General features: G+C 38.6%; 12 protein-coding genes and 1 long non-coding RNA gene across 40 annotated transcripts in view; 6 read left to right on the top strand and 7 right to left on the bottom strand.

The window, feature by feature from the left end:
* LOC124217060 (putative fatty acyl-CoA reductase CG5065) overlaps positions 1-5,034 on the bottom strand; it is a 12,952-nt gene extending 7,918 nt beyond the window's left edge. Inside the window, exon 1 of the mRNA XM_046622312.2 lies at positions 1-5,034. The gene's annotated coding sequence lies outside the window, so the exon portion shown is untranslated.
* Positions 5,035-5,171: 137 nt separating this feature from the next.
* On the bottom strand, positions 5,172-10,794 carry LOC124217058 (putative fatty acyl-CoA reductase CG8306). The gene is made up of 7 exons (XM_046622307.2): positions 10,329-10,794; positions 9,420-9,671; positions 8,744-8,993; positions 7,362-7,554; positions 6,987-7,226; positions 6,215-6,472; positions 5,172-5,998 (listed from the first exon to the last, which is right to left on the bottom strand). The coding sequence occupies exons 1-7, from the start codon at positions 10,521-10,523 to the stop codon at positions 5,860-5,862; spliced, it is 1,527 nt and encodes a 508-aa protein (XP_046478263.1). The 5' UTR covers positions 10,524-10,794; the 3' UTR covers positions 5,172-5,859.
* Positions 10,795-12,773: 1,979 nt separating this feature from the next.
* Positions 12,774-54,405, bottom strand: LOC124217059 (putative fatty acyl-CoA reductase CG5065). 3 transcript variants are annotated; one of them, XM_046622310.2, is made up of 7 exons: positions 22,099-22,736; positions 17,340-17,687; positions 16,465-16,718; positions 15,996-16,325; positions 15,615-15,872; positions 15,088-15,228; positions 12,774-13,305 (listed from the first exon to the last, which is right to left on the bottom strand). In XM_046622310.2, exons 1-6 carry the CDS (start codon positions 22,294-22,296, stop codon positions 15,093-15,095), a joined length of 1,524 nt encoding a protein of 507 aa, XP_046478266.1. In that variant the 5' UTR covers positions 22,297-22,736; the 3' UTR covers positions 12,774-13,305; positions 15,088-15,092. The 3 variants fall into 3 exon arrangements, with proteins under 3 accessions (XP_046478266.1, XP_046478267.1, XP_046478265.1); XM_046622311.2 differs by lacking the exons at positions 12,774-13,305; positions 22,099-22,736 and adding an exon at positions 54,315-54,405 and having other exon boundaries at positions 13,312-15,228; XM_046622309.2 differs by lacking the exon at positions 12,774-13,305 and having other exon boundaries at positions 13,312-15,228; positions 22,099-22,735.
* Positions 32,416-58,006, top strand: LOC124217057 (fatty acyl-CoA reductase 1). 4 transcript variants are annotated; one of them, XM_046622305.2, is made up of 6 exons: positions 32,416-32,600; positions 52,764-53,184; positions 53,353-53,601; positions 54,354-54,703; positions 54,986-55,582; positions 55,816-58,006. In XM_046622305.2, the coding sequence occupies exons 2-6, from the start codon at positions 52,972-52,974 to the stop codon at positions 55,955-55,957; spliced, it is 1,551 nt and encodes a 516-aa protein (XP_046478261.1). In that variant the 5' UTR covers positions 32,416-32,600; positions 52,764-52,971; the 3' UTR covers positions 55,958-58,006. The 4 variants fall into 4 exon arrangements, with proteins under 4 accessions (XP_046478261.1, XP_046478258.1, XP_046478260.1 ...); XM_046622302.2 differs by having other exon boundaries at positions 32,416-32,670; XM_046622304.2 differs by lacking the exon at positions 32,416-32,600 and adding an exon at positions 40,574-40,833.
* A 3,330-nt stretch (positions 58,007-61,336) lies between these two features.
* Positions 61,337-63,616, bottom strand: LOC124217062 (putative fatty acyl-CoA reductase CG5065). Of its 6 annotated transcripts, none has more exons than XM_046622319.2 (5): positions 63,566-63,586; positions 62,863-63,471; positions 62,369-62,661; positions 61,935-62,196; positions 61,337-61,878 (listed from the first exon to the last, which is right to left on the bottom strand). In XM_046622319.2, the coding sequence occupies exons 2-5, from the start codon at positions 63,453-63,455 to the stop codon at positions 61,518-61,520; spliced, it is 1,509 nt and encodes a 502-aa protein (XP_046478275.1). In that variant the 5' UTR covers positions 63,456-63,471; positions 63,566-63,586; the 3' UTR covers positions 61,337-61,517. The 6 variants fall into 6 exon arrangements, with proteins under 6 accessions (XP_046478275.1, XP_046478274.1, XP_046478271.1 ...); XM_046622318.2 differs by having other exon boundaries at positions 61,338-61,878; positions 63,580-63,616; XM_046622315.2 differs by having other exon boundaries at positions 61,338-61,878; positions 62,863-63,488; positions 63,580-63,612.
* Positions 63,617-65,232: 1,616 nt separating this feature from the next.
* Positions 65,233-68,857, bottom strand: LOC124217065 (uncharacterized). The gene is made up of 2 exons (XR_006882768.2): positions 66,972-68,857; positions 65,233-66,652 (listed from the first exon to the last, which is right to left on the bottom strand). It is a non-coding gene; the product is annotated as an uncharacterized lncRNA (long non-coding RNA).
* Positions 68,858-69,878: 1,021 nt separating this feature from the next.
* On the bottom strand, positions 69,879-74,904 carry LOC124217063 (fatty acyl-CoA reductase 1-like). Its single transcript, XM_046622322.2, has 4 exons — positions 74,018-74,904; positions 73,003-73,295; positions 70,527-70,785; positions 69,879-70,453 (listed from the first exon to the last, which is right to left on the bottom strand). The coding sequence occupies exons 1-4, from the start codon at positions 74,608-74,610 to the stop codon at positions 70,114-70,116; spliced, it is 1,485 nt and encodes a 494-aa protein (XP_046478278.1). The 5' UTR covers positions 74,611-74,904; the 3' UTR covers positions 69,879-70,113.
* Positions 74,905-81,291: 6,387 nt separating this feature from the next.
* Positions 81,292-98,745, top strand: LOC124216224 (protein jim lovell). Of its 9 annotated transcripts, none has more exons than XM_046620488.2 (9): positions 81,300-81,440; positions 81,888-82,485; positions 82,544-82,686; positions 82,872-83,124; positions 83,293-83,421; positions 83,670-83,789; positions 96,107-96,456; positions 96,540-96,890; positions 97,040-98,741. In XM_046620488.2, the coding sequence occupies exons 2-9, from the start codon at positions 82,449-82,451 to the stop codon at positions 97,739-97,741; spliced, it is 2,085 nt and encodes a 694-aa protein (XP_046476444.1). In that variant the 5' UTR covers positions 81,300-81,440; positions 81,888-82,448; the 3' UTR covers positions 97,742-98,741. The 9 variants fall into 9 exon arrangements, with proteins under 9 accessions (XP_046476447.1, XP_046476444.1, XP_046476448.1 ...); XM_046620492.2 differs by having other exon boundaries at positions 82,544-82,702; XM_046620491.2 differs by lacking the exon at positions 81,888-82,485 and having other exon boundaries at positions 81,292-81,440; positions 82,544-82,702.
* Positions 98,746-99,732: 987 nt separating this feature from the next.
* On the top strand, positions 99,733-105,525 carry LOC124217180 (CUE domain-containing protein 2). Of its 2 annotated transcripts, none has more exons than XM_046622555.2 (5): positions 99,733-99,865; positions 100,225-100,314; positions 100,708-101,044; positions 101,218-101,391; positions 101,548-105,525. In XM_046622555.2, exons 2-5 carry the CDS (start codon positions 100,226-100,228, stop codon positions 101,803-101,805), a joined length of 858 nt encoding a protein of 285 aa, XP_046478511.1. In that variant the 5' UTR covers positions 99,733-99,865; position 100,225; the 3' UTR covers positions 101,806-105,525. The 2 variants fall into 2 exon arrangements, with proteins under 2 accessions (XP_046478511.1, XP_046478510.1); XM_046622554.2 differs by having other exon boundaries at positions 99,736-99,865; positions 101,215-101,391.
* Positions 105,526-106,809: 1,284 nt separating this feature from the next.
* On the bottom strand, positions 106,810-110,993 carry Iswi (Imitation SWI). The gene has a single exon (XM_046622541.2). It carries the CDS (start codon positions 110,571-110,573, stop codon positions 107,538-107,540), a length of 3,036 nt encoding a protein of 1,011 aa, XP_046478497.1. The 5' UTR covers positions 110,574-110,993; the 3' UTR covers positions 106,810-107,537.
* On the top strand, positions 110,815-112,412 carry LOC124217181 (NADH dehydrogenase [ubiquinone] 1 alpha subcomplex assembly factor 3). Its single transcript, XM_046622556.2, has 4 exons — positions 110,815-111,130; positions 111,249-111,330; positions 111,431-111,548; positions 111,630-112,412. The coding sequence occupies exons 1-4, from the start codon at positions 111,100-111,102 to the stop codon at positions 112,032-112,034; spliced, it is 636 nt and encodes a 211-aa protein (XP_046478512.1). The 5' UTR covers positions 110,815-111,099; the 3' UTR covers positions 112,035-112,412.
* Positions 112,413-113,211: 799 nt separating this feature from the next.
* On the top strand, positions 113,212-119,029 carry Rrp5 (Ribosomal RNA Processing 5). 2 transcript variants are annotated; one of them, XM_046622539.2, is made up of 6 exons: positions 113,212-113,404; positions 113,527-113,589; positions 113,666-114,230; positions 114,722-118,063; positions 118,423-118,588; positions 118,741-119,029. In XM_046622539.2, exons 2-6 carry the CDS (start codon positions 113,527-113,529, stop codon positions 118,898-118,900), a joined length of 4,296 nt encoding a protein of 1,431 aa, XP_046478495.1. In that variant the 5' UTR covers positions 113,212-113,404; the 3' UTR covers positions 118,901-119,029. The 2 variants fall into 2 exon arrangements, with proteins under 2 accessions (XP_046478495.1, XP_046478494.1); XM_046622538.2 differs by having other exon boundaries at positions 113,521-113,589.
* A 147-nt stretch (positions 119,030-119,176) lies between these two features.
* LOC124217178 (ubiquitin carboxyl-terminal hydrolase Usp2) lies at positions 119,177-137,963 on the top strand. 8 transcript variants are annotated; one of them, XM_046622548.2, is made up of 7 exons: positions 119,177-119,497; positions 126,921-127,215; positions 129,293-130,670; positions 134,833-134,928; positions 135,083-135,435; positions 135,938-136,263; positions 136,808-137,963. In XM_046622548.2, exons 2-7 carry the CDS (start codon positions 126,923-126,925, stop codon positions 137,122-137,124), a joined length of 2,763 nt encoding a protein of 920 aa, XP_046478504.1. In that variant the 5' UTR covers positions 119,177-119,497; positions 126,921-126,922; the 3' UTR covers positions 137,125-137,963. The 8 variants fall into 8 exon arrangements, with proteins under 8 accessions (XP_046478504.1, XP_046478500.1, XP_046478499.1 ...); XM_046622544.2 differs by lacking the exon at positions 119,177-119,497 and adding an exon at positions 119,590-120,246; XM_046622543.2 differs by lacking the exon at positions 119,177-119,497 and adding an exon at positions 120,310-120,818.
* The last annotated feature ends 5,192 nt before the right edge of the window (positions 137,964-143,155 follow it).

The raw sequence follows: 143,155 nt of genomic DNA, 5'->3' as shown, positions 1-143,155 counted from the left end.
TAATTGTTTCGAGATGAATGGTTTCGAGCCAATTACTTGGGCTTTGTTGCAACAATCTTCGGGTATCCTCGCGAACTTATTGTTATAGCTTGAGTAGCGATTGACTGTCAGAGACGTTAAAAATGTGATGAAAAAGGAGAAATTTGACGGTACGATCGACCAGTCACCAGCTGAATGATTTGCGGCGTACTGGAGACCGTCCTTTTAGCACAGAATACTTTATAAGCTGCTTTGTATTCTGCTCTTTGTGGGGCGGTTGGTTACCGATTACGTACTCACTCACATCGTCTGATTCACAATCAGTGTCAGGACCAAGTTTGGTCTCGCAGAAAGGCAGCTACAAGGGCAATTTGCACAAAAGGAAAAGCTGTTCTTAGCAAGTATAAATTAACAAACTTTTTAGCCGATCCTAACAGAGCCGTGTTTCGGCATTTCATAGAACGAGCATTCGTTAGCGAGAAATAAAATACTGAACACTTTTTTCGATGTCTCTTGAAAAATTTGTTACTCTTCTGATAATTTTCTCAAGATATATCTGTGATTTTTTAACTCATACGTATATAGCGTATGAGCAATAAATGAAGATTTCATAGAATTGTTTATACGAGTTAGGTTTAATGTACATATTGATTCGAGTTACGTCTCATATTCATATTCATTCGATAATATTAGTCAATTTCGCTACGCATGCAATCACAAAACGATATGACTATGAAGTCATTTATAAACATAAATTGAGAAGAATTCACTTTAGCCTTATTCCTAGTTAAACGTCATAATTGCAATACTCCTCAAAAAACGTACAAGCAAGATTTCACAGTAAATATTTTAGCTCAATACGCCTGAAAACGGGTGAAAGTATTTCGAATATGACATTACATTGCACTTATAAAATTGATGCACGATTTCAATTGTGGATTTCTGTAACACGGTTCTATCTGCGTTATTTCTTCTAACTTTATACCTATATTTATGCATATATTTATATTATTTATATTACATATGTTGTAATCTAGCTTTCCCTACAATCGCCCAGCCCGGATAAACAGATGGCTGCTCTCTATGGCATACAATGATTTGACACCCACAATGATCCTCAGATCAGCTGTTAACGTCGCGAATAATTTTATTGGGCGCAAGGTGTTATTGCTACGGCAACTTTTGAACTCGCTACTGGCTAATCCGCTATTTAGCGACAGCTCCCGCTAGCGCGGTATTGTGGAGAGGAGGTGGGACGATTTGATGGAAACATAGAATAAGACAGAGAAAACACGGGAAAATAAATTTGACGTCCTTGCGGTATAAGTCAAATTTTCCAAAATCGACAGTTTACAATCGAGATTGCAAAATGAATAACAAAAGAATAGAACACTAAGGTATTCTGCGCGTAAGCACGAACACTACCAAATGACTTAGCTTACCGAACTAATAAGAAAAGAACTTAAAATTTAACGTAATCGAAAAGCAATACAATCAGAGAGAAATAAACTAACTTAGCGAATTGGCGCTCTTCTAACGCAAGACGTTATGTAAGTTGCTAATCGCGTAAACTAACTAAAACTACCATAATTGCTGTAACTAACGAAAAATAAATGGAACGAGATTCGAAATATCACGGAAAACCCCGCAACGACGCTGCTTGCAAGGTTTCCTAAATTGTATACGAGAGAAGACTCGCGATTCGTGTCAAAAAACTAACCCGGAGTCGGAATTTGTCCTCGAGAACCAAAAATCCCCGGAAACCAAAACAAACGGACGACCTCCACGCTGCGAAATTCTTCCCGATCGTCTCACTAATTTAAGCCTTTGCCGCAACTGAACGCTCGCAAAAGCTTACAAAATTTTTCTTCTACGACTAACCGACTATTAGCGATAGCGTAACAACAAAGAGTGTTGTAACTTTTTCCGGACTGCCTCAACGCAGACTCTCTGCGCCACTTGTTCCGTGACGTCACGTACTTGCAAGAATTTGCAATAATCAACGCTAGATCATATTCGATGATTGTGCAATTCGTCTCGCACCTACCGTAATGTCAGTAGCGCAGAACTTAAGGGGTACACCACTGTAAAAACCTAAAAAAAAGCACTTACTTTTTTTTTTCATGGAAGAAAAGCTAATAATATTTGAGAAATTTATTAGGCATATATTTAAGTGTAATACAACTAATTATTATAGTGTCAGCAAATATTAAAAAATGGCGACACTGGAGCCATTCTCGCGAGACATGCGGCACGCTGTGTAATTGGTGCAAATTTGAATTTGGAAAAAAAATCACTTAATCTACATATTAATAGCTACCGAAATGCGTACGGGATTTTCGATAAGTTAATTTAAACATTATTTACTAACGAATAAGTGCCCTTTCTTTGATCGAAAATTGAACATCAAAATTCAAATACTCTCCAAATAATCAAAAATCAATTTTGTAAAAATTTCTTAGGTATTTCTGTAGCTAATAATATTTAAATTGAGTGATTTTTTTTCTAATTCAAATTTGCACCAGTTACATTGCGTGCCGCGAAATTCATGATGTTTCGCGAAAATGACTCCAGTGTCGCCATTTTTTAATATTGGTTGATAATAATTCTTTGTATTGTACTTAAATATATACCTAATAACTTCCTCAAATATTATCATCTTATTATCTTCTTTACCATCCAAAATCAAATTCTCAAAAAGGTGCTTTTCTTTTGTTTTTACAGTGCTGTTACCCCTCAAGACTAGGGTCGCAATAGCGTCGTTTGCACAACTTATAAATGATCCGGTAAATAGGTATCTGGTTAGTTCTCGTCGCTAGTGAGTTGCTTCCTCAACATTTTGAGATCACCTGTGCAGGGGCCGGCGGGGTAGCGATGGCCACTAACAATAAGCTAAAAATAATCAAACATGACTCTATTAAATTGATAAAAATAAAACGATTAATCGAATATTTCGTATTTTGTTGAACAGTGCATTTGAAGCCAAAATTTTGTAAATTTCAGGACGTAGTCTTGATGGCGGAAAAGTTTTTTGATAATTTATATTTTCATTCAAAATATTTTTCAATTTCAGGTAAAAATATTCATTTATCTTTCACTAATTATATCAAATAGGTACTTATAGTAAGTAGCACAATGATAATAATTGATATTGTATAGCGTAGTTCATGGGAGGAAAAAACAAAAACCGATTGTGAGCAAAAATAATCGAAACTCTTCAGGATGTTTGATATCAGATATTTTGCTATACATTTCGTGAAAAATATACAAAATATTGCGAGGATGATTTGAATACTTTCTTCACACTGCAGCACATTTCTGGAATATTTCATTTTGGATATTTCAATATATTATTGTGATGTCGCATATTCAATTTTGCTGATAAAGCATTCAAAGAATATTTTGTGTCGAGAAATTTGTAATATCGAGTAAAATATATCGAGAGCTTTCTTATGTTTTGTCTGAAACGTAATGTTCAAAATGTTTTCGGAAGGTAGAATATAAGATATCTCAAACAAATTGTTTTGATACATTTCCGAAACTTTTTTCCGCTGTACCTAGAAAGTTTTTTCTCGACTCGGAATGCACAATAAACAATTTATATTACAATAAAAGCCATTTTTTCAAATTCATTTTCGTACCGCATTTTCATATAATGATTGACATACATATTCGCACAGATTTATTGTTTCATGTTTAATAAGAAAGTATTTTATGACTTCATCGCTTCATTCCGCAATAATAAGCGGACGTGATTTCTCCTCACACTATTTATTCAGCATCTTTCTCTTCCTGATTCATCTGAAAATTGCGAAAACATTCCATACACCTGAGTTTCGCGACGCAAAAAGAAAAATAATATTATTTTCATATTCGTTAAAATGCTTCGGTCAACATTAATCGGTTACACAGCACTGATCACGATTCAGTCGTCTAACGATGAGTTTCGTTCCTCACACCTCCGATTAGAGGTTGCATATCGCATATGCTTTTAAGTTCAAGGCAAACGCGCCAACTATTCAAATAACGATGAATTTGATTCGAGAAATTGCGTCAGCGAAAAAACCCGAATCTCGTGGGAAGTACGAAAAAAGCAGTTTCGACACCAATATATCACAATGACTTATTTATATTATCATTGAATCGTGCATGAGATCACCTACGCTATTAGGGTTGGACACCAGACATCATTCAGTGGACATCAGAGGATTGAAATTTTGCTCGGGCAATTTCTTCATTTTTAGCGCGATAAGATTGCGAATCCAAATTGATTCCTTCTGGCACGAAACAGATTTTTGTAAACGCATGTTGGTAACCGATCCTTACTTACCACCCCAAAAGTAGTGGGTAAGGCAAAGCACAATAACCATCGCAGTTAGCAGTTAATCCTGAATTTGCAATCCAAATATTGATAGCATTAGAGTTCCTACAGATAGTCTAGATAGCGCCTAATTTTTCCCTGTCAATGGGATTTCCACTAACGTTGAAGGATGTTCATTGAATTATTTTGACCATGATACGTTGAAGAAAGATACTTGCACGCACATGCATAAACGGCGGATCCCGAAACGACCACCTACCTACCCGGTTACCTGTATATAATTTACACGATTGTCCATTTTTTCCAAATCACGTCGTTCTTCTCCATTTGCTCCGTGGTGACAGTAACTTACTTTTTCATTGATAACCCGAGAGGTGCAAAATTCATTTTTACCATAATCAGCCAGGTGCAATACCATGATATTGAAAAAAGTGGCGTTCAGAAAATAACGATAACCTTTTTTTTTTTTGATTTTAGACGCAGATTGCATCCAAATTATTGTCAAGTATATATTCCGCGAGCCTTTGTTAAGTCTACCCCCCCCCCCCCCCCCGAGACAGACGCTTTGAATCTATCTGGCATATCTACCTTATCTGACTGGAATCCATCCATCCATGGATATATTATTTTAAAAAGGCGATATAGTAGCATTCGCATGTACATGTAATATGAATAACTGAATATGATTGTTAAAACAAGTTCACACTTGAATGGTAGAAATATTTGAGATTCAAGTTGATAGATTGCAAAATAGAATACGTCGCTGTATGAAACTCGACAAAAGTACTTCGTCACGGAGAACTAATTAAAAGAGAGAAAGACTGCAAATGATGATCTATGCAGCTTCCTTATTTAAAGAATAACTCGATCGTAGGCTTTTATCAAAGCATATCTTTGTATTTGTGTACCTAAACGAATATAAAAACATATCCCACTCCAACTCTTATGAGATTAATAGTAACAATAATAACAACAGTATAACACTTAATAAGTTCATTTTAAATGCCGTGAAAAGTTAGAGATTCAATTACTCGAAACATAACGAGTCGACTTTGAGTGAAAGACCAGTTGATGCAAATTATCAAATTGTGTACATTTGTCAAGAGATCTCAATAAAATGATCTGGTTCGATATGAAGTGAAATTTCGAAAACCTCATCAGATATAAGAATGTCGCTAATTGCTTTACCGTTTTTAGCTTAATTCTAACTACATATACACTTTCTGCAGCCACTCAAAATTATTCACAATCTTAAAAATACGATTTCTCACCAATTATCAAAATATCTTTTCCTCCAATATTACCTTCAACTATTCGAATAGGCGATGATATTGCTTAAACTATTTCCCATATTCCATTGAAACCTAGTTGACTTAATTATTATGGATGCGTTCGACTTCGGCGCTCACGCGCTTTCAGCATATGTCTATATGTATACATCACGTATAAAATGCTATAGAAAGTGGCGCTCACAGCGCTCAAAGCGCCTAGGACGAATGCAGCCTACGATTACATCGTTGTTATACAACATAATATTTGACGTAAAAATATTTAGATATTTATAATAAACTGAAGATCATGTATGCCAAGGGAACAACCAATCCTGTTTTTGTCCAAGTTGAGGCTAACAAAAATTTGAAGATCCACCAAACCAGACCCATTAGTCCAGCTTGTAGAACCAAATGTGCGACCAGTAATCTGAAATCATAAGGATACCAAATTTGTTAACTGCTCCTAATATATATTAAATATTGTAATAAATTCATCACATGCATTCTGAAAGAGTGATGTCTAATAGAAAATTGTATTAAGTCACTTTCAAGGACAAATCACCGCATAATTTACCTCCTTAGACACCGAAAAAGTAGAAATAGAAAGAATGTAAAGATTTACCAGAATCTAGTTCATACATACACTTTATCTTTTGAACGAGCTTTTCCCAGATTTTTTGGACTTTCGTTACTGAGGTACCTCCTAACTCCTTGTACCAGATCATTAAAATAATCTTCCCATTTTAACGATCTAATGTCCAAAATAAATTTATCCTTGTCGACTGTTGATAGAGTTGCATTTAATTCAAGAAGCCGAGCATTACTGAATTTCCACTCGGTAAAAATGAATTTCTCTAGACGACTCAATGATTTGTTAACATTTGTGTGTAGACGTACCAATCTGTGAAATATCGTATTCCAAGTTTATTTATTTATTTATTCATTTTTTTTTTTTGTGGTTTCAAACCAAATTAAAACCATTCATTACTATTACTGTTATCTCCTCGATAAAGAAAAAATAAAGTTTTTGAATATTGAGCTTTGCATGCACAACTGAATACCTAAGTATTTCGGTAATATTATACAGGTAGATATATATGGGGCTTTCCGTGCCCAATCAACCAAGGTCTGACTCCCCACATCTTGGATTTGGTTAACGATTGTTGTTCCAACTCTTAATATACTGGAATTTTTCTTCAGTTTTACTTATGATTTTTGAAAACATGCATTTTAGAGTCGGAACAATATAAAAAATTGCGGAGCAAATCCAAGAGGTTCAAGGTCAGACCCTCGTCGATTTGGTGTTAAATACCCCATATATATATAATGTAGGAGAAAGAATGTTATATTCTAACAGTAGAGTTTGACTATACAATAGTGAAAGAATTTAGAGCGTAACATGAGCACAAACTTACATGGGCCGTCCACCAAACACACGTGTAACTGTATCGAGAATATATGCCGGAATCATGTGGACAAAAATTGCAGAGATTCTGAACAGTAACAATGAAGGCAGAAGCTTAAGGTACGGGTACCACACGGCGCTACGCAGAGGGTAACGATGAAGATAAGTATTAATGTGGCTTTCAACCTTTTCCCATTTGAAGGGATTGCAGGTACTCGACGTACAATGGTAAACCTTCAATCCAGCTTCACTGTGACATGAAAAAAAAATCAATATGATCAATTGGTAGAAGTATGAATGACTGACTCTTCTGAAAAGCGATTCAATCACAAGGTAACTTTGACTTGAGGCAACACTGACACCATCTAAAAATCGCAACAATTACCGTTCACGGTCCGCATTATATCCAGCAACAATCAAACTATTTACTACTACATCGACTGGAATGTAGTCATAAATCAGAGCTGACGCAACAGGCAGTCGTCTGAGTACACCTTTACTAGCTCCCATTAGAAAACCTTGCGGACCATTTTTGGATATCGTCCATCCAGGTACTGGCTCCTTCCACGCGGCAGTTACTGTAATATTTAATGGAGGTCAACTACATCTACATTGCTCAAAGTTATCTTTTTGATTTCATCGTGCATTGAACAGCTTGACTCTGGATCATCCAAGAAATGCTTCAATTCTCTTTCATTACTCTAGACAAGGCTTAAGGTGTTAGAATTTGTCAATAATTTGGAATAGTATCCTCAGCTCAGGTATGATGCAATAATCATGAAAATGAATAATTTCAGAATACTTATGTACTCAAGGCATGAGAAACTTTGTGTTATTAAGAAAAAACGTATCTATAAACCGAGCAGCAAATGCATAATTTACTATCTTACAAATTGTGGAGTGTTTATCAGTGGTAAGTAAGTTTATGCATATCAAAAACTCCACTGTCTGTTTTTATAAATTAAAACTTCAAATGAAACACAGAATAAAAAAATAAGTTTGTAAAACTGTATCATTGTAAATAAGTTGTTTTAAATACTGATGCTGTCGCACTAATAGGAGTGTCTAATTATATTTTAACATGCTGTAGTTCAAATTCGCAATACATATACCAACACTTTTAACAGTGTTGATTTTGCACCCGCTTTTTTGTTATTGACAATGTACTGCACACCTACTCTGCAAGAGGAGGTCTCTAACAGAGTTTAGCTTCCAACAGAACTCGTTTCTTTAGGAGTTAACAGGCCCAAGAATGAAGATTTAATGCAAAGTGAAAAAATTTTCTAAATAAATAAAAAGTGACTTTCACTTTCTAGTAACATGTTGATGTATGTGGAAATTGTAGATTTGAGTTAGTATTGTATAATTAGAAGCTTTCACCCTTCAAAAATTCTTTCCACGCATTGTCAGATATCCACATTTTTACTACCTAGCCGCAATCAGGATTTTGTTAGGAAAAAACCAATTTACAGATGATAAGAAAATATTTCCAAACCTACTGTTACGTTGCAGTAACGTATCAAAGTACCTGCTAACCATAAAATAAACAAAATTAAGAATAACTGCAATGTGTCACTAGTTTGAACTCTTCAAAATATTATGAGTATGATTAAACTTTCGAATGTTTGATAGTATTTTATCGTTGCAGTAACTCTCTATATAGCATAGTGTCATTAAATCACTTAAAACTTTGCATAATCCTTGGTAAACCAGGTTTTCATTTCTTATAAACCTGTAAAGATTGCAGTAAAATGAATTTCAACTAACTCATGGATGGTCTCACAATGGCTGAGCATATAGATGCGTTGAGAACTTCGTGTTCAGCCAGATGTTTTGTAAACGTGTAACTATTTGCATGGTTTCCCAGAATACCAGGTGTGGCAATGTCCAATTCCTTATCATCTAAATCCTTCACCATTTTGATGATTTTTTCAACCTCTGCAGGTGCAGGATAGACTTTTTCAACTGGTTCGGAGATGGCGGAATTTACGTAGGCACTGGACACGTGAACGAGTACCTGTAATTAATATTTATTATGGGTACCAACAAATATGCTGTGCGTTCTATTGAAATTTGGAATTCAAATCAATCACAAAAAAGTAGCAAATAATTCCACAGCAATTAATATTGATGGCTCACAAGAATCATACAATTTTACATCTAATCCTTCATTTGTTACTTATTTCTTCAGAGCTAAAGCTATAGTCAGTGGTTAGTAAATAGTCTTTCCATGGGCAATTTCAAAGACCTATGGACAATCTATACATATTCACGAACAGAAATTGAAACGAGGTCTCGAATAACATTTATGATTTCACAGCCCACATTTGTAAATCGATTATAAAACTAATTATGTTCAAACTGATGTGTATACGCAACTAGCGAATGATAGCAAAATTATGTGTATGAGAGAGGGTTAAGAGATCTAAAAAAAGTTGCTCACCTTGAAATCATGGATTTCTTTGCATAGCTGAATAACTCTGCGTGTACCGAGTAAATTAATGTTCACAGTCGGCCTTAAGGTTGCTTCAAAGTCCAATGTAGCTGCAGAATGGACAACGATCTGAACATTATCGATCAGACTTTGCCTATCAGAGGCACTCAATCCCAAACCATCTTCCCCAACATCTCCAGCAACTGGGATCAGCTTATTCAATAGATCGGAACCACCATGTTCCTTAAGTGTTTCAAATATCTTGAAAGTAATCAACAGAAATATTAGTAATCAAGTACAAGACATTTGAGGTCGAAGAAGACGTTTTTATTTCAGAAACTCGTTCAATAATAAGTAATATTTCATTTTTAAAGCGATAGTAAACTATACAGAAACCTAAATTGGAAAGATAATATTTGCCACTATTCCAAAAATGGGATGAAGAATGCATATAAATTTTATTATTATATAATGCAGGCCTAAGATTTTTAAGAAACGAAAATGAATACGCATTTCAAATCAACTAAAACTGTAGCAAGCTCGTAAAGTCGTAGACATTGGGGTATCTGCTTTCATAAACATATTACGTACACCGGTAATATATCATGAATACAAGTAGGTTGAAATGTGGTAAATAAGTGCAAACTAGAAATGTGTAGACAGTAATTACATGTCAAAAAAGATGATAATGCACCTTCAGACAGCGGGAATCGAAGTAAATGATAACCGAGCGACTGTTCGAGAAATGATAGTCGGCATAACGGGTTTGTGAACGGGTTTGACATGAAAAAGAAAAGAGGAAAAAAATGTAAGAGCTGACGGCCGAAAGGTGAGGGGAGAAAACGGATTCCGAGGCGGTTCCGAAACTGTAAAAGTAGGCTCTATTATACAGGAATAATAAAGTTCACAACTACGTACCAGATTTTTGGTTAACTCGTCTAACCTTTCTTCGATATTCTTTCCTTTCTTTGGCCTGAGTAAGATATAAATATTTTTCAGATCTGGACAGGAGCGCAGGAATTTCTCAATCAAACAGATACCGAGGAAACCGGTACCACCCGTAATGAACAGGGTTTTGCCACGATAAAATTCCGTGACCGGTGATGAAGCCATCTCTATCCTTCTATTCCGATTTTTCGAATTTTCTTTGCTGGTTCCTTAACCCTCTCGCTTCGAACGATCCTATGAGCCGGAGATTCGTGGAACAACAAGTCGTAGTTGCGCACTTAACAATTTACTTATTACTCCCAGATCGCCACAAAGGCTACAGACAACGCGTAAAAAGTGTCCACTCTCTCCGCGCCATTAACATAAACAACAGAGATGCGACGACAAGGCTTCGCGAGCGAACCTAACATCCGTAGGTAATCCAAAGCATTAAAATGACTACCGCTTGCTGCTAGGGAAGAGACGCGGTTCGTTCGTGACGTTCGTGTCTATGGCGCGTGGCGGGGAATTGCTCGGAGGCGACCCTGGCGAATGAGGACGGTCGTAAAACTGCTTGTATTTAAAAACCCTGTTTAAAACCACTGCTGTCTTTTTGAAAACTTGTGTATTAAGTTTATGCACGGACCATGAACAGAGATTGCGATATGCGTATATCCGCTGTAATATTCATCAAATGTTTAATCGTTTGTGTGACGTGCGGTTACTCGGCCATGAAGTATTATTGGAAAAATAGACAGTCTTCAGGCTGTAATAAAAGCACTTCGATTCCAAAATATATCCGCTTTTTTTGCATATTATTTTGTGCTGTGAGATTTCACTGACTCGACGTTTTAGTAATCACGCACAAAGGATCCAGTCATTTTCTTGGATGCAATTCATAGATTGCCTTTTATTACGGTATATGTGAGAGCAGAAGCTGAATTTCTCCTCTCACACCTGGGGGCGAGAACAGATAACATCGCGACGGTAAATTGGTAGAATTTATGCCGTTTCGTTATTTCTGCGTCAGATGAAAATTTGTTGAAGTATTTTTGTTCAGAATTGCGCATAGAATGGGGCTGTTAAGATCTTTTTTGCGTTAGAAATACGTGGATTTCGATATTTGGAGATATAGGTATACGATAACGTCGAAATCGACTAGCCCCCGTTGTGAGGCACAAATTTTCCGTCCTGATTAACTAATTAAGTTCCGCCCAGGCCATAATGCGTTGATGTCTCCACAGATGATAAAGTTATCGAACTGAGCCGAGGATGCACGGAAAAAAAAATTCAGCTCGTGGAACTAAATATTAGATAGTTACTTGTAAACAGTTCGTCGAACTAAACGTTCTGTTATTGGAAGAGCACTGCATGGTTCGTATAACTGACTGTTAGTCAGCTGTCATAGCTGTACGTTGTTCAGCTCTCTCAGCTAAACAACTTCGTTCGAAGAGCTAGACCAGAATTTTTCGGCTCCGCTCACAGCGCTTATTATTAAATAGTACAATTATATTGCTATTAGTATTATTTTTCATCATTATTATCATTATTTATTCAGTGTCATTTACATATTTGAATGGACTATTTAAACAATTATCTATCAACTGTATTTAAATCATACTCATGAAATTTGAAGGTTATGAAATATGTCAACGCACCAGAGCACAGCGCAACTTACAGCTCTTAGAGCAAAACCATTCAGCTGTGAGAGCTGAACAACTTGCAGCTATCAGAGCTGACTAATATATAGTTGCTGTAACTACAAGATAGACCGTAGAGTGCGTATAGTTACTGGAGCTGTAGAATACAGCTCGCCGAACAGAATTTTTTTTTCCGTGTGGTGTCAAATTTTTACATTCTGTTTGGGATAAAGATTTGTGCGGAAAGCTCTAAATATTAAAAATATGAATAAAGGAATCCACAAGATTAAGTTGTTTCTTTAGTCAATTCAAAGTTTTTAGCTGATATGAGACTTGGACTGATTATTAATAGGAATGAAGGGAATCCTCCTGTTGAATATCAGACCAGATTATTGGCCAAAAATGCGAAAAGGAGCTTTTTAAAAATTGGACATATAACATAACGCTTATGGCCGTTTCAAGTGTTTTCAACGGAAATGCTATCACAATTATTTTAGAAAATCCATACCCCTTGACAAAAAACGAGATGATGATTGTTGGAATAATGATCTTCCAAAAAAATATGTTGAAAAGAAGACGTTTCCAACCGTTCCAAAAAGATTTTTAATGATAGGCACGATAATAGAATTAGGTTTCAAATGTCGCGTCCGGGATCCGATGTTAAGGCGCGGAATTTGAATATCGTGAATCGTATTTTAACGTATCCTGGATTGTATTATTACTAATAATAACGGAAAGACGAATAAAACGTTCATTTTTGATTAAAAGAAATCTATCGTATATTGAAATGTATGAAAAAAATGTATAATTATCTTGGGATTAATTGTATTTTATGACAATGGTAGTCAAATGACAAACTATACACGGAACTTTATACCTAAAATTATAATAAGCCATCATTCAAAATGTTCTTATGACTCATGAATTTTATTTCCGTCCATTCTTCCAACAACTTTAAAGTAAATTATATAATTCTCTAAAAGGATTCTCTATTGACTCCGGAGTCACTAAAGAACCACTCTTAATTGGCAAAGACAAAAATATGATCTACTCTTTAGTAATAAAAACGTTTTGAAATAAAGGACATTAAAATTATTGAAAAAACTTTCCAACTCACTCTAGTTACTAAATATGTTAAAACAATTCTTTTGAAAAAGATCAATTCCAGCGTTGACGCTTGAAGAGATCCTCCGAAGCTTTAATGGTATTATTTTTTTTAAAGTCAAAAAAATCCTCGACAATTCTTTTTCTGATGAACTTAGAAAATTCTCCGAAGAACTATCGTCCAAAGCGCTGACAGAACTTCCTCCAAAAGGACGTGTACCAAGCTGTAAAAATGGTATATTCTTGGATGGAAATTATTATTAATACGTAGAAGGTTTCTTTATAGATTATCAGCCCTGACAATCCTGGACGGATTAAAGCTCAGTGGAAGAAAGGCACCGCAAGGGAAGCGTGGTTCAAGAATTTTACGAAAGAGAATTTCACGATTAACTAAAGATTCATTCCGTGAGTTGTCTTTGAATAACTTCGGAACCACTCTGCACGTTATTGTTTCGTGCGTATTTCCGATGAAGTATACGTAACAATTATATTTTTATACTACGAGTATTTGGGAAAATTTATAATAATTTTGGTAAAAATTATTACGGATAAAGTGAAATCTTTTAATCAATATTTTGAACAGTTATACGCTGGTGTTTTAAAATATAAATAGGAATTAATAATGTTTAGATTATTTCTATATATATTTTTAAATTTGCAGAAAACAGAGTATGTACAATAGTAGTAATAGTAGAGTTTCTGCACACCAGATATAATAATTTTCTATTACATAATGAAAATGGCCCTGTTTTTTCGAGCAAGAGAGAAGTGAACTGTAATGCCTAACTGTCTATAAAAAACCTCACTCTGTATTTGGATATTCAGCGCATGGTCATCTGCCTTACGTATAACACCGGCACACAAAAAAAAAAGTTGTTTGTACATTTGACCGGACCCACCTACGGACATGTAATTCGACCCGCTAAATCCGAATTTTAAGTCCGTTTGGCCCGGTCACCCTCCAGATTTGAGTAAAGTGCAAAAAACCCAAAAAAAAGTAAAAAATTGAGAAAAACTACAATCACAGCGATGAAAAAATTTTTGTGGACTCGGATCAAGTATGATTTTCATGTATTTCAATTCACTGAATCTAAATCTGAACGTTAATTAGTCCGTTGAGCCGTCAAAGTTTGAAAAAATTGCGAAAAACCGAAAAAAATTGCATAAAATCATGTAAAACCGAAACTATCGAGATGAAAAAAAATTTTTGGATTCAGATTGAGTATGAGTTTCATGTATTCTTTCCACTGAATCTGAATCTGGAGTTTTTTTTGTCCCATTAACGTTTCAAAATTTAAAAAAATCTCAAAAAACCAAAAAAATTGGAAATAGATCTATAGATTTTTTCTTATATTTATAACTGCAATTTTCCCAATTTTTTTGGTTTTTTCAGATTTTTTTAAATTTTGAAACGTTAATGGGATAAAAAAAAACTTCAGATTCAGATTCAGTGGATCAAAACACATGAAAATCATACTCAATCTGAGTCCAAAAAATTTTTTTCATCCCGATAGTTTCGGTTTATCATGATTTTATGCAATTTTTTTCGGTTTTTCGCAATTCTTTCAAACTTTGACGGCTCAACGGGCTAATGAACGTTCAGATTTAGATTCAGTGAATTCAAATACATGAAAATCATACTTGATCCGAATCCACAAAAATTTTTTCATCGCTGTGATTGCAGTTTTTCTCAATTTTTTGCCTTTTTTTTGGGTTTTTTGCATTTTACTCAAATTTGGAGGGTGACTGGGCCAAACGGACTTCAAATTCGGACTCAGCGGGTCGAATTACATGTCCGTAGGTGGGTCCGGTCAAATGTACAAACAACTTTTTTTTTTTGTGTGCCGGTGTAATCAACGACATTCATATGACAAAAATACATGCCTTATAAGAATAATCTGCACAAGAAAGATAAACGTATGATTGATTTCGTGCGAATTATCATTGCGATATAAATACTGAAATGAGAAAGTCATGCTCATTTTATTTTTAACCAACTCTATTACCATTATTAAACCCAAATCAAAAAAAGCACGATACAGCCAGCAACGAACGCAGCTACCCAAGAAGAACATACAAAAAGTGAAGTAATTCCCCAAAGAAGGAAAAAACTTAGAAACGGAGTGACGGCAGCGATTATCCGCAACCTGGAACAGAGAAAAAGTCATATTAAACTCTTGTACAACAATCTTGAAGCAACTAATTATAATAGAAAGGAATTAGGTTCATACATAAGCCATACCTCTCACGATTACCTCTTGCGTAATATTGTTACGATCAATTTCAACATTTTCCAAGATCACTCGGAAACCCTTCAAAAGGACCTTCGATAAAACTAGTTCTGTAGGTCAGATGATGAAATTTTGAAGATACGGTAAACAAGTATCGCTTTTACACACCCTACGCGGTTACACTTCGAAAATGACAGAGTAGCCCGCAGCTACTGATTCCTAATTGATTATTTACAGCCTACGTCAAACCTTCGAGTAACGTAACGAGACGAAACCTGGTTTACGCTGTCCGCAATTTTTACCTATGCATTTCACGACGCGCCCTTTCCGTCGTGTTTTGCGGTTCCCGATGGAAATACTGCCTCATCCCAATGACACATCCCTCAAGATAATCATCCCAGTTAATTAGTTTAGGGTCGAAGGGATATGCCCTTCGTTCCTCTTCGGGCAATATCGAGGCGAGCGCCGATACCTTTGCGGTATCGAAGGGCCATTCCCTTATCGTAAAGTACGCCGTGTATTTGCAGCCTCTGGCATACTTTCGCTGCAATTCATATAGCCTGCAAATGATAAACACAAATCACATTAACCATTAACTCTGGCCGTTTCAGCTGAAACAAAAATCTCCGTATTTCAGCAAAGCTCTGATCGTATTGGGTTGTAGGTTGATATGTATAACTTACGTAGGTTTCAACCCGCGGAGTAGAAAAATGTCCACGAAGAAGGCAGGAATTATTTGGAAGACCCAGATAACAATGAAGTTCCTGAATCCGCTCAGTCTTGTTTTGGCTTCGGGGTACCAGAGCACCCTTTTGCAAGGGTGATCCTGGGCTGCTTTGACAACCGCGTTGCAGTATCTTCCCCAAGTCACGGGATTCTCAGTCCCGGAAGTGCAGTGATAAATATGCAGAGTCTCTGGATCACGGACCGCTTGAAGTGCGGAAGCCAGAATCACAGAGACGACCATATCGGCGGGAATGACATCGGTGATACCATCCGGCCGTGACGGAACTCTGGCATGTAATGATTTTCATCGAAATAATACTAAAACTTTTAATACGAAACGAGTGAAGAAAATAAAATAAAAAATAAAAACGTCCAACCGACTCAAAGTCTGCACCATATCTGTATCATCGTGATCGTTATCCTTACGTGCGAAATATGCCCTTGTTGACTCCCGCTATAAATCCGCAGGCCCCGTTGTTCACGTTATCCACCCAGCCTCTCTTCGGTATCTTCCAAGTATTCAGGACGATGCTGGGTCTCACTATACTCAGCGCCAAATGACCACGTTCTTTAGCCAGTAGGGCTTCAGCCATTTGTTTCGTGAAAGTGTAAGTATTGGGATGATCCCCTATCAGTTCAGCGGTTTTTTGCTGCACCTCTTCAGCGGATAGATTTTTCACCTGCATCGAGGGTAAAATTTGCATATCGTTAGCCATCGGTGGACTCTTGAGCCCCTCAAGAATCGTGGAAAAATATTACTGCGAATGATTTGTTTTGTTATCTTCACGGATGACGACAGTGGCGTTGCCTTTGTTTGATATTGATATTGGACTTGATTGCGTTTCGCGTGTCTTCTGACGCAGATACATACTGGGATCACACTCTGTCCAATGAGGATGAGACCTCTGTGACTCTATTCTGACGTTGCTAACCCTCGAGCAAACATCGAGTTAAAAAAAAAACGTATGCTTCATCTTAATTACTTTCAGTGACTAAATACATCATCTCACAACCGTCCCGCCGTTACAAAAGATACGCATTAGCATTTCGTGACAACACCAATATTCATTAGCGAGTCCGTAATATGTCACATTGATGTTTACGTGATCCAAATACTACTGGCACGATATATGTTTGCAATCTTTACGCAAGCTCCAATCCACCGAAATCGGGTCTCAACAAGCCGCTTAACACGAGTATCCTGGTAATTGCTTACAATTAGAAGTACGCGAAAGTATAGAACTGTCATCGATCTAACCAAAGCCAATTCTCCCTAACGTTGCTCGTTATGTTCTACCTACCATTTCCAAAAACTTTATCGGGTCGCACGGAGTCGGATATAACTTTTCTTCCACAACGGCGTGCCTGACGGTGCAGTTGGCATAGGCAGTCGAAACGTACACCATGACTTTGCAGTTGGCCATTTTTTTGGCCAAGTTCAGGACTTGCCTGGTACCCTCGAGATTAATTCTGATTGCCAAGTCCAGGCGTGCTGCAAATGAGATGAAAGCCGCCGCGTGGAAAACCAAGGTGCACTCAGACACCAAAAGTTTTCGATCAGTTTCGGAAAGTCCGAGTCCATCTTCACCCACGTCACCTTCCATCACTTGCACCAAATCCAATCTGCTGGGCTGAACATCTGAGAACAACTGCGTTCAAGGAAAAATCGTGAGGAAATTTTCACTAATATATAATAATTTATAAATAACAACCAAATCATCAATCAGGCACAAGTTCGAACTCGGTAGACGCGATCAAGGAAACGTATTTAATTTATTTCGCCCTTGAATCTGACGTATCCTGCATGTTGACGATATTTGCCAAGGCAAGTGCCTGGGACGAGTTATTGTAGGAACCGATACTGCGATGTGGGCATTCGGTGAGTTCAGTGAACATCCCAGGATCGCTTTTACCCAACTTGCAGGTAACACTACCGTTCATTCTGTGTCAAGGCTCGATAACCTCGACAATTTAAATAAAGGCTTCTCGATATGCAGAGTTGAAAACAAGCAATAAACACGCAATTTTAATCCAACTCGAAACGATGATTAGACACATTCTCGCACGCGTTTAATAGTTTTGTAATACCGAGCAGTTTCACTTTCCGTATAAAGTTTAATTTATTCAACAACCGTTGCAATTGGACCATATTGACGTGTGCGTAATAGCAATCAGTGTTTACTCATGCAAATAACGATTCGCAAACTTCTGCGACAGGTCGTCATTACCAGGAGTTTCCACTATATAATCAAAAGTATAAAAGTAAGGATTTAAAAAATTTTTTAAAAATAAATAATGATCTGTACCGAATACTGAAGAACTAATTATCTGAATTTGACAATTGCCTCAATATAACTCTTACACCGTAGAAAAAATCTCATGCAACACCTGCCAGGCAAAGTTATACGTAATCGTGAAGAAGTGCTACGTCATTATTTAGTCAGCACCTTGTTTTCGTAATAGAAACAGACATCAATGCATATTGATCACCTGGAGGCAATTTGTTTTTTACCTGATTACCTTTCGACAGAACTGATTCTGTGCCTTCATATAATTATTATGTAAATCTGCAACAGCTTACATACTTTTTCGAGGCTCGTTGCAAAGGTCACGTAATCCATTAACGCTGAGTATTGACATTTCTCTACGAGATTTAGCACTTTTTTTGCATCCATAATACTCCTATAGTAAATCCGTGAAAGAAATTACAAAATTTTAAGAAGGTAATCCGCATTTGTCTCGAGGAACTAACCGCTCGCCAAGTACGATTGATTTATGTGTTCTGTCGTGAGCATCGATAAGCTGCGTTCAACGGACTTTTTATATTCGCATCCGCGTGTGCCGCCGTGAGTCTTTATGGTTGAGAGCATGATTGAAGTGACAGAATTACAAGTAACTACAATCAAGACACGGTACTTTGTCACATCGTTATCGCTTTGCGACTATGGCTGTCTCTTTACATGTAAGCGTAAGCGTTCGATTGTTAGATCAACTTCCCTAAAAGATTTATCAGCTAATGAATTAATTTCAGTTGAGCATAACTCGATCGCGTAGATATTCCACCGAGTATAATCAAAGTTCGGTAAAAGAACAATTAGCGTGGTTGGGAGAGTCATTCAACCCAATATAAATAAGGTTCGTGTACTTTCTCGAAAGAAAGAGAGACGTTGGAGTGGCGACACAGTTTTGGTACAATGATCTGCGGTTGTCACAGTGTTGGAAAAAACTACAATGATCAAGATCGAATCGGTCGTAAAAGACGGGGTGCAACATGACCGACAAACCGGAACTGCAGTTTTGCAAAAATTTTTACTACTCAGAATATCTGTGGAAATTGGAACATTTCGTATTATTTGGCACAAAGTTGTAAATACGCATAGTGTTTCATAAAGAATTGTTAATTTTCATTAGGAATTGTATTGTCTTGTAAATTTGTTGCTGAAAAAACACAAATTTTCATGAGCAGCTACGCATATTTACAATACTCTGTGAAAACAATTTTTCTGAAAAATTCTACCAAATGTTAACAATTTCTCTAATAATTCGTAGAAAATCATAGAAATCATTTTCACCAGGGTACACAGACCACGGTATCATGCATGCGACACGCGAAAGGACGGGAACTGGATGCTTTCTAATAAAAATCTAAACACGTAAATTGAATGGTGGAGAAAATTTCACCGGATGCTTCAATTGTTCAATCATATTTACGTCAATTGTACAGTGCGAGGACAGGTGCTATTGGCGATGTTTGTCAAAGGATGTAGACTGCAGCAAGCCGTCTATACCAACGAACACGTAACATCTCTCTCAAACCAATCAAAAACCCGCATTTGAAAGTATATTTATTATACGGTACGTACATACGTCCGTATACATAATGTGCATGAAGCGACAACGAGCGAATAACGGTATAGGAGTGGAGAAAGTCGCGCGAGGTTAGCTAATTTTCGAATCAGTAATATCACCAACATTTCTCTAATGGGAAGGCAAATTGCCGAAATCGTAGCCTACCGTTGACGGAAGAAAGAATAAAAAGTAAAAAAAAATGGATTTTTCCTACCGGAGCGGTGGACCAGTTTAGCCCTGAACTGCCAGTCAGGCCTTTGCTCGAGTAGGTCAGTTGGACGAAGGCCGTTGCACTGCCCTTGTACAAAAACACCTTCTGTCTGTGTCTACTAGACGTGTAGGTACGACGTATGTCAGGAGATAGGGTACGGGAGTGCCATTGAGCGGGATTGAAAAAGGCTAAGGACGCGTAAAAACTGTAGGTATAACAAATATATTGTTTTTTGTTTCTGGAAGGTGTGTTACGTCCGAAGGCAACCTCGGATATTACATCTACGGCATAAGCGGGGGTATAATTTCAGCATGGAAAGTGTGCAGCCTTGCTGATCATGGTTACAAAGATCACCCGATATGTATCCGGTAAGATAATGTTTGGGAGGAAGATGCGACTACACGGAGAGAAAAAAGTCGTTGAGTCAAAACAAAAAAGAAGAAGAGAAAGAAGAAAAATGTTTCGATCAACCGAATGCGACGATCACGGCCGGCAAAGTAAATGGTAAACGAAAAATAGGTCTGTTGAGTAAATTACTATTTAATACAAAGACGAGGATGTACAGTCGATGAAATATTAAGTTGAACGACCTGTGTTTGTAGGTATAGTCAACATGAAATTCATTTTGTTAATCTGAATGTCCTAATTTTTCATCCAGCAAATGTTTGGTCAATGCACTGATCATATTCTGTTGGTTTCAAAGAATCGAAGTTAACAGAACTGAATATTCAGTTGTAAAAATCGCAGCTAAATTTATTCGTCTATTCGTGATTGTAGATAGAGATTCATTGGCCTATTTTCACGGAAATAATTTTCTTCTTGTTTCGACTAATGGATACATTTGAATCAACAAAAGTATTTGCAGTTATTAGAATTATAATTATTCACCCGGATAAACGAAAAAAAATGGTATCTACAAGACGTAGATTTTTTTAGACTGAGAAACTTAGTTTGTTTCTTCCAATCGTCAAAAGTTCCTGACGGAAGGCTCATTTAGTTCATTCAATCACATACTGAGAAAAATTTCATTTGTCATAGTAACTAGAAAAATTCACCAAAACCGGTATCGTTAGAAAAACTGTTTGAATATCGTTTGAATGACGAAAAACGAGGTACGCGTAACCATTTTGCGCTAATGTCGATCATTTTTTTTGTAATTATAACGCAAAATCAGTTTGTGAGGTTTACTCTGCTCTTTGAGTTAAATAAGGCCTTAACATCAATTTATTGTTGCACAAGCATTAAGCTTTCGCAACAGTCACAAGAAAATATAGTAGCATTAATCATAATGAGAAAGATAGTAACGGATACTAGATTTTCTGATAACAGCTACATAACTAATTTTCATTTTCTACCTAGAACTATATTTTTCAATTGTGGTAAAAAATGAAAATAGTTGAGGACTAAGCGGTAACCGGAACTAAAAATTTCTCTCAGTGCACGTATTCAACAATGTATATAAATTCGAACGGAAAGGATAAAAATCATTTAGTTTGACGAAATCAGTTTCTTTACTAAATCACACGCAGGGGTTGATTCGAGAGGGTAAAATTTGACTCCGCGAAATACCCAATTCTTTGACGACAAAAAAATATTTAGTCGAAGCAATTGCACGCATTCGATCGCAAGTATCCCCTTCTTCGACCGGATCGTTGAATCGACGCAACAAAACATTGTTTGAAACTGTCAAATTCTCAATCAAATCAACCGCATAGTTCTCAAGTAACTCGTCCGGTTGATTTGACTTGACAGAATTTGTTACGTCAACTACGTTACATTACTTACGCAACAATATTTCCACCGACTAAATCGACTCGGTCGATTCGACGACTTTTTTCTCTCCGCGTCGGCAGACGGAGCCGTGCGGCCGTGGCCATGACTTTTACGCTTCCCGGAGATGTTGTGGGCACTTGCGAAACCTCCGCACTATACCTACGACGAGTTCGGCTACGAGGTGCGTCCATGCACGTGGGCGAATGGGTGGGTGGAGAAAAACTTACCTGCGATGAAAAAATGTCCTTGACACGATCCCGAGGGTCGGTTCCACGCCGGCTCCTCACCAGGAGGCAGACCCTCCTCGGCGGCGATGCGGCGGTCAGGATACGCTCCAGCAAAACGCCGCCAACGAACCCGGTCGCACCGGTCAAAAATATCGTACTATCGGATACGAGCTCCTTCAGCGAAGCCGGATGTCTCATGTTGGCGGTGCACTGTCTTCTAGGTGATACACAAGAAGCTTCGAGCCTTGGCACTTACTAGCGCATAACTTGCTCTCGTAACGCGGTCTTTGAAAGTGATTCTCTCTTTCTTACCGCCTATCGCTCACCGCGACATTGTGACACGTTTCCAAATGCATCGCCGTCAGCAAATTCCGATGCACGTACGGCAACGGCTCTGACGATTTCGACGCGTTAAGGCCCCAAACTTGCCAAATTGGCACTGAATTTCTCGTCATCTGATATCCACCAATCCGCACGCAACACCGGCGTATGTATGTTTCCCCGAGGCAGGTAACTGTATCTATCTCTCACTCTTCCCCTCTGACTTTCGGCTCTCTGACCCAAGGAAATGGTGCCTCCGAGTCCACCAACGGGTTTCACGCTCTCCCTCGCTTGCCTCTATGAATAGGCCTAGGCAGCTACGTACACGGATACAAACTAGCGTCGACTCCTAGCAACGCTCCGCAAATTTCCAAGATTTACCTAGTTTCCGAGAGGCGAGGAAATAACTCTCGAAATCATTATTTGCACCGTGCCAACAACAGCACGGAGCAATTTTACGATATTACGAATACCAAAGTCATCGTCTTACTGACGCGTTCCGTTTACCATCCGCACACACGTATATATATATACGTATATACGTGTGACCCCTTTTTCCCGGATCCTTTAATTGCGTTGGCAATTTAGGCCACGTAATTCTCGCATCAGAAGACTTAAAACGCGTGGTAATACAGCTAGGGCATTCACACCGCAGATTAAAATTGAGAACCTGATTCTGCACCATTCTGGATAATTGTACTTATACAACTCGGTGTGACTCCAGCTGCCGTGAAACTTACTCGGAAGTTCATACGTACTATAATTTACTTTTTCTTCATATTTTTACTATCGAGTAACGAAATTGACGGATCAAAAGCGAACAACCGGATGTTGCTCAAGTACACCTCACCGCGATATTTGTCTCGCATGATTATAAACAAGCTACGTCAACCTCCGATCAACTTTCACTTGGAATCGACCGATTCGAAGACGGTCGGTGGTATCGTTGGAGAAAAAAAATTTCTTCAACCGCTTAAGACGAAAGTAATTGACGGGTGGTGGCACGGTAAAAAGCCAAGTAAGGTTCATCGTTATACGTGCCGTGATATTACAAGCTTATGTTTATTATAGAGTAAAAATTAAAACCATCCGGTCCCAAATCCCGTCGACTCCCGCAAGTCCCCACAAAACGCAGGTAAATTCTGACTCATGAAGGTCCCGTTATCGCGAAACTTCCAATGGCGACTTTACCGAGGAAAGTAGCTTTGTCTGTGACAATGTTGCAATTTATAGACAAATATAACGTTATCAACGCTTTCACTTGCAATCAAAGCTGTTTTGAATCGAAAAATTTCAAGAACCAGCTGCGGACAGAACAGTTCGTGACAATTTTACTGGGAACTGCGGAGGTGCGCAGCATTGACCGACAAACATTGGCTCATCTTATCGTCTGTTTGAGTGCTGGTGACGTTTTCGTTCCGGTGAACTTTGGAAGGTGTCGGAAAATTTTCGTAAAGCTGTAGAATAATAACAACTTATACGGATCCGAAACGGCGCAACTAAGTCCGGCAACTTGTAATACCGAAAGCGAAGCAATTTCCAGCAACAAATTAAGGCAAGCGCCCTACAGTCCTGATGAAACATTAAGCTGGATGTTACTATCGTCGGCTCTCTTTTCTTCCATGACGGTAATAGAAGGCGGGCACGAGCATCGCGGGATACGATTTACACCATAGAACCCGAGGCTATGAGGTGTCTGACAGTCTCTCCTCTATAGAAGGCTAGTGAACCGGTCGCGAGACTTTCGCCTATTGACTACAAGAGCGTGGCGATGTGTGCAATATAATGAAAATATGTTGTATTAACGTATCCTGAGCGACGCGCATATATACCTATCTATGTAGGTACGTAATACGTGTAACGTTATACAATATAGCCGGGTATAAAGAGTTCAATATTCAGTTAAACGACGTGCAAATTTTTCACGCTTCAACAACTCGACAATGATATCTAAATCACGAAGGCCAGCCGTTGCTAGAGAATCCCTTCGGGCGGAATCGACGCCATTGCGGCTTAACGAGCAGCAATAACGATGTTATTGAAAGCTTGTGATTAATATGCACTCGTCGGATTTCGAGGCTTTTTTTCAATGCCAAAATTAGACGGGGCACTGGAACACGATGATCTTGAGAATTTTCAATGTTATCATCATCATTTATTTCGACGTGAGATCCCGGTGAGCGAAAGGAACTTGGTAGTTTTCTTTCTTTTTTTTTTGCCACCATTCTTGACCGCTATTAAATGGTAAAGGAGTGTCGACATGGTATTATTGACGAATGTTGATTATTAAAAAATCTCGTCACTCGCGAGAACGAAGGTCAAAACGCAAATAATTCGTAAAATCACCATTTGAATCAGAATTAGCACACTTGCAATTAATTAGCACGGTACAGTAATTGATTCTAAGAAAATTTCTGTTCAGTTTATTTCGGTTAGTGAATAAATTGTCATTAACACGATTACAGTGCAGCTTGCGCAGCGAATTACTTACGTAACGCGTGTTTTGTAATTGTAGCAAATTTATAATAACAGTACGTTACTTGCAAATCGAATGTGCTTGCTGCAGCGATAATATGTACATTATACACGAACATAATACAACGAGTGAAATGATTATTCGACCTGTTGCAAAACTTGTGTAAAATAATCGTATGACTTTACAGATTCAATGCAGATAATTGAATGTAAAATATTACATGTTTGCACTGAAAAGGGAAATGTATAACATTATAAACGAGAGGAATAATAAATTTTTCGAAATCTGCGCGTACGTTATTGCTTGGCACTTTATTTGTTTTCATAACGAAATATTATATCAATAGAAAGTGTGATGTATAAAATTGCGTAAGAAATTTTCTTCGGTTGCGTAACTGCAGCCTAGCGCGTGTATGAAGTTTTATAAAATATACCTCATCCAATCCGGTTACGGCAAAGAAAAACAGCACGACAGTCGGCATGATTATGGGCGATGACCGAACCGCGGAAAAGGATCGCACCAGCTGATATGATATTTAACAAATTACGAAAACAATACTTTATACTCCGAGTTAACGTTCCTCTCTTTCACTTCCCTTTCTTTCCTTTATCTAATCGCTTTTTATACGTATCACACACTGACTTTTGTACGCATACATTTCGAAACGATCTTCAACAAATACGCGATGAATACATAAATTCTCTGTACACGTCGAATGGTATATTTTCACTATACTTAGAACACGATGTTTTTGCCCTCTCGTCCATAGCATTGAAAATAAATTAATTAACGAAAGAATCAAACAAACCGAATACGATAGACCATCTTTAACTCAGAGCCTAATGCGATACAAACGAAACCAAGTGGCGGTCGTTTTCTACATTTAAGGCAGTAGTCAGACTCTCCCGCACGCCGAAATTGGTCAAATGGTTTCAATTTACGCAAAATTTGTGACAAACGTCCCAAATGCATTCAAATTTCAATAACGCGCAAGAATATTGTAGAATAAATATTAGAGTGAAACGACAGAAAAATGCTTACCCCGAAAAGTAATAAATAATGAAAGCAAGTGAATTTACTTTTCGGTGTTTCCTGCGTGAAGTTCCATCACCTAATTACATTCCATGTGTATAAAAAGTAGGTACATCTTGTTTCGAAGGACTCGCAGAGACTCACATGCTAGAAAAAGTACATCACGCCAAACCTTTGGCAACCTTATATTATATACACGCAACACGATTAATGTAGACGATGAGATATACGTAGATTTCATTCGGTGACCGTTACGTCACCTGACTACTTTCTTAATCAAAACCAATACATAAAGTCGGTTAAAACGGAAGTGAGCGTGTGATGTACGAAATTTCGTCATCACCATCATCGCGGCTGCAGCAACGAACTAAAAGGATACGATGAATTTTGAAAACGATTTTTGATTAATTGATCGATAGAATGGAATTGTACCAAATCACGATTCAGGCACATACGTGTTTTTCGCGCACTCGTGCGATCATTTATCATACTAATTACAGTCGATTACCGCGTCGACTTATTATAGACAGAAGGAAGCATTAGTCACATTACGCGTAGAAGGTGGTTCGACGATTAACACTGCACTCATTCAAGTAGAAAGACGTTCATTCGTCCAGGATTTTAAATTATAGCCAGAATATAAATATATACTGCAAGTTGACGAACGTACTTACAATTAAACAAGGCCTTTTACGCCTCGAGAACCATAGCCGAAAGAGCAATAAAATGATCGGACCACCGTATTAAATAAGTCTATTGATCTCGAATGCAGGATTACGCTTTCGCGACTGTGCCATTGGGTAAAAACGGCAAATTAACCTGTAGCTATACATACTGGCTACAACCACATCAATTTTCGAACACACCTCTGCATTTGTACAGCAATATAATTTATTCGAGCAAGAATTTTACAGCGAAATAAAATTCACGATTATTCTCGTGAATTTGAATTACCATTATTCATAAAAATACAATCGCACAGTGTCATTAGTCCTTGTATATTAGGGGCCATTCAAGTGTTAGCTAAGGCATTTATTACAAATTCCCCCCCCCCCCCTAGTGATAACGATTAGTAACGTTTTCTTGTTTATTAATTATTAATACACATTAACATGTTCAGTAAAACATGAATCCACTATTTATTGCGCATTAAATATGTTATATATGGTTTTTTTCTTAAATACATGCAATAAACATTACATTTGCTAAGATGTTATTACTGAGCAATTCATGCATTATTAACACTGTTTTTTAAAGAAAATTTTTTACTATTTTCAAGGCGTGTTGGCTTTGAGCACGCAGTTAGAATTTCCTATGTCAGCTAACGCTTGTCTGGAAAGCCTATTGCTATAAGGTAACATTTGATAACGTGTCGCTGAATGGCCCGTTCCCCTGTTTTAGCGTTATCTAATGCTTGAATGGCCCCTAATAATCTGCAAACCCCGGCAAAAAATTAATTGGTTATCAAAAATAGTATGTCGCTAATTTTTCAATTGTTTTTCCAAGCCATTTATCGACGACAAAACAGAGAATTGAACGATGGTAATGTTTGAAAAACTTGCAAGCTTGATGCAACTGTCAAATTATGCATTTACAATAAATTCGGGAAGAAATAATGGAGCAGAGGTATAAAAAGTCCCAACGCAATTTGTTGTGCCCATAAAATTGCCAATAAATCTTCGTCTTATATTACACGTTGAGTGACGAGAAATTATAGCAAGTAAATGGAAAAAATATATTGTGAGCCCGAATAGTCGTTGACATCCATGAGGCTGCGAGCACCCAGAGCGAAATGGTCGAAATGTGTTATGGAAATCTTTCGACTGCGTAAAAACAAGTTTGAATGCTGCGATGCAAATGTCGATTTAAGAGGCATTCATGGGTGTCAAGTTGAGTGTATAAATCCATTACAAGGTTATTTTTTTTAATGAAAAACCCGCACGTCAGAGCCCAGTAATCAGTTGAGATGTCATCAGGTCTCGATTAAGCATATAGTTCTCAGTCGGCGATTAGGCAAATTATTCGCAGCTGCATTCCGTGTGCATACAATGGGACCTTGCGGTCTAGAATTTTCGAACAATCGATTTTTTTTTTCAATATTTCGAAAGTATAGTATCTTAAGAATATACTGTGAAAATTTGGTAATGATATTCACAGTATTTCAAGTTTTATAGCCCATTGAAGGTCGGCGCGAAAGTAAGTAGAAGGGTCGGTCGGCTCATTGTCAGTGAATGGTTCCGTTGTTCGTAGAAAAGCAGCTGCTACCTGAGTTGTAGTGAAAACATGAGAGAAGAGTATGAGAAGACTGAAGGGATTTTTTTGAGAAAATACTTATTTGAAATTTTAAACGCGTTTATCTCGAAACTACTTTTTCTGTCTTATGTTGATCATATAAAAAAAATTACTCGACCGATTCATCTCAAATTAAAATACGTTATTAAGTACACTGGCAGCTATCGCAGGGACTAAAACGAAAATTTTACATTAAATATTTATAATTTTCTTATAAGCAAAACATTGTTAAAATCAGGCTGTTTTCCGACTTCTAATTTTGACAATACACCATTTTGTCATTGTTTTTTTTTTTCCATTTTAGTTCCAGCGATAGATATACTCATAATAATTAAGGGTCATTTTTAATTTTTTGATTTCAGATAAGTGAAGAACCAAATCGATTAACAGCAGCAAGGTCAACTTTTTTCGAAGGGACGACTTCAGCACCATTTTTAACATAATAAAATTTTTTTTTCTTTTTTCAATTTCCAATTTCGTAAAATTTATAAGTAATAAAACATACCTATAAAATTTAAATAACATTGTTCATTTCTTTCATTAAAAAAAAAAAATTTGGAAAAGCAGTCAAACTTTCACCCGCTAGACCGCAAGATCCCCCTAACTACACCCGACAAACGTGCATTCAGGATTGCATTCTCTAGAATAATAATTAGAAGTGCAAGGCTGCGACGATACTTTGTGTTACAAATGTGCGTAGTAAAAAATTGAATTTTCTTATAATGTACAGTTGCGGAATCATGGCGAATTTAAATAAAAAAGGTTTTAGATTGTAGAAATGTTCTTGCGGATGGCTGGATGGTTACAGATATTTATGTATATACCGGAAGTTTTCGCTGGAGGGTACCGGCACGAACTACAATGTTTCGCCCAGCATTGCCAACCTATCAGACGAATATTTCTTTTAATGGCGCCAAAAAAATTCTTTAGATTTCCTATTTAGATCGCACCACAATAATTCTTCATATTTCTCATTTTCAAGAGTCATGTTCGACGGTATTGAAACTGAATAAATACGGGAACACATAATATACTTATTTTGTTCGCTTTATAACAAGGACAATTTTCCTAGCAATATATAATGATAATTATCGAACGAAGTAACAGAGAAAGATTTATATCCTACAATCTGAATTGTAAGTATAAAGATATCGGGAACTTTTAGGTACTTGTATAACATGTTTTTATTTTTAATATTTAGGACCACCAACTTGTCAAATAAGTGCGTTTGAAAATTGAATAAACTATCTGATTGGTGCGTATTTGTTCAGTAATTCTCAGGAACCTCACAACTGGTTGATTTTTAATCTGTTGTTCCGATTTCACAGATCATACTTAGAGATTTCACAGTCTTGAGATTTCTTCACAGATCTTCAGATTTTCTTTACATTCCGGCCTAACCGACAATATTTCTTAATAAGAAAACAACTTTTCTTTTTTGTTCAAATCGACTCTAAATTTCTTTAGATCTAAAGAAATTGCTTCAGGGTTGGCAACGCTGGATTCGCCGGCAGACAGGCAACCGAAGTTACATCTTACACCCAGCAAGTACCCAAGATGTAACAACGGTTGTCTATTTTCCGGCGAAACGTTGTTCGCGTCGGGACCTTTTGCAGAAAACTCCCTACATGATGTAGTTCGATGACGGGCAGCAGCTCGTGGATTTTCATGAGAAAACGTCCTGCCGCTTGATGACAACTGCTCCGTAGTTTCGCCCAAGTTGGCAAGCTCTGCCGCTACGTACCTACTATTAGATAGTACTCGAGTTTCGCAAAAATCGAATGGATACCACGTGGAGAGGAGGGTGCCAGGAGGTGACTCGAAGCGGAAGGTTGCCTAAGCGTGTCGTGTGTTATGTTATGGCAGACGGCACCGCATTGATTGGGAAATTTTATGACGGGATTGAGGACCTCGGCTGTGCGTTGGATTTTGCTCCTGCATGCGAAAAGATGCCATGATTACGTAATGCCACGCTGCTATATCGCAGGGTAAACAGAGTAAGTACGATACTAATGAAAGAATATCCGCAAGGCAATTAGCGAACCTGCGGAGTACAAATGCTGCCGTGTATTACTCGCACGAAAAATTTTATCCCACGACAGCATCCAATAATACTTCACAAGGACAATTCGACGACGTGTTATTATGACGCGGTCGGAAAAATTTGTATACGGTGACGATGGTCAGGTGACACAAGCTCAATACCCTGGCAAATATTTGTCACGATATATTAAAAGGTGCAATTTTGCGCACCGGACAATTCACAGAAACATAAATTTACACTTATAATTCGACTAACTTAGATGCGGTGATGGGTTACTCCGGAAATAAATTATCTCATTTTGGATGGTGAAATGCGTTATATATTTATAGTTTCAGGCTGTAACTGTTTTGTTAAAAGCTTTGTAATTATTGATGAGCTCTAAGTAGCGAATCGCAGACGTCATTGCGAATAACGCGTCTCGTTATGATATTACATTTATGCGTGCGTAGACGATAGTTCACCTGTGATGAGAGCAAGCTACTTGCATGCTTTTGTTTGCTCTTACCTATTTGTTTGTTGAAATATTACGCTCGCATATAATGACCCAATGCGTACATATGCAGGGTGATTCGGTATGCGGGGACCATCGGGCACTCACGGATTTCTTGCAAAAAAATAAGACTAAAATTACACTTGACAATTTTTTTTGAAAGCAATGGCTTTCGACTTAGAGGCGATTGAAGTTCACCGATCAGGCCGCAGATGGAAGATCGTCGGCTGGGCGAGAGGATGTCGTTTTTACAAGTTCGTTTCTACAAATTCTTTCCTACAAGAAATTAGATTTTTTAAATAGATTTCAACAGATTCGCTTTATTAGACTGATCAAGCCAGCGTCTGCCTCATTTTTCTGAATCTATGATGGCAAGTTTGCCCAAACAATCCGCGCCCTCCAGTTGTAATCAAGGTATATTTCCGTATACCTAATTCCAAAAACGATTTCTTATCCCCTAAAAAAGGAGGTGTGATAGTGCAATTAAGGAGCAAGAGATTACGACTAACAATAAACGTAATCAACTTGCACATGGATATGTGCATAAAAATCGCAGTTTCCTAGTTATCCAGTTTTTCGACTGGTTCGAAACTCGGGAATCTTAACCCATTTTTTGATTACTCTGCAATTCGAATTTCCGAAAAGTTAATATTGCACATTAAAATAAAAGGGGTTCTAGTTTGATTTCCAAATATGAACGCGAGGCTGAAGGTAGTAACGTTAATGTATCGATACGTTAAATCAAAAATTATTATTCTGCATTATTAGAATACCCGAAGAAGTTGAATTTACAAAATCCGAGTTAGTCAATGCTGTATTAACAGTTTACTCAAGTAACCCTAAAGTTGCAAAATAACGACTTTTTCGAAAGATGCGTCGTTACAATAACGTTACAAACTTCAGCCTGATATATGAACATCGTTTCAGGGAGTTGAAAAAATTGCGGTGTATTACTTGGTGCGAGGAACGGTCGAATGCCTCGTCTAAATGCGTAACATAGTTCGAGGGCAAGGAATACGGAGATAGCTAGAAGAGCGTCGCGTTTGTCAGAGTAGTGATCCTTCTTACGCAAGTACTGTACACAGCGTACCAAAGTACATTCGGCTCAATCACGAATGCAGTAGGTAATATTTATACATATACACTGTTGGGTAATGTTTGAAATGGTTTCTTTTAAAATAAGCATTAAAAATGTAAATGGCATTTTGCATTTAACATTTTAAATGTTCTCAAAGTAACCACTGCCGGGTAATATTTTAAATGGTTTCATCTAAAATAGGCATTAAAAATGTAAATGGCATTTTGCATTTAACATTTGAAATGTTCTCAAACATCCATTTCAGTTGACGTTTTTCAAATCCTTTTCCATTTCTCATTTTAAATGGATCTATCGAAGCACTTTACCCAGCAGTGTACATGCGCGGTAAACCTATTGCGATTTAAAAACAAGAAACGAAAGAATACCCTCCGACCGTGTAACGCGGTTTGAAATACAGTGCCAGAGGCAAGATTTGCCGCCCCAGTGGCAAGAGCGGCGACTCCTTTCTAGGTACCACCGTATTCCTTGGCCCAAGGGTGGAGAGCTTGCGTGCAACGATCGTGAGGGAGGGCGAAGAGAGGGTGGCGGCGTTGGGTGTTGCAGCGCAGGCCTTGCCGCGGTTTAGCATCGCGGAATCCGTCGTCGACGGATCGACGAGGACGGTAGGTTGAAAATTGATCGTGGCGCCGCGCCGCCAGGGTGCGTGTTGTTTTGGCAGTTGTCCCAAGATGGCGGACTCGGTTGGCGTGCGACGGGGACCCGAGGAAAAGCCGAGAAAGAGCGTGAAAACCTCGATTCTGTGTTAAAGGTGTGTAGCCGGGGTTGGCTGGAGGTGAAAGAGGGCCCGTACGGCCAGGAATCGGCGTTTTGCGGACTAGGTACGTGCGTAGATTCATTTACGTCCGGAGTTTCGGTGGTCGAGCCGCGCCTACGCGACCCGCCGCCGAGTCTCCTCTCCCGGACAGTCTCCGTTCCTCTAACGATGCACCCGTTCGTTCTATTACCGTAATCCGCCGACCGACTCCCGTAAATGCCCTATTTTTTTTTACAACCCCCTGCGGCGCCGAGGGTGGCGTTCGCAACTTGGTGCGGCGACACGGAACTCGCGGCCTCGGGTTGTCTGCTAGTGGTGCACCACCGCCCACTGCGGACGATCCCATCCCCCTTTCGTTGCGGACTCTGCTCCTCGGACTTTAATAATTACGTCACTCGACCTGCCCGCCCCGGAAGTGCTCCTCGATTATACAACCCATGTTCGAATTTAAAACCACACGTCAAAAACGTCCGCAACGTACATCGCTTTCCTTCTTTCTCCTCTTTTTCTACACCCCCTCCACCCCCCTTTCCCACGGACCGTCGCATCCGACGCCTTTGCGGCGGAACTTCTTCCCCGTTCGATCGTGCTTCTTTTTTTTTTTTTTAGGTTTTTTTTTTTTATCTAATTGTCATTAGGTTTTTGTCGCCATGTGAAACAAAACAATTATACACATAACCGAGACGAAAATGATCGAGCCGCCGTGTAAAACAACGACGCAACGATTTCCGAATGAATCTATATTTTTCTCTCTCTTTCTTTCTCTCGCTTTTCACGCACGCGATATTCCTAGACGCCAAGGCATTCCAACAAACGGTGCCAACTCACAAGTGACTGGTTGTTTTATCCCACTGCAGAGACCTCTGAAAAATTTCTATTCGTATAATATCATCCTGTACACGTATTATACCGTACGATATGAAGTTTTGCACGAATTTGCTTTACCACGTTCACACAATTAACCTCGCCTGAACTAATTCGTCAATGTAGAGTAGTACAGTGAAACTTGAATAACCTTTTTACGACCATTCGACCGACACGCATGTGCGCGATCGTAGGTTCTTTGCCATTTTTTTTTCTCTAGCCTTTTTTGAATTTACTTCCTCCGTCCCTCCATGAGGTATTCTTTGAATATACCGCATAGTGGTCGACATAAAGCATGGTGTGAGATACCGCTACCGCCGCACATGCATAATTTTCCTCCGCTTTCCTCCGGAAGAGATTGCGGTCCGTTTATACATACGTGTGCACCTGTATAAGTATGAGTAAACTCTTGCCGGCCGACTTTCATCCTCCGTTTAATGACGTTGCTTTGGACTAATTGTAAATCGTGCCGATGCTCGCCTCTCTTACCTTATACCTACAGCGACGCTGATGCATGCACGAGCGAGCAATAATGCTGGTTGGTTCCCATGATGTAATCACCGCGGCGGGAAGCTGCGGTTCCGAACCGACAGCGTGCGTGTGGCGGCCGAAAAGATAAATAATTATATCAGCGCCTTGTGCGCTGCGAGGCAAGTGTCATGCGAATGCGATTAAAGGAAAAGGAGGAGAAAGATGGCGACGAAAGTCCGCGGGGAAGCCTTGCAAGCGCGTAGTGTTGCACCGCGTGCATTCGGATACCTGCACCTGTGCAGCTTTGTCGCATAATCGCAACTGCAGTCTTGGCTCACCTGTTCAGCCGTGTCTGTGTAACGCGGTTCAACGCCTTGAAGGCTTCGGCTCGATACCAAGAGGCGATTTAAAGTCATTAGACTCGAGTTAGGGGCAGTTCGAGTATTAGCTAACGCATTTTTTACAAATTTTTCCATCCCCAACCCTAGTGATAACGATTGGTAACGTTTTCTGGTGTTGCCCGCTACTGTTTTTTAACGTTAGCCAACGCTCTTTGAAAAGTTTATTGGTAAATCGATTAGTTACCTGATCGGAATGGCAGAAATACCATTTATAGTCACATCCTGATCAATTTATTCCTACTTTATTAAATATCGGGTATTATTAATTATTAATACACGTCAGCGCGGTCAGTAAAACGTGAATTCATTATTCATTGTGTATTAAATACATTACGTATTGTCTTTTTTCTTAAATACATTACGTATTGTCTTTTTTCTTAAATACATGCAATAAACATTACATTTGCTAAGATGTCATTACTGAACGATTCATGCATTATTAACGCCGTCTCTTAAAGAAATTTTTTTACTATTCTCAAACATGTGGCGTGTTGGCTTTGAGCACGCGCTTCGAATTTCCAATGTTAGCTAACGTTTGCCCGGAGTGTCTACTACTGTAGGGTAACATTTCATGACGTTTCTTTGAATGGCCTATCCCTGTTTTAGCGTTATCTAACACTTGAACGGCCCCTTAGTTTAATACGTAGTCAAGTTAATTTGTAACGTAACGAAACGTTGAATTAAAAATTGATCGGAAATTTTTTTCAGCCTCGGAATAACTTTGTAGAAATATGTAGTCGAATTTGCGAAATATGAGTTTGTTTTAATTTCAGGCAATATCAAAGTAGCGATGTACCAAACGAACGTTTTTAAATTAAGATGCATAACTCATGCAATAACATTACGAACTTTATCCCGATCGTTTGAAACTGATGTGAGAAGCTGGTTCGTCATTTCCTTTATATCTCACACTTATGACAGTTATACCTGCATCACGAAGATTTGAATTCGTTGCAGACGGTCAAAGATAGACGGATACACATTTAGCATTCAATTTATTCCGTACGACGTTCCATGAATTCCTCCTCGCATACCAGGCAATCGATTTATAAACCTGACAGAATTTAATGCCAAATGTGCATCCCTCTATCTTTGACCGTAGCCAAAGAATTCAAATCTTGATAAAATTCGCCATGGCAACGAACATCAACTCATCTATGTATGCCTATATCACCATTATACGTGATTATAAATACATGCTGTTTCGTAATACGCGCACGCGGTTTCCTTTTCTTTTCTTTTCCTCCCACGATGGAGATCGTCGTTTTCACACACTCGCGCACGTGTTTATTGTTGAAACCTGCACGCCGTTGAACAATCGAACGGAAAAGCGTCATCCCGGAGTTCGCATGCCGCATCCGCGCAAGATAACGCAATTATTATCTGATTGTAAACTGCGGGGAAAGTTGGTGAGTTCTATTAATAACTCATGGAATATTGCTACCGATGTCTTGACTCGGGCCTTCTACGGTTATGCAAGAATATATATTTATTACATTCGAATCTCCAAGGGGCTCGACGTCATTCCTGATGTTTATTTAGACCAACGACCGAAAGTCGGTGACGTTACCGGAGGCTCAGGCTTTTTAAAACTCGTTCCACTTGAACGGCAGTCATCAGGATTAATTGCAAATCATAATTTCTCAGCTAAACGCAAATACGCTGAAGGTGTGATGAAAAGATTCCATTTATCAACGAGTATTTGACTCTCGGTTCGATATTCGTTTGAGACCGTACGTGGCATTATTGAAAGCAGAGGAATGTTATATACCTACTCGTTGAATTTAATGAAAACTGCGTCAATTTGCTGGAAAATCGATTCGCTTAATTCTTTCGCTTACTCGGGCGATAAGCTGTAACAAATTCATTAATAAGGCCTAAACTTTGTTATTGCTAATTGTGAATCTGCAGAAATAATTCTCTTCGTATTGATCAAACTTCAAATGTTGTACAATCACTCTGGTCTCGCGACATCCGCGATGCATTTTAATACGGGACTTTGCGAGAAGAATTAGCGAGTTTTTTGGGGAGGATATAGGTAGAAATTCGGGTCTAGTCGGTGTAAGGACAGTAGGAAGGACGTCTAGATCCTAGAGATCTCGGGCTGTGAGAGGGTTTCACCAAGTAATCCCTAACTCCGTGTAATGGGACCGAGATGTAGGTAAGCGGTATCTAGACCGCAGCACCAGCCGACCGTATCCGTAAGCCGTTCAAAGTCGCCTAGCTCCGGCTCCAGCAGTAAACTTTTTGGCTCTTAGCTGCGGTTGTAATAACGAATATCGATCTCGCCGTTGAGGCACGTATTATTATACCTGCACCACCAACGGAGCCTACAGAGTTTCGATATAACGATAATATATATATATATTTATAATATACATATATATATATTAAGGTGATTTATAAAAAAATAATTTACGAATTTCCACCGTGGCACCCTCTAAAAAATTTGTTTAAGTTAAAAGAAAGATTCTGTGAAAAGATTAGCGTTCCACGTTATGTGGAACGTCGCGCTCATTTGGTTTATCATTTTTTTCACATTTTTTTGAATCTGTGACGAAACGCGTTGTAGCACTTCAAATGTTATTTCTTTCCTGACATTTATATTCAACGCAAAGATCACGATCCGTAGCACAACAATATATCATCCGGGAATCTTGTTCTCCAAAATTAAAAGTTCATGTTAAATTAAAACTATTTTACGAGATTGAATTGATAATGAAAATGTCGTCAGATACGCTTCTCAAACATCAGCTGGAGACTTAATATTACAAGTGTGGGTCTTCTATTTGACGTAGATAGATATTATGTTTGATGTAAGCGATAAAAAAAAATTTTTCATTACACTTCATAAATTTAAAGAAATGTATGAAAGTGAAAAATCAACTGAGCGCAATCTACAGAAAAAATTTATTTGCGATTCTCCACCATGGCAACCCCTAAAAATTTTTTTCAGGTTAATATATATATATTCGAAAGCGGAATCTTTACCTCTCATCTGCAAACTTCTTTCCTTATATCATACAAATTGCGCAAAAGAGATTCTGCGAGCGGAGATAAGGGCGTTGATTGAAATGAGAGCCGAAAGCTGCGGAAAGCGGAAAATATTCATCAAAGTGCATTATCGTTGGTGGTGGTGGTGGCGGTTTTATTTTTCTTTCAAATTTCCCCGATTCTAATTCTTCCTGCACGGAATATTCGACTCGATGAAATGAAAAAGGACGAGTCAAAGAACGACTAATGACAGAACGCGTGAATCAGATCGAATTTTCCCGTGTATAATGTACATGTATATAAGAAGCTTTTCATCCTGCTTATTAACACCGAAAATTGCACGAAAGAGATTCTGCGACGATTAGTGCGAAATTAAGACTTATCATTACGTGATGAGTCACACGTCAGCGTAGAAATTGTATTTATACAATTGGATATTATCCTGGTGAAGAATCGAAAAGTTTAAGGTATCACGTAGCGATCGAGTAAAGTGTCACGTAACTTTTCGGGCTGCAATTCTTGAGAATTCAGTTCAGTTTTTAGAAACTTGGAACTTTGATACAAAGATTTTTGTCTGGAAAGTATATCCAAAGATCAAAGTTGCGGTTTCTTATTTACAGCTCGCTTCGAAAGTTATATTGTACTCAATCTTGTCACAGACTGGCGAGTTATCGGACAACTTTTGCGTTTGTTTAAAGTATATTTTAAAATTCCCGTTTCTTTGTTTTCAGTGAACAAAAGGAATTTATTGTAATTACCCCGAAAATGAAAAGTTGAATAATCACTACATCTCAACGTTTCGAGATGAGAAGTTTCGCAAGGTTTTTGATATCGCTGATCACGAATCTGAGATCAGATTTGCAATATCCAAAATGGCGAATCCGATATGGCAGAAACCAAAAACCTAAAATTATTTGGATTTTGGTAGAAATTAATAAGCGGAGGTGTTTTGGGTCACCGATTATGAATCCAAGGTCAGAATTTCATAATTTACAATGGTGGATCCACTTTAGTGTTTCAAAATGATAAAAATCGTGATATTTTCATGTAATATGGCATCCAAGGGATTTTTAACCGTCGATTACGAATCTTTAATTTGTAGTTCGAAATTCGAATCGGATGTTGATATTTTTTTGTTACGTGAACTTGGAACCTGCGGTGTGAAAACGGGAAGTTCGAGGGCTGGTTCACGGTCAGCCTAAAGCCGCTTGTTTTATGTAACACTAGTATGGTTTGCGCATCCTTTTTAACCTGCGTTAAGTAGTCGTTTCTCTGACAGTACAAAAACAACATCACAACACAGCATAAAAAAAAACTTCTGAATAACAACACTTTCGTTACGACAAGTATCATGTATATCGTGGAGGCAAAGTCTTTTTCGTAAAAAAGGTAAAACGGACTACTTTGACACCTTGATGCACAATCTACTGTTGTTGTTATCTCTTAAATGTTAAAAACTCGCCGAAAAACAAAACATTCATTATTTCTCAGAGGAAATAACATTTTTCATGGTTTGCGGCCTATCATTCGCCCAATTTGACATTTGTTACCGTCAGAATATGGGTTTTTCAAATTGGGGAATCTATATTTCAACCTGTACTTTTATACAACGCAAAAAGTTTTGGAGCGAATCTATGATTTCAGGTTTTGATCTTGATTGATACTACGCAGAATATCATATATATCTCAAAAATATCGAATTGAGGGTAAAATAAGAGTCGCACTTGATGAAAAACGAATTTTTATATTTTTGCGCTAACGCTAATTTTTCACGGATTTTTGAGCCTGAACATCAAAATTGAAAATTTTCTCAAAATCCTGAAATATCCTTTTACCTATAAGCCATTGACCTTATTTTTTTTTTCTTTTCGAGCGATAGAGTACTAAAAATTAGAAGATGGACGATGTATTGATTAAAATAAATCCAAAGAGGTCGATAAAACTTCTGTCTGCACATATGCAATATTTCGATTTTCATCATTAATATGAAGCGCTATCATCGATAATAATTATTTAGTTTTTAAAGTGCTTAAATACAGAAAGTCATGAATTTCTTCACTTTTTTTTCGTAAACAATTATTACAAGTATTCCCTTTCAATCAAACGAGGAATAACAACAAAGATGGTGAAGCACGGTGAAAAAAATGAGTGCTCGGTAAAAGAACACTACACAAGTCAACAAAAAATTCTAGCGAAATCGGTACCGTTACGATAACCGTTCAAATATTGCTTGAATTGCAAAAAAAAATTTGGCACAAACCACTATTTCTTGTTAGCCTACTTAAACTTGTCAAAACTACATTTTCGGTTTACTCCAAAATTAAATCAGTTTAGTTTATCGTAGAACGAAATCTAACGAATCTATTAGATTTTGAAATGAAGCATCTCTATTATCATCTCTTTTTCATTTTTAAAGCGAGTCTTCGTAATTCAATAATACCTGCACTGAGAAAAATTTCATTTCTTACAGTAAGTAGAAAAATTGAGTAAAACAGGTATCGTTAAAAACAGTGTTTGAATATTGTTAGAATTACGAAAAACGAGGTACGCGTAATCATTTTGTGCTATCGTCGATCCTTTTTTGGTAATTGCAATGCAAAATTAGTTTCTTCGGTTTACTCTACTTTCGTAGTTAAACAAGGCTTTAACGACAGTTTATTGTTGCACAAGGAATAAATTTTCGCGAGAGTTACAAGAAAATATAGCAACAGCGATCGTAACAAGAAAGAATAGTAACGGATACTAGACTTTCCGGTAACAGCTAGAAAACTAATTTTCATTTTCTACCTAGAACTATATTTTTCGATTTTGGTAAAAAGTGGAAGTAGTTAAGGAGTGAGCGGTAACTAAAGCTAAAAATTGCTCTCAGTGTGTAATATAATTTCATAAATACTCGATATACGACGACTGTCTAGTAATAAGTAACAATACACATACTCGCCGGCGGCAGCACAGCAGTTTTTGGACTAATTGTAAACTTCTTACAGACGCGAAGAATATCGGGCCCCAAAATTTCAGATCCACCCGGGAAATGTACCCTCGTCTTTCGGTGTCCAGTATCACGTTTGGGATACGGATAAGACCGTCGGGGCGACGGTATAATGAGTGTGAGGGTGGGGGAGGTTTCAGAGAGAGGGAGAGAGAGGAGGGGGAGCCGATGGCCGACAAAGAACGCATCACCGGGATGTCTTTCGTGATATATAAGACCCGCGGTGGGCCCAGCATAAGCTCAGTTCGTTTCGTGGCCGGCTCTTCGTTATCTTTATAGTATCGATCGATTTAGCGATTTGCAAATCATAACCGTTGAAAAGCATAAGCATATATATATATATATATCATATATATATCATATACACATATCCGCATCCTAAACACCTGTTTTATTATACAGGATACGTCTGTATAGTATGATCTGCAGTTTTCTGTTTCAATCGTGGATTACTTGATATCAGATATGTTGTTCGTTCCGTGTTGACACCTTTGCACCGGATATGCAGGTAAGATGCATTTTCCAATTCTTTCCTACATTTCTCTACCACGTATCCGTCAGTGAATTTAACCATTGTGTGCTGCAGTTGGTTTCAAACACGCGTATATCTGTCATCGTTTTTGGTATATACACGATCAACGAATGAACGAAAGCGTGAGTGAATCGACAGGCTTAACTTACGATAACGTGCGGAAAGTTAATCCCGACAAACGAGTCACCGAAATGTATGATAACTTGAAAAAAATGAATGAATTGAAAGAAAATAAGAAGATGGAAATGAACTCTCTTAAACACTGCAGTGTACCTTTAATACAAAACCGAAACGAAATCGTTTCTTGCAAAAAAAAAAAATGCAATTCTAAAGTGCAGAAATTTTCGAAAGTTCGGCTGAAATATTCGATTCGTCATGCACAACGAGCGTTTAAAACCCTTATGATTATCACGTAATTATTTTATAACCCTTATAATTATCACGTAATTATTACGGATAAGCGATAACAAGTGTATTTTTATTAACGAACGTCCGCGATATTAGTTTTAATATTGTCGAAAAGTTGAGAAAAGTGCGGATGCTAAATTTCTTCGCTTGGTTCAACCTGAAGATTTCATGGTTGAAACGTTGAAAATTAAAAACTTAATTAGCGACTTGATCTGGTATTAACTCATTTTGTCTGACGGACGCGTCAGCTTCTTCCATGCTTCTATATCGCAGACACAGAACGCCGCCTACATCTTCCGGCTTTCGGAGCCTAACGATAAGTTGCGAGAATCGTCGCGTGTCTCTCAACTATCGTCAAAGTGCGCGAATATCACCGTCGTCCCTTGATTCGCCAAAATACTTCACAGCGTGTAACAAGCGCTCTCTTTCCCACCGTTATACATACGCCTATTATTTCTTCATTTTTAGAAATTTGAGGTGAGCGTAACCCGATTAACGATCATTTTGTTTCCTCATGCTCTTGACACTTCTTTTTATTACCATCGTTTGGAGAATAAAACTGGGACACTCACCTATATTACGGTACGCTAATATACAGCAATGAAAAAAGTATCCTACTTTCAGTCGACGTATGCATATACGCCCGTACGTATGGTTTAATGAAATAAGGCGATCATCAGCCGGCGACTTTAATACCAATCGAACGTGATTTCTTAATCTCCTTTTCGTTCGTCTTGCGCATTTTATGTTATTATTTGTCTTCTTTTCTCCCCCATAAAATCGAGATTCCCACAACTGCATGCGTGACTCTTCTCACCCTTGTTACACAATCTGTAATAATACTATTAATAGGTAAAACAAGATAATGAGATCACGATGCACCGTTGTTGTGTGACTTTACAGCTCGTAGGAACGACGAAGAACGGGATATCCGCGAATAAAGTGGGTTCTCCTTTACGTGCTGGGGCACCGGCAGCCACCAGGGGCCAACTTTCTTTATTTTCTTATCCAACGTCGCATTAGCCGCTCGTTTCAGACGCGATTGTCAAATATCACGTGTTCGCGATTTCTGTTCTATACTGCACTGCATATTACATACACAACGTTATATCAATTTAGAGCTGGGTAATATTTTCAGGTTCGTAAGGTGCTTCGCTATATGCATGTAACACATGCCTGTGTACATTTATACGTATAATATTCGCGCGTGTTTTAGGTCATCCTTACTTAGTATAGTTTCTCTTAAACTTTTAAATGTATATAATACGTGGCGAAAGTACAAGGTGTCAAAATGAATTGGATTTTTCTTTTCCTTTTATTCAGATTATTTTCCGCAAAAGGTGTTGTACTCTTTTTCTCTCACTCTAAAATTAATCTCATCCCTCTTCCCCTTTCCATATATATACTTCATCTCTTTTTGAAACATTATTTATCAAGGATAATAAATTAATATCCGTACGTTTGTAATAAAGGGGGGAGAAAATCGCTAAGTCGGTTAAACAAACATTATTCCATTACACGTATGTATTATATAAGCAAAGAAATCGATTTCTTTTCTTTTTTTTTTTTTTTTTTTCATTCAACAAGTGTAATCCCACATTTGCAAACGGTTGAAAATTGTCGTTATATCGTAGTATGCATCAGCAGAGAAATTTTTCACGTTTATAACACAAATGAAAACAACTTCCCATGGAATTTCCTATTTCTGCGTTTTAGAGGATGAATTATAAATGGTGAAAAGTACGATTCACCGCTCAGTGACTGAGTGTACGATAATTATTTCCCGATGATAACGAATTTCGTACACTCGGTCATGTATATACATATATATGTATATATATTCATCTTCCAATTACTGCGGCCGAATATTCATTTAATAATTCTTTATATCTCACGAGTACAGCATTTTCTGGTTACAGCGATTGCAGCTCGTTAACTTTACTCGGGGCCTTCACCATTTGTACGATAGCGATAATATTCTTGTGTATAAGTACGTAGAAAAATCGGATCAAAAATGTCAGTTTATTTGGCTATAAAACTCGTTTTGATACACGATCATTAGTAAATGGAATGCCGTATACATTTGCCATCGCACAAAACGTTGGATTAAGAACAAATATTGAAAATCACCTAGGAAACAAGTTCTGGCAGGATAAAAAAAGTTTGAAAATAATGTTGGAAGAAGATGTCGCATGTGAGACTCGTCTAATTTTTTTGGGGGGGAGGCAGAACTTCAGGCGAATCGCTAAATCGATTCGGATGTAATTTGCACGTGTCGTTTTTCGAGAAACTACACGTGTAAGCTTCTCGCGTGTATGTATAAACGATAAGATTGATTTCGTTTACCGAAAAAATTCTTAGTCACTCATTTCGACTTAGTCATTTATAATTTTTACCCGGATTCAAATCCCCCTATGTGTATTCACAGATTCGACAAGTTACTCCGATTCCCAAAGATTAGAGCCCAAATCGAACCTCTGACAGACAACGCGTCTAAATTCCAATAAAATTACTCCGAAGAAACAATAATGGTAATAATAATATGAAAAATTTATACGCAACTGTGTGAAAAAAAAATATATACTATCGATTGCAACACAGAGATCAATTTTCAATTAGAAGCTGTCACTGATACCGGCGTACAAGTCTGCCTGTCAGACGTCCCGAGATTACTAAACGAGCATGATCAAATGATCGTCGATCAAGGTAGGCAGTAATTCCATACCTGTGCGATACTGCATATACAGGGAAACTCATGACACTCCTTAAAACTATGTAAAAATTTTTGAAATTTTGAATACTTATCTTTACATTATTATCAAATGCTACCCCTAGAACTCCCGGGTCTCTCGTTTTGCGCAAAGTTCGGTGTAACCGCGTAGATATATTATAGTTTATAACGCAAGAGTGTCGTCAGCTGACTCGACCGCCTTTGACGATTCTTTCCCCTTTTTTATTCCTCTTCTTTCGGTTCTTGTTTTTTCTCCTTTTTTTTCAAATTCTTTTTCCCTCTGCCTCCGCTTCATTCACTCTCGCTGTTTAATCGCCTCATTCGTCGAGCGCGATCCTCGTATATCCACGTTATATAACTTTATATGTATTCGTATTTTACTTATATACAAAGTTGATTCACCTCACTTGCATACAGATTAAAGATAAAATGTCAACAATTAGCGAAGAAGCTCAATACTATCGAGCAAATAACTGACCTGCAGTGTTTTACCCACGCGTATATATCTACATATTTTACGTTCGTGTATGCTTTTCGCCATTAGATATTGATGCGTAATGCAGCTTCTCAAAGTTCGATATGAAACTACTAATCGCGCAAACATTCCGAGTTATCCTAGTTATCTTAAATTCTAAGAAGACATTGAATTGCACGACTTTTAGGTATCTCGTATTTTATCAATAAGGCAACTCGGTATTTTTAACATCAGTATTTTGCAGTGAAGACCGGTAGATAATTTCTCACTTCCGTAACTTTTATATCCCTGTAACTCTAGTCGTATATTCTGCGTACAATTTTTATTTTTTATTCCTGTTTTTTTTTTTTTCCTTCTTCTGTGCTTGTTTTAGTTTTTATCTAGCACACTAACGGTACATTTGACATAGAAATAAATATAGCTACTCGTGAAGTGGAGTCTATATAATAGATACGCACAATTAGCGTTATACTGTTGGTATGAAAAAAACTATGTGTTGAAATATAATGCCTCAACTCGAATAACATAGAATTACTACGTTACACCGCGAGTTTGAAATTATTCATTTGACACTGAACGTAAATTTCGTTCTATTTCAATATGATAACGTGCAAATTGACAATTTTTTTATTTGAAAGAAAAACTATATACAACTTTGTTGGTATTTCCGTATTGAATATACTGTTCAGCACATGCCGTATCGCTTATAGAAGAGAATTGATGCGAATTGATGCTGCAATTAGTAGACGGGATGTAAATTGGTTGAGTATTTAAAAAACAAAAAAAAAATTTACGCGTCAATTTAACATTTGCACGAATCATTATCCGCAGCTGTGTATCAGCACACAGATAACAACTCGGTATCATCAAGAGCCTTATAATGTATAAAGTACGCGAAAAACTGAAAGTTTCAATTGTTTTCCGGCTCTTCACTTCCACCCTTAAATGGTAAAAAAAAAAAACTGAAACGTTATTGAAGACTGTAATCGGTATATAATTACAATGTAATGAAAGTGCACGGATAACATTACGTGTAATTATACTTCCTGATATTGCGGCAATTGCTTATTCGTGTGAAAATCCTGTTGCCTATTCATTAAACAAATTCCAAGCATAGATTAATTCGCTTTATACCCACGATGTTGTATTACTTCGAGAAATGGAAAAAGAGTATAACATTTGATATGATGGAGCGAAAAATTAAGGGGTGGGGTGGAAGTTCCGAATTTGAAAAGTCCCGAAAGCGCCTAATTCCGAATTATTTAATGTCGAAACTTGAAGGAAAGATATTAACTTTTACGAAACAACAAAGTTTCGAATGGTCGGGAAGCCGAGGACTCAAATTTCCGCAATGCAAGATTAAAAACATTCAAGTTACGATCGGGCAATGTTCCGTAAACTAAAGCTCCGATAGAGCGAAATTCCGAACAATAAAGTGTCAACAGAGTAAAATTCCGAAAGTTAAAATATACTCGCACAGCGTAGTTTAGTCAACGAGCGGGCGTAAAAAGTCAGTAAAACCGAAAGTTAGAGTGACCGGCATTCCAAACGTAAAAATACCAAAAATCCAAACCAAAGAAAGATAAAAACGGTGAAATTTCACCGAGTCAGAAATTCTCAGAACTAAAAATCTTCTTTCATTCGGAATTTCGATGTTTTAGATCTTGAAATTTTCTCATTTTCGCACTTTCGGAACTTTCACTTGTCGGAGTTATGCCCTTTGGAATTTTGTGCGTCGGGTTTCTTTACTTTAAGTTTTGCCACCAAAAAAAAAAACGGAATTTGGCGCTTTCGGAGCTTTTCCAATTTGGAATTTCAATCCCGCCTAAAATTTACCAGCTTATAGATATACATAATCGTGTCTTATAACGATCAATCATTTATCATACAAATATTCTTAACGCATACAACCTCCGTGAATTGGGTATTACGATAAGGAACACACGTCTGCCATGATTATGCATAAATACACGATATTACGATGTGACGAACGATTTGATAGGTGTTGAAGAGAGAAAAAAAAAAAAAGAGAAAGAAAAAAAAACGTCGGACAGGCGGCATTTAACGCTTACAATTTATAGTTCAGTACTGTTATAATCAAATATAACTTGTGTATTCTATGTATGCCTAGCCTGCAGCTCGATTTAACGTAATTTAATTCGTAATCTCAGAATCTTATCCCTCTTTGCCAGCTCAAAGCTTAATCTAATCAAACGTGCATACACGTAATACGTCATTTATGTAACGCGTAGACTTATATACGAAAGTATAATGTGTACGAAGTCGAGAATCCGAATACGACCCATTCCTATCAGATATCTTTATATTCCATTAAAATACAGACAGACCGTGCGTTGCCTACGTATTGCAGTATGTATATGGGGCATTCCACGTAAAATTAGCAGCCCATTTACCCCCGTCACCCCCTTCGATTTTGATCATTTTTTAATAAGACGTTCTTACCAACCCAAAAGGGTCTAGGGATTTTTTTCAGATTTTCGTCAGCCGTTGGTGAAATTTGTACAAAATTGCCAAACCAATTACAAAAACGCCCGTTCGTTGAATCTTAAAAAATTCACCCTGATTCTATGATTCAAAGTGTGATTTTTGAGCAGCACACGATAACGCCATCTCAATATTTACTTTTTTTTTTTTTTTTTTGCGAGTTTTCAGTTTTTCTAATCTGAGTTGTTTCTTCGATTTTTTTCAAATTTCACCGGTACCAAAAAAAAATATATGATAAAAATTCCGCGACCTTTTTGAGTCGGTATGAACATCGTACTAAAAAATGGTTAAAATCAAAGAGGACGATGTACATGGGATGTTAATTTGACGTGGAACGCCCCATTATGTATGAGTTACACCTCGTGGAGAATATGATTATCACACCGCATTCCTAGGCTACAGAGATCACGATACGATGCCACCTGTAACGTAGATAACACGGAAGAAAATCCTCTTGACCTATATTACGCACTGACGTGGCCGGATACGTTCGGGTAAAAGTGCCTATGAAACATCGCGGTTAAAAAGATGAGTAAGGAATATAGTAAGACCGAAATATCTTCGGAATGACGCGTCCGTTCTGTGTGAAAAAAGGAAAACAAAAAAAATGAAGATAAAGAAAAAAAAAAGACAAGTAACAAGAAGAAGAAACTGTGAGAACATCTTCCAGGTGAACTCGTCGATCGCTCAGCCAACTACGCGTCGTGTATGCATCCCAGCATTTTAACTCAGGGTTCCCTATCCTTAATTCATTTCCATTCCACTCCTTACCTTTCTTTACCTTTTCTTACCATTCCTTACCCCGCCGCGTCGCGACGCCGGTATTTCGACGTGAACGAACCGGCGGTGCGGTGCACCGTCTATGTTGGTATAATAATATGCTTATGTACCTGTAAGTAGAGGGTGGTGGGTGCTAGAGCGTAAGGTTTTAAATGAAACTCCATTCATGCCGTCGTTGAAAATTGATAGCTTTTAGGAATTTTACTACCAGATTCTGGGACACGAAGATCTTTCTTAAAGGGCAAACGCTAAAATTGTAACAAAGAGGAGCTGAATAGGTTTTTCTTTTTTAATAAATCTTCATAGTTTACGAGTATAGTGATTTGATAATTACTCAACGTACGGGGACCTTTTGGCGAACTAACCTTCTAAATACGATCATTCTCAAATTTTGTTGCTCCCATGGTGTAAAATATCTCGTAAAAATTTTTTAAGAATTCCGTCAAAATTTTCCCATTTGAATAAAACAGGACTTTTAGCACTTCGCGGTTAATTTCAATCCCTTAAAATCTTCAACGTTTTCAAGCAAATCTACCTTACGTACTGTTACAGGTAAGAAATTTTGTCAACTTTCAGATTACTTGACGCGACACATGGGGAGAAAAATTAACCGTAAAGTGCCAAAAATCTTGAATGTCATTAAAATGGGAAAATTTGGAGGCTTTTGGGCAGAACTTAAGACTGTCATACATATTTCAAGATATTCCAGCACACGAAAGTAAGAAATTTCGATAATGACCGTATCAAGGACCACCCGTATAAAGTTCAAAAAGTTCTCCTCAGTGACCCCTTTCCTTAGTTATCTCTTCCCAAACCGAATAGTACGTGTCCGTGATTTTAGTCAGCTTGATACAGCTACTGACAGCGCGAGGAACCGGTTTGAGGCTACAAGTGAAAAGACAACGAAATAAAAATAAAAAATAAAAACAAAATAAGGAAAAGACAAGACAACAAAACCAACAACTTTCGTAACTCTCGCGCTCCGTATACATACACCTATTATAGGCATAATAGTATGTACAGGCGTAAGTAGTCAGGATATAAGAGAAGCGTGTACTAGAATAGAAGAGAAAGAAGAGAAGATCAAATAATCGTGAGCAACCGTCACAGTAACGATAATCATCCGTTTCCGGTACATCGGACGCCTAAGATTCAGTCTGTATTTTTTCATTTACGTAATACAAAAAAATTACAATTGCGGATGTTACAAGGAATCGAATTTCACTCTGATTTTCCAATTTAAATGTAATTCAAGTAAATCTTTTTCGCCGTTTCTTTTTTTTTCTTTCTCTTTCTTGTTTTCTGCGAAAAATACGACCCAAATATTTTTGCTTTCTCTCTCGGCTTACAACAATGTCCGGTTTGTAAAATATTTTCATTCAAACACCGGATTGTTTGAATCGTTTATAACGGTTCTATATGTAAAACACCCAAATAGTGTACAGTGCATCCGCGAGGGTAAAAAAAACAAACAAACAAACAACTGTAATTCGTACACGTCCACGGTATTTGTAGGCATATGTATATGTCTACAGATACATGTAAGCGTGACGAGGTGACGCGTGGCCGTGACCGTTTAAATGCGAGAATTAGCGAGATACATACACAATGCGTATCGTACATACACGCACAGCGAAAAATGCCGTGAGGAAAAAAAAAGTCAACGACATAAAACAACAGTTTCGGAATTGGCTTCACAGTCGAGAATGCGTAGGTATGTATAATTTGAAATACCCACCGGAGGGATGGCTTCTGCACATATTTTGAAATACGATGCACATGTACATTGTAAATATGCATATATTAGACGCGCACGGCGTTCAATCGCGTGGCAGGAAAACGATTATACGTACGTGCATGCATACGCTTGTATTATAACAGATAATCTGGATGCGGAAAAGCCTGCGTCAAACGCCCGCGGAGGATGCAACGCGTCGCGACGCGATGCGCCGTCCACTCGACGTTCACGGTTCTATTCACTGGTGAATCCCCTCTATCCGCCCCTTTCCGCTTGCGGTTTAAGCCGCAACGGAGTCACCGCTGCTCACATAACGGGTTCTCCCGGAGGAACGGTGTCGATCCTCCTGCTTCGATGCCTCCGCGACGGTGACCTAGAATCTCATTGTCCGTTGGTCCCTCCCACCTTCCCCCCTCATTCGATGATCTCCATTCGAATTGGAGGAGCTACATTGACCCTGGCCATCTGTGTACACGCGTACAAGTCCGCCGGTTCCGCGTGTATGCGTGCGTGAGAGAAAAAAAAACTAGAACGTTTAATTTTTGATTTTTGGTTGACTTCGTTTTTTTTTTTTTTCAAATTATTTTTTCTTTGTTTTTTTTTTTTACACTTTTCAAGGTTCTTCGATAGCGTTCTTTTTTTTTTTCTTTGTCCTTTTTTTTTGTTGCTCCGCTCTACCCTGTTTACCGATTTTACCCTTCCTCTTTGGATGCAATCGTTAGTTCTACGAGCCGCGCCGAATCTTGCTCACACCTATACGCGTAGTCTCTGCTGCTGCAAAGTCCGCCTTGCAAACAGCTACAGCATCTCTCAATTGAGATATCGATTCTTCTTCGCTATTGTACTTCGCGTGCCTCGTGTCTCTCTCTATCTCTCTTTCTTTCGCTTCCTAACTATTTCTCTCTCTTTTTTGCTCTCCACTACCCTTCTGCACGTATACATATACTTATATGGTGATACGTATTCGTGTGCGCGCGGGCGTGCGTGTGTGTGTGTGTGTGTGTGTGTGTGCCGGGGAGGGCTCATTTTTTTTATTCTATGTTTTGGGTGTTTCCGTTATACCTACTTGCATATTATGTGCACAACGTACAGTACATAGATATACCTGTATTACGATGTGACATGGCTGTGTTATACTTGCACTTGCCTTGAGAGACGCCTTACTTTCTCATCTTTGGGAATATTTTTAAATATATGCTTGCCGACGACGCTTTGTAACGAAATTTATATTTCAAATAAGGCGATTTTAATTTTTTGTTTTTTTTTATGTAGTCATATTATATACTTTCTCTTAACGAGAGAAAATTTAACTACTCGTCACGTCGAAACGATTTTGTATAATTATCGCAGGCAGCTTATTTTTAAGTACATAGAGCGCGTTGAAGAATTGTCGTTCGGTGAAGCAAGGAATATAACTAGACGGTAAAGCCGAAATCACCGCTATGCAGTTAATTTTTTAATATATTTATAATCTTGATATTTTGAAAAAGAAGCATATATTTTTATTTTATCACCGACGAGGTTATTTATTTATGTCACGGCGTTGAAGACAGCGGAAGTTGCGCTATTGATATGTCACATGCATTGTGTATTCACAGACGGTGTATTTACGTATAATAAGATGAGGACGTATTTAGAATGCATCGTCCGTACGTACATACAGCTAGTTTCAGAATTGAAACGCACGCGGCGTGGATTCGCGTCACGCGTAACGTGCCTATCCGCGTGCAGAATATATATATATACACACATATAATTTATAAAGAGAGCCAGGGGAAAGTAGGTAGGTTCATGACAACGCACATACGTTCTTAGTCAACAATTTGCGAAAACGGAAAGAGAGAATAAGTTTTTTTTTTCTTTTTTTTTTCTCAAATAACGAAAGAGTAAGAAAGTAGAAACGGAAAATCGACCAAGCACAAGTGCTTTATACTCGTGATAAGAAATCGCAGTTGGTACTTGATTGGTTCACCTAATCAGTTCCAACATTCTGTAATCATTCTCGTTTCGAACGCGGTTTTTCGTCCGCGAATTGTTTATTTTCGTAAGTCATTCGGCGGGTGTAACGCGTCTACCGTAATCCGCTTGATTCATTCACACGGGACATTCATTTCGAGGGACGATTTACACCAGTTTCCATCCGATCTGCGGATGCTTACCAGATTTGACGTATCTAAACATACACAGATAAACATACACGTCTAACTGATTGTGCGACTCTCGTGATCTTAAGGGGATGCTATAGTCAGTCCTTACCGACTCCGTTAAATGTTTTCTATTTTGTCTGTTATTATCAGAACCAAAATTTATTTAATCTATTTTTGTTCATGTAGGATGCGCCTGTTGTATCCTTCTTTGCAAACCCATGCATAGACTTTGGTAATAGTCAAAATAGAAAATATCTAACGCAATCGGTAAGGACTGACTTATAGCTAGTAAGGATGAATAGGGCCCATCGTCTGATTGTAAATTAAAAGGTAGCAAATGAGAAAAAACTGTAAAACCGTTTAAAAAATATCCAGCGATGTTATTTGCGCCAATGATAGTGAACGCGAATGTAACTTTTGTTTTAGACGGTGGGACCCATTCATTCTTAATCGCGGATGGCTGTGATAACGATTCTTCTACTTTTATTAACAATCGTCAACAGTAACGACTGCCAGTTTCGCACTATTAATTTTACTGTTTATCGTTATTCGAAGATACGCTATCAAAGCTATAAAGTGAGGATTTCGACAATTTATTTGCTCTCATAATTTTCACTACTATTCGCCAGCAATCATATAGCTGGAATTTAGATTTAGATCGTCACCTGTATATTTATTTTTCTAAATTGTAATCGTACATAGGAACGACGAATAAGAACGAGTCTGTCTAGATTAGCATTCCGTTAGCGAACTGAGGATCAATACGGAATACCCGTTACAAAAATGGGAGTAAGGACCGAAAGATTCGCTGAATTCACTTATGGCTTATTAGTAGATATACCGGAAAATAGGATCCATTGTTGACTTTGGGTTTTTTTCTTCTTTTTTTTTTTCTATTTCCATGTCGTTCTGACCGTTGGCTAAACACTCTACACTATTGACTATACAAATAATTTCAGAGCTGTTACGAACAGAATATATTTTTAGATCAAAACAACAACTTCATGCCTTTAATGTGGTAATAGAATTTTTTTTCTTGCATTTGCATTCGAATTCAAATAACTACCAATATTTATCTGTTTCATTTTATGTGCTTATAAATTTCTTTGATTTCTGTTTTAGGAGACAAATCTTCACTAACGCGAAATGAGGCAAGTTTCAACAGGAACACCGAGCACCAGGAAGAGTAATACCAAAGTTAATATTTCAACGTCGTGTAGTAACTGTCTTCGCATTTGAGTCTTCAATCGAACGCACTATCTGATAAGATAGGCATCTTCCATCTACAAGTATCGCTTTCTTACCTCGTGTAATCTAGTCAATCAGGGAAATGGCCACAATGGCAGGTGGCGAATATACTTCCGTAAAGGATTTCTACCGGGACAGATCGATATTTATTACAGGGGGTACTGGCTTTATGGGAAAAGTATTAGTAGAAAAACTCCTCCGCTCCTGTTCCGGTATCAAAAATATTTATTTGCTTATGAGGCCCAAGAAAGGACAAGACGTTCAGCAAAGGCTGCAGGAACTTCTTAACGGTCCGGTAAGTTTCAAAACACAATGAAAACTTTATCCTGCAAGCATTGATTCTGTCGATAAAAGTCAGCGACGAAGAAGACGCGAGCAAAGTATGGCAGGAACCGAATGTCTTTTTTGATATCTCTCTTTCACTCTTTTTTTGTAATATAATATTTTGTCTGTATTTTTGCAGTTGTTTGAAAAACTTCGACGAGACTGTCCACACGAATTATTTAAAATTATACCAGTGGCTGGAGATGTAACGGAACCAGAACTCGGCATCTCGGAGAGCGATCAGGCAACTCTGATTCGCTTTGTATCTGTGGTTTTTCACTCAGCTGCGACAGTTAAATTCGACGAGGCTCTCAAGCTGTCTGTAACCATCAACATGCTCGGAACTAAACGTCTTATACAACTTTGTCACCGCATGCAAAACCTCGAGGTAATTATATTTATAGAAAGTGTTCTCGATTTTCAATGGATTCAGTTTAAAAGTTTGATTGTAATTTCGGTAAAAACTAGCTTTCACCCTGTTTCAATGAACTTTACTTTCCACCCCTCGCTGCTGCTGAACCTGAGTTGGCGCACAGACAACCCGTGTCTTTAATACCAAATTAACATAGTCTTAAGGTAGCGTTGTATGAACGTGATAATTTATGCTGGCAGTCAGCTTTCCCTTGATTGAGCATATAAATTTGTATTGACAAAACAACCTCGCATTAGCATCAAATTTATTATTCAAATGAAAATTGACTTGAGTCAGGTCAAAAACTTTTCAATTGTAGCTGAATATCAAAGGACAGGGTCTATTGAAGTTTAATTTTCACATCTGTTGCCAGCAGGTATAAACAAGTATTATGAAAATGCGATAATTTGCACATCACATTACTATGCTAATGCTAATTGCCTTTCGCCACCTACAAATTTTTGTAATGTACGAAAGTTTCGCAATTTCCGTATAAACACAGCGAGTTGACAAAAATCAATACTTGTAAATGAAGCACATTTTATCCTTAATCCATATTATATGGATCATTTGTAACATGCAAAAATAACCTGATTCATTGAACCAAATAATTCAATGGGCAATTTTATTCTTAGAAGGAAAAGTTTAATTGTACTTGAAGACAAGAATGTCAATTTGTAAACTCTTACCTTTACAGCAATTCACGTGTATTTCATTTCCGTGTATAGGCAGTCATTCACGTATCAACAGCATACTGCAACTGCGATCGCAAGGATGTCGGGGAGGAGATTTACGCGACGCCGCAGGAACCAGAACAAGTGATAGCCTGCACAGAGTGGATGGATGATAAGTTGGTGGAAGAGTTAACACCTCGACTTATAGCCGGACGTCCAAATACTTACACGTTCACCAAAGCTTTAGCAGAAAGAATGTTGCTTCGGGAAAGCGGTTCTTTGCCAGTCGCCATTGTCAGACCTTCGATCGTTTTGTCCTCGTTTAGAGAGCCGGTTGCAGGATGGGTTGACAATTGGAACGGCCCAACTGGAATTATTGCTGCAGCAGGAAAAGGTTTCTTCAGGTAATGATGATTTAAGGAATCTAATTTTTCATAAAAATCAGACTCCAGATTACCAATTGAAATTACTCATAATGCTTTTTTTTTTTTTATTTATTTCCAATTTCCGCTCGTAGTTATACCTCGTGTATTTGTATTATTTAAGTTTTTAACATGTTGAATATTAATGAAATGCTGATACTTCGAAATTATTGAATACGTTACAAGTGTTCATTTTTGGTAGCTACGTAGGATTAAGGAACTTTGTCAAGATCCTAATATGAAACCGTCCTTTTCTATCAATAGAACTATGCTCTGCCATGGAAACAAAGTCGCAGATTTGGTACCCGTCGACATAGTAATAAATCTGATGATCTGTGCCGCTTGGAAGACTGCAACACATCGTTCCGATAGTATCACAGTGTATAATTGCTGTACAGGACAACAAAACCCTATAACGTGGAAAGAGTTTGTTGACTTGTCGTTTAAGTACAGCAGATTACACCCTGTTAACGATGCTGTTTGGTATCCAGATGGCTGTTGCCGAAGTTCCGTTGTTATCAACTCTGTGTGCAATACCTTGCAGCATACATTGCCTGCTCATATTTTGGATTTTCTGGCACGGCTCAGAGGTTCCAGGCCCATAATGGTCCGAGTTCAAGCCAAATTGGGCAAGGCTGCTCAGTGCTTGGAGTACTTTACCACTCAGCAATGGAATTTTAGGGATGACAATGTCAGGAGATTAGGACAACAGCTTAGTCCTGAAGATAAGCAAACGTTCATGTTTGACGTTAGCCAAATCGATTGGCCAGCTTACCTTGAACAGTACATATTGGGGATTCGACATTTCATTCTAAAAGAGAGTCCAGAAACTTTGCCCGCTGCTCGTTCGTATATTACAAAGTAAGTTAAATCCCCGTTAAGAGGCTCGTATTGAGCTTACTTTGGACCGAGACTTTTTCCGGACTCTTTCGAATATCATTACGCTAGTATCGCATTCTTGATTGTTCAAGTTCAAACGTTCTGAAACACTTGGAAAGTAATTGCAATGTACAGGAACTTCAAGAATATGCTTAATCTTCGATAAGTGCTTTTTGTTCATGACAATTACAAAGACCCGTTATTTTTTTTTGCAGATTATACTGGTTGCACAGAGCGGTACAATTTGGAACGTTGTTGGTAGTTATGCGAATTTTATTATCTCGCAGTTCACTGGCTCGTTCGGCATGGTTTTCCCTGCTGACTTTCGTACTCCGTATGTGCCGCATGATTGTTTGACGGCTCAGAACCCCAACCGAAGTAAACGATAACACGCATAATGAAAATAAGCAAAAGCTAAACTCTGAGCATAATATCAAGGGACGAATCGCCCAACGATTTCAAAGCTCAGCTACCCTGACGGCTAGGTGCTGGTATATGTACTCTCCCAAGTTGGCAACTTTAACTATGGTCATTGTTTATAAAATTAGCAAATGGTGTGGAGTATTATGCAGGGAAGAGTGGTGGTTTCATTTAAGACAGGGATCGATTAGTGCGCCAATTAATACCGTTCCTACGGTAATCATCTAATATGATCAGCCAATCTATGGATAGAAGCTTAAATAATATAAACGTTTATAATAGAGAAATATGATGACAGTTCGTGATTGAAAGCTTTATTACGCGTTTTAGAGGCTACGTTATTGGGATACCGTCGGATAATTGGATAATATCTTAGAATTACCGTTTTCAATGGTATTTATAATTCTGTGGAAGAATCTAATCCCGTTTTTCCATCGAGATATCCAGCATTCTTTCCCCGTAATCTTCAGTGCATGATGTAAGGTAAATATTTTCTAACTGCTACGTGTGCAAACTCATGATCCCAAGAATGATCAGTGAATAGTAATGTATTTTTTCTTAAACGATTACCTCTTTTGAAAATTGAATCGTCCTAATTGTTGGCTTCGATATTTTTTTATGGGTTTTTTTGTATCCCAGTTATAGTCACATTCAGTGACGGATTGATACTATGGATTCAGGCACCTAAAAATGGTCAATTGTATCACTTGCTAATTCGTGTAGTAATTCAAATCTGCCACTATGCAACTGAACGACGTTTAATTTTAAACGTAGCCTGAACGCGTATAAAAAGAAATTTGCTAATTACGTTCTGTATAAAATTCGTGTTCAAAGCTAACGAGTGCTACGTTATGTTCAAAAATTGCTCCATTTATATCTATTACGGATTTGTTGTCACATAATTATCGTAGGATGTGAATATTAAAAATTTTTGAAGGCATTGGCAACTTAATCCTATACTCTATTATATAGGGAATTGCGCATTTTTCTTCAAATAAGTTATACATAATATCACATACTCGGGCAGTAGTTGTAGATAAAGAAAATATTCCAATCTGAAGTCAAATTATTATAATTGCAAGTTCAAACTTCCGCCGCTCTATAGCTTCAACTTTGCGTCTAGGTTATTAAATTAAGGAATGTACATATGCTGAATAAAATTATCGATCACCGCAGCTAAGAGTGAATTGATATAGTCAAACTGAAAACTGAGAAGATTTACGCACTTGGCCAAACTCAATAATACCTAATTCTAAAGAAAAAATAAACTACCGCTTCGTATAAGCCATGGCGAAATTGAGTGTAACATATTTTTGGTTCTAGTTACGTTTGAGTTCACATGTATAGTGTATTTCGATCTTACTAAGCTTGCGTCGTGCAAATAAAATATTAGAAGAGTTGTACATGATACTTAGAAATTTGTGACAAGAAAATCACAATATTTCGATCTAAAAGGAAATGTGTTTAGATTAAAATGTGGCATTAATTATTTCAGTTGCCTGTGCCTTTTGAAATGATTAGATTGCGAGTAATTTTTCAATTAATAATCGTTCGTTACCAAACAAACTCTTTCTCGAAGAGACTAAGAATTAAAAAAAAAAGAAAATAAAAAAACAAGAGAAGACCGTTTGTTATGCACTTCGAAGTGGGCTTCCCATGGAAAAACATTGTTCGGTGACCCATTGTTCACCTTTGCCAAGCAACTCATTGAAATAAGTAAGCGAAATGAAAATAAGGTAAAATAAATTAATTAATAATTAATAAGAAAATGTTGAATAATGATAATGTAGAGCCCAAGGTTAAAAAGGTAGCGCCGTGAAGGTCATCACCAGCTAGTCTCATCTGTAATGTTATCCAATCACATGATGCATACAAGAAAACAATATTTATTATTATTAATTTAATTAATAATCGTACTGTACTATTACAAAACAGAAGAACTACAAGACAAAACTTTGAAAAAAATGAAAGATTTAAAAAATTGTCTGCTTCACTTTACTGACACGTACCAGTCGCAGTAGTTTTAATGATAATCCGTAATTTTAAGCATAGCAACGATCATATATTCGTGTTTGAGACACTTTCCGTGTGATGACGCGCTATTTATTTATTTATATAGTTTTGTTTTAACATTTTTAATTATCTACTCTTCTTTTCTCCTCCCATTCGCGATAACTATTGGTTATCCTGAGGCATGACGAAAGAAAAAAAATGTGCGTCATATCGGATTGTCGGCGCATCATAAATATCTAAAGGAATTGATTTTATTTCAATTAAAAATTGTTGATGTTAAACCCCTGTGTCATTTAGCTAATCTCTCCAAGCGGCAATCAACAAGAATATTCTGTAAAATTTATTGATTTTTCTCTCAATACAAACCACCAAATTCCTTTTTAATTTCCCGCAATATACGCTCGAAAATCCACTCGAGTCAATTGTTATAAAAAAATTGTCAACTACATTCCGAAAAGCTCTGATCCCATCTAATATATTTCCACGAAGTTGTAAAATATAATCAACGTGCGCCTCTGGAATCGCCCAACGTAATAAAAAGAAAAAGAAAACTTGTCGCACTTATGCCACGAGGCCGTGGAAGCATCTGACCCTTTTTATATTTTGAAAAAGAAATTTGAATGATACATACCTATGTATCAAAGTTACGTAATATACATAAACTATCTACAAAATTGGGACCAACTGCTTCGGACTAATTTACACAATTTTTCGAAAGGATTGGTATATTGACCACAGCCCAAATGCTATCCTTTACTTCGGTAATTCGACCCGTAATTGCATCTGATTGTGAATGTGGCATCAACACGCTTAATTGAGCAAAATTCGATTCAGTACCGACGATCCGTGTAGCGCGCATATATTATATGCGAAATGGCCAGATAATCGTAAGTACAAGTACTCAGAAATCACTGTTTCTCATACAGCAATTTTAACTATCACGTAATGGTGAGAAATCATTGACGAATATGGAACTAACTAAGTTTTCAAATTACGTAATTCAGATTGTCAAGAGCCAACAACTTGTGTCGATTATGCCACGGATAATGAATGAATCGCGTTTGATTAGTCGTTAAACAAATATCCAGTCTTCGAAATTGCGTGTCTTACCTGCATTATGGTTGTATAACCCAAGGTGCTAAATATCCTCGAGAATATGCAGCGTGCAAACATGATGGACGTGACGGACATCCATATTGCCACGGTGATATTTTCTTTGCATAGCTTACAATTACGGGTGCGTTTAATAAAAATATAAAATTACGATGGGACTGGGATTACTCACATGAAACTCATTTTCTCCCTGTGCTTCGCTATCCTCTCTTAAAAAGTTGATGCAACGATCGAATCTCGAAGTTATCGAAATGTATCATCAGCGAAAAATATCGACGAATCGTTTCAAATTTTATTTACTTCAAGTGGCCCGAAATTCCGGTTTATTAGCAATAAATTAGATTTATATCGAAGTGATGTAATATTTCGAGTATTCGTTACCGCGTTGAAAGCTAAAACGATCTCAAGCGAGAATCAGCCTCAGCAAAAGTAAGTTCACCTTAACCTCTGATAACAATTATACATGTAATATGTCAAGATATTTATTCGTCGTCGTTACGCCGTTACGAGCTTATGCATTCTGTATAACTCAAAATTGAAACCAATAGTGACGGTTGACCAGACAAATTAAAGAACAAGAAGGCTTTGTCGTTTAATCGGTAAAACAGAATCACATTTGGCTTGATGGCGTGTGGTACCGAAATATGATAGAACGAACGCGTTTGTTATACCCAGTACTTATACCTATATTCTTGGAGCATCAAAATGAAAGCTGCATATTGATATTCAATTGATTCGCATCAAATGCGTAACGGGAGGACTCGGAAACAAAAACCGTAGCTACTTACAATTAGCTAATTTCAGTATAATGTCAGAGGTTGGCTCTCCCCACCGCGTGGCATTGAATGTGCGTCTTTGCCATATGTACTTGTCAAAGTGCGTTAATGATGGATCAATGTGTAAGAAATTTGAACTCCGAACGGGAATGCTTGAATATAAAAAAGGTATAATTTCTATAGAAATAGGTGTTAAACGTTACTGATGACGTAATTGACGGCATAACGAATTCTTCAGTACAAACAAATTCGCGAAGACGTGAATAAGCGTTTATTTTTTTCTTTCTTTTTTTTTACTGCACAAGAGCCAATGTTTATTAAAATATGAAGGCGTTCTTCAAAGAAAATACAGCTGACCTCGAATTGTCGTGTGTATTTGTAATTACGAATAAATCAGCAAAAGCATCGCTCACTTCAAATGTGCAAATGACAGTATTGAAGAAAAAAAAATTAGCAAATAAAATTACCTGGAATCGCATAACGATCCCGATCTATCTTGACTTCGTTTGGCTTATGTGGTTAAAAACGCGATTCTGCAAACTTTTCAATTACGTACATACATACATACATACATGGCACGAGACGTCATGGTAAAGATATGTCTGTAACACTGACGACTCGTTGCTTTGCGACATTAGTAACACCTGTCTCCCTGGGCACGGTCGTTAATTCAAATATTTTCTGTCTCCCTGAAATTTTCAAATAATTGAGCCTCCTTCGTAGAAAATATTAACTATCCTACCGCGACGCGGTTCAATGGAGCTTAAACTATATTTACCTAGAGTAAATCAAATCTCTTTGCCAAGAAGAGAATGATAAAATCAACGTTGGAAGACTTCAAACGTTGTAACAGCCTAACAGTGTAAACAACATTATGGTAAATGTACGTGTAACATTAAAATTCCTCACCCAAGAACCAGGATTGCGAAACCAAAAGCATGCAACACTCAACTCTGCAGGGCTGACTGCATAATCCACGTACAGATATGGAGGTAATTAATATGCAAACCATATGTATACACATACTCATATAGCACATATGTTAATTATTATAAGTATGTGCACGCGCAGTAAATACGATATTTATCGTTAGTCATTAATCAATTCAATCCTAATTTTATGGGACTGCCTAATCCTAGGCTCTTTATAAAATCATGAAAAAATATACGAAAGTCACGTTACTCTTTGCGGATTTGTCATTGTGCTCAAGCGACATTTATATCAGTCGATAACCGATAGATGTGATAATTTCGTATAAAGGATGTAGAACGCAAATTTTACACATTCGTTTCAAGATGCATTTTATCAATGATTCCTGGATTATACTTGACTCAATCACGTAACAGCGTAGCCATGTCACATATAAATGTGTATGATGATATGCGAACTAAATGTTAGGAAAAATATTACTATCAATATAATTGTGGTTGTTGATTTATTTTTGAACAATAGTTATCTACATTATCATTCCTTTAGGAGGAAACATAAGAGCAATAAATAAATGCAAATAATGCATTCTGTATGTTAACGAAGCAGGGATACAAGAAAGAATCGTATTGAATTCTTGAGGATTGATTTTGTCAACATTTTGTAAGTTACCTGATTTTTCGAAACTTTGACAAATTGTAATATCTCAATAAATACATACTGATAGAGAGCATGAGACCAACCTTGAAAGTGTTTCCCACAAATTTAAACGCCGCAATCCTTTTCTGAGCAGCAGGAATCGCGTCGTCTTCTTCTCTCAGCACATTTTTTTTTATACCGATGTAGTAGCTCACAACGTAGTCTTTCCAGTTTATCTTACTTATATCAAAACCAAAGATTTCCTGGTCGGCTGAATTTAATCGGCCATTTAGCTGCTTAACATTGTTCGCTTTGAACTCCCATTCGTGCGTGGTAAAAAACTCGAGTAATGAGACCATGTGATTCAATTTTTGTTGATAGTGTTTCAGTCTGGAAAAAGGCCATCTGTATTTAGGGGGAATTTTTATTGCCGTAGAGAAACTTACTTTGGCTTACCGCCTGAAGACCGAATGATAAAGTCTCCCACGTGGGCAACTATCGATTGATAAAAAAATGTCCTGAATGCGTGTCTGATTCTTGATGACGTCATAACGATATCGGGTGGCGAGATCGTGTCACTCATCGCATAATTTGTTCCACAGGGAGTCATGTGTGTTATAAAATCGTTCCATGTTAACGGATTAAATGGACCAGAGACGCAGTTGTAGACGCGGATATCCGATACAAGCTTGCTACTCTTCCTCGTACCTTAAAAATTTCGAAAATATACTGTTTCTCTTCATGTATCCATTAATCCATTATGTACTTGTACCGAGCTTCGCCATTATGAATTGCAAAAAAAGCGGGAAAAAACGTCAGTTCTCATTTAAAATTACGACCGGTGATTGGCTTTTGGCGTATTACAATTTCGATAGCTTACCCATCTCCCAAGCGGCAGCTATGAACAAATTAATGCAAACGTCGACGGGTATCATGTCAACTGTTACATGCTTTCGACCGTAGATGCTCGTCAGCAGACCCTTGCCTGCTCCAACTACGAGCGCAGTTGGCCCGTTGAAATTGTCGACCCATCCTGGTCTCGGCTCTTTCCAAGATGCTGCCACTATTGAAGGTCTCACGATAACAATTGGCAGAACGGTAGAGTGCTTTGCGACGATGTCCTCAGCCAGGGCTTTGGTGAAAGTGTAGGTATTTGGATGGCCGTATATCAGCCTGTAAATAATCACAAAACACCATTACGAAGCTTCCTGGCTCGGAGAATCCGGACGTCCGTCGCTGACTAATTGCAAATTGATACGGCCGATGCGAAGTCTGAAAATAATGATGGCCATCCAATGGCAATTAACTATTCGTCTACGTCCGGCTGTGAATCAGGCAATTGTTTGTGTGCAATTGACGTTGTCGATCGATTACCTTGGCGTTACGAAATCCAAGGCATCGTCGTCCAGTCCCGCGACGCACTGCAGGACCTTGGTAGGGTTCGCAGGCGGCGGATATACACGCTCCTCGATAACGGAAAGGTCGCAATTAGAGTAGGCAGTGGAGACGTGGACTATGGCAGCAAGTTGCGCCATCCCTTGACAAAGCTGTAGCACTGCTTTGGTGCCCTCGAAATTCATCGCCACAGCGAGTCGGAGGTGCTCGTCGAATCTGACGGTGGCTGCGACGTGGAAAACCACGGACACCGTGTCCTGAAGGAGGCGTCTGTCTTCGGGGGATATTCCCAGCTCTGGAAGGCTGACGTCCCCGGGAATGGCGTGGACTCTGTCCCCGTGGATGATCCCGAAATTCCGAAGTTCGTTGAAGAGATCGGATGTCAGCATATTCTCGACCCGCTCGTGGGAGAGAACGTCTTTCTTCTCACGGACCAAGATGTGGATCGGTCCGATCTCCGGGCAGGATCGTAGCAGTTTCTCCAAGAGTACCTTACCCATGAAACCCGTCGCCCCAGTTATGAAAACCGTCTTTCCTCGATACCATCTCGCAATCTCGGATTCAGCCGCCATCTCGACCGGCCAATTCCTTGTCAATTTAAAGGACTGCACGATAACGGCGAGTTAATTTTCCACGGATCGAGACTCTCGGTGAGGGTCGTGTTGTTTGAATCGCTACCTACGACTAAGTACTCACGCCTGATGTGCGGGTGTCCCTCGTACGGCGATTAGTTCCTCTCGGAGAAGTATACTAATGAATTTTGATGTATATTTTCACTGATCCGAGTTAGGTTCTCTTGGGGTGGGAGACTTACGGCCAAAGTACAATCCAGCTAAAATTCTTCGTGTCTCATTGCGGGCATGCTAATTCACTGCCCATGGTTTACGGTCGATACTTTCATTTACCAAAGAATAAGCTAACGCAACGGCTCGCAAGTGTTGACTCGTAAAACGAATTACATGTTGAAGAAATCCGATATTTCTTCGCTCTAACGACAGTTATCACTGTAGGATACGCTCCAAGTTTGAGGATTTATTCTAAAAGTTTCATACGCCAGTGTAGAGATCAAAACTATATAATTAAATCCAGTTGTTGGCAAATACTTGTGTAACAAAGAAGGCCATCTCAAATATGAACGAACAAAAACGCGTTTTTAATTTTACTCACAATTAGATGTATCAACACTTTTTTTATTTAACGAAAATAATTCACTTCGATAAATCAAATGCTCGATTTTTCACCGAACCGTTAATTCGATTCATCCGTTTGGAATCCGAAAAACATATATACAAAGCATATACACAGTCAACACACCACCGTAAATTGAAGTAGGTACTTCGGGTTGAGTTTGTGAGCCTCGCAATATAGTCTAAACGTTTAATTTGAGAAGAAACACTTTATTCGCTGAACAATCATAAAAATGATGTGTCGTCCTCGGATATAATTATACGTTGAGTTCAATTGATATACTTACCTGACAATTCACGTATGAATCAATTCTCGAAAGCAAACGAGATGTCGTTCTGATTATTTTTGGTATGAAATCACTGTAGATTCACAAGACCTCGCAACATTTTTTTCAATGCAATCATGCAGCCCATATATGTTACACATTGGCTAACAATAAGTATAATTTGTTACGCATGATGATCAAATTCATGATCGTAGAGCAATGACGAGCTTATAGTGATAAGCAAGCAAATCGTTGAATTTATTGACTTTTACTATTAGTTGGATTTGAATACGTTGATACATGTGCAGAGAAATACTACAATGAAAACTTGCTATTTGATCATCCCGGGAAAAACAAGCATTTTATTCAAACTCATTGCGGAATGGGTGTGAGTAAAATACCTGTTCATTGAAGTATACAAAACGTTGAACAGTCTCAATCAAGAATCCTTAAGAAGTTAGGTATCAAGACTCCAAATATCTTTTAGGTATAAGCTATTATAAGTAGAATCAGTTACTCTGGGTTCTTATGACGGATATCAAGCACGGCGTCGATTAATTATTTTCAAAAGTGACATAATCTTGACGCCCTTGAAGTCTGCGTACGCTCTCTATTTTCGGAGTCTTGTGTAAAATAAGTTATCTTGGATACATTTATACTGTACATTGAAACGCCTAACGTGTGGAAACCGCGTATACTTAAATGCCAGCCATTTATTGAACGTAAATTTTGCAGGCGTAACGCTGCCACAACTAACATGCCAAGATTTCCAATTTTTGCGTAAGTTCCTTACGGGATCAAACCACCATCTTAACAGAATTGTTTTCTCTCTTTATTCATATCTATCATACTGCTACGTATTGTTTGCAGGTTTAATAAAGAACTGTTCAAAACTCTGAATAAAACAACGTGTTTATTATATTACAGTATTATTATATTAAAAACGGCGCCCGTCGAGTTGCGCAATCTACGAGATCGATGACGGATCAATTGTTGCCTATTCTTGCGGGTATGACGTCACGTAGGAAGCAGCGTACCGAGATCGGTGTTGCGGCAGGTCGTCAATTTTGAAATCACTCTTGTTCTGGCGACCTGGCACGGCAGAGACCGTCTGACGATTTCGAATTTTTAGCATTTGCGTGGATTGTTGCGACGATGTTGCCAAAGAAACACGAGGGTGTTGGAGAATTCGTGGCCTGGATGTGGAACGTTAAGCGCTGCTTATATCCTCGCGACCGATTTCCGAGACTAATTGAGTAAAGGCTTGCCGAGTAACGGATAGCCATTATGGATTTGCGTTATCGACTTGTGCCTGAAATTCGTTCGCCGATTTTTCCGTGACTTCACCAGTCAACTACGGGAGTAATAACTGGAAACGGTTAAAGAGATACTTATCCAATGACACCACTCGCAGGCCACAAATTCGAATTTTATCAAAGTTACTGAAAAAATTACCATTCTTACTAACGCCACTTTGAGACTCGCATTTTGAATTTCATCATTCCGAGGCTATATTTGGATACAGCATTCCAAAAAACGGTTGTACATCAATTTTTATGGGAATCGGTTAAAATTTGAATAAGTTATTCGAATTATACATTATACAATACCAGATCGGAACGGTTTGTTTTTTTAGACGTATACGAGTACATGATGAAATACCAGTTGACCCGTTAAAGTTTTGAGATGATGGACGGTGTGAACTGAAATAATATCCATCTGAAACGTAAGGTTCGATTCCAATACAGTGTTCTTGAAAGTAGAATTCAAAATTTATTCTCACGATATTTCACATACGCGTGTTTTACAATATCCTAGTTGCAAAGCACGGAAAAGAGATATTCGTGGTCAAATTCCTTCCACTAACTGACAATGAATAGATTTGTACTAACGATGTAGGTACAAACCAGCATACTGGACTTGACTAATCTGAGATTTATTACATTTTCGAAAAAACCGCAAATTATTTGCGAACATTTTAGAACCAAACTTAATTGAAGCTAATAACACCGAGTAGGGACTAACTCCATTGTGAATATTTTATTTTTCGTGTGACCTTCTGGTCACGGATCAACAAAAAGATCGTTCCGATGTTCGGGCAGGAACGCAAAAGCTTCTCGACCAACACTTTTCCAACGAATCCTGTTGCTCTGGTAATAAAGATCGATCTTCCACGGTACCATTCCGCTATTTCGGAGGACGGTTCCATCTCCGCGGACGGAGGATGACGCGTAAAGTGAAGAAGCACTCCCGTTTTTGTCAGCACGGCTGTTGTAAAAGGAGTATCGTAGCTCCGGCTGGTGCACGGCACGAGACCTATGATTTTTTAAGCACAAGAGTGGGGGGGCACAAACTTTATAACTGTTTGATTGCCAATAGCGTCGGTTCGCGAGGTGGGAAATACAGTGTAATAGCGTGACTATTAATGGTGATGCAAAAAATTACAATGCCAAAACTGCTGATTAAGACTAGACGCGGTTGAACGTACATTTCCGAAGCGTGAAGCTGAGTGCAAGGTGTGTGTGTGTGTGTGTGTGTGTGTGTGTGTGTGTGTGTGGGATGAGGGGTCAACTAGCGATAAATAACACCCTTAAACTTTTCAGTCTCTTGTACACAGAGTGCACTTTTGTTTCACCTTGATGTACCGAAAGTTTCCTTTCTACAGTTGTTGAGGTTGATGGATTCGTTTATCAGAATGTCAAGATCTAATTCTTCGGCTATATCTGGAAGAATATGGAATATAGCGAGGAACCACGGAGCATTTCTCCTGGAGGTCGAAATTCACCAGATAAAGGACCTGGAGCGTAGAAACCACGGAACACTTGTCCTGGAACTCGAGTTGCACCAGGAAGCGGACCCGGGGCGCAGGATCCAGGAGGTATAGTACCCGGTGCTCGAAATCTGCGGAGCGCGGTTCTCATACGTCCGATCTACTGCGCGGTTGTTTCCAGACTGAGTGATTCGGCTAGCTGATTTTCGCTGTCGAGTACTATATATCGATGACGTCAGGAGAAAAAAAATTTTGGGTGACGTCACTTTCTGAACATCCGAACATCCGAACGTCCGAAATTTGGTTTCGGACTGTAATACTATGTATGATGCATCATGTATGATGATGATGTATGATATTAAGGGATATAAGTGAGATTTCTCCATGGCGCATATTGATGAAGCTATGACTCAAAGAAAGCTAGTTATTCAACCTATTTAGGACGCACAGTACTTCTCGCCTCTTGTTCATTCGAAACTTCAAGATCGCAGCGTCAGTGTTTAGAGTAGCTGCATGATTACGAATTTAAACTCAGAATTTGGAAATTCTAAATGCCGGATCTTGTACGTAGGAACAATCCTTGACCCACCGACCTTTGCAATTTTCAGTCAATGATAGATACTAAAGCGACTGAACGTAAAAATTTTTACGACCTAGAGGTACCGAATTCCTCACGGTAGGTTCGATCATACCGGAGGTAGTAGAAATATAAATATATTAAATTGTTAATAGTCATAAATACGTATTGCGCACTCTCATATTCGATACTATGTGCGATAGGTTATAATACACATGTGTATGCGGGATAAAATCATGAGGTGAATAATTATACCTAAGACGTCACAAATACTCATTATTAAAAGAGAACAACTATTGCTGTGGTATTAAGAAGCGAATGAAATTAAATCGAAGGTTGAAATCCGAACAGGCAGCAAGATCGAAATCAAACTGCGATGATTTACTCCTCGCGCTGCTGGTAAGGGAATCACATTGATCGCGCCATTGATTGACCCTATCATACGTGCATAATGTATCTTGATGGTTCATTTTCTTTGTAAGAAGGCCTTAACACCTTTCTCGCTGCATGTTTTGTTTAGAGGCAACGTTAAAATTAGTTTATTGTTACTAATAAGCCAGCATGTCGTTGCATTTCTTGTCTTTCACAAACCTACGTAACATATTGTTGGTGCATACGTGCGTTTGCTGAGACATACTTTTGTGGAATATTCTTTTCTAATCGTTTCAAAGAAGTGTCGCTAATTAGCTGATCTCGTTTTGCCCCCGATACTTGATAATGACGGATCGCCAACTATTTTCGCTATAATGTAATTTATGTATAATTGAAAATTTTCGTAGATCGATACCTGCTAAGCCAAAGGGCTTATCTCATCAGTTACGTTAGGAACAGCTTATCTTAGGAGTTATGTCAGAAATATCTAATCTTGGCGGTTACGTTCGAAATATCTTATTTCAGCGCTTGCGTGACAAACAGCTAGTACGTAGCAATTTTAGGAGCCAATTAACTCGGTACATTTATCGCAATTTTTTCGGGAGAGTAAATTGTATCTTCGACGGTTCGATACGCATTCTGCGCAAACAACTTTTTGTGACGATTTATATTCACATGCACGAGCATATGGGCAAGTCCATGTAAACCAACCAACGTCCGACCCTCACCGTTTCTAATATTGTTTAAAAAAAAATTCCGCATTTGTCCCAATTCTGAAACAGTACCCTGATTTTTTAAAGATTTTTTAAGTTATACTTCTTTAGGCGCGTTATGAAAAACTGATGAGAGTGAAATTTCAGGATGCGCGCGCATCACTGTAACACAAAACTGTAACACAAAATTAACAGGATGAAGTTGCCCACTCACTGATTTTTTTAAGATTTTTGAAGTTATACTTCTTTAGGCGCGTTATGAAAAACTGATGAGAGTGAAATTTCAGGATGCGCGCGCATCACTGTAACACAAAACTGTAACACAAAATTAACAGGATGAAGTTGCCCACTCACTGATTTTTTTAAGATTTTTGAAGTTATACTTCTTTAGGCGCGTTATGAAAAACTGATGAGAGTGAAATTTCAGGATGCGCGCGCATCACTGTAACACAAAACTGTAACACAAAATTAACAGGATGAAGTTGCCCACTCAACCGAATTCATTAAGTCTCGAAAAAAAGCTGAATATTTATCTACATGGTTTTAGTTTTTACAATCACAACACGTGTTTTATTTTCATACAAGTGCGAATTATATATGTGGCAATAAAATATATTCAGTAGTGATTTAAATTGAATATTTGGATTAATATTATTTACTATTTGTGAATATTAGTGAAAAAATTGTGCTGAAATACTTTTTCAAGTGCTCCAATATAATTGAGGTTAGTTATCCGTATGTATTATTTATTGATATAAATTAAAATATCATTATTTAATATAATTAATACTAAACATTATTATTAAATTATCAATGTTGAATATTTATTATTGGTTTTTTAATATTTACAAAATGAAGAAATAAATTTAATAGAACATTTAATAAAAAGTTCGTGACAAAAATTTAATAGATTATTTGAATATAATGTGAGACATCCGTTATTTGTTTCATTGTTTTTCAAAGATGTCAAAGAAGTATAACTTCTCACGCGCGTACATAAGTACACGCACCCATTTTTTATTTATTCAACCGCTCAATTATGTACGAATATTTAAAATGATTTTGAAAAGGATCTTCTTCTTGAATCTCAAAGCGTTGTCAGAAACTGTATTTTTGATTCCAAACATTTCAGATTTTTCTCAATTTTTTCAAGCATTTTTTTTTTTTTTTATCGTCCCGGTTTTCAGATGTTTCGAAATGAAAATACAATTTTTCAATATTCATACATACTTGTAATTGACAATGAATAGATTTGTATCAACGAGCATACGGGACTTGACTAATCTGACCATGAGGTTGAATATATTTTCAAAAAATTGCAAACGATTCACGGAATATCTTGGAACTAAAATTCATAAAACCTAATGACACCGAATAGGATGCCGACGAGGATGCTCGAGAGGATGATCTTCGCTATCAGCACTTTCCTGGCAATCATCTTTCTGCCGTGTTCGAGAATACTATCTTTCTCGCACCAGACATATCGCCGAATGCCCATAAAGTAATTGTAGATATACTTCCTCCATTCTATCTTCGATATGTCAATATTGAAGGTTTCCCGATCGACGTGCGACATCCGATCCCTCAATAGCTTGATATTTGTTGACTCAAATTCCCATTCGTGTGTTGTGAAGAATTCGAATGATTCGCTCACATCATGAATCTTTTTTTGGTACGCGCGAAGTCTGCAAACAATCGATTTCAATTTTCAATTATCCCCGTCATAATTTCCCCAGTATTTCAATATATGTCACTCACCTCGGTTTTCCACCCGACATCCAGGTGAGGTAATCTGCCAAACTAGCGGGTATCTGCCTCAAGACGTCGCTCACTATGTGCGTCATTCTGCAATCAGTCATCGTGAAATTTGGAATCATGAAGACGTCACTTGGGGCATATTTCGTCTCACAATCATTGACTTCCTCTGTAAACAAGCCCCACGTAATGGGACTGAATGGTCTGGAGACACAATTGTATACGCGTAGATCCGGCACGAGTCTCGTATTTTCTCTGCTCCCTGATAAAACATAAAAAGTGATCACGCGTACGCACCAAGCCATCGCTCAAATTAAGACGATCGGACCCAGGGGAAGAAGCAAAGTTATCTTTCAGCATCCAACCTTTACTATTACCATCTACTGTATTATGTATTGTAACGTGGCATTTTTGATGCCCGTTAAAAAAGGATCCTTGAACCCTGGGCGGAACCAAAATTTAGGAATTTTCGCAATTGAGTCGCGAAGTCTTTGCAAAAGAGCGCCAGGACTGGAGTCACGCATCCGAAACTACGAGAGGGGACACCTTAGCGAATAGCGTAAGATGTTTCAGGTTTTTTTTATTTTTCGAATTACACCGGCATCAGGCAGAAGTCGGCACCGAATTCGAGGAAATTGCGGCGAGGCGGACTAGCGACAATTGCGAAGGACGGATGTCGAGGCTGCGGAGGGTGAGCCGACGCTGATCCCCGCATCGCGGGAATCCAAGGTGGACGCGATTCCCGCTGGCGGCCGGCGCGCCGCAGCCTCTCCCCCTACACCCCGCCAACAATTGACTAGCGAACTTGCGACGGACCGACTAGCGACGAGGGAGCACCACGCTCACCACCAAGTCGTCATGGAGTTGCGCGGAGGACGAGATTGCGATCTAGCGTCAAGTTCTGCGCAGCGATGCTATTAAAGGTGCGCGTCGAGTTGCGCAATCGACGAAATCGATGACCGATCGATTATTGCGTATTCTTGTGGGTCACGTGCGTCACGTATGGGATGGCGTATCGAGATCCGTGTCGCGGCAGGTCATAGGTTTTTGAAACCACTCTAGTTCTGGCGGTCGTGATAATTAGTCGCGTTTTGGGGAGTTTAGCGAAGTAATGGAGTCGCCCAAAAATCGCGAGGGGAATGGAAAGGGGGTTATAAGGATGTAGAAGGTAAGCATTGCTTCAATCCCCGCGATTGAATTTCGAGCATAATTACGAAAAGGCTTGCCGAGTAACGGATAGCCGTTTTGGATTTGCGTTGTAGAAAAGTACTCGAAATTCTTTTGCCGATTCTTTTGCTTGATGACCGTAGCCTGAGTACGCGTGTTAGAGTAGAGTAAATTTTGAGTTCTTGAGAAAGTTGAGTAGAGTCACGGGTTTTAGTTGAGTCTCTCTCGTTTTTGAAATTAAGTATAGCTGCGTTATCGGGTTTTTCAGTGTCACCACTCGAGTAGGTCGGGAAGTGCCGAATTGGAGTGCTTGGATTAGCGAATAACGTTTTCGATATAGTTTAGGTTACGTTTAGTGGTGCTTGCGCTTAGTTAAGTTGCCGTTTATTTAAGATAGTGTTTAGTCGAGTTGAGGTGATGAATAGTCGAAATTGCCGTTGCGTTGAGTAGCGGTTGAGACGAGAAGTTCGAGTATTGAATTTTGGTTGCGTCTGAAATATAGTGGCGTTGCGGATTTGTTTAGTTGAAATAAGCTTGAGGTTAAGTTATGTTGTCACGTTTAGATGTAGGGCAGCTCGCGGTAGCGTCGAAGCTCCGAGTCGGGTGAGATCTCGGGTAAGGTTGAGGACGCCGTCTGTTCGGTAGCCCGACGACGCACCGTCGAGAAAGTAGTTTTAGTTTTGGTCTTAAGCAATTATTGCTGTGGAGAAGAAACGGCGAATTTGCAAATTGAGAATAGCGTAAGGCGATTTTGTGATGGTTGAGTGGCATTTTAGTTAGGGAGCCGCGAGCTCAGTAGAGTAAGAAATAGAGTAGGTTACGTGTAATTTTCTGTTTACTTTTAGAATCGCGATAAGCGACTTTTGGATTATTTTTTTTTGTTTTTGTATCACCGCTATTGTGAAATATAAGATTTTATTTTACTTCTTTTGTTAAGTAGCATGTGTAATTCGAGTGTCTCTCTTTCTCTCCAAAAATTACGCTTCCCCTCTCCGCGGTAGTGAGCTATCGAGCATATGCCCGAGGTATAGCGCATTAATGATTTCGAGGCGTGTTGATCACGCCAGGCGCCCAACAAAACTTCGCGATATTGTTTTAGATCCAGGGTACATCGTCGACGCCAAATTATTGTGCACGCGGTAAGTTCTCGGTCATTTTCTCCGAGTGACCGAGGAGCGGGAAAAATCCACGTCACTGTATATGTCCTTAGATAATATAGAATGTGAGAGATCGAAAGCTAGCAACGGTGAAGTTTTACCCATGGAAACCCACAGCTACAGGCAAAAAAAATCGACTGCTAGGAAGAACATACCGATTTCCCATGCGGCAGCTACGAGAAGATTGACGCACACGTCGACGGGTATCAGATCAGCCACAAGCTCCTTCTTCCCGTAAATACTGTTCACCAATCCCTTGGCAGTACCAATCACCGCGAAATTTGGGCCATTGTAACTGTCAGTCCATCCTGGAACCGGTTCCTTCCACGAGGCTAAGACGATGGAAGGCCGCACCACAACAATTGGCAATCGAGTCGAATGCTCTGCGACTAAGTGTTCCGCTATAGCTTTGGTGAATGTGTAAGTGTTGGGGAGCTTACCAATCAACCTTCGAATGAAACATCAAACCAAAGTAAAATACGCGTCAACCTATTGTAGAGTTGTCCCTCCCACCTCGGATTTTCAAGCTTTTTGCATTTTTTGGAGGTGGCTCGGAAAAAGTTCATTCACGGCGGAGACTCGTAATTTCGTAAAAAAAATTGAAATAAAATATTCCATAAGGATTTTCGAAAAAAGAAATGTCCCTAAGAAAGACCATTCGCAAAATCACGCCTCGCATCTTTCGCTAACTCGGCATTCAGGTACCCGCCATTACGACTTATTACGGATTTCTCCCCAAGCTTTGTCGTCGATTCGTCAACGTCCCAGATTTGAAATTCTAATATGAAAAATTTTTTTCGGGATTTCAGATGATTCGTTCTAACACGAGGGAGGGGGGAAAGGGGGATAACTCCATAAGAAAAATTTTGAGAAAATTATTTGCCATCAAACCTTAAAGTTGGACTACGAAACGCCCCCACACCAAGCCGTAAAAAAATTTGAAAATCCGCGGTGGGTGGGCCAACTTTGCGTACGCGACGCTCAGCGTATGTCTCGGAAGCGTTGTTGATCTACATGGATTTATGCCTCAACCGTAAATAAGCAGACGTGCACTTTAAGCCATTTCACCACGTGAATCGTGTGCACATTTTTTCCACGTTTGTATTCGATGCGGATATTATACTTGGAACCAAGCACCAAGAACCATACAGAAAACGCAACTACATTCACCTGGGTGTGATTAGGTCCAAAAGCTCGTCATCGAGGCCAGCCACGCAGTGCCGCACCTTATACAAGTCCATCGGTGGCGGATAGATGCGTTCATGGATGACGGGGTTGCCGCAGTTCGCGTAAGCCGTGGATACGTGGACAATGGCGTGGAGGTTTTTCATCCCCTGAGAGAGCTGGAGTACCGCCTTGGTGCCATCGATGTTAATGGCCACCGCTTTTCGCAGAGGCTCCGTGAATCTCACCGTCGCTGCGACGTGAAAAACCACCGAAACTGTTTCCTGCAGAAGCCGCCTGTCTTCGTCGGTTATTCCCAGGCCTGGAACGCCAACATCCCCTGGAATAGCGACGAGTCTGTCTCTCGGACTTGCTTGAGCGGTTCGAATCTCGTCGAACAAACGCGTCGACAGTAACTGCTCGACACGGTCTCGAGAGGACGTGTCCTTCTTGTCACGGATCAACAAAAAGATCGTTCCGATGTCGGGGCAGGAACGTAAAAGCTTCTCAACCAACACTTTTCCAACGAATCCCGTTGCTCCGGTAATAAAGATCGATCTTCCACGGTACCATTCCGCTATTTCGGAGGACGGTTCCATCTCCGCGGACTGAGGATGACGCGTGAAGTGAAAAAGCACTTCCGTTTTTGTCAGCACGGCTGTTGTAAAAGGAGTATCGTAGCTCCGGCTGGTGCAGGGCACGAGACCACTGATTTTTTAAGCACAAAAGTAGGGGGGCACAAACTTTATAACTGTTTGATTGCCGATAGCGTCGGTTCGCAAAGTGGGAAGTACAGTGTAAACACTACAAGGCTTGGAGGATGACGAAAAAAATTCCACTTCCCAGACTATTTTCCGCCAAACTTATTTCACTGGTCCTCCAAGCTGTCATATGACCTGCGCCTTGAGCAGTTCTGAAATATACAGTCAACCGGCGTCCCAAGATTAGATGATATTTATGCTTCTCTAGTGTTTTAAGTATTCATTCAGTTACTGTATTGTGCCTCAAGTCACACATGTGTGTACACCTTTCATCGAGAGCCCTGTCACCATCAATCCCCCACTCAATGCTACATTTCCAGACTAATTTCTTGAGTCGTTAAATTTTTGACGACTAATAAGGCACTTTTATGGTTTTGAGTTTCAAATAGAAAAAAAACTATCGCAGTTTTCTTCTAAGCTGAATGCTACAATAAGTCGTTTACACGACGATGTTTTCAAATACGAACAATAGCTTAATCTTACATCACGAGTCGTATTTTTTTCAGTTTTGTCTATTGAGATTCTGCAGAAACTTAAACTAACAGATTGATAGTCGTAGATGCGCTGAACTTCAACCAATGTATAAGAAGGATGTACAGGAAAGATCCGCGAACCAATGTGGATGTTTGCAAATACGATCAAGCCCAGATTAACCGCAAGGCTAAAAACGCCCTCGATAATAGCCTTAGGTCCTCGAAGTGTTCGGCCCATCGATTTTCAAAATAGTACCTAGTTTTTCGAAAATACGGATATGTGAACTCTAAATCGTTACGAATAACGGATCGCCTGAATATTAATGTCTCGCTTCAACCCGGTTCGAAAGAGATCGCATAAATATCAAGTGTCTCGCTGTAATCCGGTTCCAAAGAATTCCCTACGTAGAGTTCGAGAACTTTCTACACACGTATACACAATATCGTAAATCGCTAATTTTTTCCCTAGTACCACAGGAAAATCTAAATGATTTGTCTCTGTTGAGCATGGAGAGTAAAATCGCTTGTGATTTAGGTTTTGAAAGTAAAAATGTTTCTCTTAACCATAGTTGATTTGATTTTCTGTCACCAGAAAACGTTCTGTTTTATTGAACCATCTTGCAGGACGGACCTTCAGCCTTTTTGTGTAGAGCAGCCTTAGGTATTGTGCCCCTTACCTGTGTCTGAATAGAATGGTGACAATATGTACTGTGCGTGACTTGCTCAACTCTGCGTGTTCCCACGATTGGCCATAGATAATAAGTACTTACTTTGTCACTTTCATTCAACCGCCCTAATAATACGCATTTGGAATGGAGGTGAAATCCCAACTGCACAAAATCTCACACAAAATGAAAGATTCCAATTGCAATCCAATGATATAATTGCCAACCTCTTACTGACTTCTTTATAATGATAAAGCGTGGCAGTCAATAAGGTCTACTTATAATACGGCTATGATTTAATATGAATGGTGGATTATAAAAACACACTTCTTGTTCTTGATTTGTATGTGTGAAAATATTCTTGGAGGGTACCGTAGTGAATTTTGAGATGTCAGTTTAATTTATTTCACTACAGTGCGAGGTTTCAGCTATAGTCAAAAAAAAAAAAAAGATTAACAGTAACGGCATATCGAAAAGGTATAGGGAATGCGTTCTCAAAACCTGCAATTATGCGTAGAAATTCTGAACTTGACCCCCATACGAAATAGGGACCAACGAAATATATTGCTGACGATTTAGGCTGTGATTTATCGTTTATAGATCTACATACCTGTGTGCAGTATTACACAGAGAGGATCTCTTGAAAGGACTCGCTCGACAATTGGTAACTCGTCTTATTTTATGGGCATACGATACAACAAAGCTGTACTAGGTATATTAACATGTGTCATTACCTCTTATTGATTCGAAATTGGAAAATCAAGGGTCTTTCAGGTTACTGATTACCAATATAAACTTAAAATACAGAAATTTGAAATTTTGGATCCGATATGACAGTCTAAAATGGAAGAAACTACTTGATTTTGATGAAACTTCGATATTCGGGAGTTTGTGGGCATACTGTCGCGCTGCTTAGGTGTCTAAATTCGAAATTCAAAAATTCAAAACTTCAAAAATTGAAAATGATGCATCCAAAGAATCAAGCATTCTAAATTTCTTAATCTTGGATTCAGATTCGTAATTAATTAGCTACCTAGAAAACCACCCGATATCGAATTTTGTTCATGTAGAACAACTGCTTGCATCTTAGTTCTCACTATTGAGTTCGTGATTTAAAATAGTTATATTTTGAGTTCAGACGCATCATCAGTGATCTCAAGCACCCTGTTTTTAAAATTTCGAATAAATAAGATATAACGAAAAATACAATTTCTCGAACGGGTAAATAGCCAGCTACGTTGCATCATAAATTAGTCAATAAGGACGATAGAAGAGTGTCACGTATATTAGATATATATACGTACTTATATTCTTATTTTTCCAGCGCAACACTGGTACGGGCTTTCACATATACTACGTAATATGCAAAAGCAACAGGTACGATCTATATAAGAGTTTGCCTAACAGAAGCGCAAGCCTCCGATTTACATAAATAGTATTCTAGTTCAAAGCTAATTATACTGTTACTCTAAAAAATAAAGCTGTTTCAAGATCAGATAATTACAACTTATCACTCTACAGCACTGGATCTTTTATTCTTTTACATCTATAAAACGTGTATAATAGAAATACCGGGGAATATGTTCTCGCTCGAAAATATACAGATTAAAGGTGAAAAGAGTTTCTGTATAGAGTGCTGCGTCGAAAAGGGATATTGAAAGTTACAGACGGCGTAGCAAAATGACAAGAGGGATTTGGAAAAATGAAAAGCTCACGTAAATAAGACGGCTATTGCTGATTGTAGTTGAAGTATGCGATGAACTTGATTCTTGAATGCCGAGAAAATAAAGCTCCCTATTTTTAACAGACAAACATACCAGACGATGCCTGTATGGAATAACATGCTCGTCGTCCCAAAGGTCGAAAATGAAGCGTATGCAACAATTGACTATTCTCTGCAATACGGCATTGAGTTCGTCACTAAGGTCATAATAAAAAAGGCAACAATAGTCAATGTGAGAAAGGTTTACAGCCATAGCAAACTTACAGTTAGACCCATTTCTAAGCACAGTTGAAAGAGAGTTTTTATGAAACTTGAGTTTATACCAGAGAAAGAGAGAAAGATCATGTATATTATGCCCTAGAACACTGTGGGGCAAAATGAATACATACACAAGTATAACCCACATTAACAAATTAAACTAACGATTGCTACTTGAAAAATAAAAAATGAACAAAAATAAACAATAGTAATTGATAAATTATAACAAAATAGACACTTATTTAAATAACAATAAAATAAAAAATGAACTAATTAATAAAATAAATATAATAACACATTGAACAGAATATGTGTAGCTAATAAAAATAAGAAATAATAGGAGAATAAATAAGAGAGAGAGAGAGAGAGAATAGAATAGAATTTTAGTACCATGGGACAGTGTCCCCTAGGTGACGTCACAAAGGTATATGATTACACACATTATAACAAAGGGCTGAGAGGCTGGGTTAAAGTATTCGGGTGTCAGTTAATAACCTTAGGTATGTAAGTCGTCCGTAAACTTGATGCCCAGTGAATCTTTATTCTTCTTTAAAAAGGCAGTACCTTACCCTATCTAGACGTACTTATCATTATCCTGGTGGGCGAATAGGACCCATTGACTGGACTAATTGCATTAAAATTGGGATAAATTCCATGTGGATCATCTTCAGCGATTTTTTCTTACATCGCAACTCGCAATTATTAGACAGCAGAAAACATGGGGCAAGGTACATACGGAACGCCTATATTATTATTCAAGTTTCCGACTGTACAGGTATAAATTCATTGAAAATTTGACCGCGTCAGTCATACGATACGTCTTCAAGAAGTTTCCTAAAAGCTTTTAACGATATTGCGCACGACGGTGAGACATATTGTCTTTTGAAAGTGTAAAATAAATATTATATGCCGAAGTGCTTGACTTTTGATTCTATCTTGACCGAGCAGCCCAAGAACTTGAGACCTCTGACGCACAATGGCAAAAGGCAAACAAGCACATAATGTCCTTACGCATACACTTCATCCTTCGTTTGGGAGTAAACTCTTACTTAGCCGGACACATCACCCAATTATATTAAAAGTCTGTGGCTATATGTTTTTTGTATTCTTTGTTCCAGCGACAGAAAAAAAAGTCTCAAATAATGGGATTCTTTGCAATCTCACGGTAACCGAGGTGAAAAGAATCGGAAAAATCATTCGCTAATTCAACAAACTCTTCAAGAAAACAATCCAACCTCTGACGTAACTACACCTCAACAATTCTGGCTATGGATTTTTATCACCATGCCTTAACTTGCACGGCAGGTAAACTCTCGTTTCTAATACTGGATCTTCGTGCGTTAACCGTTTTTGACTTCAGCATTGGACATTTGTCCGTTCGTTGCATAATTGTATCAGAGCGTGATACCAACGGTAGATAATAGATTTTTTAAATGAAACGGAATGAGGTCAATGCTAGTGGACCTGGAGTTTCGTAGGTTGTATAAAGTCATTAAAGGTATACGAATTAATGATCATAAATAATTTATTCCAAATAAAATATTAGATTAAAAAAAAAATATAGAAAGATATGTAATGAGACAGGCAACATATTTATAATACGTAAATATAATATGGATTATGTCATAATATTTCATCTCGTAATATTTCAGCATACGATCAACTTATCCAATCACTGAAATTGACTGAAAAGCGTAGAATTATCATTAATTTTGTCTCTTCTTTTATTCGACTTGTTTTTAATAGATCCGAGGTTACCAACGCGTAAATACGATTCCTTAGCTGTATACATTTTGTGATGGAGCGTGATGGGTTGTTGCAATGATCTAAACAAACCTCGAACCTACAAAAGCCGTTAAATTAAAATCCAAAGTTAATTATAGGATAATCCCCGATGTCAGATTTTACTGTATTTGCGTATAAAGTCATTTGCCAGGGTTGCTATCTCGATCCCTCAAGTCGCCGAAAGCTGTCGCGGAAGTAGCCAAAAGTAGCCGATCCAAAGGTTTCTCGATGTTTCTCGATTTTTTTATGTAGCCAAGAAAAAGATACTTCCGCCTAGTCCAACTTTTAAAAAGACGAACTAGTCTCGAGTACCTTGCAATCCATACAAATTTACTAGGAAAGTAAAACGTAAGGATAATAAACTAGCTTCAATTTATTAATTTCATCGATTTCCATTGGGTTATTCTACACTTTCTATGTGGCGTATTTTCCTTATATTTCAGCTGATCAGCTGAATAAACGTCGATCGTCAACCTTAAGACGATAAATCGGCAGTGGAAATCTGAAGCTGGGTTTAAAAAACTCTTACTTCGTGTAGATAACAAAATTGTAGAATACCGGAAATTACATGGCCAAAGCTCACATTTATTTCGAATGAAAATAACTTTATCACAATAATACGAAACTTCTCGAAAACGACATGTGAAAAATGAGACATTGACTGCAGACCAAAAGGTTCATCAAATTAGGCTTATTCCAATATAAAATGTTGTTAAATTCATATCAACGTAAAAAGTTTCCTAGGTCGAGTCGCGTGAGCTCAATTCACGATACTTTTTTTTTCTCGTCGAATTACGGAGCTACTTCGTCTTGAGGGTCCGAGTCGCAAAATGGTTGTAAAAAAAAAATTTTTTTTTTTGTGCCTAACTGGAGGTGGCCCCTGAGTCGCAATCGCATCGGTCGCATTGACATAACCAAGCCACTGATTGAGAGTGCAACCGGAATTGCCCGCAGGTACCTCGCGACTTCGGTCTACACGCTTCGCATCATCAGATGAGAGCGTACTCAATATAATATTAATTTGTTTTTAATGGTCCCTGAGTCGCAATCGGATGGGTCGCATGTGGGTCGGATTAACATAACCAAGCCACTGATTGAGAGTGCAACCGGAATTGCCCGCAGGTACCTCGCGACTTCGGTCTACACGCTTCGCATCATCAGATGACAGCGTGCTCAATATAATTTTAATTTAATTTGAATGGCCCCTGAGTCGCAATCGCATCGGTCGCATTGACATAACCAAGCCACTGATTGAGAGTGCAACCGGAATTGCCCGCAGGTACCTCGCGACTTCGGTCTACACGCTTCGCATCATCAGATGACAGCGTGCTTAATATAATTTTAATTTGTTTTGAATGGCCCCTGAGTCGCAATCGGATCGGTCGCATGTGGGTCGCATTAACATAACCAAGCCACTGATTGTGAGTGCAAGCGGAATTGCGCAGTTACCCTGCGACTTCGATCTGCACGCGTCGGATGGTCAGATGAGAATGAGAGCGTGTTCAGGCGCGTTTAAAAATTCGAACGCCGCCTGTCCGTTATCGCGCCGCTCCGCTATGAACGGACCTTTATGGACCAGAAACCTTGGTGCCGTTTATTGATCGCCGCGCAGCGGTGCCATATTTCTTGGTGTTCCTCGTCCCGCTGCGACGGCCGTCCAGTCGACCGAGGACGTTGGCCATTTCGGTATCGTTTCGTCGAGTTCCATTTTTCGAATTTTTTACCCCGACAATTGTCAACCGACGAACGTCGTTAGACTGTCAGGTACAAATTTGTCTCATTATAGTCCTGCCATGCCTACCTGAATTGTCACGTCCTTTAACCACATTTACCCACTCGAATATTACCCAGAATAATTGACGTTTACGCCCGTCACCCGTATCAGGTGCTCGGTTTCATATTCATTTGTTTATGCGTACGTTAATTCATATTTGCTGTGTAACATATATGCGTATATCGTTTCATATATTTGTCAGCCGTGGAAAGTTCTTTACTGTAATCGTACGTTAATCTCGTTATTTTTTGTTACACGAGTACCTTGCTTTCGCAATTTTCATCCACTCGGTATCTGATTGGATTTGTTTTGTTTAACAATTATAGTGTGGCCAAAGATTGCGTCAGTCAGAGTTTCGTTTGTTCCTAATTGCCTCCAACAAGTTGGGTTCTTTTTTATCGAGCTTTGAAAACGTATGTATAATACCATGCTTACAGTTCGGAGCACTTGCTTGATGCTCGGTGGTTACTCGTCCAGCGCCCTTACGCGTTTTTTTAATCAGAACAACATTACGGTGCTGCACTCTGTTGCTGCTCTGTGAACTAGTTCACAGCTGTTGCCACACAGAAGAGATACCAACAACTGTCACCTTGTAGATGAAATGATGACTGGTGGCCGTAAAGAGGAAAAGCACACGGGAAGCATATTGTTTTAAATTCGGCGATTAGTTATTTGACCGAACAGACTTCTTTGATTTTTGTAATATAACGTATCAGCGAAGCAAGGGTGTTGAAAGAATGAAACTAAAATGATACAGAGTGCACGGATCAGAGACACGGTCTATAATTGAATAACAGTAATTTCGATAGTTTTCTGTATTTTCGTCTCTCACTCTGAAAATAGTAACGGAACGCCCTAGAATTTTTCAACATCTTATAGGCTTCATCTCAATGTGCAAATTACATTTTCAACCGCTGCCAGATCGTTGTAGCACTGCTACTCGCCGCAAACCTTGATCACTTCTATTGTAACGGCAACTACTTCCATACCTTGATTCTATGTGTTGCAACAAATCTACCTGCATTTTATGTAAAGGTATGTGTAGTCGCTTGTTCATTACCAGTTATAACAGGTTTGTATTTTTTGTCTGCAGGGTCATTCTGGAACATGTTGGCACAAACTGGATGTACATCGAAAATTAACGCAAACTCTGATGCGAAGGAACAGAAAGCTGAAACATCGTCTATGATTAAGATGGAGGAATTGCTGAATGAGGACGATTCCAATATCGCTGAGGTGCTCCATGTTTGGTGTACACTTTATTTTCAACTATTTTACAGGATGATTAATTGTAAATTTCTGAAAATATAAATAATGAAAATCGATGGATACTGGATAATCAATCTTCGAGTTATGAATATACATGTAGTGATTGAATCGCTTTTTTTAGAAGTACGATGAAGTGGAATTCTTGATTTTAGGTGGTACTCTCGAATAAAGGAGGTCCTAAAGTCATTCACAGGGGTTTCATGTACACATTGCATAAGAAACAACCCAATACGATACGCTGGCGATGCGTTGGCAGAACGTTGCACTGTAGAGGAAGTCTCATTACTACAGGGGATTGCAAAAAACCAAGAATACGAATGCAACACAATCATAGTCCAGATTTTGCCGCAGCACAATTGGCCAGAAAACGATACATTGCTTTAGGTCAACCTCCGGTGCTTTCAGGTCAGTCTACATCACTGTTAAAAGAAATAGAGAACGAAAAATGATAACAGTAGCTGGCAACAGAATTTCATTTTTAAATGCAACTTTGAGCGTCGAGTTTCACTTTTGTAACACATTCTACACTAGTACATCCAATTTCTTACTAATTTAGCTGCTTTACTGTCCCAGATGATGAGCCTAGGACACGAATGGTACAATCTGGGAATCTAAAGCCTAGTGATTTTGTCTCATGGACCGATTGGCAGATCCAGAATCAATTACAACTCCAGTGCCCAATGCTGCCAATACTACCAAACGGTAATTTAAACCAGTCATTCATTTGCATGACGAGTGCCGGTGATAAGGGACTATATTTACGTTTCAAAATTAATAATGAGTTAAATGAACGATGGATTGTATTTCAGGAGACACAAGTTTCTTTTGCCTTTATTATACGCTGCATTGACCTATTCAAAACTCTGACCAATTATCAAGACATGTCACAAAAAATTCTCGGCCAATTTCTTACATTTAATATGAAATACCGTAATTATTTCACATCGCAGACGTGGAAACGAAGCGGATTACACGATCAACGAGCAGAAATAATAGTGAGTTCGAGCTAGTATCTGATTGGCAAGGCGGTGATCAATCTGAAGGTCAATTTTTACCGGGACTTCAAAAAGGTGAGCCAATTACTTTTAATGGCGTTGATTAAGTAACCATTCGGAATGTTTCGATTTGTTTAAAGTACCTAATATGAATGAATTTCCCTTCAATGCTTCAAAGCATACACATTTTAACAAACTCCTTTTATCCCGCCATTTCACGTGTTTATTCTACTTCCTTTGGAAATTCAACGTATCGTACAACGCAACCGTAAGTATTTCACGTATTACGAAATTTTACAATCCCCCCTTAACACGCGACAAACAAAGTGTTCTAATTCGTAAAATATTGCGAGTATTATGAGCAAGAACCGCGTAGCTTTTTCTTATCGTCAGCTCATTTCGGCGCCTGGGAGTATGCAACCCAACTGGCAGCAGTGAAAGGCTCACTTTAAACATCATCTGCGCCAATTTTAAAGTTTGACTCAGCTGGTATTGGGTAATTTGAGATTTTGCTGATGGTTATGGCATGACGTATCGTTATTCCAATAGCTTTTTCTTTCCTCTTTTCATCAAAAAATCTTCAAATTATCGTTCACCGTGGGATTGAGTTTCAAACGACATTGTCTGCTCCGCATATAAATATAAGTTTAAGCAAAATTAATTAAACTAACGTGTATTGGTAGATTGAATATGTTTCTTTTTTATCGCACGCTCGCTTCATTAACGAGAGGAAAAAAGACACCTTTTATCGCTTTCGTCTTCGGATTTTCAAATTCGTCATCAAACGTTGAGATTTAATTGACCAATAGCGCGATTGTTTTCCCAAGTACATCTTCTTAGAAATATATTGATGTCAAGAAGAAACAGAAATGTCTGTGATACGTACAACAACATCTGGAATCAAATTTTCATACACCCACCTGCGATGTGTATAGATATGTGTATAAATTTGGTACGTAAGTAAGAATAAAACTCTTATTAAAAATATGATAAATATAAAATACATGTGACTAGATGTTTTAACGGCAATTGCATCACTTTCCGTCGATATATCTGTGTAATCTTTCTCATCAAACCTTTTTTAGTGTCGTGAAATATTCCATACTTCGATTTGCAGTGGAATGCGTAACGCGGTGTATGAAATGTAAGTAAAACGCAAAAGGCGTCGTTATCATTTTGAAAACTGAGATTGCGGTTTATTTTTGCAACGCTCCGGAAGCTGCCAAAAGCGTGCAACGCATGTTACAGTGTAACATGTTAATCGATGTCTTGACAAAGTTCGGGCAACGTAATCAGGTCGGATAGTAGAGCGCACATATGATACAGATAATGCGTTGACGACCGGCGCCGTCGCACATGCGCGTCCCGACGCCCCTCGGCCACCGATTTCGATTTTAGTCATTCCTGGGTCGGGGGGATCGTTACCACTGAAGCACGGTGCAAAGCACATCGGCCATTTTCTAAGCTCTTCCCGTTGCGATTTTATATTCGTCAATCCCAGGTTCGCGAAGCTCGGTCCCGTGTGTTTTTGAAATTTTTTTTTCGAAAATCCGTTCTCCCCAGTGTTCTTATCATCCTCCTGCCGCTTTTCGCGCACCAACCGCGCTTCGATATTAACTGGTAAAACGTAAACGAATTAATACATAAAACAAGAAATACAAATAAATATAAAAAAGCTTCGGTGGACTCGGTTCTTCGACCGAACCAGGCTGAAAAACACAAGGAAATACGGTGCGGCTCGATCAGTGCCCGGTTTGCGCGCGTTTCGTCGTTATGATGATAGTAGTGAATGACTGCAGCGAGAGTATTACGAGTGGCTTATAGTGCGTGTGGTTCGGTTTCCTCTTCTCCAACTACGTTCACTCCGTCTAATTTGTTATCAACGTCGAACAAAACTCTCCGGGCTACCGCACCGCAGTCAATCGTCACTTTTTCTTTATTTGTTATAACATATCCAGTGAGTGATTAAGATACATCCGACACCTATTATAACATGTTACAACGCCGCCAAAGTGTTTTTCTTAAAGCACGTTTTTAAAGCAGCGCTCGATACGCCAACGCGACCGTCAAATCTCCGCAAAATACCTACAACTCGATCTCTAAAAGAGCAACGAGCTTGTGTTCTCCCTCGTACGCGTCCAACACAGTCATATGCATACGCATTTGTAACATATTTATATAAAGCGCATACGTAGTACGCACAGATATACATATACATTATCAACCCAGGGCGAGATAATGATTGCTTTTTATAGACGGAACGTCTCGTTGCAAGGAATGGGTTGCTATAACCACAGAAAGCCCCTGCTTCTAAGAATAATTATATACACGCTCAATATTTTCGTTGTAAAGGCTCCCCCGGCCGACAAACGCGGGGCTAATACGCACGACGATCGCCTCGCAACATTCGTATTTCTCCCGTACGCGTAATCGTCCAATTTATCGGTAGCCGTCTCTCGACTCCTCTGTCCAAATCGCGTCGGAAACGAGACGTGATTTTTTTTTCTTCCTCGTTTCCTCAAGCTCCGGGATTTCGTGCCTCGACGGAATTGAAAACATCGACTACTACGTCGCTCCGCAGATTCATATCCGACACAGAGAGACGCTCACGCACACACGTACACGGGTTGAGACACAGCGCGCCAGCGTCGCGGAGTCATTGTCTCGTTCCCGATCGATGTTTGCGGCTCGTTGCCGATTTATAGCAATTGCCTTTTCGCACCTCGTTCCGCGATCTTTTCGAAAACCGTTGCATATTCAGCAGGCCGAAAAACCAGGCGCGCACAAACCGAAATTTACTACATGCCTGATAGAGGCGGGTTCTCGCGACGCTCGCTTATTGATCCGATCGTAATCCTCCCTGGGTCGACTGCATTGAATCGAAAACTGAACGCCGCTGCACCGACTCGGCCGATATCGAAGAAAATCGGCGAGAGAAAATAACAGGCATCTGCCGCGACGTGGAGCGTCGGTTTAATCGTTGATGACGTAATTCACGCTTAGATTACACTCTTTGTCCGCGATCTTCCAGCCGTACAGGTCCCGAATCCAGTAAAAACTTGCACGAGTTACGGACCCCGTGCACCAGGCCAGCTCTATGCAGACAAGCTCTGAGTCGTCGTCGCAAATTGAAACTATTTATACCGACGTATATCGCTAATCGTACCAGAGCGGCCACGTGACCACTTGACGTACCGTCGCTCCCGTATATTTACGACACTTTCGGATAAAGGTTACGATGAATACCGATGATTGTGGGTGGTTTTAGGCGCTCGAGGAAAGCTCGTTACTATCGCGAAATTTGATTGGAATTTTTGTCCAGATATTACGGGCATTTTCGGTTCGAACAAAACAACAAACCGCAGCGACGTTGAGTCCTACGATGCGGCGACGAATGCTCGGTTTCAAAACCGCGGTGGGACTGGAAGGAAGAAAATTTAAATACTCTTATCGAATCAATCAATGTAACGAACTGAAGCTACGTGCTTCTTATCCGACACGTTGCTCGACCCGGTGTCTTATTTTCACGTAATCTCTAGCGTCTGTACCACATTCGATGTGAATCTCCGTAGCGTTTTACCAACAAACAGTCTAACCGAAAAATGAATTAAAACAAAAAAAAAATGACGGGACAGATAAATGATGAAAACGAATATGATTACCTGCAGGTGCGGTTAAATTCAATTTTGGTTCAATTTTGTTCCAAGATTACCCTCAAGAGGATCTTATAGTCAAAAAAATTACGCATCGCTGATGTGAAATTACCGCAGACAGCACAATTCTACATGCAATGCTGAACATAAATGTACTAATAAAATTTTGTTTTACGTAACAATGATGCCAAGAAATGTATTCCTGTAATTGAATTATGACTAGGCATACATTTCCTAGTGTTATTTTCCCATGAAACGAAAATGTTTTCGGTCAGATTTGCTAGGCATTGAATTTAGAAGTGCGCTAACCGCGCCATGTTCGCATCTATGCTGTGTAAACTTACCAACTATATTTTTAGGTAATAGTGAAAATATGTGACATATTTTATACCGTCGGCAAGACTGACTATAGCATCCTCTTAGCGTGATGATAATTAACACAAAACGGTTTGAATAAATGATAAAAACATATTATTGATATCATCTCCAAAAAATGTTGCGTGCAACATTACTTTACAGCGTATTATAAGTAATAAAATCACATTGCCGTTGCACAAATTGTACACTAACAATGTGAATATTGTCATCAAAAATCGAACTTTGGTGGATTTGCTGACGAAGACTCGTTCAAATCAGCGATTCAAAATTGACGACAGCCGCACCTTTGCTGCATAATTTTACAGTTGCAATGCGTTGTTGATGAATCGTACCCGACAATCTCTCAGTTATAAGTATCTGAAGAAATCTGTTGTTTATTATTAGATGGTACATGTACATGTCCCGTTGCAGTAAAAAGTTTGCGCTTGAATACGGTGATTAATCGTCCAGCCCGCTGCGTCAATTTTCAAAATTCATTTCCTTCCGAGGAAGCAGCAACGTCCGGTTTTGTAATATGTATTTCACACCGCTTAAGTCACAGCGCGCGACACATTGTAGATGAAAAAATTGTCCTCAGGCACGAAAAGTACGAGGTCACGACCTGTCCTGGAATAACCAGGGGGGCACGAACAATAGGGTGGACGTCCCTCTGCTCTTAGGCGACCGCGTTTGCCCCCCTCCGTCTTTTCCCTCGGCGAGTTCAGCTTTACTCGCCAGGTTTTAGAGCCGAATTCGAAGCGGCAAGTCTAGGGCTTGTGCGTACACCCGGCATGCTGGAATGCGAACCCCTCGATCGAGGAGTTGGCAAAATGAAAAAGTCCAGTGTCGAGCTCGCCCAGCGCGTCTGGAAGACGTTAGACCGATCATTCGATCATCTCTAATACAAGGGGCAAGGGGACTAAGACCCGGTTTTTTATCCTCACTAGTGAGTGCGCGTATAACCGTTCGACCCGGCTGTCGGGACGCCGGAGATTTTCATATCGCCATAGGAATATTGAAATTCTTTTGAGTTGTCCAACTCCCGCAGGAGTCGTAAGAATCTGAGAAGCCGAGTGTACGCAACGCTTTTCATCGGGGTTCAGGGGTCAAGGTATAGTCACCGTATTCGCGTGAATCATTGCTGCAGCACGACATGCTTGTACACGTATACGTATATCCACGCAGCCGGCTCAGCAAAGTTTAACGATTTGAATTCACGGCGAGTTCGGTAAAATCGGGGCGTGTTTGAACTCGGCGAAATGGTTGTACACGAACGAGTATAATATACGTATGTACGCAGTTTCACTGGAAAACGGTTTGACGTATTGACACGTCTCGCAAGGATCTCGCGTCTCAAGATACCGGAGAATACAAAGGCGTCAAAATTTCGGGATCACGTAAGATTTTGCACAAGAGAGTGTCGGGCATCATGAAACAGGAACCGGAAGACGAGGACGACTGCCTCGTCGATCACGTGACAACCTCCGCATTTTCCTCCGGGCACTCGAGCAGCCGGGTTAGATCCCATTCTCGAAGTCTCAGGGCCATGGCGAATCCCAGCGCCGTTTGGGCCCACTTCGATCTCTGCCTGAACGACCCTCTCAGAGCCCAGTGCCGTATATGCGGTGCCGTTGTCGTCAGAGGGGGCGCCAATCCCCGACAGTGCGGGACCACCAATTTGCATCGACATTTGCGGGTTCATCACGGAGGACGACTTATCGGGAGACGGTATCACGGTAATGAGAAACACGATTCTACACCATGCAATGCTTTATTCCCATTTTGTGCATTTTCTAATTTCATGTAAAATGTATATTCGGTATACCTTTTCTATGCTATTTTTGTTTCATTTATATCCGGCAAGGAAAATTCACTCGTACCGTCAACATCACGAGTAATACTACGTGAGATAGACTAATACCGTTGAACACGCCTTCGACAAAGTGCATTTACTGTTTCCTTACACCGCGTATAAACACGCGGGGTAATCGCGCTTGCAAATATTTATTCTATCTTTTTTAATCGCGCAATTAAATGCGATGCAGCCAGTACCTACAGGTTCACGCAAGTTAACTTTGCGAGCTGGTCGCAGGACACGGCCCACAAATACGTAACATTGCGCGTGCCTTGCGATTCTGCGACAATAAAACGTACACCTCCAAACGCACTTTGCAGACCATGAATGTGATGAGACAACCTCTAGGAAGTATAACGAACCGGAGAGCTCGCTTCGTTTATCGATCAAATTTTACTCTTCCTCTTAATTGCAATTTGGCTTATAATACTCGTGAGCCGTTAATCCTGCGAGTCCTCGCGGCTGCTCGTAATTATGCAGAGTTCAGGTCAGAACGGCAGCTGTTATACGAATGAGGCACAGGCCTTCTGCACTGGCTGGATAAAGAGAAATTTTTTAATTCGTCATATACCAACCGTCTGGCCGACGAGAGCTTCGTTGTTCGACGGTCTTGCGGCTCATTTGACGTAACGCCGCAGCTGGACGGGTTGGGAAATACACCGATTACGAACTGCTGCAGCGGCGTCTTCAACGAAGCTCATTTTGCCGGAATATTTTATTCCCCTCGAATCTGAAGAGAACGCATATTCGTAATTCTCATCTATAATATTCAGCACTTGTCGACAAATAAGAAATCCCTTCGATCCTGTTAATACGTATTATACAGAACAGGATTAAAGACTGCAGTTTTGAACTTTTTCTCGCTATCTAAATTACGCATCAATCTACAATTCTACACTGTTTTCGCCCAAAAAAGCCTAGCGCAAACCGTGGTGAGCGCACTTCTACGCGAATACTTTTGGAACTCGAATTATATAGACGACCTAAACGAGAATTATTAGAATTTTAACAGGAACACGCACTACGAACTTACAGGCGTAATAAAGCACGAGGGCTAAGGTTATCAACGATCCTCCGATACAGCGAATGGGCGTGTAGCAGAACGACAAAAATTGCTTATCGCTTACATTGACCTTAATTTTTATCACGGAAAGAAAAGTAATAGGTCAAAGACGAAAAACCTCTTTTCGTGCATCTTCCCTGCGTTCTATAGATTTAAATTTTCTCACATCTTGCCGTCCGTCGTATCTTGTAGCCCCGCAAATTCCACCCAACCTTGTAAAAATCTCATAACGATGATCCATTGACAGTTGGCTGTACGGATTTCAATTTTGCACCAGCTTCGTCAAAGTTGAGAAATTTTTTTTAGACACATTGTCGCTAGAAACTAAAATGAGGTTCCGTTTTTTTTTCTCTCTCCTTCACTTATCGATTGCACTGAATTTTCGAGGTATAACGAATTTAAATTTTCAGTTTAAAAATCGAAGCGCGAAAAAGTTCAACGCTTGTATTGACGATTCTACAGCCATAATAAATTTCATCTCTCAATGCATCATCAACGATTCTACCAAATTTATTTATTTCTGTGACTTGAACTTTTCATCCGTTCATATTTTAAATAAATAAAAAAATCAAATAAAAAAATAAAAATACCAGGCAGAGTAAAACGACGACGAGGGTGTCTGTAAGACTGATGATCGAGGATTATACAAATTCACACACATACCGCCTACATGAATAATCAAATACACGTAGAAAGGATGAAATTTTTTAGCCTCGTTGTATGATACAGGATAAAAAAAAAAGAGTATTGTTGAACCCTTGCGGCATATTACAGCCGCACAGGAAGCCCAGACAACAGAGGTGAAACATGGCGGCGTAGAAGAAGTGGGAGTCGTCGGGGAGCGAGGGGGGTTGGTTTTCGCGTCTTTTAATCAATAATTTAAAAAAATGTATAAATTAGTGAGGCTAGTGGGGGCGTCGCGGACCCAACCCTCCCCCACCCCCCTCCCACCTCGCGCCACACCCCCCGCCACTTCTCCACCGCGTCGTCTCAACCGAGCATATCTGTATCGGAGGGGAAGTTTGAAAATTTAATTATTGTACCTAGCAGCTATATAGGAGGGGGACCGAAGGGCGGTGCCTCCGCTCGAAATTACTCGTTTATATATCGCTTTATGAATATGCGCCAGGCGCCTCTCTCTTTCTCTCTCTCTCTCTCCCCCTCTGTCTTTCCCCCTCGTATTGCAAAAAATATCAACAAAGGCCTTCGAACCGCTTCACTTCCTCGAAAAATGACGGCTGAAAGTCCTGATCTCGCGCTTCCCCTCGTCCTTCTCCCCCCTCCCCCACCTCTCCGTCCGTCCGCGCTTTTAATTCCTTCTACTCACCCGGCCATGCAATATTCCAGAGAGAGGGTCGATGAATTCTCATTTACGTTATCATATATCTTTGAAAAATATTGGTTTGAAAAATAAAGACGAACGCTTTACAAGCTACGCATAAGAATAAACTTGACCTATGAAATTAGGCGATATTAAAAAACTTCCTGTTCTTTTATAAACGCATACATGTGCGTATACTTATACGCGGTATCGTGTAGGCTATAAATTTTCTCCGATAATTGAACGATTGTACGTTTGCGTATGTTCGTACTTCATGTAATACGCAGGATCAATTCCATGAGACAAAAAATTGCGTGTATTATACATATATTTTTTTCGTTCGACACAGTTACTAACAATTACAATGTGTGAATTGAAGGAAAAAAAATATGGTGAAAATAGTACCATGTTTTGTTGAAATTTTGAAAATAATTCTTCTGCAACTTGAAGTATAAAATTATTATGTTAATATTAATTCAATTGACCTTTTCGAATTTACCTTTTTCCCTACATCGCTCAAATTGCGATTAATTTAAATGTGCGAATAATTATCACAATATACGCTTTGGTCCAGTGGCGTACTTTGCGGCTATGCTTATATCACATATATGTCCTGTGATAAAACTGTGTTTCCGGGTTAACAGGAAGTCGACAATCACATAGTTATACTGATTGTTGTTCAGTGGCCTGTATACCGTAAGTCTTAGTTTGACTGCATTACAGTTTTCATACCTCTTGTTAAACAAGCCGCACTCCTGGATAACAAAATATAATAGGTACTTGAGTCTCGATCGCCGTGTAGAGCAAAACTAAATTTAAAGCGACAAAAACGCCACACTCAAGAGACAAGCAAGGTTGATTCTGTGACGAGACTATACGTTTTTCATTCGTACACTTACACGATTTTGCAGAAGAATTCGTACGGCTACGATATAAGTACATCGTTAAATCGAACAAGGCCGCCCTATATAATCTTCGTATAATACGCCGATGAGGGAAAAGACGGGGATAAAGAGAAATGGGAAAAAGTCGGTTCTCATCGGAAGCGTATCTCGGTATTGAGGCGAGTGAAAAGCGGGGGTGGGTGGGACTGAACGTGCGCAGTGCAGCAACCCCGTACCTTTCTCTGGGCTTTCGTTGCTGCCCTCGCTGCACTTGAAAAGAGGGACGTCGACGGCCAAGTAGTACGACTCGCGTGTTCGACTGGCGCAGATCTGTCGCTGATTGGAAATTGTCGTAGCAATTGCGGGTGATTAGACGTCGTCGATAAAAGCTTATCTTACACACGGATGATATAATATAATATAATATAACATAACATAATATAATACGATACGATACCATACATTAATAAGCGAGGCGTCGTCGTGCGGTGCAAAAGTGAGCGTGTGGTGACTGGTAACGACGTTTCTTTGTGTGCATACGCAATTTCTCTAGCGTCGATATTTTTTCCTATCGTTTTTTATCGCCAAACGCCCGCGTAACTTCGCGCCTCTTTCTGTATATACACACACACACATACATATATATATATATATATACATATTATATATATATATCGACATGGAGAGGTATCGTTGCGACGAGTTTGGTTAGTGGCTGTATTCCTGCAACGCGACTTTAATTTCTTCTATAACCTAGGTCAATTCAGCCTCGAGATATTGCGCAAACAACACGTATATTATGTCTAAAGTATGTACGTTGTACATAACACGATGTCGGAGTCGTTAAAATTAGTATATGTATATTCAATCGTTGCCGCTGTTTTTCGATGACAGAAATAATGACCAAAAAAAAAAAAAAACAAACAAACAAATATCTGTATAACATTGAAATGTCAAAGGGTTGGTTGTACAATAAATAAAAACAAAAAAAACATTCTAACCCGCCTACGCCTGTCTGTTTATTATATTAAAATAATTACGTATACGCACGTTAGTATACGTACGTGTGTGTTCAGAGCAACGCGACGTGTGGGAAAGAACGTTGAATGCCAGATATAACGCGGATGCTGCTTATGCCGCGTGCCTCTGAAAATAACTCATGTATAATACTGGAGAGCTAGAGAGCAGGCGAAAAGAAAATCCGTTTTTGTATTCTTACGTACTCCTCAAAGCCTCGGAGACAATGATTGCATTTTCATTTTCTGTCTTTTATTCAAAGAATAAGAAAATATTTATTATAGTATTTATACCTGATATTTTGTAATTTTCTGCAGCACGGCTTGCAGAACTTAATTATTTATTTTAAACTATGAAACGACCAAGTAAGTGCATTCGCAATTGGGGGAATAAAAAATATAGACTTATGTATTACGTGTATTAAAATTTGTACCCAACCCGTGATATGTACTTTATTCAAACAGGTGCAGTAAAAAAAAAATATTCAAGAGAGTTGCATTTGACTGGAAGTTGTAAACTTAGAGTCAAAACTTTTCGAGAATAATCATGAGTTAATAAAATTTTCAACTCCACGAAATGATTGTTGCATTATACGAGTTATAATTTCCCCTTTGAGCTATGAATCGTTCGATTATTAGTCGAAAATTGCATGTGATTGTTTGAGTAAATATTTAACGGTACGGATTCAGAATCATCTTGCAAAATAGTGATTTATCCACGTGAAAGAATATTTGTTCAATCGAGTTGTTGCAAAACTTGGTTAACCGTGCAAAGAGGAATACAACCACGAAATCAAATCTTATGTTGTACGATTCTTCCGTTGAATAAAACAATTCACTTTATACCTAATTTAGGGATGTTCGATCTTTTGTAAAAAAAAAATCGATCTCTGGACCAATCCGATTCTACTAAATATCTAAAGGTAAAAAACCGATCTTGATAAAACCGATCTGTTCATGTCACGTGTTCCAAAAAAGCCAAACTCTAAAGTAAGCGAATGATCGAAACCTAAAGCTCAACGAATAAACAACATCCAAATCCTACAATACGTTTAGAATGGGAGATAGAATCAAGTGCACTTTCTTTTCTACCTTGACTCTCTCAGTCGTACATTGATTTTCGAATCATCACCATTAGGCATGTAAGATGCCAGTGTCAAATCTATAATTATTGTCTTAGTAGGGTCGCAAATTTTGGCCAATTTAAGTTAGGCCTTCTCACACTTGAACATTCTCACGTGCCCTCGGCATAATAAAATTGTTCATTGTCCTGTTGTCCCAAAACCCGGAACCCGCAACCCGGAAGCAAGTAAAAGAATCTATACCAAAGATCGATTTCTCCGCGTCAAAAAGATCAATTCATAATCGAACATCCCTAAACTGATGAAAACTTTGCTCGTATGAAAAAAATAAATTGCACAGCTTGTTCGCGTTATCGTTGCTTCGCGGAGGAGACCTGCAGGGACCTGGTGGAAGGTTAAACGGAAGGTTACCAATGAACACGATGCATCCGACAGCAGCAGCTTCTTCCTTTCCGAATTACAAATCGTCGCCGGTGTCGCAGAAGTTCCCGGGTATCGTTAAGCAGCGGAAAGTGAATTTCTCTACCCGCGAAGTCGAGACCCTCTTGGCGATGGTGAGACAGTATCGGGACGCGATATTAATGAGCGTTGCGAACGGGCGTGGGTGGCTCCAAGCTTGGCAATCCGTAGCTAAAGCTGTATCGGCGGCCGACGGTGTTGAGCGGAGCGAATCCGACTGTAGAAAGAAGTGGACTTATCTAAAATGGGAGGCGAGACACACGAGCAAGCCGGGTAGAACCCCGACTTCCAGGGCTGTTCTGGACATCCTTTTGAACAAGGATTCCACCCTTGAGAACCACTTCGCTCCCACTGACCCCACTAACGCTCGCGGCAATGAGCAGCTAATGATACCGAGAGATTGGGAAGGTCTTCTTCAGTCTCATCTCCGACCTTGTAAGAATGCTGTTCCAACCTTTCGGATCGACCTTGTAGCGTGTAGTCTCTTTCATAGATTGTTCCAGCAACTTGAATTTCTTTGAACAAAAATTTCAGAATCATTCAACAAAACCAGCTAGACAATACTACGTTTTCTGCCCCAAGCAACACCGCGAAATTGTTATTTTTAACTTCTTCACTTTGATGCAATTTTATCATCAATGCAACCATTCGAACAGTTACACATCGATGTGATAACGTGCACTACCCTTGTTCTTGTTCCAGTACTTCCTACGCCAACGCAGGCTAGTTCCGGTAGCAAAACAATCAGGATAGGACAATCGCTCATAAGGCCGAGACCCATCGCGCCAGCACCTTCTCAGCACCTTCAGCAATCCCAACAACAACAGCAACATCATCCGCAACAGCAACAACAGCAGCCACAGCAGCAGCAGCAGCAGCAACAGCGACAACAACTCCAGCTGCCGTTGCAACAGCAACAACAACCAAAGACTTTAGTCCTTAAAACCATTCCCCTTAAGGTGAAACACGTTGCTCCAACCACCATAAAAATGGCACCCCGTCAACCACCCAGTGTAATTCCTCAAACCACTGTACCGCAACAACCAACTGAGGTTAGTATATGAGTTACAAATTTATGTTGATAAGAAGAAAATCGATGCTTTTGGAAATTACAATGCCATTAAACTTATTTCAGGTTTGTCTGCGATGGAATAGTTACCACAGTAATATGCAGAATAGTTTTCCCTCTCTGTTAGATACTGAGCAATTCGTCGATGTCACTTTAGCTTGTGAGGGTCGATCTCTGAAGTGTCACAAAATGATTTTGTCCACCTGTAGCGATTACCTCGCTGATCTTCTGCGTGAAAATCCTTGCCAGCATCCAATTATCCTCATGAAAGATATCAAATTTTGGGAAGTTGAGGCACTAGTCAGATTCATGTACAGGGGCGAGGTAAACGTCGCCCATGACAAGTTACCGCAACTATTGAATGCCGCCGAAGCGCTGCAGGTCAAAGGACTGGCTGGTCCCAGTCCATCCTCGCAGGTATTTCCTATTCCTCTTCAGTCATTGCTGTTACACAAATATTAGATACGCACCCACTCACTGTGTAGTTGTCGATGAAAAGTTGGAGCTTGTCATTGAATGGCAGCTTCTGAAAAACCCAATGTGATATTTCAATTTTTATCCCGCAGAGTACAAAGCCACCGATGTTAATCCCGCAATCAAAGCCGTCGACGTCTCAACCAATAATTCAGCGAATCTCATCAGAAACCAAAGAAGCCAAAAGCCAACCTCCCAATACCGCCAATGTGATAACTGCTCAGAAACGTACTCAGAAACGTCGCCCTTCAGAATCAAACGAACCAAGCAAACCGTTCACGAAAATCCGCTTGCAGCGTCCCCAGAGCCCTGTTTCTCCGACAGTGACAGTGAAACTTGAACCTTTAGATATACCTTTAAGTCCTACGGAAATGTTTCCCGATGGTCACGACAACCGCTCGTCATCTCCTGCACGATATGGGAACTTGGATGACTTTCACGAGGAGGAAGATCCGGAAGGTGATCGGGAGCGGAGTAGCACGGACAGAGATCTGAATTTTTGTGAGATACCTGGTCCGCCTGATCTCAACGATAGCGAAGAACAAATGGAATTCGTACCAACGGACTTTTTGGAACAGGAACAAGATATTTTAGATGATCACGAAAACGAGCACGAACAGGATCCGGACCACGACGGGGAAGATGGAGAAGACGAAGACGACGGAGATGATGGGGATGACATACACGAGTTGAACGACAAAGACGAATCACCGGATCGGAGTAGAGATCCCGATGACGAAATTGAGGACGACAACTATTCCGAAAAACTCCCGGGAGATAATAATATGACATAATTAAATGTGTTTTTGTTCAATCTTGCGAGCCGAACGCCGAGAAATTGTAAAATTACGCTGGTCTGTACATTAGCAGTATTAATCACTGCTCAGTATGGTTTAGTCTGGTTGGAAACGCTAATTACTGATCGCGATAGATGACCTTGTTCGTTTGACAAATCTCATCGCGGAGGACTGCGAATACCTCTCTTTCTCTACTTTATCTACAACCAATTTATTCATACCGGATTTGAATCAACTGGAATGCGCACATTTGTTTCATATTTGTCGCGTGGCTATAAGAACATGTTTACGAATTTGTACACGATTCTACTGACACCAAAAAGTATTCTAAAATTGTTATTTTATTTTTGTTTTATTTAAATATTTTTTACGTGATTTTTTGATTTTATGTTTGTTTAATATGCAATTTGTTGCTACATCTATGATTTAATCGATGCATTTATACAATTTAGTCGTAACGATAAGTATGCATTCAGTCATTATACAAAGATTATTACTCATTCAGAGTGGAGTTTTAAAGAAAACCAAGGTAAATCCAAATATTAGAAGAAGCCTGTAATGTTGCCACATTTTATATCATATTAAAATTACGTATTAGTTGATGATAGTATACATTACTAGTTATAAGTATGAATTAAGTTATTATTCAATATGCACATCACGGACTCCTTGGAAATAATTGGTGATGAATTCCGGTGTATATGTATATGCAAAAGGAAGACAATTCGTATACGTACATACGACGGCAGTACGTATTTATATGTATGTATCGACGTTTGAAATTTGTGTCACAGAATGTCTTATCGTTCGTAAGGTAATAAAAATAAAAGCTATGTACCTACCTACCTGTTGTGTATATTTCAAGAAATATGGATAACGCAAAAGTCTTATAAATAAACGATCATTATGTCATAATACACTTGATTTTCCACGTTCACGCTACTTTTCCTTTTTACCATTTGCTTTGTGCAATCTCTAAATTCTGACCGATCTAACCGTAATCACTCAAGACCGTAGTAAAAATGTATATCGGTTTAGATTTCCGATAAATAAATTTGATTAAATCGGTTCAGCCGTAATAAAAAAAAAAAAAAAAAAAAAAAAAAAAAAAAAAAAAAAAAAAACGTAACCAGTTCATAACTGCAATGATAAAATATGCTCTACACATTACACACGCCACTATCGACTTATTAATTTCAATATATGAATGCATTCGGAAATTTCGTATCAGCTCAAGCAAATCGATGACAGAAATATATGTTCTATTAATCTAGTAAACCTGGTTCTCCGAGTTCAAAAATAAGCAGAGCATCTTTTTTGGAATTACCGTCTTTCAAAAATAGCTGGATGCAGAAACGTTGATGGTAGCAACGCATTTCACTAAAAATAGTTAGGTCAGCATTTATTGAGATTAATGAGGAGCAGTATAAGTCCACACCCTTTATCCTTCTTTGGTAAGCCGAATGCATAATTAATTTGTTTACGTTGTTAAGTAGCGTTTTGGACAATGACCATTTTGAAGGCTACAAAAAATCTATTAAACAGGGCATTGAAAAATACGATCCTTTTACTGCGACGTATTCTTGGTTATTCTGATTGTGACGCGTGTACATTCCTTAGAATCACAAGTTGCGGCCAACAAAAATGAAATATGTTCCATCAATAAAAGTAAGTAGTATATAGATGATGCAGTAATAATTAAATTTCGTGACACATACAACAGCGTATGCAATAAATTGTTCTTAATCGAGAAGCTATGATCGCGCATATGATAAATAAAATCGTGCTATTTCGCATCTGTGTCTTCATCGCCTGCACTGTGGCTAGAATAGCGTATGCCCCATATGGGAAACCCAGTTTGCTGGTCAGTGCCGTGAGCATTCCACCATGGCCGTGAGGTATTGATCTGTTTTGCAGGGGTGGCCTGGAAAAGGGTTGTGAATCTGAAGAGGCCCGGGTTCCATGATGCCTTGCGATTTGTCAGGACGCCAGGTGGCGATAGTAGCGTATCACCCCTCCTACGGAGCGAGCTGTCAAATATCAAGACGTTGTTTGTATACGAAATTTTTATCGGTATTTAGTATTAAATAAGACGAAGTTGTGCTGAGCCGACATCAGCAGGTTAGTATATGCAATAGTAATACATATTGTAACCTCATGTCCATTTTTTCACATCTGTTTATTGTTCAGCATAAAAAAGACCGGCGATGCTTGTACAGAGCTGTCATTTTTTTCTACATTTTTGACGTTTTTACCTGCTTCAACATCGCGAAATCGAACCTTAACTCGATATACGGCGAGCTCGTTAGCTTTTAAAATAAATAACAAGCTGCATAAATTCCCAATTTCATTATCCCTGCCGAGGAACCTAATTTCTGTACTTTTTTCTTTTCACTTTACTTAACCTATCTATCCTTCACTGATCACGTTCTACAATATCACTGACCAACAATAAGAGTGTGTTTGTTTTGTTGCTTTAGAATGAATCGGACAATGGATGAGAAGGAAGAGCTAGTGAAGAAATCGCTTTTCAGCTTTGTAAGGAAACAGGTTCCCACTGCTCAACTAAGGTGAGAATTCAAATTTGATCACATTACTTTACATCGTGTCTTCTTCCTGAAAAGCTAAAGATAAACGGTAATTTTTTGAATGTTACTTTTTACAGTGATAAATTAACGTTTTATATGGCACTTGTTAATACTAACTATATAGGTTTGAATTTTTCATCTCGCCGATTATCTCTCCATTGGATTAAAATTAATCTTGCTAGAGTTACAAATTTTTGTTGAGGAAACACGTATAGAATGAATCTACAATACATTACAATTTTAGCTCTCAGCACAAACAGAGGTAAAAATGATAGTAGCTGTTAATAATTTCCTTGTTTAATCTTGAAGCACGTTGTATGTAGTCATTTTCCATGTATTGTTGACGGCCATAAATAAGGGAAATTATTTTTTTAGCTTGATAGATGACATAGTTCTCAGCTATGTTGTGAGCATGGTTGAGGAAGATGCTCTCGAGGAGAATTTAGATGTTGAAGGATTGTGCGAAATGGTATCTGCTTGTCTTCCGGAGTTTTCAACTATTGACAAAGAGGCAGTATCCAAATGGCTGTTGGAAATAGAGAGTGAGCTCAGACAGGGAAGCAAACCGGACGAGGACCCTCAATCTCATGATCCGTTGAGTCATATCAGTTTGACAGCGTTTTTGCCTCCTGAAGCTCAGAGGATCAGGGTGCACCATTTATCCGAAACAAGCGATGCTGGTAGTGATTCTAGCGGTGAATATTTTGCCGAAGTAAGTGAACCTGAAAAGGTGAAAAGGATCTTTTCGTTGTATTTTTTTAGTATAACTTTGTCTACCAAATAATTATTATCCTCTATAGCAAAACCTCGGATTTTCATGGAATCTATCAGATTTTACTGTGTTCCATATTTAACACTGATGAATGCTTATTTGTGATGTAGCAGGAATCAACGTGGCATCAGGTTGCTCTTCTTCAAGAAATGTTTCCAGGAGCGAGTCCAGCCGAAGCACGACATTGCTTAGCCGTAGCAGGTGGTGATATAGCGAAAGCAGCTCAGCTCGCGTTGCATAGACAAGAAGCAGGCCAGAGTCTAGTTGGCAATCTTACTTTCCTCACGGTACGTAAGTCTCGCCATATTATTTCTATGAATAAATCTATCGAGATACAATTTACCAGCTTAACATGAAATTCGCAACCCACTTTATTCGGGAAAGTATAAACATTAATGGAGATAGTAAGGTTTTATCTAAATCTAACTCAAGGTTTTTTACAGCCAAGCGTTCGTACTAAGGCAAGAGTGAATGATGAAGAGTTGAAATCGCGCATAATTGCTCGCTATAGCTACGTGGATCGTGACAATGCTGTACGCGAACATCGCCCAGTGGCTCCTAAGACAGAGCCGAAGAAACTGGTCCGCTATTTGGATAATAAGATCGTGAGTGTAAAAGGTGAACGATACACAGAAGTTCGGCGAGGTGATGACGATGAGGGGAACGAGGGGGGCAGGAAGAGGGGTCACAGTCGTCCGTAACCAGCCCCCTTGCCTCCCCCCCCTGATCCACCCCCTTGGAGGCACCTGGTTTTAAATTACACTTGAATTAATGTCCTTCTCTTAGATGAGCCTTGGAGTGTAATCAAACAGTGCTAAATGATAGTAAAAACAGTCAGGCTTCATTTTATTTATAACTCCAAACTTATATTCAACATTATTTTAAAACTGACGGGGCTCTGTGTGATTTTTGAAAGAAGTGTTTACACTGTACAGCGTTTATCTAATGTTTAGCACTAGAGCTTGTATTATACTCTTAGATAAACTAGTGAGTATACAATGGCCATTACACACATAATTCTATTACACAAATTAAAAATGTGATTAGGAACACATCATTTGATTATCTGATGAATGAGTAATGGTAATATTAAACACACCTACAAATGATGTTACGTTTCTATTAGCCATTGTAAACTGATTAATTTTGTGAGAGACGTGAGCTAAAAAGACTATTCTACTTGAGTTATTACTTCTGACTGCGGTATTCATTGACCTAATCACTTTAATACGTTTTTTATACATCAGAAAAAAATTTTTCCTTCAAATGTTTAAAGTATTCTGTTGATATTGTTATTGCTATTATCGGGGTGAATAATATTAGGTAGCCATTATTATTACCGTTATTCGCGATTTATTACAGACTGTACATACAGTATGATGTGAAAGTATAGTGTATATTATGCACGGTATGATATTCATTGCGCAATAGCTTTTGCAATTAACGATATATTCATATCTGTGACAGTTAAGACAATTTTCAATTATCTCGTTTCTACATCTTTGTTATGAGAAAAAATTCCATTTTGTCGCTGTCTAATGTAGATGGATCCAAACACATTCGGGCAGCCATTGCTTAGTAAACATTAATTTTAAGAGACTTCCATGTCGGTTACTTGAATCTCATTTAAAATATTCTAAATTTTCAGTACACCCAGTACTATTTGTGATTGAAGAGGTATAAAGGTATATTATGGCAGCCAATTACTTCAATTTTATCAATTATTGCAGAATTAATAACAGCAATCTGTCGCCATTATACTATTTTCCTTAAGTATTCATTGATTGAAGTTTTACAGTTTATTTCTTCATTCAATTTCTAAATACCTTGCGGATTCATCATCAGCTGTAACGAACACTTTTTGTGATATTTATCACTACGCATGTTGATGCGCAAAAGCGAGGATGTATTCACTCATAGATCAGGTGACGAGCAATTGCAATGATTTCAAGTGATTTTAAGTGATTTTAAAATGACTACTTCCCAAAGCAGTTTGCAATTCTAACCAGTGAGTACCCCCTCGTGCCAAAACCAAGCAGGTTACATGCCAGTAATCCCATACTATTTCAAATACAACTATTCACTGATATTTATGATTTAAGAAAAAAAAAGAGCTCCGGTATCGTTCCGTTTGCGCACAATATCTGTAATCAACACATCAGCTGAAATGTTCTGTTTACTAATTATATAAGATGTAAGATCAAACTTAGCATTATTTTTAAATGTCGACGATGTTGGCCTGGTAACTCCAGCCACTGACAATGATAAGTTATCCTAGATTATAAGACACAGAAAAATTTGCAATCAACTAAAATACCCGCGAACAAAGCAAAAACAAATCTGCATTTTTATATTGATTTATATTGACTACAAAGATGTATCCAGTCATTTTTAAGGTTCATTCTGAAATTCGCAGATAATTGTAATTCAAAAAAGTCATTTCGACGTTACCCTGTCTGTACCAGAGTGGCCACTGTCAGGGAAAGCTGGAAAAGTCAAGGAATTCTGCAATTCTCGAATAGTCAGGGAATCGTTTACTATATACTTTTTTCATACAAATACGTTCCACAGTTTTTTAAACTTTAGATAAATTAGATCGAATACCAATTTTCTTACCATCACCGGAAGGTTCTCTTAAAACTTTGATTATTCCTAAATATTACCTTACAAACGACTGTGCGCATTGGCTAGATGGGATGGTGTGACACAAGTGACAATTCGTACTTTCGTTAAAAAAAAAAAATTGTATAGAAAATACGTATATTGTTTTCAATTTATTATAACGGATTTATTCAAATTGTTCAGGGAAAATTATAAGATTTTTATCTGGAAAACCTAGAAAAGTCAGGGAATTCCGTGATGGAGATTTAGTGGCCACCCTGTGTACAGTCCCCATATTTTTACCCGTAATAATTACTTTTCACACTGCTTACAACTGTATATCCAGTGATTTTTATGCCATTGAGACAAGGTGAAACTTTTTTACTTCACGGGTACTACCAAATAAACTGTAGTACGCACGTTAACATTATTTCTGAAGTCCGATAAGATTCAGTTTTTAATTTCACGTTATTATTAGAGTTAGCTTTATAAGGATATTGAATCATCCTGATGCCAAACAAGTTTACATGACATACATTGAAAAATTATGTGGAGCTGCGTAATTTCAATAACTGGAAAATTGATTATTCGTTAAACTGAAATGAAAATTTTGTGTTCTAGTCGATCAATCATCGAGGTTCAATAAGATATACGATCATTTTTTTAGTTATAGTCTTTTTGTATCTTATTTTAGATGCATCTATAAAACTGTGACACTTATATTTTACTGTCTTTTACTAATTGACATTGTGTTGAGATTACTTGAAACGAATTTTATCAGGCCCCAAGATACAATTTTATAATTTCGAATTTTATCTGTTAAATTTAAATACTTCTTGGCTGTCAAGAGATAGCTTGCTGATTTATTTATAAAGTAGGTATACATTGACGTTTTGGGTGTCGTTACATGTTGGAATATGGAAGAAATTGTCAGATCCAAGATGTCGGTGTAGGTATTAGGTGAGCAATGAAATGCGTATCATGTATTTAGACTAAAAGAAAAAATTTCGCTTACCGTACCACACGTTGTACCAGTATTACTATTGTTATTATTAATTCTTAAATGAATTTTGAACTATAGATAATCCACGATATGATGGTCATTCGAAAATACTAACATTACATTATATTGAACGCTAGGCATCTCACGTAATATATAGAAATGGTTTATCTCGAAATGTATTGACACTGATATATGTATAATGTTTAACGGCGAAAAAAAAGCAAACACAGTTAAAACACAATGAGAAATTTAGATTTTTAATTGTAATCGTGTGACGGTTTATTTACTTTTAATTTTTCTTAATTTAAATGACGTTTTTCCGTAATCCAGGCTACACAGTGGTTCGCCTAGTTCTCTAAAGGTATCCTATTTTCTTTGCTTCTCCTATAAACACTGTAAACCTGAAGGCTTTCCTAAATGTGCCCTAAAGCAGTCCATTTTTCCCTAAAATCCCACTACTTTTGCCAGTTACTTACTTTTTTTCACAAACTAGAATGTACTGAGAAAATTAGTTTGATGTTTGAGCAATGTTTATACTTTCAACATAGGAACATAAAAATACACATGGAATCTCAAAACTCTCTTATACTTCACAAAACCATAACTATTACGGTTTTATTGAGTGTCCTTCTCTATAGAATATGTGCACTCACCGAAATTATTTTATTCCTACGTTTAGTTGGAAATCGAAACGTTGTTCTCAAGCATCGGATAGATTTTTTCAGTTCATTTGAGTTTATGAAAAAAAAAAAAATCTTCGAAAATATCAATGTATTTTACATTCAAACTTTTGATAAAAAAAAAACGATAAAAATAACGGACACCCTAGTGTATAACTACTTTTGCCCGAGTTGATTAGTACTATGAAAAAATATTGGAACCTTACTACCCCCTCATTCTCATGAAGCACTGTGAAGCCTGGTAATCGGATGTGTTGAGAAGATATTATATCAAGTTGTTTATGAATTAAGAAAATGTTTTTCTTTCGTTATTAGACATACTAAAGTGCAACAGAACCTGAAAATGACCAATCTGAAATAGCTCATTGTCAGTGATGAATAAAGAGATACGTGAAAGATAAATTTGGACATGTTGTAATACTTACGTGCTTCAATGAATTAGAAGTGCTATGCATATCAATATCTGGGATTAATCACACTATTCTACTTGGTGAATTTAGAAATTTCTGAATACCCAGTACTTTCAGATTCTGTTGTAATTAGCTTTTCATGCGATGTCTTTCAATATTTTAAATATATTGCGAGAAGGGCCGGCCCTTGCCATAACTAAATGAAAACTATGGGTGTGTAGTTTGATAGAATTCTACATGAGATGATATTGGGATGATCTGAAGTGAATGAAATGAATAATCAATTTTAATTGTAATACCTACTGTTTTATAGAACGGTATACAAACAATTTAGAGAAGGAGTGAGAGTTTCAAGATTTGTACAAATAATGTACAAATCTCGCACCGCTAATGCGGTATTTATTACGTACACGTGTGAAATAAATGCGTAATATAAGATTGCATAAAAGATTACTCGCGTAATTATCACAATTATAACTACTGTCAAAAACATACGTATTCGTATTCATAGTATGTGTAAACGCATTTATAGGTATATAGGATTCACCTATGTATGTATTATACCTGGTCACACATTCTATGTGCATACTATATTCATTTATTTCTGTACGATTATGTAGGGTAGTATCATAATTACCGTAATAATCTCTAATATGCTTGTATAGGATGAGATATTTTGGCAGTAGAGACAGTACATTTAAATATTCAATTTTTATGTTTTGCACACAGGTAATTACAGATAAAATCTTGATCGTAAAAAATGTAATTGATTTGTCGATATGTATTACAAAATTATGCTTTCTTTAAATCAAACAGTTCATTTTTATTATATTTATATGAAGACGATTACGAGGATAATTTAATAGTTCTCAAGTATTTACGCTACGTACGAATGACGTGTGTTCACTGCAAGATATTTGTTACTATTATACATATATGTATTATATATGTAATTATAGAAATATTATAAATTGTGAAATAATTTAGGATATAAATTAAATAATACGTATGTATCTTATTTCATACTTTTTATTTACTCTGCTCCTCGATAAGAATTCTTAAATCCAATAAACGTGATAGTAAACAAAATTCTTCGTACCAATCAATCGTGAATCAAATCCCCAAGTTTTACCAAGTAAATTAATTCTAAGTGAGAGTATAGAGAACACTGAATTTGACAATGTTGTAAATATGATTGATGTTTAATTAAATCTTTCAGCGTTAACAATTAGAGCATTTCTTTGTTTTACATGCATATTTCATAAATAACTATGGTTCCAAACGTGTGTGACAATGTACTGTTCTAGTTAGAAAAGACGTTACTTCTAAACATTACGTAAGACTTCACGGAAAGAAGGTGTTCTTCATATAAATGAAATTTGCTGTTTATCGCTTCTTTTTACAGGCAAACAAGTTATTTGTGACAAGTTAATAGGTTGTCTAGAAGAATGTATTGAATTTGTATAATTGGTGCCCCTCACTTCACATAACGACACAATTAATAGAAGTTATTTTATAAGATTTAATTAACGTGCAGTTAAAAAATTACAATTTTTTTAATTTATGTTTACAGTGGTTTGATAATAGATGACCCTAAAGATTATAATGTCGAATTATTTTAACCTGAACAGCCTGTGTCCGACGTGAGTTCAGCCACTGTAATAAACTTAAAGTGATATTGGAACTTATTAAAATTTAGATAAACTGAAATTGTGTTGCATAGTTCATGAAGAGTACATTTACTTCTTCTTCTTCCTAGGTTTATCTTGAGGTGCTGGAAGATTCTCTTGCTTCCGTTTGGACGCTGGTTTTGATCCAATACTTCCACCCTTCTTTCGTCTCTCTTGTCTCTCTCTTTCTTCAAGCTCTAGATTTTCACGTTCAATTAGCGTTATCAAAGTGTTACATCTTCGTTGGAGTTCTAGAGCTGTTCTTGACTTGACAAACCAATCGAAGCGAAATTGTGGTGCAGATCTTACGGTTGCTCTGAGTTCTTCGTATACATTTTCTTTGTCAAATCCAAGTTTATGCAACATGCATACAAGGAATCTGTCCTCTTCTTCGGTATAATTTTTTCCCTTGTTTGTTCCATAAGCTATTCTTAGCTGATGGAATGGTGCTCTATATCTGGCCATTTTTGCATCCAGAGCTTTCTTTATACCGGCACGTCTCTGAATTTTTGCTTCTCCTCGCTCTATCTGAGCCATTACTCTGTCAATGTCTTGAAGTTCGTGGCAACGTTCCCAAAAGACAGCAGAATACTCCATTACTTCTTCAGGAGATTTTCCTTCAACATCTTTGGCAATATTCTCAATGTCATCTCGACCATATTTTTCATTAGCCTTTATGAATTGGTTGAAATCCCTCTTCGTCCAGTTTGTGAATCCCTGAGTAAGCAGTTTTTCTTTCTCTGTCAATTCCTCGTCTGTAAGTGGCTGAGCTTCGTCAATTTTTCGCTGCTCTTCCTTTTGAATCCTTCCTGCGTCGGATCCAAGTTCAGGGTTTTTTGGTACTTTGTACCCAACTGTTTGTCTGAAGTAATATATTTCTTGATCGAGTAGCTCAAACAATCGTGGCGGAAAAAATTGGAAATCTTGAACAATTGGTTGTTTCGGAGGTCTTGGTGCCTTTGGAGCTTTTGGCTCTGAGACTCTTAGCGCTTCTCTGAAGTAAGCATCGACTGCATAATTTGCCTTTCTCTCGCGTTTAGGCGGCTCAATCCAGTTGCCTATACCTAATATTTTCTGCTTCTCCCTATAATCCTCACCTTCAAATTGGTAGACTGAATCGGTCGGTGCATCTACTGTAAAATTTCTCAAGGATGATTCACCCAAATTTTCCAACTTCTGTTTCATTTCCTCTGTTTTAGCTTCTCCTTTCTGAAGTATCGTATCAATATCTTCATCCGTTATGGCACTGTCTTTAGAAGCAAATACTTCATTAGCACCATGTCTAATCATGTTGAGCATCTCATCCTTGTTCAAAGCTGTTTGTTTCGCATCTACTAGTCTGCCCTGCTGAATAACAAGTTTATCCAAGCGCAACTTGACCTCGGCACGTTCGACAATCTTTTCCTCTACTGTATTCTCAGTTATGAACCTGAACACTCGCACTTGTTTCTGTTGGCCGATTCGATGTGCTCGATCCATAGCTTGCAGATCCATTTGAGGATTCCAATCAGAATCATAAATAATAACTACGTCAGCCGTAGCTAAATTAATACCAAGACCTCCTGCTCTTGTGGATAACATGAAAATGAACTTTTCGCTCCCGGGAGCATTATATTCATTTATTTGCCGCTGTCGATCTTCATGAGCCGTGTTACCATCCAATCGGCAATATTGAAAACTTCTCCAATGGCAATAATCTTCAAGAATATCAAGCATCCTAGTCATTTGACTAAATATCAATATCCTCGAGTCTTGCTGCTTCAATTTTGGCAGTAGTTTATCAAGGATCACCATCTTTCCACAATTATAAACTAAATGTTCGTCAGTGGTATACGGAGGGCCCGGCTCAGCTCCGTCAAACAAATATGGATGATTGCAGCACTTTCGTAGCTGCATAAGAATGTTTTGTAATCTCATTTTTTCAATTTTTCCAGCACCGTTTACAATGTCGATATCCTTCATTAGCACTTTGGTATACCATTCCCTCTGCATTTTACTCAGTCCAATGTAAACTTTGATTTCTTTTTTAGGCTTAAGTCCCTTCTCTACTTCAGCCTTGAGGCGTCTAAGAAGGAATGGTCTTAAGACAGCATGCAGCCTTTCAACCAAAGAATTATCTCCAAGAAAACTGTTGGTGTTGAACCAGGAGTCAAAGTCGTCTGAGCTGTTGAACACGTCTGGTAATAAGAAGTTTAAGAGTGACCATAGCTCGTGAAGATTATTTTGTAACGGTGTGCCGGTGAGTAAAAGTCTATTGGCAGTCTTAAACTCGCGCAAAATTTCTGATAACTTTGATTTCTCATTTTTTATCCTATGAGCCTCATCGATTACCATATACCTCCAGTTAAACTTTTTGAATACTGATTTCTCCTTTATTACCATTTCATAAGACGTTACGCAGACATCCCACTCCCCTGGCATCATTACGTCTCTGATGAACGTGTTCCTTGTCTCAGCGTCTCCAATCAGACAAACAGCTCTCAGCGAGGGACACCATTTCTTAAATTCATTCATCCAGTTGGCTAGCGTTGACTTTGGGACAATTACAATGTGAGGTCCTGGAATGCTGCGGAAATGCTTCATGTATCCTAGCAATGAAATCGTCTGAAGGGTTTTTCCAAGACCCATTTCATCTGCCAGTATACCGTTGATTCCATTCTCATAGAGCGAAATCATCCAGTTAAGACCACGAATCTGGTAGTCCCTCAGCTCTCCTGATTTTATATAATGGGGGGATGACTCGAAACGAGTCGTTGGCGCAACACTGACATTGCTCTCAGCAAGGAGCTCTTCATCTTCTTCTTGCTCAGTTTTTCGATGTCTGAGATCAGCCGACGTGTCACCTTTGACAGGAATCTCGGGCTGCTTCCTAGGTCTCCCAGCTTTAACTTTAAGAGGACTGACACTTTTGTCTTTCTGATTATTCGTCATAAAATGAGAAAAAATTTCGGTCTGTTTTAGTAGGTAATCAAACCTCTTGCTCCTGTCGGTCTCCAGTTTGGTTTCGAAATCGCCACCCCTAGAAGATGTTGTTTCTGCTGACGATCCGTTTGAATTCTCCCCCGTTTCGACAGCGTCGGCATTTTCCGTCTCCGGCTTGGACATTTTTCGTCGCTGAGGTCAATTTCTTGCTTGATTTATTCAATAAAATACTTGAAGCGCCTACCCAACGCCAGATTATTCACCGGTATTGTGTGTAGTATGCCGTGTTCACCGACGAATCAACCAAAGGCTCATCGCCATTTTAACGCTTCGACTCCCTCCAAAACTAACTTATGTCCGCAATCACTGTCAGCTTGACCAGCCAGTAATTAAATGATTAGTACTAAACCATCGCACGTAACTCTAATGACTAGTGGTAGTCTTCAAATTGCCACAAACTGTAGCAGGTCGAGCGGTATTTCGACTTTCAAAAGTATATACACAACGTGAGTGAAATGGTAGACCTTTGCAGCGTTGCATGTACGGCGTGAAGCAGAATAATGAAGCTTTCAGCTGTGTCCACACCGGATTTTAGGCCGATCTAACGGAAACACAGATCTCTATATTCACTGGACAGTGGACTGGCGCGACTCGCACCGCCGAGTGGCTTTAGTAGTATTAGTTCGAGATTAGCGAACGAAAAAGACCAATGACGTCACTTTACGCGTCCGTCGAAACCGGTAGGTTCCTATAACCTCCCAAAGTCCAAGAACGTAACCTTAAATAACCTTAAGATACAATTTCAAATTCAATGTAACCTCAAACTTCATGAAAATAAATTATCAATTTTTTCGTAAGAGTGTTTTTTGTACCTGCAAACGATGACGACTACCTTCATATTTAGCCGTATAATTTCGGCAAACATGAGACAAACTATTAGGTGAGTTACTCGAATTCAAATGTGTGAATGATTTTTATTATATTTTGTATTTGCACGTCTTTTGTAAATTATTCTTACCAATACCGATCAATTGTTATAGGAAAATTCATAGTTCATCAATCATTTGCAAAAGTGCTTACGAAGGTGATGGAAAAACGACGATATCTATTCTTAACAGGGACGAAGTCTATGGACTCATGATAAATTCCTACAGCAAGGTATAGCTATTATATTTCTTTGTTTTTTGGATAAAATTAACGTTTGTACCAATACAGAGCTTAACAAAATTCTTGTTGTAGATTGGATTTCGTTTAAACAATGGCATTAGTATCATTGGATCACTTGCAATATTTCCAAGAAGCGTACTGAGTTGGAAGGTTAATACTATAGATGATGTCAACGAGGAAACTCTGTCGCTATTTACTATTCTTGATCCAAAACCAGACATTTTAGTTATTGGAACTGGTGACCCTCATAGTAACATTAAAGTTGACAAGAAGCTGGCTCTGTTTGCCAAAAAATTCAAAATGAACATGGAGATCGTTCCAACATGCCAAGCTTGTCCTATATTCAATTTCCTTAATGCTGAAGGAAGATTTGTTGCAGCTGCGCTCATCCCACCTGCAAATCTTGATTTTAATGCTAATGATTCCATACAAGATCCAATGGGTCCAAAAGCTTTAGAAAATTCGACCAACTTATAGGTACGCCAACAAACATTTTTTCAGTGAAGGTACATGTAATATTAGTTAACTTGGCTCTGAAAAGCGAAAGAAGCAATTAAAATTACTTTTGGCATTTTGATTCAATGCTCATAATTATTTAAAGTATTTACAGCTATCCACAGTGTCTGTTAGTGTATTAACTTTACATAAGTCATATCACATCTGTAACTGGCTTACCTCATTTTATTGCAGTAAATGAATCCAAAGGACTGTTATTGATAGTGTAGCTATTTATGAATTTGAAAAATATATGCGTATCTATGCGATATACACATAATTTATATCCATGTACATAGTAATATTATGTATGTGTAAAGCAAAATATTATCGTAGAAACTTGTATAGTTAATTAATTGTTGATAGAATATTTAGCAAATAAAATATTCAACATTATTTATGTACAAAGTGTGAAGTAATTCACTCATTTATCAATCATCATCCATTACGTTTATATAATCCCTGCCTGATACATATTTAAAAACAGCTTAAGCAAGGGGTGCGTTCCAAACCCAACTCTAGTCAACTCTGGCCAACTCTACGTGTTCCAAACCTGTAAGTCTAAATATAGGTCGTAAACTCTTATAGTTCCGAAACTTGCGAGGTGGCAACTCCGGGTGACTCCGAGCTAATTGAAATGAACCCTGCCTAGAGCAGGGTTAGATGGAGATGGGTTCAGTGTTTTTGCGCCAAGATTGAAATTCGATAGTAGTCGAGTATGGGAACGCCCTAGTGTTGCACTTGCACAAAGTAACTTGCATGTTAGATGTAATGTAGCTGTTTGCGAACTGACCTGTGTTTTAGTTTTCCAATTGGTGTCCAATACTTTGGTGCAAATATTCTACCGTTGTTCGAGATAAGCAAAAATGCCTTTTGAAATCTGTATGCGAGTATTGCGAAATAATATCTAGGTAATTGCGAATTCTCGCAGGGGGGGTCATTGATGAGTTCGGAATGGAATATTGCTTCAAGCACTAAATCATCATCATTGTCTTCAGATCAAGAACTCTCAGAGTTCGCCATCAAATCATATACTCCCGCTGCAATTTCCTTCGCAACGATAACCCCCATTTTTAATTTAAATATTTGCGCGTCTTGAGAATCAGCTGATTGTACCCTTATGAACCCAACTCAACTCAACTCAACTCTAGGGTTAGGTTTTGGAACGCACCCACGGAGTTAAGTTGACCATGCGCGAACCTTTCCTCGTATACATGCAGCCGACGCTGCCGAAACCGACATAACCTAAAATTAAGCATCCAGTGTGAGTTGAATGTTCGGACTTGGGAAGATCCGTGCGTGTGTTATTTGAACACATATTTTATAGATACGTTAACCCGAAGAAATAAAAAGTAGGCACTATTGCTCGGAATTGTGATTGTTTTTATTATATTTTATTTGCATTCCGTACAAACATATTAACTGTTTAGGGCAAAATAGAATTCATGTGTCTAACCTTAAAATTAAGTTACAGATGACGTTAAAAAATTTTCCACGCGGAGGCCGCAAACCCCTAAAAAATGTACACGCAAATAATGTAAGTTTTTTCAGTTTATCACCCCCTGCCCTCCCCTGTAATGCTCATATCACCAAAACTTGATGTATGTTTATAGGAATTGAAAAAAAAGCCAAGATCCAAACTAAGAATCCACAAGGATAATTTTGCCATTACTAATTATGAAGATTCGCATACCACAAATATATTGGCAACATCAGCGGACTGTTTGAATTATACTACGTTAACACAAGGAATGGTTGTCCTGGGTCGTATTCGAGAGGCCAGGGATTATGACTTGATTGTATCGCTTCCTGGACGATTAATCGGTCGATTGGAGCTTACAGACATCAGCAATTCGTACACAAAGTTATTGCAAAGTATGATCAGCGTACAAGATGACAAACCTGAGGGTTATAAACCACTGACAGAGTTATTCAAACCTGGTGACTACTTGGTCTGTTATGTCAAGCAACTGCACTTGACAGAGAAGTGGAGAGTCTCTTTGTCCCTGGAACCAGAACTAATAAATCAAAATCTGGATCGCACTCGGATCATCCCAAAATCGAAGATTGTTGGCACTGTATCCAGTATTGAAGAACATGGCTATATCATTGACACTGGGGTTGCTAATGTCAGAGCTTTTTTAACTTCTAAAGATGTTGATGAAGAAAAAGAATACTGTAAGTTGGGATCCTGTCACTTTTTATTTATTATTTGTCACAATTTTGAACAAGCTTGAACGGATATTGAATTCTGAAATTGACAAATCAATTAGTGCAAAAGTAACAGAATGCGGTCTTGTATATACAGTGCTCCCCCCCTAAGATATCCCTCTGTAAGATATTACTTCCCCTCATTTTACTATCATTTCCCCGCAATTCGGCTTCCCCACTATACTCAGTGTTGTTTACTTGCGCATGCGCGTAAGCCGCTACTATAAGTCAGCTGTCTACATATACACCCCACCTTTTAAGAGTAGAGGGGATACCTCTCTAAGATATTTTTCCTGGAACCAGAGCCCCGAGTCTGAAATCTTAGGGGGGGAGCACTGTATACAAGACCGATTCGCACGTTTCATCTCAGTACCATAAACTAGTGTGAAAATCAATACAAAAATTAAAAATTCCCCATTTTGTGCTTCTTAGTTGAAAAGTAATTAATTTCTTCTAAGTTATAGGACAGCAACTCTTTTTGGCAATTAAAACGGTTGAAACGTCGGAGTCAGCATCGACACTCAAGTTATCTGCAAAAGAAAAACACAGCAGCAAAGCAGTTTCTCAGGATACACAGTTATTAGATGCTCTAGTACCTGGAACAAAATTGGTTCTCACTATCAAAAGCGTTCTGTCAAATGGATTGCAGGTGCTGTATAATGAAAGTAACATCGGTTACATCAATCAGATTTACTTGGATAATCCATTATCTTCGTATGAGACAGATGAATCGGTCCATGGTACGCTCTTGTATGTTCTGCCAACTGTAAAATTTGCATATTTCAGTCTGTTGACGGAAGAAAGTGAAACTGAAAAATTGAACATTGGTGATATTATAACAAACGCCACAGTAATGTGCAAGGAGCAAAAAGGGATTCTCCTAGAATTGCAAAAAAAGTTCAGGGGTTATATACCCATGCGAAGAACCGAAGTTGACTTCGAGAAGATTAATTCCACATTTAAACCCAAGTCTAAACATAAGTGTAGAGTATTGAATTACGATTGCTTCGACAGAGTCTATATTTGCAGTATGGAAAAGAATATATTGAACGAAGAATATTTTACGGCTACTAGTTTTGCTCCTGGAGAACTGGTGACTGCAGAAGTAACAAAAATTGATGTAGCTTATGGATCTGTCACATTGAAAGTTAATAAAAGTAAAGGGTACGTGCCCCCTGAACATGTTTCTGATATTGATAAGAATATGATATATGAACTCAAAGTCGGCCAGTCGGTGAAAGTAAGAGCTTTAAACCGTGACGACCAACGAAATAGAGTTTTATTCACAATGAAGCAGTCATTAGTTAATAGCAATTTACCAATCTTAAATAATATTAAGGATGCAGCTGTTGGTTCCCAGCATCATGGCACCATTGTGCAAGTAAAAAATACTGGACTTTTGATAAAATTTTTCGGAGACTTGAAGGGCTGGGCCCCTCCGAATTTGCTTGGCTGCAAAAAAACTGAGATTAAGCAGAAATTTTCGATCGGCCAAGTAGTTCCTGCAACAATTGTGACAATAGATAAAAAAGATAATAAAATGAGCCTGAGCTTGATTGGCATACAGAAGAATCCTAGTAATAAATTACGTGTTGGTGAAACTGTCGAATGTATCATCACAGAATCTTCTTCACAAGGAGTCTACGTTGAGATTCATTCCACGTGTAATCACAAGGATTTAGAAACTGGATTTCTGCCAGCTGCGCACATGTCACCTAGCTTGGAAGTAGCGAGCTTATTAGCTGCCAGATGCACTCCAGGGGATGAAATAATAGCAAGTGTGTTCTCCACCACTCCAAGTATAATTTTGACTACAACATTCGTACCGCTCGATGAATTAACAGCCTTTAAAAACCTAAGAGTTGGACATTACTTACCATGTTCTGTCAGAGAGATAGGTGAAAATAGTTTGAAGGTCCTTTTACCTATTGATAATTACAGTGAACTTGGTGTTGTTCCTTACATTAGATCATCTGAATTGGAATTGATTTATGTCAACCAAGTGCTGTTTGGAAAAATTATTTCCATTGACGAGAATAGTAAAAAAATTGAGTTGCAAACCGATTTATATGAATTGTGGATGGATTCTGTGAATCAAAATACTGAAATGACTAATGCGGTTGATATTTTGGGCTTCTACCTCAGAAAAGTTAAAGAGCTTTCAAATTATGATTTTTACCAAAGTAGACCAATATCAAAGGTTAGTTTGGGGCAACAAGTATCTGGTATAATTGAAAAAGTTACTGAAGACGGCCTGGTTTTACGTCTAGACAATGATTTACACGGTACAGTGCGCAAAGATCAGTACAAACAGAATTTTAAAGTGGGAGACAAGGTTTCTGGTATAATTATATGGTTAAATTACGTCCACGAAATTGTTGAGATAACACTCAAATCCACAGTGGTAAATTATATCACTACTCATAAAAGTGACTCATCTTCCATTCCCTTGGGTACAAAATTAAAAGGGGAAATAATCTTGGTCACAAATTGGTTCATCCTTATCGTTTTAAAAGGGCAAGGAAAAGGAAGATTAGCTGCTCTTCCAGCCCGAAGACACCTCAACGATGTCCAACCCGACTTACGACCTTACTTTATCGGAGGAAAAGTGAATTGTTACGTTATTATAGAAGCTGTTGAGTCTGACTTGTTACCAGTTTGCGTCTTATCATCGACATTCGAACCACGTAAGTTGAGTGCAAGTGTGAAATCTGAGAAGAGTCTAAAAAAACGAAAAACAGACGATGCACCCAAAGTAAATTTACAAAGTAAGAAGGCAAAATTGGATCAGAAGGATTTATCCAAAGATATTGACCATGATATTGTTGATGAATCCATAAATGATAATACTTCAACAAATTCGAGGAGTAAAACGAAATCTAAAAAATCGAAAAGGAAAGTAACTACGGAAGTTGAACGAGAAACAAACGTAGATAATGAAATAATTCAGAATAGCAGCTGTGATAACCAAGGAATGAAGGATAGCACATCTGGAATTGAGTCAAAGAAAAACAAAATGAAGGAATCCAAAAGAGAAGAAACGAATGTCAATGAGATACCAATTATCGACATAAGACAGGAAGAAAAAGTGACCGATAAAAGTTTGAAACCAGATGATCTCAGTATTCCTGCATGTGGATTTTATTGGAACACTGAACCTACACCTCAGGAAGAACTAGCCGTTGAGTCATCAAGCGACAGTGATGAAGAAGCAGAAAGTCCACAAAAGAAGAAAAAATTAAGTGCTGCTGAACGAAGGGAACAAGAAAGGCAGAAAGAGCGCGAAATACGTGAGAGAGAAGAGGCCTTGGCGAGTAATCAATTGCCAAATTCAGTTGACCAATTTGACAGATTAGTTATGTCAAGTCCCAATAGTTCTGTAGTCTGGGTACAGTACATGGCTTATCATTTGCAAGCGACTGAAATAGAAAAGGCGCGAGCAGTTGCTAAGAGAGCTATTAAGACCATTAATTTTCGAGAAGAGAATGAAAAACTAAATGTTTGGCAGGCTTGGCTGAATTTGGAGTCAAGATTTGGCACACTAGAATCAATGAATGAGGTTTTCCAGGAGGCAGTGAGAACTAATGACGCTTTCAAAGTATATACTCATATGTTAACGTTACACGCCAATGCTAACAGGCAAGCAGCACTGGATAAAACGATTACAACAATCACAGGAAAGTTTAAACAAAATCCACTAGCTTGGATCGAGTCTGGAATTGCATTACTGAAAATGAGGCTCAAAGATAGATCACGGCACATCATGCAGAGAGCTTTGCAGTCGTTGCCTGCACACCAACGTGAGTCTATCAGTTACTTATTCAATAATATTGTACGTTAACTGATCTTTCGGACTAAGTGATGTACAGTTGTTCATATTAGTAAATTATTATATCAAGTTTTAAAAGGTGAATTGAAAGGTTTATATACCACTTTAAATTTTTTTAAAATTTTTATTTTTTCACAACATAAACGGATTGTACATCCAATACAAAATATGATAATACAACACATGAGATAACGGTATTCAGAATAAATCTATTAAATGGTCACCATGAATAAGTTGAATAAGGCTGCATTTGTATTACATTACTCTCGTAAGTAAAAGATTTTCACAATATACGTATATGATATGTGTACATATTAAAAAAAATTTCAGATGTTGACTTGATGGTAAGATTTGCTCAGCTGGAAAACAAATACGGAGACAAGGAGAGGGCACAGACGTTATTTGAGAAAATTCTAAGTTCATACCCCAAACGAGTCGATGTATGGTCTGCGTATGTGGATGCCTTAATCAAATCTGCCGACATTCCCATTGCCCGGTAAGTTTTAACAACTCTACTTTTATATCTATATAGATGTTCATGTATAACAGGTCAATAGATGAGGATAAATTGTTTATTTTTCAAATACATTTTTCGTATACGACGATGTAATCAATCCGTGTTTTTTTTTTTTTTTTTTTTTATCACAGGCAAGTTTTGGAAAGAGCAGCAGCCCAAACGCTACCAGCTAGAAAAATGAAAACAATATTCAAAAAGTACATCGCATTTGAAGAACATCATGGTACAGCGGAAAATGTCATCAAAGTGCAAGAAATGGCTCGCAATTACATTGAAAATCAATCTCAGTAAACATGTGTAAAATTATTGTTCGTGAATAAGGCGAGAGTGACACATAATAACGTTGAAAATACACTTGGATCATAATCAAAGAAGCATTAAACCCTCCATTTACATTTTTAAAATCGAAGTCATGCGTATGTCAGGTACACACTTTTTTTTATGTGAATTAATATGAAACAACGCGTTGAAGATTCCGAATAAAAAAAAAAAAAAAGCCACTGCGCATGCGCAGAGCATATTAGATGTGTTTGGATGCCTGGGTGGAAAGGTCGCAGTCTGCTTTGCAGCGTCGGTAGGGTAGCTTGACTTGGTGTGATTCTGCGCTAGCGCGGAAATAGAAATAAAGAAGGAATACCCGCGGGAGGGGCAGCAGGGGTATAGAGATAGTGTAAGTCGCAACGGAGAAACGTGGTGAATTATCACACAGAAATTCGGCACCGACACCTTGTCGTAGCAGCCATATTGTTTTCACACACGTTGCTGGTGATCCGGCGGTGGTGTATCTCGTTACCTTACCGGGACTTTCGAAGAACGCACGGGCCTCGGAGATCGTGTCAGTAGTAAACAAACAAAAAAAATCAAAAAAAACACAAGATAAAACACAAGGTAAATATAACAGGTGATGCAAAGATTCGGTGCTTCGTTATGTGTCGATTGATCGATCGTCTAGGATAACTTTCAACGAACGAAATATTGGGAAAATGTTTTATAACAGAGTGAAGTTGGTGAATTTTTGCCTGCTCGTCACGCACGCTGCCGATGGGTTGTGTGAATCGATCGCGGTTATGTTCACCCTATCGCTTATGTAGAACAAGCTCCGCAGTCGACTCTCTCTCTCTCTTTCTCTCTTACTCCTGTCCTCGCCTCAGGGTCGGCTGAAATCTAAATATTTGCCAGGGTGACGTCATCGTCATCAGCTTCCGAATTGGCCCGTCACGTCACGGCGAATCTCCAGGCAACGCGAAACGACTCGCGGAGGTCTCGACTGGCCGTTTCCGTTCCCGATCTTCTCTAACCCAGGCTCTACTAATCTTCGTTCGTTGCTGTTTCTTTGGTTTTTTCCCTTGTTTTCCTTTCCTACCCAAGTGTAGTGGCTTTACAAAACCACGACGAGAATAAAAGAAACGTCCGCGCTCTCGAAATGACCTCGGCTGTCTGGAATATTCTGTCAAATGGAGCAGCGGCTAGCAGTACCTCTACGTTAGTAGCTACATACCAGACGACGATAGTAGTGCAGTTCTAGTGACGCGAGAGAAAAACGTCGTCGAGACACCGCGCGGCGTTTAGCGCGAAATCATAGACAGCCGAAGGAAAGCTGCAAACCCGCGGAATAATACCACGACGAAAAACTTTCTGTGAGTATTTTCATCGGCAAATGTGTTGCCCATTTTCCATCCTCGTTTAGCGGTGGGCGTATAGGTTATAGCCAAAGAGAGAGACAGCCGCTCGGCCACCGCAACCGGAGAAGTTGGCTTAACTTAAGTCTCAAAAAACCCGTGCGAATCGTACGGACCGAAGAAGCGTGGTGGCTCTAGCTAACTCAAATATTCCCAGCTAACAACTCGAGCTCAGTAAGTCACGGGATTCGATCCCGTACGTGCGCGAGGACACAGTACGCAAATTTACGAGACGAAGTATTTCCTTACCTCAAAGTGCGAGAGGGAAGGTAACCAGGATAGCGAAAGTTAGCAAGATGCGTCATCATTTTATCGAGGCCTACTGAAACACCTGCCGGCCCTGATCCAGAGTCAGGTTGGAGGGGGGGGATCGAGGGAGGGTCGCGTATGCGCGGACGTATGCGTGACCCTTGAAGGCCTACCACGTGGTCGTGGGCCGACTGACTACTGTCTCTTCCTGATAGCATTAATTTGCCGCCGTCATTGCTTCACGGTAGCAGCATCGATTTAACGCTTTTCTCATTACAACAGTGAGTACAGAAATGAATTTCACGTATTCTCCTCACTTTTCTTTTCATTATACGCTATAAATAAATCCCCCAATTCCGAATATATCCTCGCGAGTTTCTCGAGTTTAATCCGGAATAGTGAAATCCGATTCTCTGATCGGAAGAGAATTTCTTGTCGAGTCATCTTCAATGCCTATTTTTATCGACGTATTTGTTATCTCGAAAGGTATTCGACCGCTCAAGGGTGGGTGTACGATTTTGCGGGAGCGGCAATGTTTTTCAATAAGAGCCTGTAGAAACTACGTTTATGTATACATTATATACGTATGTCGTATGTGTGATCCTGTGTTAACACCGCCCTGGCGTATATACGCATACAATGTTTGTACATATATTTGCGTTTGCGTAACTGATTGTCAGCTTCATTCTTTTACCCCATGATGTAACAATTTTTTAACCATCCTACCTCATCCTTTCTGCAAAATTGTAAGAACTGCTGTTTACCACCAGCCGTGCGAAGCTCAAGTGCAAATGATCCTTGCGCAACGACTAATTACAACAATCAAGTTACCGCGGATTTTTATCATAATCTCACGATGGTTGTACGTATCTAAATGCAAACAGCGTTTAATTATCTGAGCGTCAATCAGCTGCTTTATCGCCCACGCACGTAAGTAATAAATTGGACGTGTTTAAAGAGGGCTACCGATTTATGCATAAGAATAATAAGAAGACACGTGCTGGAGGACGTGAGTCGCGAAATTTCAATTTTTTTTTTTTTTTTTTTCACAATCGTCACATACGAAATCTCAAATGATATTTTTGCGATGATGAAATGATCTTATGTACTATTTTAATTTATAATCGTATATCAAGAATTTCACAAACTTTACAGATTTTTTTTTCTACCTATACACGTTCACGTCTTCCTAGACTATATATATTTATATCAACATTGATTGATACCCAAGCTTCAGGTGATCTTCGATAGAATGCGAAAATGTTTCTTACACCCAATGATTCGATATATTCAAAGAAATTTTGTTGCCAATGTATTTGTAAATTTTTTCTTCCCATCTTTTGACATATACCTTGAAAATTTATGTATACAATCGAGCCTGCAGACTTCAATTTATATTTTTATATCATTTCCGAAGGACTCTGCAATTCATATGTGTATAATCTGTGTGTATATTTTATTTTGAAATACAAATTTTTCGCATATATCGAACGTGAATATATCGCTCTCTGCGGGTTATCCGCGATATTTGCCATAACTTTTTGCAACGTGCGAAGTTGAGAAATAGATCAGGAAAGAGAGAGGAAAAAACGTTGCACAAATGTCGAGAGCATAAATAACATTGACAGGGAAGTAATATGTGTATGTATTGCAAAAACTCGAAGCCGTGCGAACCGCAATTGGTATTGCAAACGAGAATTTTAAAAAACTTGCACATAGCAGGGACTGAAACGCGCGGTAATAATATTTGTTGGAAAATTTCGTGCAGAAGTTATACTACATGTATGATGTTCTCCGTAGACGGATACTCGTTGGTATGTCTAAAATGAAAAATGGCGAGCTGCCAAACAATGAGAAAATTGTTTGAAACATTCTCTCTGCCTCGTTTACAATTAGAGTTGGTCAGTATACGACTGTGCCTGCGTTATAACGTATTTAAGCTGCTACGCCATTTGGTCCGCTATGTTCCCCGTTTTTTCTTCAATTTTGGGTTTCGTACGACACGTGACCAAAGCCGCAAACATATTGTGATTCAGAATTATTGCAAAAAAAAAAATTCTTTTGTAACGTGAATCATAAACATTATTCGATTCGTTTGCGGTTCTTTCAAAGCGGCAATGTAATAACGTCACAGTCGTGTTCCGCATGCATCAATGTTCCTTTGATGTATGAGGTAAGTAGCTGTGTCGTCTAGTCACGTGTCGTCCGCCGTCATTGACACACCTAAATGACAATTCGTTATACGTCAGAATCACAAGTACGCGATTATACGTACGTTCGTAATTTTTTTTTTACTGCTGTTTCTCTTTTTAAAATCTTTTTCATCGTCTATTGTTACATAATAATTTGTTGGAACTAAACGTCATAGAAGTACGTGAGTTGTTAGAAGGAGAGTAGCAGCTGCTATAATAGCTCGTTGTAGAACCAACTGATCAAGTGAACGTTAATTAAAATCATCACAGCGTATAACAAACGCGTTTACGGCGGACTTTCGATTGCGAAGAACCTGGAATATTGAAAATAAGATAAAAATTTCGGGAGTGTAGAATATTGTTGATTTTTCCGGCGTGATATGAATTTTTGCCCGGCAGCTGTAAACCTGCGATCACTTTTTTAATCTATTGTACCGAATTCGGATTCGACAAAACAAAATACCGCCGCGCTCTAATTAGAGACGACGCTATAGTAGGTGTATAAAATATCTGCGTATCCCACTTGATTCTTAAAAAGTAAAAAAACCGTGATCAGCTGTGCCGGAAATTGATTGAAATCCATCAAAAGAAATGGGTATAATATTCAGAATTTTTATTTTTCAACCTCAAACTGCATTTCAATTTTTTTTTCCTACTAAACTGAAATTCAAATTTCTGATTCTCAGCCCGTGTAACGAACGCCGTAATATTTGTTACGCAATCCGTTATCGTTATCGGTTAAATGCTTTCTTTCAGTGTACATATATGATAACTAAATTCACTTTTCACTAAATACGTTGATACACAACGATTTAACAATTATCATTTTGATTTGCTACACGTTGTCACGCAGAGTAAGAAAAGAAAAAAAAAACATATTTCTTCTTAATAACGCATACACACGAATAGATAACACGTGGATGGAACGATTTGTACAACGTCTAATCTCTTCATTACGCAAGAAAGATTCTTTGCTGTTGTAATTAATTACCCGTATATGTATACAGTCATTACACGTACCGATATGTCTATATACAAAACATGTAAATCACATTATATATAGGGATATTATTTCTATTTTTGTCACATGATTATAACATCAGCGATGTCCATTGCCTCGAATACTCGACTGTATTCCTTTCTTTTTTTTTGCCTGTTCCTTTTTTTCATCTCCTGTTAGATCACTTTACCTTATACGCGTACGTACCTACATCGCGGTAGGTATGTATATGTATTTCGCTCATTCGATCATTTAGTATGTTTTATAGGTATGTGGACGCATATAATACACCTACAGCACAAGCGCTTCGTTGATTACTTTTTTTTCGCACTTTAGCGCGCGAGACACGTGTAGCAGTAAACTACTGCACATTTTTTGCTTACGCCAGACCGTTGAACATTCCACGGGTTATTTTTAGCGATTCGTTTTGTTAACATTGAAATTATCGAATCAATTAAAATCATATTTATAAAATCCTTGCTGACCCCAAGATGATGCGAGAATTTACATAATTATACATCCGATTGCGAATATTCTGGTATTAACTTTGCTTCAAACTCTTGTATACACCTGATGTATAGTTTATATATAAAATTATCGCAACGCCAGTTATTTTTTTAGTCGACTGTTGTTGAAGTTGTACATCTTCTTTCTAAGCAAAAGATGACACGACGAATGGTTATTATATGCTGTAACATTCGAAAATCATTCGTTATATAAACACTTTTTAGTACTAGGGCGGAAAAGTCCACTTGTTTCACTCGGATGCTCTCTTTTGTACCGTCGCAGAAACGATTACATTACGCAAGGATCAACGCAGGCAAAAACAGACGCGTAAATCATACTGGTGTTACATAAAAATACTTTAACCATTATGACTTGACACGGTATTCGCTGCCTTATTATATTCTGTAAAACGGTGTATCAGGAAGCAGATTTTAATCATCCCGTAACAGCGAGCGAGCGTTCAAGCACGAATGAGTCGAAACCGGAAGTGGATGTTTAGCTTGGTGAATCGCATGTATGTACAGTTCGTACGATTGTGAAAACGACTCAGCCAATAACGGATCGTCTCTTAAATACTAGTCTGTCAACGCATTGATAGTCGTCTCATACGTTTATCTATGTAATTATTAATATCGTTTGTATATTATCGTTATTTTTTTGTCATCTTATTTCCTGGACAATCCCACGGCGAGCAATCGTAATCCGCGCAATAAAAAAGCAGGCCTACTGGATTATCATGATATCGAAAAAAAAAGATTTCGAGTATTATATGCCATGCAAGGCATTCCGTGCCAACTTCACCATCGCCTTAGCTTTATAATCACTTCGGATTTGATCTGTGGATCATATTTGAACATGGATTTATATATTTGGGTATCTTTGTCTCAGTTCTGAAATGTATTTGTAGGTCTCTCAGAGTTTTTTTTTTTTTATATCAATTATAGAAAGTCTCTTGAAATTTAAAAGTTTTTCGAAGTATTCGAAATTTTACGTCAAATACGGAATTTATTTCTGTATCTTCTTCTTATTAAACCGATCATCAAAAGATTTTGTTATTGTTAATAATCGCATATTGTCATTGATTTATTGATACCACAATCTTATGAACAAAATACAGTGTAAATGTTTTTGAAAAGAACGTATCAGTGAAAAAGAAGTTTTTACTTACATACGTCAAAAATGATCCGAGACGTGGTACACAGAGAGAAAAATCTGAGAAAAATTACCCTGCTGTTACTATAATCGTGATGTAAAAGACACCTAATGCAGTTTTTACGGTGCTGCATCAGAAAAATGCGTCGTCACATTTTAAATTTTATGCTGCCGAAATACATAGTTTCTAAGCAAGGTAGTAATTTTTTTCATAAAAACCCATAATTTTTGTAACTGCATCAATCAAAACTGCATTAGGTGTCTTTTACATCACGATTATAGTAACAGCAGGGTAATTTTTCTCAGATTTTTCTCTCCGTGTAAGGACTAGACCGTAGTCGAGTTGGCATGGAATACCCTATTTAGGTTGTTTTCGCATTGATTGTTTCTTAACCGCATCCCGTCCCTCCTCTTCCTCCTTGTACTTATTGTGAATTCATGAAAATTATATTTCTGGTCTGATCATTTGCGGGGGTTGATTGGCCTAAAATCATTGCGGTTTTATCAAATTGTCGTATTCGTAAGCTAAGAAAGCTCTTTGGAAATACCAAAATAGAAATTACTGTAATTATAGACAAAAACTTAGATATCGATAGATGCGTCTCTACGATGGCTTGTTTAATTCAGAAAACTATATTTTCTACACAATTACTGAATTAGACTTTGTTTTCACGGCAGTATTCAATTAAGTAAGTATTGTCACTTTTTCGTCATAATTAATATCCACATACCGTTGTAAATTTAAATATTCGCCGATGCCGACCTGATGGAAAAAACGTGTTTCATTGTTAGTTAATCGAAATAAAACGAAGCATCGTACAAGAGTGAAATCAAGCATCGATATCTAACCTTTTGCTCATAATTGTTGTAATTAATTAAAAAATGTTTATATTCGTATAAATGAAACGACTGAAACGAATCAGTTTCCGGCCAACCAACAACCCCTTGACCATTCAATGATTTAAATCACACATATACCTCGAGGCATGTATGTACATTAGACTGGACCAAAAAAATTGACTATTTTTTTTTTTTGAAAAATATATTGAGAATATCATTCAGTATGGCAAAAAAAAAAATTCATGAAATTTTAAGCCCTTAATATTAACTTTACATTCATTGATTCGTTAGTCACGAAATTCCAAATAAAAAAAGTCAAATCGAGAAATTATATCAATTTATTAAGCTTAATTACTCGGAAACGGCTTGTCTGACAAAAATCTATAATCAGACCTTTTTTGTAGGGAATTTAATTTTATAAAGAGATAAGTGAACATGAATTTTTTCACTTCAATATTTCGACAGTTCTGACGTAAAACATCAAATTATTACTAAAAATCAAAAATAGCGATGATAGACCTCTTAAAGTTAATATTAAGGGCTTAAAATTTCATGAAATTTTTTTTTTGCCATACTGAATGATATTCTCAATATATTTTTCAAAAAAAAAAAATAGTCAATTTTTTTGGCCCAGTCTAATGTACATTGTCTATGTTCGAAATATAAACGAAATCATTGTTCGTGGCTTAAAGCAATGGCGTACAACAGAGGGGGGCATGCCGGCGCGGTTGCAGTATCGTACAGCACGAACGCGATGCCCACACCTTTGTCACCCAGGCGAAATTCTAGCGGTTCCGGTGTGAGCACCACAACATCTGGGGTTGGCAGTTCTGTATCGTCAAAGCTCGCCTCGTACAGAACTTCCGGATCTACCAATTCCTTCGACCGTTCGACCAACTACTACAGTTTCGGTTCCGGCTACGGCTCCACTCATCGATCTAGCTCGTACTCTTCCTGCGACTATCGTCGCCTCTGTTCACCCGCCAGGTAACCTGAAATCTCTGCTTTATTCCGTTATCATTGCTGTGAAATCTGTCGATATTTGTCACCGTTGTTATTCGAAATGTCGTGTGTTCGAGTTTGATGTGAGAAAAAACTAAAAAAAAAATTAAAAAATCATCTTTTCGAATCTACACAGTATTTCAATTTTTCAGGTCCATTCCATTTTTATGTTCGTTCAACAAAACACGTTTTCCCATAGCATATTGAAGTTAGTAACGTTATCGTAACGATTCATGCTGAGGAAAAATCGTTATTATGCGATTTTGGAATTGTCTGATATTCGGTAAACCGTAATCAAACAAGACACGATCATATCGCAAAATCTTAGTTACTTCAAAATTATTGTACAATTGAGAAAATAGTGACTTTTTACCCAATGTTTCGTTACGATAACGTTACAAACTTCAACTTCGTATTTTCCTGGACTTTCGCCTCTGGGTAATGCGACTTTTAATGTACCACAGATTTTCATATAAAATTTAGGTCAGCTGAGTCACGCGATATTATCCGAGAGTAAACGATGCAATCGATGCCTCAGTGTTCCTGGTGCCGAGTTCGTTGAATTCGTTTAACGGCTCACACCCCAATTCGAAGCATCGTTACAATTCTAGTACTTGTTTTCCCGAAACAAAAAGATTTAATCTTCATTTCCTCGAGAGTAAATACACACATATTTTTCCGGAATGACACGATTATCTACACATAGTCATGGCCGACGAGTAAACAACTTTTAAACGTCTGCCCGATGCATGAAAAGAAACAGCAACGAAACTCGGTTACGAATTCAAAACGTTTTTATGTAATCCGCTGATCGATTCAGTCGCGTAAGTCGTCGGTCAAAGCGACGTGGACGATCGTTTTTCCATCAACGCCGACGGAATAAATATCAAACATATATTAATGAATAAATAAAACTGATAAGAACAAAAGAAAATGCGATAAAGAAAAACAGGGAATATAAAATAAATTTGAAAGTTTCGGTGTGTGTAATAATAAAACTAGGTACACATATGCACAATGTACATACATTTCCGCTGCAACATGGCCGTATAATTTCATGTATTGGAACGGCCTTACGCACTGCAGTGAATGTAGCCTCTACGTCCTAGATTTAAAACTTCCGGTCAAAAATATTTTTGGCAAGCACTGAACGGGATAGATAGAATAAAGATTATTATTTCTGCATCGTAGAACGTCTTCTGGCTTATGTTAAATTCGTTCGGCCACTTTACAAATTAATTCCGATCAACCAATTTTCGTTTTCCAATTTTCACCCTCAAGACCAAGTGCGCATCATCCTCATTTATACGGTGATCAAATTATGATCGCATTTGTTTAAATTATATTGTACAGTCGTCTATTCTTTGTTATGTAGTTATTTATTCAGAATGTCCTTAATAGATGTTTGGATCACGATATGCATGTGCGTAAAAACATGTTTACAAGGTACAGAGAAACTTATACCGTAAAAAAATACATTCTTACACCGTAACATTCCTCTCACTCGGAGGTACCGCAATTACCGGCACGAACGCAGTAAAACTACATTTTACGTTGTATACCCGTCGAGAATAAATCTACCTATGCATATACATACGTCCATAGTGCAGTACAGTTTTGTCCGTCCATTAAACTGTTTTGCAGATTTGCTTCGGGTTCTTGATCACGATGTTATATATTTTTACACAGGTAGAGTTTTACTTTTCATCAAGCATTAAATTACATGTTTGTATCCGAATATTGAGCAGTTTTTTTTTGTATACCTTTACGATTACACCGATACCACGAGTCGGAAAAGTCAAAGTGGCAAGTTGGTGTAAAATTTCTTGTAATCTCAAGCACACACACACACACACACACACACACACACACCTTTGCAATGGTTATTATATACCCTTACGCGAATGCATGCCAGTAGACATTGAGCGGGTTGCATAACCAGTGCAGCCGTAACATTACTGGGAGCCCTTGGCCATCGGCCCGAAAGATTGTTGGCGGGGGGCGGTTGGTCGGTTGGGTATAGAGAAGAGTGGTAATTCGCAACGGTTGCTTTTATTCGCAGGTCGCTATCAGTCTCGTCTGCGTCTTACTCGGACACGGGCAGCGGTGGTAGTGGTTGTGGTCCAGGAAGCGGAGTGTTGTCGGGTGCTGGTAGATATTCCTCGTCATCCTCGTCATCGAGGGATCAGCGAAACAGCGAGGCTCGTGAAACCCTAGGCAGTTTGGCCTCCTCGACAGCGGACCTTATCGCGAAGTATTCGCCGGCTAATTACGTGCCAAATATATCGGGCAGCAACGAACGACACGGAATCGGGAAAGCCACGGTCAACGGATACGGGACCGCCGGACCGTTGGGGACGAGTCCTGGGGTGCATTCGTCGAGCTCGAGCTCGATCGTCGGGGGAAACGCGTCCAGCGCGAAGAACCATCTATTCACCGGCAACGAATCGACGACCTCGAACACGCTGCTCCAAGGCCGACCACCCAGGGCATTGAGAAGATCTCCGATCGGTAGCAACCTGATTGGCAGCAATCATGCGCAGCCGGACAGCGCGGCGACAGAGGTAACGGGGACGTCGCAAAAGGGGCCTAAGAACGACGACAACAACAATAACAGTAACAGTAACAACAACAACGAATACGAATACGAACACGAATACGGAAATTGTACCGAGGGTCTGCAGTCGAGAGCTGCCAGGCTGCAACCGCCTGCAGTCGATAACATTAATACCACACGGTGTTACGAGACAAATGGTGCCGTTACGTGCCCTTCGAGAATCCCTGAATCAAACGGGTTACAGAAAACCAATTCACGTCCCTCTAACTCTTGTCTCGCTGACGATGGCGTTGATGCTGACGTTGATGATGATGGTGTGAACGTTAACTCGGTTTGTATTTATCGGCCGGTAACTAACACGTCTAACAATTCATTGACTAACACTCTATTAACGAACAACAATAACGCCGATCGTAACGCCGATGACGAGAACGCGGCTGGAACTTGCCGAGTTCACGGAGCCGAAGACGACGAAGGTTTGCTCGGTGGAAGAAACTCAACGGCGACCAATCGTTTGAACGGATTTTTAACGCCCGAAGATCCGAGTTCTGATACAGAGCTAGGGATAATATCCGGTGGTGGCCTTATCGATGAGAGTAGCGGCGATAACGCCGCCTCCTTACTGGATACCATTTCAAACGATCCGGTAAATGGTTTCAACTCCGCGGTACGAAAACCCGTCGTTTCTCGACCCAGCGGCGTGAACCACGCCGGAGATAATACCTCGTCCTTATCCTCGTTACCTTCCACCTCGAGACGGGGTGACACTTATCCCGGTAACGGAAGTACCAGTAACGCGGCAAACGGAATTGCTGGAAATAACTCACAAACGGCTACTGCGGCCACCCATCAAAACATCTATCGCGGTATCAACGATCAAATCGTAAGTGACATGGATTTTTTTTTTTGGTTTGTTTGTTGCCCTGTGGTCGTCTAAGGGGTTCCGTACACCTTTAATGCATTGCTGCACATTATCGATCCTCCGTTTTGTCCGTGCTGCATGCGTCATACGCTTGACGGATTTGTTAAACAAAATTTTAGTGAACAATCGTTCGATGTATCTAACAAAGATCCGGTTACTGTGGCATACAAAGCATTTTCAATGCTTCTTCTGTTTCCTGTTTTGAGGTTCAGACTCTGGACTGAACTCCAAAGAAATTTATGTAACTTTTACGTCAAGTTATACGTAGCAAATCTAGAACCAAGTTTTGTACGCGACCGTTGTATTTTGTTCCTTTTACACATTTGAGAGTGTTCACTTTTTGTTATTGATTCTTCGAAGAAGTTGGAAAATTCATTTACATTGAAAAGTTTAAATCAAGTTAGTCCCATGCTGGGTACTTGTTGTATATTCAGCATAACTTTTATTCTTCCGAAAATTTATCAATTCGGTAAAATCTCAGACTCCGAATGCAATTCCCATGAGCATGTTGACTTCCGTAAAGGTGTATACGGACCCCTTAGAGTCGGAAGCGTCTGGTTTTTACTTTACTTCTATGGTAAGATTGAATAGAAACTAAATGATATATGGTAGAAAAGTCGTAGACGAACGTGTAAATAATCGGTAAGTATCGTAGCGTTCCTGTATTTATTTATTTATTTATTTCACTCCCTTGCTTCTCTGCCAGGGTACCTTTACGCAATTTAAGACCCGGGATTGAATATCTAACGTGCATAACAGAACGGCGGGCAAGGTATTGCAGGTATAAGATATATGTAGGTTGCGCATTGAAAATAGCTGCTCAGTTGATGTAGCATGTAGGTAGGTGTAAATGCACACTTATGCTAGTTATAATAAACTTTATGAGTCAACTGGTTGGTGCAGAAACTTCATGCTGCGAAGTATGTTCCGATGTAAAGTCTCGATTCGCATTATAAGATTGCTCGTTGTGCGGCCTAATAAGAAACCGATAAAATCGGATCGTTGAACGACAAATATTGAACACTCGGAGTAGCGAGCGTTTCATTAAATTATTTTTTTTTTCTTTCTTGATGATTATACCGTTGCTGCGCAGCCCGCCACAACCACCTCATAAATATCAAGTGGCTACTATATTCGCGACAAGCACACGTGTCTTTCGTTTGGTCCGATCATTTACTTCATTTAGAAAGGTTCGCTCTGTGATATATAAATATAATTCTTGTGTCGACTAGTGGAACAGTGGGACACTATTTGTCTCCTCTTCGTCGCTTATGCCAGTAGCTTCTACACGTGTATAATGTATAGGTAACATATATAGTAGAGTGTAGACAAATCCGGACGAGCGGTGGTCCGCATAGGCATGTATTCTATTGAACTATAGTATACCTACATGGGAGGACAGCTCGCCACTTCACTGGGTCAAGTATAGCTGCTGTTGAAGAAACGACTACAGAGATTGAATTCAAGCCAAACATCGAACAACGAGAATTCTGAAAGTTCGATGCATTTTTCTATTTCATTTATAGTAGAACTCTCCATTCAAATAGGATTGCAAACTTTAACATGTATAAAAACTCGTAAAACGTGTTGATCAGAAAAATTCTCAACTAATTGTAAGAGAAAGATAAGATTGCTGGCCAGCTTCTGTTGGTTGTTTCATTTGTAACGAATTACAAATTGCGAAGAATGAAAAAACGTAAGGACAGTGAAGCTTTAGCTGGCAGGTAGAATTTTATCTGAGAAAATGAAAGAGGCGAAGAAAAAATTCACTGGGAGTGTCGAAAATTCGGTCAGAGTGACCGGAGCTTTGCGATGATTCTGTCCTCCCGTCAAGTAGTAAGATTTATTAATAGACTACTACTTTGCTGGTGATCGTTGAGCTTTTAGACTTTGAGGATTCGAAGTGAGTTTGTTCGCTGGTTCGCGTCGGACGAAATTATATGCTTGTATAAGATTTGCGTCGGTGTCGGTGCACCGTGTATTTGTTCTTATATGTATACCCAATCCTAGATTTCGGGGTAAATTAGAATTTTTTTAAACTGGGTTTAAAAAAAAATAAATAAAAACAAAACTATAACGAACGAATGCTCAAGACGTGATGAAAGAACAGAAGACTTTCCATCCTTCTTCTTAAGTTTAATACTTTCTTCGTCGTCAAAACCGGGGGTTCAATACGAGTAAAATATTAAACTGGCTTACGTAGAACTCGTGGGTTGGGGTTTGTGGTGCGTTTGGACCGCCGCCGCACTTGGCGTCGGTTATGCTTTCGCGCTTGGCGTCGCGGCGCCCCTCGAAAATCGCAAACGCGTCGCCGTTCCTGCTGCTTGCGCTGCTGATACTGTTGCCCACTGCAATTACGTAAGATCTAATTACGCTAGTATTCGGGTCGCGACAACGACGACGCAAACACGTGCCGTTGATCGCAGATTTTCGCACTCATACGACAGACAGGTGAGTCCAACTGTTTGCACCTCTCTCTTTTCGCGCTTAATCGGTGATATGTTAGGAATTGAAGCGATCGATGGACGGGCATATCTAATTTAAGCGATAGATGGAACCAACTCCGAAAATTTGAAGATATCGTTGACGTAAATTTAATTGTATTTATTTATTTAGTTTTGCATCATAAAAAAAAAAAAAATTATAGACGACTGGTGAGGGTAAAGAAGTTATTTGATTGTATTGTTCCCTTCGTTCGCATTTTTAGGCCTATGAAATTGTTGCAATTGCTGTTTGATTTTTTCATTCAATAGTTTGATGCAAGGTTTGAATCCAGTTACGAACTACTTTTTTTTTTACGTACTGTATAGAACTTTAACGGTCATAAAATCGAAGAATCCTGCCAAGTTATAACGTCACCGGAACTACGAAGGCTTCACACTTTACCTGCGCTTCTGCAGTAGTTGCATTTTCTTATTCTATCTATACTGCATATCTAACATGCATTTTATTGCCAATGTAGGTTGGTACATCGGTGAGATGAAATTTCGAAGCAGTATTTCAATTTTTGGGTCATCGTGTATTGATAGTTAATTGTTTTCAATTTCCAAAAATTAGGGCAATAGTCGTGCGAACTTGGTTTTTGTTCTTTGTTTTATACGGATTGTGATATTTTGTCACCCGGTAGTTGTCAATAGCCACTACTTACATCGATAATTTAATCAGCATGGTCAAGTAGGCCCACGTTAATCGTATGATAAGAAAATGAATTTGATAACATAATGATACAGTTTTACTTTCTCCGTCGCCCTATAATTAAAGGCTTAAGTATGTTCTATTTATAATTCACCTGTAATATTTGTGAAGTCGATAACTAAACCTTGCCCGTATCTTTCTACTTTTTCTTTCCATAGCTTTTTATCATGTTATCGATATCAATCGTAATTCGTATTATGCAATATAAATTGATGAGATTTTGTAATATTGATGAAGTTGCGCATGTAGCGTCCAAAGTTATAAGTATAAAACATCGTCGAAAAACAGGGGAGCGAATTGAAAACAACTGGTTGTATAAAAATAACTATCGAATTATTGTACAATATACATTCTCATTCAGCACAAGTATTAGTCAAGTTTTCACCAAAGCGCTGTTATGTGACAGCTATAGAAATAAAAGGTATGCAATTTAATTATTTAGAAATTTTTATTTCTCTGCCTTGCATCTGATCACAGATGCAGCGTCCTTATTTTTTGCTTCGTGTTTTTTCAGTTCTTCAACTCACAAACAGACATTAACTCATGCTTTTTAACGCCTTCTATACAATTATTATCGAGTAACACATATCCATATCCATTATCCTTTGACACTATCGAAGATTAATACATGCGCGAAAAACTTACCGAAAGACATTTAAAACTTCAGAAAATATCTGTAATTTACTGTTATTTCACGTTCTACGTCTTTCTTCCGATTGTGCACTGAACATTACGAGACATTACCGATATTACACGTAAATATTTTTTCACGGACTCTAGACTGTAGGCGAATGTACATTATACAGAATTATGTAATGAAAAAAACTATTCAAAAATTAAAGTTCAACGAGAATAAGTCATTCGAACACTCTAACTTACCAACTATTATATTATAATAATAATTTGTAAAATATTATTTCAATTACAGGAGGGAAGTCCGACGATTCGGGCACCGCGCAACCGGTTGCAGACTCCTCGAGACGAACGATGTGGATTGAACGGCCTCCGAAACATCGGAAACACAGTTAGTATTGTCCATTACCTTATGCAAAATTCTTTACATTCAATATTATACAACTTTTTACTTACGTGAACTATGCAATTGATGACTGTTCACTGCTATTCATATTGAAAAGAATCAAAGACAATGGGCATCTATATGAATGACTGTATTTCAGTGTTTTATGAACAGCGTGATCCAATGTCTGAGCAACACGAGACCGCTGCTGGAGTATTTAGTAAACGAGCAGTATCTAGCTGACATCAACACCTCGACATCAGGCATGAAGGGTGCCCTGATCAAGGCGTTCTCTCAGGTGATACAAGAACTCTGGGAAGTGGGTGGAGAGCATGTTGTCAATACAACTTCCCTCAAATCTCAAATCCAGAGATTCGCTCCTCGCTTTATGGGCAACAGTCAGCAAGACGCCCAGGAGTTTTTGAGATATCTTCTCGAAGGACTGCACGAAGATGTTAACAGGGTCACCGTCAAACCGCAGCCCATTCACACGGATATACCCGAACATTACACGTAAGATGACGTTACTATAAAAATGAAGAAATGAAGATGGGTTGTGAGAAATATGAAAAATCGGATACATTTAGAAATTTTTTTTTAAAATTTCGTATTTAGATTGCAGTTCTCACATTTTTTTCAGTTGTATCTCAACTTCAACGAAAACGGGTCTGATCCGAGATTCTGCTTGTGTCATGATCCCTGGATCATTTTATATTCAATCGTAATGGCAGGTGTATAATGTGAACATTGAGCGTATCGGACACAATTATTTCTTGGCTCGTAATGCATAACTACTGAATCTTATGGTTACAGGAAAGTCAGAGAATTAAAAAAGAAAGTTCGGAACTGCCGTTGATTACTCTCGAATAATAAAGACCAAAGCAACTGAAATATACAGATCGATTTCATACGACATTTGAATCATTATTCATCACTAGTAAAATTGAATTGTTTATTACGCATCAAATGGTAAAATAAGTCTTGTTTCATTATCTATAAATATTTTTCACTGCAGGGATAGCCAGAAAGCTGCTGAAAGCTGGAAGCGATATCTAAGAAACGAAGACAGCACGATCGTCGACGTATTTGTCGGACAGCTGAGATCCTCGTTGCACTGTACATCCTGCGGTCACGTTTCTGTGACTTTGGATCCATTCTGGGACTTGAGTTTGCCCATCCCGACGAGGAGCGGTACAGTAAAGCTGAATCAGTGTCTGGAGCATTTTACTAAGGAGGAAGTACTTGACGGTGACGAAAAGCCGACCTGCTCCAAGTGTCAGATGAGAAGAAAGTGCACGAAAAGTTTCAGCATCCAAAAATTTCCAAAGATATTGGTTATTCGTATCCTTTTAAACGCGTTTTTGGAATTTTCAGTATCTTCGCATAATGCGTTTTACATTTTCATATTCGTAAAACACTACATTACCTGCATTGCGAAATCCAATTTGACTCAGATTTTTATGTGTTAGAATATTGAACCGACAAGGGTAATCAAAGGTAGCCAATAGTTTGAAAACTGTTGGTAAAGGCATCAAATAATTTTTTGAGACTGACGTGATCTACTTTACCAATCGATTATTTATGAATGTCAGTATCGGATATATTTCGAAAACTCGATTGCCGTTGTTAATTCTAAAGAAAGAAGAAAATTCTGGAGAAAAAGAGAAATGGGAAGAAAAATATCTGTTCATTGCTCGATTTTATATACTTTGCTTATATAGGTATAAATCAGGTTTCAGGTGAAATTCTTATTTTATCAATTCTCTTGTTGAATTAACTGCATTTGTTGCAGAATTTTTCATTATTGCCAATTTTGTATTGATCCCTATTCTCCAAGGACAAATTCATTATGTCGGATTTTCCCATGACCGAAATCAACGATCAGATTTGAAACGTTTCTCCCCCATGGAACGTTTTCGTGGTAAATTGAACGTTTTAGTTGATTTTCCACTGACCGGTTTGGACCTGAGTGCCTTTTCTGCACCGAGAGTGGCCGGTTGTACCTACAACTTATATGGAGTGGCAAATCACTCGGGGACAACTTATTCGGGGCACTATACTGCCTATTGTAAACATCCTTACTCGGGAGAGTGGCATGAGTACAACGACAGCAGAGTGTCTTCAATAGCGGCAAGATCAGTCGTCTCCAGCGAGGGATACGTATTGTTCTATGAACAACAACCACATAGCTCTAATTTGTAACATTTCGCTACGCTTAGAACCACCTTGCCTCTCAGTACCTCAGGTTCATAACCTCCCGATACCATCTTTGGTTCGTAGAATTTCTTTTTTCAATCACAAGCGACTCAACACTGTAAAGTTGCAAGAATTTAATTGTATATTTATTTATTATTCGTTGCGGTTGATAGCATTTTTATTTTATACAAAACGTTTTAACCATAATAATTATCGGGTCATCTTTGCACGTTCTAAATTGTTATCATTTATTGACATACGCTACTTTTTATGACGGGACATGTGTAAAAGAAACCAAAAGAAAAAAATGAAAATTGAGAAAATTAAAAAAAAAAAGGAAAATCATAGACTGAATTAGGCGTAAATTATTTGTTCATACAATTTGTCAAGTTTCGGATTCGGAACATTGATTCGTTGCTGAAAATCGCCTGATGCAGGACTTTATATTTGTCGTTTAGGGACGAAACAATTATTCGATCGACCCATTGATTTTTGCTATTGGTTTGACGTAATTGAAATCCTTACAAAACTGAATTTACGTGCTTTAAGTTGTTACATATATATTTTTTTTCTTTGTCTATTAAATTTTTAACTTGTCGAAGTGATAACCCGTGTATAGGTAGCTGCTTTGAAGGCTGTCGACGTAACTAGTTCTTTTACCCTATACCTCACACCCCTTTTCATCGATTCTCTTGGTAGTTTATACTAATATGTCTAGATCTGATTACTTTTGTAAAATATTTTGTTTAATTATTGCAGTCAAAGAGTTATTTATTTAATTTATGAAAACAGATGAAAAAAAAAGAGTAATGACTATGGAAATAAAAATATTAATATATACGATATTTATGGACATAATATATATTATTATACGTATATTAATACATTACGAATAAAAACCTAACAAAAGTTGATTATTGCAAATAAAGAAAAAAGGTTCTTGGATATATCTCTGCAATATTCGTACGAAGAAAAAACAAAATACCTTACAGTTTTGCAGCGATAATCGATTCACGCATGTTATTACCGTTGTTATTCGAATGATTGTGGGAACGGAAAATTTCAACGCAACTTTTACTTTTGTAATTCTTCAATGAAAGAAGAAGAACAAGCTGAACGTTAAAATGTAATGAGTTTTCAACTAATATCTATAGATTGAATCTGTACAAAAAATTGTTTTTGATAAAAAACAAAAACCGTGAAACTGAAGACAGGTAACTATTCTAACCCGAGAACAACGTAAATTTGATTTGAGCTAAATAGGTTCTGTGAGATAATGCTCTCCCATTGCAGACCAATATTGCATTGCATATTTTAATTTATCGTTAATTTATTTTCGCGTTAACGATCCTTCTTTGTACAGCTCAACCCTAATAATCGGCTGTACACGCTGTAAGATACATTCGTCGCAGTTCCGAAGGAGAAAACGTGTAGTTATTAACAGTTACACGTATATGTGACACACGTGAAGGTAAAACGTTATTAATAGTTGTATAGTTAAACTACATTTGCGGTACCGCTGCTTCTAGCTTAGTTCCGCAAACAATTACGGAGGCCAGTTTCCAACTCGTTCTAGATTTCAAACTGATAAAGTTTGACGACTATTAAGGCGCGGTAACTCGATAGGTACATCGCCAAATTATTCTCCCTTTGTATAATATTGTGATAATATGAAACAGGGGTTACTAATTTTAATGCAATTAATGCGAACACACGTCTTTTAATATTTTACAGTTAGTCGTGGTTATTCAGCAAAGCAAAGATATATTATTCTTCTTTAATTTTTTAACTATTCGTAAAACATTACATTTTTTTTGTTCGTCTCGGTTGATTACCTTTTTGGTGTTTTTTTTCTCTGTAAAATATGCATAGAACACACATGGAAACGGTACTTGACCTATTGAAACTTATATCGTCGGACATTACGTTGCTGCGTACCTAACACGTGGCTCGAAATAGGCTGAAATGATGACCAATGTTATGCTCGGTTAGCCGAATTCAGTAGAAGTAATGAATCGCTTTCGTCCTGCACGGAAATTAACCGGAGAATCAAGTTCTCACGATTTTGATCATCCTTTGTACACACGGTTTCACCTGTTCGTTGATCTATGACTGAACAATTCGCATGTATCTACATGTACGTATGCATTGTGTGCGTGCACGTGTATATTAGTTCCAGTCAATGCGGAATCGTTTGTACTACAGTCTTTCATTTTTCAAAATTCTACATAAAATTCCACTATTTTCACGAAGGAACGCATGATTCCAGGTGTCGAGATATATATAACATGCTATTTCTATTGTGCTTTACTATCAAGTATATTTTTATTGAAAAAATCAAATAATGAAACAAAACAGCGTAGATCAATTTGCGAGCCTTAATCGATGTCGATCAAGCAAGAGATCATGTAATCGCTTCTAGCCGGAACTATTAGTAAAATACACAGTTGTGTAGATAAATTCAATGGAGCTAGGTCAGCGGCGAGAAACGTGAAAAAGTATGGAGGCACCAAAATGGATCCCAGCGTGAGATAGCCGCTCTGGCGAATACGTGGAATGGTAATCAAGGAAATGTCACAGTCAGTCCTTACCGACAGTGTTGAATGTCTTCTATTGTGCCTATTATCAGAGGCTATGCATCGGAATGTAAAAGAGGGTATAACAGCCGTATTCTACATGCAATTCTGTACAATAACGAACAAATACATTTTGTTTCTACGGAAAAATAAAGATATGGCACGAAAAATAAGTAATCGCGATCACGGTTTCGTATTTTTCGTACCATTTAGTTATTTTTGCGTAACACTAACAAATGCATGTTGTACTTTTATTCAGAATTGCATGTAGAATTCGGCCGTTACGTTCATTTTTACATTGCGATGCATAACCTCTAATATTAGCCAAAATAGAAGACATTTGACGCAGTCGGTAAGAACTGACTTATATCACCCTCTTAAAGAAGAAGACTGGAAAAAGGATGAATAACGCGTAAATTATTTTCATATTTTCGGAATTACAAGAATTCGACTACATCTTTTTTTGCTCGCATAAATACAAAGTGTATTGAAATAAACCAATCGATTCAGACGAATTCACGTTATATTATATCATGTATATGCCACAGAAATTGTGACGACGAACAGTTTTTTCGATGCATACCAAAAGTGGAAGTAGTAAAAATTATATTGGCAAGAATAATATTTCCTTGAGAAGTCGTTGGACAACAAATCCCGTTAAGTGGTAAAAAAAAAAAATCCGAAACAGAAGGTACAAAAGCAACGATGAAAAAAAACCCAAGCGGAAGTTGTGTATTATAGTTCTTATCGATCAGCTGTCGACTACACGATAATATAATTTCGAGTTTTAATATACTATAGCAAATTAACGCTAGTGTACAGATATAACGTATGGTATGTATAGGTTGCGTAGGCATGTACGCCGGGGTGTGTACGAGGAGGTTAGCTAATGCGAATAAGTATACGAGAAAGAGGTAGGGCTCGTATTTGGGAGCATCATATTAGTATTTCGAGTTTTGGTCGAAGGCGATCTACGAACAGACTATCTTCGGATCGCACAAGGGGGAGAGGAAGATACGATCGCAGGTCTACACGTGGTCGCGGTTGTGTTACGTCACGCTTGTACAGAATAAAATTGGAAGTAACGTAGTTCGCGTGCAATATAAAAGTTTCAACACAGACGAAAAGACCTTCGATAGCTTTACGTAAAGGAGCCTGTAGCAATAAATTGAGGAAAGGAAAGAGCGCATCGCGCACCGAGTTTCCGTGGCGGAGAAAAACCAAGGGGGGAAAATGCGTAGCAGCTTGATTTCCAAACGTCGCGCGCGACTCGCGAAAACGAGAAATCGCGCATTCGCGAATAATCTCTTCACCTCTCGACCAGATGGCGACGGTGTCCTGTATCAGCACACGTTGCCTGTTGCGACGGGGCGGCCTAGGAGGGGGGAGATTCGCCGTTTGCATCAGTGTTGGTAGAGTGAGTGATATTTCGCGAGTGTCGCTTGCCTCGCCGGGCCGCCGCCGCTGTTCGGAGGGGATACCTCCCGCGAAAAATCCTACCATTTTCAGTGCTATTTGGGCTTAAGGACGTCCTCCTCGATCGCCAGGGGTCAGGGTATTTAATCTTGGTGTATCGGGCCCGCATATTTCTATCAAATCGAGCCGGGAACCTCGCTGAAACTCCGCTTCAATATAGAGAAATAAAATAATAAAATAGCAGCAGAGCTTAACACCGAAACGGATTCGGAGAGGCCCCAGCAGTCGTTGTGTGCCGTGTTTCTGCTGCCTTCGCGTGCTCGCTGCTGCTGCTGCCGCTCTCTGTTGCCGAGTGCCTTGGGTTCAGGCCGGAAATACTGAGTACTGTTAAAAGGACGGGAATACGTATGTGAGAACATGATTTTAACACATGAAAAGACGAAAAAATTCACAATTCTCATTTACGAGAAGAGAAAAAAAAAAAAAAACGAAAGAATGAAAAAATAAAGTAATAAATACCCACGCACAGATTGAATTGAAATTTTATCAAATATAACTTCTTTTAACCGGAACCTCGAACACTCTTCGACGATCGTTTCGACGCCGGGACGGGGGATTACGATTTATCGTTAAACCCTGTTGCAAAAACCAAGAACGAAGAGGCCAGCACGACTACGGATGAGGGCAGTGATCTCTCAGGGAGCGGCGACCTGCGAACCGTCCATAGATATACCTATAGGATATACTCTCCTCTTCGCTACGCAGGCTGGCGATTCTGGCTGGCTGGTTGCAGACTGGAGTCTGGGACAAGGATTCTCTCTCACAATATCCACGTTCTATACTCTTCGCGTGTGTAACCGAGGACAGAGGCACACGTTCGAAAAGCAAATTTTTCAAACCAAGGTAAAATACTCACACATACCAAAGAAATTATCAAAAAATTATATTTTACTCCGCATTATCAGTAGTCTCATCAGTTTCTCACTCTCTCTTTCTCTCTCTCTCTCTCTCTCTCTGGCTCTCCCCCCCCCCCTCTCTCTCTCTTCAGTATCGTTTTTAGAATTGTCTGATCAATCGGTAGATCATATCGACCAACTGTAGGTACAGTGACTTTATACCAAAGTTCGAGACACCGAATTTCGCGAGGCATCTCTTTTCGCTTCTTCGTAACCCGCGATACTTTTTATTAGCCTCCACGTTGAACGGAAGCTGCGAGAAGACTGATCGATGAATCTATACCGCGAGATGTGCCAATGGGTCGTTACGTTTTCTTTTGCAAAAACTATAAAAAAAAAAGAACTACATCTCACATAACCGAATATGTTCACCGGACATTTCGGCGACCAATGTCCCGAGATAGGCAACCGGATCGAGAAAATTCGTCGAGATGTCTACCGACGTCGAAGATAATATCATCGTTGAAATCCGCAGACATCGGCGCGGTTCAACGCGAGCATGGACAAATCATCGTCATCTATTGTCATAATCTAAGCTAGGAATTAATAAAATCTCTTTCGTAACACAGCGTGTCGGTTATTGGCTTTGCTTATCGAAATAAATGTATATAATAAAACACGCTGACGCTGATTATAACAGCGGTGAAAAAGATATACATATGTATATATGTATGTATAATATATATACATACATATTCAGAATCGCCAAGCTTGCTGATTTTCTGCGCGTATGCGAATATTATATTTGAGACTCGATAATTTTTACACGTTTCTCACAGTTTTTCACTCGCTGTTGTACATTGTATATTAGCACACAGGGTATAAATCGTGGCCCCCATTTACACCCCGTTTCCTCGAGTTCTCTCTGTTACTACATTACGCGTAGCGAGTACAAATTCGCTCTGTAATTCGACGTTTTAATTCTTACTGTTGAACGGTACCAATTGGCAAGCGGGGATCATGACTTAACTTGGTCTCCAACCGTCCTGCGGCTCTCTCGTTGGTGTCCGTGCACACATAATGGTTTCGAGATATGCTCGGTCGGCCTGACTCGCTTATTCCTAGTTTTATAAATACCTATCTACATAT

The sequence above is a fragment of the Neodiprion pinetum genome, chromosome 4, assembly GCF_021155775.2.
Source record: "Neodiprion pinetum isolate iyNeoPine1 chromosome 4, iyNeoPine1.2, whole genome shotgun sequence".
NCBI classification, from domain to species: Eukaryota; Metazoa; Arthropoda; class Insecta; order Hymenoptera; family Diprionidae; genus Neodiprion; species Neodiprion pinetum.
Note: the sequence above shows the minus strand (reverse complement) of the source record. Positions and strands in the feature narration are given on the sequence as shown.

Bases quoted from the DNA above. Each gene is read 5' to 3' on its own strand.
- LOC124217062 (XM_046622318.2), bottom strand. From the start codon at position 63,455: ATGGCGGCTGAATCCGAGATTGCGAGATGGTATCGAGGAAAGACGGTT. The intron at 62,197-62,368 runs GTAAGCTATCGA...GAAATTTTTAAG, and splicing joins AGCTGCCGCTTGGGAGATGG to GTACGAGGAAGAGTAGCAAG. The intron at 61,879-61,934 runs GTAAGTTTCTCT...GCCTTTTTCCAG, and splicing joins TCTTCAGGCGGTAAGCCAAA to ACTGAAACACTATCAACAAA.
- Rrp5 (XM_046622539.2), top strand. From the start codon at position 113,527: ATGACGTTAAAAAATTTTCCACGCGGAGGCCGCAAACCCCTAAAAAAT. The intron at 114,231-114,721 runs GTAAGTTGGGAT...ATTTCTTCTAAG, and splicing joins TGATGAAGAAAAAGAATACT to TTATAGGACAGCAACTCTTT. The intron at 118,064-118,422 runs GTGAGTCTATCA...AAAAAATTTCAG, and splicing joins GTCGTTGCCTGCACACCAAC to ATGTTGACTTGATGGTAAGA.
- LOC124217057 (XM_046622305.2), top strand. From the start codon at position 52,972: ATGGCCACAATGGCAGGTGGCGAATATACTTCCGTAAAGGATTTCTAC. The intron at 53,185-53,352 runs GTAAGTTTCAAA...GTATTTTTGCAG, and splicing joins AGGAACTTCTTAACGGTCCG to TTGTTTGAAAAACTTCGACG. The intron at 55,583-55,815 runs GTAAGTTAAATC...TTTTTTTTGCAG, and splicing joins GCTCGTTCGTATATTACAAA to ATTATACTGGTTGCACAGAG.
- LOC124217181 (XM_046622556.2), top strand. From the start codon at position 111,100: ATGACGTCACTTTACGCGTCCGTCGAAACCG. The intron at 111,131-111,248 runs GTAGGTTCCTAT...TTTTTTCGTAAG, and splicing joins TTACGCGTCCGTCGAAACCG to AGTGTTTTTTGTACCTGCAA. The intron at 111,549-111,629 runs GTATAGCTATTA...TTCTTGTTGTAG, and splicing joins TGATAAATTCCTACAGCAAG to ATTGGATTTCGTTTAAACAA.
- LOC124217063 (XM_046622322.2), bottom strand. From the start codon at position 74,610: ATGGAACCGTCCTCCGAAATAGCGGAATGGTACCGTGGAAGATCGATC. The intron at 70,786-73,002 runs GTATGTTCTTCC...ATGTTTTATCAG, and splicing joins AGCTGCCGCATGGGAAATCG to GGAGCAGAGAAAATACGAGA. The intron at 70,454-70,526 runs GTGAGTGACATA...GATTGTTTGCAG, and splicing joins ATGTCGGGTGGAAAACCGAG to ACTTCGCGCGTACCAAAAAA.
- LOC124217178 (XM_046622542.1), top strand. The intron at 127,216-129,292 runs GTAACCTGAAAT...TTTTATTCGCAG, and splicing joins CGCCTCTGTTCACCCGCCAG to GTCGCTATCAGTCTCGTCTG. The intron at 134,929-135,082 runs GTTAGTATTGTC...ACTGTATTTCAG, and splicing joins TCCGAAACATCGGAAACACA to TGTTTTATGAACAGCGTGAT.
- LOC124217058 (XM_046622307.2), bottom strand. From the start codon at position 10,523: ATGGCTTCATCACCGGTCACGGAATTTTATCGTGGCAAAACCCTGTTC. The intron at 9,672-10,328 runs GTACGTAGTTGT...ATTACTTTCAAG, and splicing joins ACGAGTTAACCAAAAATCTG to ATATTTGAAACACTTAAGGA. The intron at 7,555-8,743 runs GTTAGTTGAAAT...TAAATATTACAG, and splicing joins CATTGTGAGACCATCCATGA to TAACTGCCGCGTGGAAGGAG.
- LOC124217180 (XM_046622554.2), top strand. From the start codon at position 100,226: ATGAATCGGACAATGGATGAGAAGGAAGAGCTAGTGAAGAAATCGCTT. The intron at 101,045-101,214 runs GTAAGTGAACCT...TTTGTGATGTAG, and splicing joins GCGGTGAATATTTTGCCGAA to CAGGAATCAACGTGGCATCA. The intron at 101,392-101,547 runs GTACGTAAGTCT...GGTTTTTTACAG, and splicing joins GCAATCTTACTTTCCTCACG to CCAAGCGTTCGTACTAAGGC.
- LOC124216224 (XM_046620488.2), top strand. From the start codon at position 82,449: ATGTGTTGCAACAAATCTACCTGCATTTTATGTAAAG. The intron at 82,486-82,543 runs GTATGTGTAGTC...TTTTGTCTGCAG, and splicing joins TACCTGCATTTTATGTAAAG to GGTCATTCTGGAACATGTTG. The intron at 83,422-83,669 runs GTAATTTAAACC...TTCACATCGCAG, and splicing joins GCTGCCAATACTACCAAACG to ACGTGGAAACGAAGCGGATT.
- Iswi (XM_046622541.2), bottom strand. From the start codon at position 110,573: ATGTCCAAGCCGGAGACGGAAAATGCCGACGCTGTCGAAACGGGGGAG.
- LOC124217059 (XM_046622310.2), bottom strand. From the start codon at position 22,296: ATGAGACATCCGGCTTCGCTGAAGGAGCTCGTATCCGATAGTACGATA. The intron at 16,719-17,339 runs GTAGGTAGAACA...CCCTCGATGCAG, and splicing joins CGATAAAGTTTTTGGAAATG to GTGAAAAATCTATCCGCTGA. The intron at 15,873-15,995 runs GTAAGTTATACA...TATCATTTGCAG, and splicing joins CTCCGCGGGTTGAAACCTAC to GCTATATGAATTGCAGCGAA.